General features: G+C 43.5%; 2 protein-coding genes across 4 annotated transcripts; both read left to right on the forward strand.

The window, feature by feature from the left end:
• The first annotated feature begins 29,711 nt into the window (after positions 1-29,711).
• EP300 (E1A binding protein p300) lies at positions 29,712-92,256 on the forward strand. The gene is made up of 32 exons (XM_066320087.1): positions 29,712-29,815; positions 30,602-30,977; positions 44,794-45,452; positions 54,109-54,285; positions 56,473-56,734; positions 57,499-57,612; positions 58,500-58,736; positions 61,081-61,174; positions 61,501-61,635; positions 62,026-62,143; positions 62,633-62,807; positions 63,185-63,262; positions 64,104-64,213; positions 64,712-64,867; positions 65,937-66,380; positions 66,875-67,063; positions 67,965-68,121; positions 68,653-68,771; positions 70,881-71,120; positions 71,675-71,763; positions 74,186-74,266; positions 76,202-76,258; positions 77,696-77,773; positions 79,500-79,567; positions 80,219-80,369; positions 80,929-81,075; positions 81,500-81,613; positions 83,241-83,406; positions 84,055-84,219; positions 86,240-86,401; positions 86,860-87,141; positions 88,451-92,256. Exons 2-32 carry the CDS (start codon positions 30,884-30,886, stop codon positions 90,671-90,673), a joined length of 7,341 nt encoding a protein of 2,446 aa, XP_066176184.1. The 5' UTR covers positions 29,712-29,815; positions 30,602-30,883; the 3' UTR covers positions 90,674-92,256.
• Positions 92,257-98,881: 6,625 nt separating this feature from the next.
• Positions 98,882-116,524, forward strand: L3MBTL2 (L3MBTL histone methyl-lysine binding protein 2). Of its 3 annotated transcripts, none has more exons than XM_066320088.1 (17): positions 98,882-99,267; positions 100,671-100,938; positions 101,149-101,282; positions 101,966-102,089; positions 103,038-103,117; positions 104,412-104,529; positions 104,858-104,992; positions 105,668-105,756; positions 107,348-107,579; positions 108,259-108,338; positions 108,913-109,017; positions 110,127-110,277; positions 110,949-111,031; positions 112,702-112,936; positions 113,692-113,757; positions 114,686-114,808; positions 115,640-116,524. In XM_066320088.1, exons 1-17 carry the CDS (start codon positions 99,247-99,249, stop codon positions 115,747-115,749), a joined length of 2,154 nt encoding a protein of 717 aa, XP_066176185.1. In that variant the 5' UTR covers positions 98,882-99,246; the 3' UTR covers positions 115,750-116,524. The 3 variants fall into 3 exon arrangements, with proteins under 3 accessions (XP_066176185.1, XP_066176186.1, XP_066176187.1); XM_066320089.1 differs by having other exon boundaries at positions 101,966-102,080; XM_066320090.1 differs by lacking the exon at positions 113,692-113,757.
• The last annotated feature ends 8,384 nt before the right edge of the window (positions 116,525-124,908 follow it).

Genomic DNA, 124,908 nt, shown 5'->3' on the forward strand with positions numbered 1-124,908 from the left:
AGTTTTGGGGAACAGAAATGGGATGTCACTTTTTGTCAGTGTTCATAAAGCAACTATACACAACATTATATGCATTATATAAGCAACTATATACAACATAAAGCAGTATAAAGCAGTAGTGTTCATGAACACTATTTCATGTGTTGAGTGAAAGTGAACTCAGGAAGTTCATGTGCTAGGTTGGCTGGAAAGCTAAAAGTAAGCAGTATATAAGCAAATCAATTCTTGGTTGGCTTTCTAGTGGTATTTTTCCCAGTTCAAGTCCAACTGGCCGAAAATCATTCATATGAAAACCACATAATGTTCTGTTTGGTGTATCCTCTGCCAAATGGCCTGGTATCCTGCTCACTGCATCAAATTTTGCCCTCTGTCAACAGCCTCAACAGATGCTAGGAACTGAAACAGCATCCAAGAAATTCTTCTGCTACAAAAGGCTGCCTCCTTATATCAGCAGGGGTAGACATGGCAGATTTCTGTCCTTGGCTATTCATGATGCCATCTTTGGATGTAATTTTTTTGCTAGTTACTGAGGATGGGAAATTTGATAGCTGATGTTACACATTAGTGTACTGCAGTGATAACAGATAAAGATGGGCATTGACAACCAAAAACTTGCAGGTCTTTCAGTAATTTCTTGGGCTTTCTCTAATCTGCAGCATGTAAATGTCAGGATTAGTTTATTAGTTCATGTCATTGCTCTGAATTTATATGGCTCACTGTTTACCACCCTTAAGAAGAAAACAGGAACAAGTAGGACTTAGAAGAGTTTATAGCTAGACAGTTTATTTACCGTGTTTCTTGGTAGAAAGCTCATCCTAAATTTGCCGGGTAGTTTTGGTGATGGAGGCAGAAAGGGAACAGAAAGAGGAGGGGGAAGATGATCTTAACAGTGGTCAAAGTATTCATCCAAGCAACAGGGTATCCAGGTTCAATACCTCTCCCTGAAATATGAACTCCTATTTAATGTCCTGTCGAGAAGAGTGAAATGTCAGATGTCCTTGGTTTTGACTGTCCATTTTGTTTGCAGTGTTTGGTTTTTCAGGACCTGGTACCCAGATGCTCACCAATTTGTATCCTCGAGAACTTTGTTTTGGATCCAGCTACATCTTCTGATTCATCCCCCTTTTGTCTGTGCATTTTGCCCTGAGCATGTTTCTTTTAGCTGGAGACAGACACATTTTCCTCTCCTCTGTGGCTTCGTGTGCATTTGCTTGAGGCTGTGCCTGCAGAAGGACAAGGGAGTTTGGTATTTTTTGTTGCCTTTTTTTTGATGTACCCTCCAAATGACTGGCTACAAGCACTCTCCACTAAACACCCTTTGAAACTCTGCTCTGCTGCTGTGCGTAAAGCTGTTAAATTTGATTTCAGATTGCTTTTATAGTGTCTGTCCTAAACCTGGTTTTCCCAAATGGAAAAATACAGAGTGTAAAGCACTAATTTTTTACATACCCAGTGAAGAAAATCCTTTTTCAGCTGCTGCCTGGTGCAGTGGCCCTGCTGCCACTTCCCCTGCTGCAAAGGTGATGAGCCATGGCTGCTGCAGCACTGTTTTCTGTAGTGCATTAAGGGTTGTGTATGGAGAGACGAGGAAAAGCTTCAGCAGGTAACCTCAGAGAGAAGCTGTGTGGTACAGGCAGCACCAGGTGAAGGTACAAGAGATCTCTTTTATCCAAAGGCACAAAGTGCCCCATTTCCCCAGGGAGTGCTTGCTTGCTCGGGCTGGTATCGCTCTGTCCTAACTTCTACTGTTCAGCCTCTCCACCTCTGCAAGATGTAGGAGAAAGCCCATTTATTCCCACTTCCTTTTTTCCTGAAGCAACAATCATTTTTGACTATGGCTTCCCCTTTTTGCAAAATACAGAGAGCCTCTTGGGGAGGAAGGAGGAATAGGGCACATTTCTAAGTATCCTGTGGGGAAGATTGGTGCACAGGGGAGAAAAGACCATGTCAGTGCCCATTTGCCCATCCTATAAATGGAGAACACATTTGAACTGTGGATTTGAAAATAAAATCAGGAGAGAATGACAGTTAAAACTGCAGAGAACAGTGTATCCTGCAGCTGCGTGGCTTAGAGAAAAACAAATCACTGTAGACCTGCAGTGGAGCAGAAGGTAATTTTGACATTTCTGATTCTTTCTACAAGTCTCTCAGCTGAAGCAGGCTGTGTTGCTGAGCAGGCCCTGGCAGAGAACAGCCAAAATGACCAGATAGTGATTTCCTTGTTTGCCTTTTGCAAAGGAGACTATGAGCTCCAGGTACTGTGTGGCATCAGCTGTACTTCATGTGCCAAATCCCTCAGTGGTCTTGCATTAAAATGCCAGGATCAGGAGACAATATTACACCATGATGACACAGCACACTGGGCTGCTTGGAAGTAGGAGGGGATGGATAGGAATTTTTCTGTCAAAATCACTACAGACTGTACATTTAAAAAGTGCCAGGCTGTCAGGAGAATGCTGGTTGAAAAATGTCTGATGTCTGAGAAAAATGGCTGAAGCCTCAACCAGTTTGCCAGGTTTGTATCAACACACAATGGAGTGAACTTCATCGTGTCCTGCCGCAGTCAGGGGTGGATTATCTGTGGAGATACAGCTGTTTGGGCTGGGATGAGGAAGCTTTGCAATTGCTTTGCATGGTCCTGTGCAAATACCATTTGCAAGGGAGTCCCAGGAGCTGCTCCTACTTCTCCAGGTCAGGTGTGATAGTGAAAACCCAACCACACATAGAAAATACACCTTTGAGTGTAGAGTTGTATCTGTGCAGGTAAGAAAAGGACCCATGGCTGTCATCTCTGTTCCACTATCTCCTGATAAGGAAGCTAATGGCATCCCCAAGTGGTCTGGAACGACATCAGCAGAGCTGATGTGAAGATGAGCTAAGCAGCACTGGTGGTGTGTGAGCTGCAGCTAAGCCTGTGTACGCAGAGAGCTGAGCTTCCAGGAGGGGAGCACCCACTTGGGAAGATCTGCACTCTTTCTGAAAAACTGCCTCCTCCAAAGGCATCAAGGGCAGAGAATGGCAGTAACACTGTAGCCCTGCTTCGTGCCTGACATGTTTTGGTTTTCTGAAATTCCTTTCCCAGGGAATTTTCTGTAAATAAGAGACATGTTTACATTCTTTCCCTAGGAGGGACTTCTCTTGATGTCCCTCTGGTCTGACCAATGTGATTGAAGAGGTTTGTCTTCTTGTCACCAATCAAATTGGTCTGTGTAGAATAGTAGTATAAAGGAAAGAGACTTCCTGAGAATAAAGGAGTCCCTTTTTCAGCCTTCTGAAGTCGGAGTTTTTGTGTTGTTGTGGTGTACAATAGCAACATAACACCACTTCCCTGACTGACACTGCCATGAGTTTCATTCCTTGAGCTAAAAAGCAGCAGCCTGGAATGGGGGGAAGATAACTCAGAGATGGGCAGAGGCAGAGACCAAGACTAAGTCTCTGTGATTTCTCCCATTGTCAGGCATGCAAGGAGATGTTCTGGAGGATGGTACACAAGCTCTTCCTTTTGTCAGTATGGGGGTGATCCACATTGTGTTTGGGCAGCAGGAATGTGGTGCTGTCATGAGACAGCAGAAGGGCACTTGTAAGGTGTGAAGCTGATGTCTGTGAAGCATTGCCTGGCCAACACACTGCCAGCCCTCTCCTGGACCACCATGAACTCTCATCCTTCTGCCCTATGGCACTGCTTTGCCATCCAACAAAGGGATGAAACCCTGGGCACTGTAAGAGGAGGCACTGGCACCCCAGGCTGCTCACCCCAGCCTGGGTGACAGCCATCACTGCCTGGAGATCCCCAGGCCATGGCTGGAGAAAAAGAGGAGGAGGTGACACTGCTGAGGGTATTTTTGTATAGCAAAATACTCTGGGGCCTGGAGGGGAAGAGGAGGATCGGTATAGAGAAGCATCCTTTGCCTCCCTGCTTTGCTCACTACCTTCTCCCCACAAAACCTGTGGGAAGAGCGAGCTCTTTCCTGCTTTTGCTTTTCCTCACAAACTCCCTCTGCCAATATCGCTGCTGGTTTAATCTGCTGTGAGGAAACACACCATTTCCCCACCACAGGCTCCATACATTGCTCAGTTTTCCTCCCCAGTGCAGTAGGCTTTGCAGTAAGCCTGTTGTTGCTCACCACAGGGTACCTTGGTGCATGGATGGTTTCCACATGCCCTTCACCCTGCCAACCACCCTCTCCCCATACCCTGCTGCTCACTCTGGTCTGTTCTCTGCTCTCCTCTTTCATTTCCTCTCTCTCTGATATGGTTCCCATGGAGATCCAAGGAACAACTGCAGCTTGAGGGAGGGGGTTAGTGGGGTGATTTGGGGCTCACCTGGTCTGACATTGCATTCAATCCCAGAAGTCAAGCTACAAGGTGCTGGAAGTTCTGTTTTGTCTGTCTGCTACTTGACTCCTTCACAACAACAAGACATTGGCCAGTTCTTGCCCGTTTTTTAGCACCTTTCCAGCCTCTCTCCATTGGACACAGAAGGGGTAGCTTGCCAGGTCCTTGCATCCTGCCATGCCCAGCAATGATCCTGGTTGTAAAAGCAAACCAACCAACCAAACAAACAACCCCCCCAAAACCAAACAAAAAAAACCCCGCACACCAAAAAAACTCACAAAAACAAACAAACAAACAAACAAGAAACAAAAAACCCCACAATTAACCAAACCTCAAAAAACCCCAACAAAACCAACAAACAAAAAACCACTACATTTGAGGTTTGATTTGAAAATCCATTGGAGATTAGCACCAACTGATTTTGGAGAAGCCAAATCTGAGTGTGGAGACACACTGCTGCCTGTTGCCTTGAAGAATTTACCCACTCTACTGCAACAGCCTGCAGTTTGCCTGTTTGCTGCCTTTTCTTTACATATGACTCTGAATATGGCTCAGTTCACCTGATTTCTTGGTCCTTGCATGAAAGGTGAGGCCTGACCTCACTGCTCCAACACATAAACCAGGAACGCAGCAGAGCAGTTTCCTCTGGAATGGAATCAGACATACCAGCATGGTAGGTATCAAAACTCAGGATGGGAATGCAAAGTGCCAGGGTTCTGACAGTGCCCTTGAGAACATGTCCTTTTCTTCTGGTTGTGCTGTTCCTACTCTCATGTGCTCTTCCTCTTCCTGTGCTGGATCTCAAATGGAAGCTCATTTGCTGGGAAGGAGATTAAAGAGAGTTTTCTTCTCTTGAGATGCAGCCTGCCTAAAATCTTTTTTATCCCCCTTCCTCTCCCATGTCCTAGAAGACATCACTTTCAATACAGATCAAAAAGGGCATTATTCATTTCTTGTCCACTCACAGAAAGAAGTGGTGTGCTGTTGGAGCAGTCTCTTGATCGCAGTTATACTGGATGCATTGAAATTATTTATTTTGATATTTTAGACATGGAACATTATGATTTTTTAATGCAAAACATGGTCTTGGATGTTTTGTGTGCTCCTTTCCGTCCTGCCCTTCAACAAATGTCAGTATTGTGGATTTTTGAAGGGTGTGTGCTTGCCAAAATCGATCCCAGAGCTGCACCCTTTTCTGTAAAACATGAGTTCAAGTTTTGTGTGGTTTCAGTGTACAAATCATCATGCTTGTCACAAAATCCTTTTACTCATGTTCAGTTCTGGGGATGAGAGACGGCTCCAGGTGCCAAGGCTCTCAGGTCCTGCTGCTCCATGCAGTGAGTGGCCATCTATCTCCCTGCTTAGCTGAGTGGAGATCAAATACTTAAATACTCATAAATCACTGATCTGTGTAATGTTCAGAGACAAAAGTCTACAAAGAAAGTCAACAGCTCTGTGAGGATTGTCCTGAGCCTCTGGTTTCTACAGAAAACTTCCAAGACCCCCTAAAGGGACTTGTGTGAGAAGCAAGACAAACTTGTCCTCACAGCGGATATTTTGTGTGTTTCTTGGTGCAACTGTGTGCCTTTCCAAAGGGGCAGTAAGATGGCAAAGAAGTGTTGCTCCCAGGTAGGATGCAAAATGGGATACCTCTTCCTTTTTGAGCCATTTTAGGACAGATAATATTTTATCCCTGTGGAATCTTCTTGAGATGTTTCAGGTAAACATGAATCCCAATGAGTCTATTGGACACAACTTCCAGGAGGGTAAAATTCAGAAAGGAGAAAGGCCCATGCTGGATTTGCTTCAGGGGATTTTTACCTATTTCCCAAACCCTGTTTCTGTGACCCCTGAGCCTCAGCTTCATTTCAGACAATAGTCAGCTGAGAATAAATCCAAACCACAGTCTCTTATTGGTTCAGGCATTACCCGCCTTAAAAACCTGACACTGGCACCCAGAGATGCTCCTTCTGCTCCCATATTACATATGGCATCTCTCTCAAAAATTGTCTTTAGTGTTTCTGCAACTACTATGCTCACAGAATAGCTCTGTCCTGGGTTGTGACTGCTTCCACCCCTTCACTGACATGGGTCAGCCTGCTTCCAGCTGGGGAGCTGCAAGGAGCACGATGGCATCCAGGGGAGAGGGACACAACAAATCTTCAAAATCACAAGCAGCTGCAGCATTTGTGCTGCAAATCACTGTTAGAACATCAGCCACTTGTTTTGTGGCCATTTCCTCACCTATGCTGTAGGTTGCATCAGCAGAATGGAGCTACAGGTGGTGACAGTGGCCACTGGTGACCAACCACATACTGAAGCACAAAAAGCAGCTCCTGGAAGATGAGGCAGCCTCATTTACTTTCTCCTTTCCCACTTCTCTTCTGGGATCAGAAGACCAGTCTGGGCTCTTTCCCTTGAGTGTGTTGTGAAGCTCTTTGAGCTGTCTATAACTGTAGTATCTTCATTAGTGTTTAATAATCCCTGGTCATCCCTGAGCAACAGCCCATGAAGATATCATGCTTGTGAGAGGAGGCACCTGTGGCCAGTCCTTTCTATGGTGGCAGCACATGCTCATCAGGACTTTGCACACAGAGCAGATGTGCCTGAGGTGAGGATGATGAGCTCAACCCAGCTCCTTTCTGCTGCCCACAAATCACATTAGAGTCTATCAAAGCCTTGAACTGTCAGCGCTACCTAGATGTAAATACCGTAATTATCCTAAGTAAAATTAACAGTTTATCAGACTTCCTGTGTTGAATCTTTTTATGACCCAGGGGTGTTTCTAATCACAGATTTGATTTGCCATAGAGCTTATGTGACTCTGGATTTTAAATCTCTGGCTTTCAAACACTACCTGACATCATGAGCCGTTACAGCAGCTGATTGGCAGCCGCTTAGAGGCTCGCTTTGCTGAGGAGAAGGCTTCTCTCCTGACTGCTCTGAAATTTTCTGGTCCCTTTCAAAAAAAGGTTTTCCCATGCAATGAGTGATGTTGGATACTTACCAAGGTCCCATGGGATCCAGGCACAGATGCAAGCATACACAGATAAAGCAATGAGCCCGTGCCAAGGAGAACATGGGGTGGTGAGTGTGAGGAGAGGAAAGGGCTCGAGCCTTCCTCTTGCGCAGCAAAGCAGGAGGCAGCAGCATCACACAGCCAGTATGAGGATGGTCTCTCCAGCCCACCATCCCCACCAGTGACTGTGATCATGGGCTGCCTCCAGGGTAGAAGAGGCTGCTGAGGGCAGCTGCCAAGGTAGGAGCTTCAAAGAGGCACCTGCACAAAGCTGTGCTAATATCACGAGTTATTTCTAACACAGTCAAATCTTCCTAATGATTGTATCAGATTTGTATCTTTGATGACTGCAAAGTTCATGTCATATGAAATAACTTTTTTTCACCCTATCGGAACAGCCATTGAGCAAAATTACTCCAGCAACAGGGAAGCACTTGACAAAGCCTGGTGCTACATTTTCCACTGCCCACCTCCCTGCAGCAGAAGACAGAGGAGAGTCACCACAGGCACTTCACCATGAGTTACAACTGGCAGAAAAAAGGGAGGCTGTATTTTGAACACACTAAAAAATGAGCCTTTTCCCACACACACCTTTACACAGCATTAGGAGACAAGGAATGTTACTGCTTTTGTCCCAGTGGATCCTGACATGAGAGGTTCATCTTGGTATTTTTCCTGCTTGTTCAGTGCCATTCCACCAGATCCACACTTCCTGAAGACGATTCAGGATATGAAACGTGACAAAACAAAAGTAATTTTAATAGCTTGTCTTGGCCAAGGCCAACTAGGAATATAGCTGTGTTATTATCATGAGCTGGAACACAGAGCTATTTACTTCATTCACAGGAACAACAACAAAATAGCAGCCCATGGTGTTGGCATGGGTAGAGCCGTAACTAAAATATTGCATACAAAATAGAAAAAGACCTGGAATAAACTCCTTATTATGGATCTAAAATATTTTTCCTTGGACAAAATAGGCTCAGAAAGCTCCAACTTGTGTGAGACTCCTTGAAAAGCAGAGTTTTGTCCAACATCTGACTGGAAACCTCTGACACCCTGAGGATGAAACACGGACACTCCTGCCTTCAAATGAAAGCCAGGGTCTGAACAATGGCACTACACTGATGAGTGAAAGCTTCAAGGCTGGAGACTTAAGAAGGATAGAGCATTCAACCAAAGTGATTTTACATTTTGGACTGAATACAGTTCTGGAACCAGGAAGAGCATTAAATATGTATATCCATTCCCAGCCATTGGAAAAGGAGAGCTGTAGAGTAGAGCAAAAGATAGAATAAAGTAAGAGTAGGCTGAATTCCTCATCATGAGACTAACATAATTAGGTTAGGGTTTGTTTTGCTTTACTTTTGTTTTAAAAGGCTCTCTGTACAATTTTGACAAGTATTTTCACTGTTTATGGATAACCTCTTTCCAGGGACAGGTTTCATTCCCCAGCTGGACCTGAGCAGCTTCCCCTAGCCACAGAGACACAGAGGGGTTTCATTCTCTGGAGATAGCACTTCATCTGAAGTACAAAATAGAAGGATATAACACAGAAATAACTACAGTAAAATCTGCTTAACTTTAAAAGAGGAACAGAGCATTTATCTGGTTGTAACAACATAATGTCCTTCAGTTTTGTTCCAAATTTTCAGTCTATCTCGGACTATCTTTTTGCATCTTAAGTAGATCAAGCTGTCCCTAAATACCCCATGAACATACCTGAAAGCAATATGTGCTTGTACCTCGAGCATGTCTTCTCCTTCTTCAGTCCACTTGAGAAATCTTTTAAAACAGCCCTTCAAAGCGCCTTCCAAGAATAGGAAGGATTCCCTCTGTGGGATTTCAATTTTCCCTCTCTGTTCTGGACACTTGATCTGTCCACCCTGCTCTGCACCTCCCCGTTCCTCAGCATCCCTCTGCCTGCTTCCCATACACTTGGAGGCACTGCTGAGGGACACTGGTGCCACCAGCTCTACTGAGCCAGGAGGTGGCTATGGGAGGCAGTACCAAAGACCTCCAACAGCTCATTCAGGAAAATGGCTTGGGTTTGGGGTGATAGGTCCTCTTACCTTCCTTCCAAACTGCTGTGAGCAGGCGACGTGGATACATGTGCTTCCACCAGTCCATGTATGTCCATGCCAACTTTAGGAGGAGATATAAAAGCTGTCAGAGCTGCCCTGGCTTCCTTCTTTCCTTGAGCTTCCAACACCGTTTCCCGCCTCGCTCATGCTTTGGAATCAGCTGCAGTATACAGGCTTGAAGGAGACATGGTAATGTGCATCTCCTAGGAAGTATGAGCTTCAAGGTATTTAGTCCATGGGCACATTTGCATGCAGAGTGGTGTTCAGAAAGACAGCAGGAAGAGAAATACAGACAAGTCCCAGCTCTGAGTTTGTGAAAAGGCTGTGTGCAGCAAAAGGAGCTGAAAAGCTCTGCCACACCCGTGCTCTCAGTCTGATTCTGCAGGTTTCCAGGACATCAGGCTCATCCTCCACCTTAGTTTTCTTGTTGGCAGGCCTGGGAAAGCAACACAAATATCTGTAACACAGGTTTAGAAGTGATTTCTCAGAATCTACTATGCTTTGGATCAGAAAAGTGCAGGGCAAGCACTTTTATTTATTTGGGTGCTAGACATGTATGGTAATTACTCAGTGCTCGCGTGTTTGGGTGGTGTTTGGGTTGAAAAATCCAGACTGCCACAAATCAGTCACCAGTAAAGATGCCTCAAGGAGATGAGCTGAGGTAGGGAAGTTTCTGTAGTGAGTCATGGCAAGATCACAATTTTGTCAGTGAGTTCCCGTCCTCATCCTTGGCTGTCCAAGCCATTTCCCATCCCATTGGGTGGCCTCCAGGCAGTCGTGTGCTGCTGGTGCCAGCATCCAACATCCCTGCACATGGGCCCTGTCCTCACCTGTCTTCTGTGACCAGCAGTGCACAGGTCCTCCTGCATGCCTCTGTGCACATCTTTTTCCCTCCCGAAATCTACTCTTCGGGGTATATTTCAAGGATTATCCAGAATGTAAAAGATAAATATGGAGCTGAAATGTAAGCTCTTCCTTTATCAAGCCATACTGTTTTGATACAAGGAAAACCAAAAATCAATTTCCTCCCCCTCCTTCTGCACACACATTGTTAGAAACATAGACTGAATTAATTGCAGGAACATCAGGCACCAGAGGGTAAGTGAAAAAAAAAAAAGCCAGAGCCTTGTAGTACAACTCTAACAGCATTTCATGTTCTCTGGGGTTTTCACTTGCAGTGACTCTGAATCAAGATTTCAGTCACACAGAATTTAATGCCAATTTTTATTCTGCTCATTCCATGCTGGGGATGTGCACTTGACCTCTCAGAAAATACACTTTAAGGCCTCAATGCATCAGTGCTTTTTGAGTCTTGGATATAAGCAGGCCCCCCAAATGATAAACTTTTTCTTCCTTTCTTCTCTCTGGGTCTGGATTAACAGATAGACACTATCCATCTGTGCCGAGGTCCCAGCTCCTGGGATGAAATTGAAATTTCAGCTCCAGAAGCTAAGATTATTTCTTTTAATAAATTAAACTTTCAGTCTTTCATCATACTGAGAGGAAATTTGAAAACATCACCTACAAGATGTTGGCTGAAGTCTGTGAAGATGCTGGAACTGTAGATCAAACAAGAAATGTACTGCATTGTGCATCTCAACTGAGACTTAATGAAAAGGGTAATTTGTACAAGGGTTTCTTCCTGGTTTATGTCTGGAGTGGCTTTCAGTAGCCTATAAATATGGCTGCTGGGGCAGAAGATTTGGCAGGGGTCTCTCTCACTCCCAGAGGCGTGGGAGTCTCAAAGTCCAATGACATCATACCAAAGAGAGAGGACATTTGACGTCAGACTGAGGATGGGAGACTCCACACTGCTGAATTGCCAGCAGAGGGTATTTTGGATCACCTTTAGAGGTGGGTTGAAGGCCAGAAGATTGCAGAGTGCATCTGGCTGCTGGCACAGAGCAGTGAGCCCCACCAATGTGCCAAATTGTCCCTGGGGGCTCCTGCTGCAGCCTCTTTTGCAGGGCTAGTTACAGGACAGAAAAACCTGACAATCTTTTGAGAGCATCTGCTTTATGCCTCCCATCAGGAGTGCTGTGATCACTGCAATCTCTACCTGTTTGTTTCTGGAGGTGAATTTTTCCAGTTCAGTGACTGAGGTGGTGGAGCAAGGAGAAAAATGCTCTCATAAAGAAGCTCTCCAGGTGCTTGTGAGCAAAATGTTTGTCTTGGAAAAGAGATCCACCAATATTTTATGCAACCAAACATTTTAAAACACGTGATGCTGAATGGTCTCAGTAGATCTTCTCTATAGGATTATCTTCCTCTCAGAGCATGCTGGAGCTTGGATGTGTCAGCCCCCTGGCCCATGGAGCTTTGCTGAGGGGACATTTATTTTCTCAGCTCTGAGTGAGGAGCCTTGTCAGGTAAACCTGCAGCAAGCAGTTAGCAGAATTCTGATCACTTGCTCTGCCATCAGTGTGTGCGCCTTCTCAAAACAGAAAGATTTCGCAGCCATCACTCAGGCACTTTCAACCCCCATACCATGCCAGTAGATTGTTCTGGCTTTTCTATAATAAAGGAATTCACTTTAGATCCTGCTGATTTCAAGTATTCGCTTCATCTTACTATCTTCTTTTTTTGTTTGTTTGTTTGGGGTTTTTCCCTTGAGAAAGTGAAAGTAATTCACCTGTTCTTGCAAGATCTATTTTGCCTGCTCCCTTCCCCAGGAGTGACTGCTGCTGGGACCAGGACGTGACTAAGGGCTTTGTTGCAGCCAAACACCAAGCAGAGAGCCCTTTGCAAAGCTGTGTGTTATATAGCAGGAAATGCTAAAAATGACAGTTTCAGGGCTCGGCAATTCAGCAGCCGATTACTCCCAGTCAAGGATGAATCACTCTGGAGCTGCTGCAACCTCAAGCAGGTCCCACCTCCAGAGCCCTCCCACCACCTTCCCCGTGGCTTTTCCCATCCCCTCTAAATGTTTTATCCAGCAGCAGAAGCAGCAGCAGTGACACACGCACTCTTCTCACTCAGGACTCTTCTCTCCCTTCAGTTCCAGCACAATGGCTGGAGCCCGTCTGGCATGATGGGACATAGCCATGGACTTACCAGATAGCACCAGCAAAACAGGAGGGGGAACCTCTAGCCTGGAAGTTCTAGGGTCTCTCAACCATCTCTGGGTTTCCCTGAGCCTGTACAATTTCCTCAAAGAAGAATCTGCTACTCTTGGACATACTCCTTTTTCTGGAGAGGCCGAGGGATTCAACAACCCTAACAGCAATAAATCCCAGCTGAAGTAAAAGGGGCTGTAGGGTTAGCCTCACTCCGAGAAGTACAGAAACCAGGATCACAGGGGTGTGAGCTTGAGAGGGAGCTGATAATCCCAGTGAGTTCTGCAATCCCTTCATATGCTGCCCACATCACCATCTGCTGTCCAGTCCTGGGGTTTAAGATGTTTATGGGATGTTTCTGAGGAACTCAAGAATCCCAGATCATCTCTGATTTGTCCTGATTGCATAAATGACCCCAAAACAGCTAATCTCTTGGGGTAGTAAGGGGCTGAACATGCTCATTGTCGGGTCTCCCACTGGCAGTATTCTGAAGATGACTTCCCTGCTGTTGGGGGTTACATTTGTTCCTTTTTTACTCTAAAGATTTTTTTCTTCCCCATAAGTCACTAGGAGATTAAGTACTAGATACTTAAGGGTACGCAACCAAAACAAAGAGATGGCCAAAAGTTCAGAAGGGAAATAACTCGAGTTTTGGGGCAGGTAAAGGACAGAGCTGGAGACAGCTTGGGCTCTCTGGCTTTGGACGTTTCAGAGAGAGAGGACAGCCAGGCTACTGCTCGCTGCTAGAGGAGTTCACTGTCACCAGAAAGCCCAGACCTGGGAGATCTACCATCATCTGCTCACCCTGGAATTCTGAGCTCCTCTGCCACCCTGCTGGAGCTGGGCCAGCCCTGCCCTGCCGTCACGGCTTCTTCAGCACTGCTCCTCTTGTTACAGTGTGACCCTGCACCCCCCTGCCCTGCTGGGGACACCCTGCCCCTGCTGTGGACACCCTGCCCCTGTCTGCTGGGGACACCCTGCCCTGCTGGGACACCCTGCCCTGCCCTGCTGGGACACCCTGCCCTGCTGGGACACCCTGCCCTGCTGGGACACCCTGCCCCTGTCTGCTGGGACACCCTGCCCTGCCCTGCTGGGACATCCTGCCCCTGTCTGCTGGGACACCCTGCCCTGTCCTGCTGGGACATCCTGCCATCCCAGCTACCAGCCCGGGACTTTCCACTGTTCCTGCTTGGTGCTCTGAGGATCCTACAGGGGCACCGAGACCAAACTGCCCTGGGTTTTGTAAAGCAAAGCCCTCAAGGTTCTTAGTACTGTTTTTGTTGTTAATGCTGTAGTTGGTTTTGTTTCCTTTGTTGTACATCCTAGTAAAGAACTGCTATTTCTACTCCCAAATCTTTTGCCTAAAAGCCTCTAACTGCAAATTTATAATTGGAAAAAAGGAGTGGGGGTGGTGGTTTACATTCTCTATTCCAAGGGAAACTCCAGCTTTCCCTGGCAGATACCTGTCTTCCCAAACTAAGACACCTGCTTACAATAGGTGCTGCGAAACAGTGTGGTTGGGAGTTGTGTTCTCCTCTGCTTTGCACAGCACCTTCTGGATCCCCAGGGCTGTTCTTTGTCCCACTGTTCCATGAAAACTGGGATTAGCATCAGCTGTAGAACCTGTTCCACCCAGAGGCATCACCATCCACTTCTGCATATCCTGCTTACACCACTCTGGGACTTGTGTCTCCAGAAAACAGACATTTGAGGGGCTGCTACAGTGTAAGCTTGTGATTCAGTCTAGTTACATGGTGGTCTGTGACTGAGCTGGAAACTGTTTGAAACTGGGTCCATCAGAAAGGTTGGATGGCTACAAGATTGTTGGTTTTATAGTTGTAGACAGGTTATTTAGAAACAGAAATAAAACAACATCCATGATGTGATATTTGATTGTTTTGTCTGGAATTCAGCTGCTGTTCTTTCAATTCCCTAAGAGGAAAGTACAGTAAAACCGGGGGTTTTTCAGCCTCCTTTTCTTTATAGCGAAAGATAAGACCAATACCAAGCCAAGGTACTGAGCTCTGCCACGAGATCCTGGGTGCAAACCTGGGCCTTCATTCCTTGCCTCAGGCCTCTTCCTATTGCCATACCAATGGCTAGATAAAAAAGAACGGTCCTTTCTAAAGGGACTCAACCAAATAGATTCCCAACATTTGGGTTCTGTACATAAAACCGAAAGGTTTATCAAAACCTGCTGTTGAGATACCTGTGCCATTTAAGCTCATTTGTTAAGAAATTCTGCTGTGATTTAGAACACCAAATCTAAGAGCATCCTGTCATGTTGTGTAAGTAAAAACATTAGGATATCTAAAAAGAAAGTGGTTTGACTATCCAGAATGAATGAACACTACTAACCAAACCACATAAAAACACAACTAAAATCATAGTCCTTATTTTCTGTATTTGAAAGTATTCAGTTTTTCTCCCAATAATCTCTTGATTTCACGTCTATACATTTTTTATGATTAGTCACCTGGCAGCTCTTTTTAAACTACATTTTGAGAAATAAAATTTCCTCATTAATAATCTCAAACCTTCAGAGCAAACCATGGGTTTCCAGCCAAAGAGGTCTTCCCATGTCAGAACAGGATGTGAAATTTTGAAATGCAACAAAGGTAAGGAGAAGTATTTAAATTCCTTTGAAAGGACTCCATAAAATATTGCTAGCAAATGCAGAAGTACTAACATTTGTCAAAGCTGAACAGATCTTCACCTCCTAGGATTATTGTGGCAGAGGGGTCAGAGCAGGTGGAAGAATGCGCAGAAGGCAAGGAATAAAAACTCTCTGATAAAGAGAGGCAGAAACCCTGGAGAGGGATGGGCCAAGAAGGATTCAAATGCAAGTTGTGATCCTTCATTAAAATAATAATCAAATAAAAAGTGCTATGACCTGGCAGGTAAAAGCTTTAACTTATAAGCTGGGAGGAGTGACCACCAGGGTTTGAAATGTCCCTCAGTGATGAATATTTACCATGTGCACACTCTGAGGCTTCACTGTCATTGCTCCTCCATTTTGTTCATCCCCTAGTTGAGTTGGGAGATCTCCCTGGGTAACCCACAGATCTCCTCCAAGGCAAAATTGCCTTTAGGCCCTAAGGGTTCTGGTCCATCCTGCCCGGCTCCTGCTGACCCCCCAAGAATCAAGGCAGGGGAGCACATGGGCAACTCTGCTGCTCCTCTCAGTGGCACAGCCACCCCAGCTGAATCATGGGGAGCAATTCGGTGAGTTTTGCATCCAAAGCAGGGGGCAAAGTAAAAAAAATTCTTTCTTTTTGATGTTCTCAGAGCAGTATGACAAGGACACAAAATGAATATGAAATCAAGAAAAAGTTCTCTTTTAATCATTAAAAAAAGAAAAGAGTGTAACAGTGAACCACATAGGTTTCTGGAAGCTTTTCCTTACAGTGTATAATTTCTCTCTTGAATTCAAAACCACCCACTAGTGAATTTGAATGAAAATCACTGAAAATGTGAAGGCTCTAGAAGCATTTCTGATTGAGAGAGGTGGACAACAAACAGAACACAAAGCTGCACACAGTCGCCATAGTGATGGGGATTCCAAAAGGACATAGGGGAGCCTCAGCCTTCAGGAGCATCACCAACCTCCACCCCACCAGGAGAAGCAGGAGCATTCTGGGGACCTTGGGAGCTGTCCTTCACAGGAAGGATGTCACTTCAGGGAGACAGGTGGGAGGCTTTGCAGACAGAGTCCTTCCTGCTGGACCCATTGCCAAAAGTATCACTGAGCAGATGTGGAGAGTTTGAGATCTTGGGAAGAGATCTTCAGAAACACAGCCTTAGGACAGCTATTGAGTTGTCTGGGCTTACCTCAAGCAGTGGGGATAGGAGGTGATCTTGGTGTCTCTAGCAATCCACATGTCTACTTGAGATTGAGCCCTGAAAAACTTGAAGCAAAAAAAAATTAAAAACCAATAGGGGCCAGAAATCAACCAGCTTGGCTTCAAAACATCTTTCCTGTCATGCACTGATTAAAAAAAGAGCACTGAACGCTCCTGACTCCAGCATGGGGCACCATTCACAGAAGACTTCATCTCGCATGGTAAAAACAAGATGAGTAAGGGAAAGGGTTTCTCTGCTACCCAATAAATAGCAAAAGTTATTGATAAATATTTTCAATAAAGTCAAAGTCCTTAATACATTTTTTATTATCAGCCTACAGTGAATATATTGCTGCTGGATAGGCAGCCAAGAAACAGAATGAGATGGAAGCCTAAAAGAAAGCAGTGGTTAGAGAGCACACTGATGAAGTAAATGTTTTTGATTTTGTTGTGGAGGAGCGATTTCATCCAGCACCAACTGACAGTAGTGGTTAATTTGGGGAGTTAGTGATGGATATGACAGAACCCCCCAAGTTTAAAAAGGCCGAAGGAGCTCCTATGAAGAGAAAAGGGAAGACAAGAGAAGCCAAGGGAATCATAGACCAGTCAGCCTAGCTGTAACTCTTTAGGACAAATAATGAATTTATTTTTAAACACCCAGGAGATGACAATGAGATGAGAAGCAGCCGACTTGGATTAGTCAAGACCAAGCCATACCCCACCAACCAGCTTTCCTCCCAAAGCAGACTAACAGCAGAAGCTACAGAGGTGCAGCAGCTCAGCTCCAGACAGGCTGTGGCCCAGTCTCATGCAATGTCATGCTAAACCAGAAAGAAAAACACACTTGATAAAATTAGTGGAGGGCTAGTGGCAAAGCCCTGTGCTATTCTGGACCTTAAAGGTGATTTATTTTCCAAATGAAAGGCTGGATCAAGTGAGGGTGAGCCAGGATATGTCCTGGGCACAGGCCTGTACATGGCTTTCTATTTGTCTGAAAGATTAGGTTGATTAAACCTGCAGATGACCCAAAGCTGTATCATGTTGCAAGTAATACAGATAACTCTCCCTAAAAACAATACAAAAGAGGCTTCGTAAAATAAAATAAGATATTCAAATTTCGGCTATGCTTAGTAATTGCTTCTTGGAAAGACTGAATATACATATAGATGAGATCAGTCAAAATCCTTAGCTACATATGACCCTAAATCAGGAAGTTACTTTCTACCAGAGCACTGTGCAGAGCTCACCACCTGATTTGTGCTGTCTCTGCAAGAGGAGAACCAGAGCATTTTTTTTTTTTTTTAAGGCCCACATATTGCCTCAGGCATGGTATAATTCACATTGGTGACAAAGAAATGTGAAAAGTCTTCCACTATGTTAGCAGCAAGCCTGGGACCTCCTTGAACTGGAAACTGAGATACATTTTGACCCTTGCTTGGACTGGACACTGTGGGATGAGAATAGACCCAATGTAGAGTCAATACTGAGAAAACTTTAATGGTCACATGGTAATTAATGCAACAGTGTTTTGTAGGTTTAGATCAGAAGCCATGAGAGTAACAGAAAAAATTTCCCCAAGCTGGCATCCCAATTCTTTTCCATTAAGACATTCACAATATTTTAACTGTAGGAGGAGCTAGCACAAGGAAACTGTACAAAGGAGAAAGCGTGCTGAGCAGGATACCTGGTATTTTTCTGAAAGTTGGGAGATTTCCGCCAATAGCATGTGATACTCCCTTTACCTCTGCTGCAAGACAAGCTTCTACCTTACTGGCAAGGCTTCCTCCTACACATCTGTATTTTATGTTACAGATATATGATCAAAACTGATCAGGCAAAATTTAACGTCACTTCCTGGTGAGACTTCCTGACACAGCTTATGAGGAACGTGGATGACAGGTACCATCCAAACCACCAGGGTTCACAACTGGCCTGACAGCCCTACAGTGTGAACCCAAGGCTGATTTAAGTAGAAGTTACACTTGTACAAATGATAACGATAATGATAAATAGGATTCTTTCGTATCGTATACTACCCAAAATGAAAGCATGAACATGCTGCCTTGGTCTGGATAACACACACAGAGGAAGATGAGCTAGACTTGAGGGAAGGCTCTCATAGGGCTGGGCAGGCTTTAGCCTGCTCTGGGGCCACATCAAGCTCCAGGCTGTGTGCCCAGAGGAAGCCCTCAGTGCTGTGCTTGGTGTAATGAAGAAATGTGGATGTGAATTAAACCCTCCAAGGAATGATGAGATTACATGGTTTGTTTTTAACCTTGGTTTTAATGAATCAATTCCATCTCTTCTTGGTTTTCTGTTGGTTTGAATGGGTGATCAGGTGTGCTTGTGTGAAAAATACCCCTGGAGGAATAGTAAAATGAATTAGTAAATAAGTTAAGATGGCAGGTTTTAGAGCTGAAAACATTATTCAGAGGTAGCCAATCTCACCTAACCACCCCTTCTCCTTTGGTAGTGGAGAAAAATTGGGCCACTTGTGAAATAGGGTATATATAGACAATAAATGTTAATACATTTTAAAGTAAAGTTAAGGTTTAAGAAAGATGTGTTAAAGGAAAGTTACCGTGGTGATGCCTGTCATGTTACATCCCTAAACACAGTGAAAACAAGATTACCATATGACCTGGGTCATACAGCTTGGCAAAAAAGAAGAAGACTCTGGATATCCCCCTTTGAAGCAGGAGAGATAAGTCCTTCAATATCCTTATATCTTTCAAAGGCCTATGTTCTTCACTGGTGGAAAGCTCCCTGGGGTTTTAGCCTGAAAAGACTGCCTCCTCCTTGAAATCTTCCTAGACAAGATTAAAATCTGAGTAATTCCTTCAGTGGCAACCTTACAAGCCACTTTGATAGATATACAACCTGTTGATCAATAATTTGAACTTACTGATGTATTGATTTGATCTTAATCATGATCTCGATGTGATCACTTAACTGATCTGCCTTTAATTAGCTCAGTAGAAATAATGGATTAATCTAGTGATGTCCTTGCTCAGGTGTTCCTTCATGTGTTCATCCTTTTTAATCACCCCTGCAGGGAATATATAAGGTAGGTTTAAACTATTAAATAGTCACTGAGGTCACAAACCTGAGGGCAGGAGTAAATTTGGTTAGAGCATATGCCAGCAGCTCAACTCTGCATCTCTCCAGCCAACATCTCATACATACTGTGAATAAACTCATCTCCAGACATGTTTGGTCTCCCAAAGATCTTGCTGCACTGCTGAATGAAGGGCAAGGAGGGCTTCCTCTCAGAAGCAGTCAAACATTCCAAGGATGCTTTTCTCCATGGTTCCCAACCAAAGAGGAGTGGACAGGGCACCCTATCCTGAGCCCCACAGTGGATGATTTATCCTCCCTTAGCCTTCACTCATGAACAGAGAAAACTCTGACTCTTAAAATCTTTAAGGAAAAAGTTGTGACTGAATTAAACTGAAAGAGAAGGTAAGATTTTGAACTGTAAGATTTTGAATAATTCAGTACTGGGGTGACAAGCATTCCATTCTGGTTTTTTGGTGGTTTGTTTGTTTGTTTTGGTGGTGGGGTTTTTTGTTTGATTGTGTGTGGGGTTTTTCCCCCTTTTTTTTTTTTTTTTTTTCTTTTTTTTTCTTTTTTTGCATTGTTACAGTTCTTGGATACCAGAAGAGATCACACATTCCTGTGGGATAGGTAACACACACACAAAAAAAGTCTCAATGGGCTTTTATGTGAGGTGGATGGCTGGTAGGAGGAAATTAACAACTGAAATCACACAACATCATTCAGTATTTGCACCTAGATAGTTAAAATGTGAGCAGAAAAGTTGAGACTTCCTGCTTGTCACACATGAGTGAACAGAGAAGGAACTGGGCTGGTGCCCATGGAGTAACCCAGCATCAGAGCATGAGTTCCCACTGCTCCCAGTGCCCAGGCAACTCGTCTTTCAGGATTGATGCTTTCAAATTCCGGTCAAATTTATAACCACAACAGAATGAGAATGAAAAAAAATTAAAATAAAGAGAAGAAAGAAAGAAGAAGAAGAAGAAGAAAAAGCTTATATTAATGCATATTACCAACTCTGAGTGAGTAAGGGATGCAGCTTTTCTGACCACTCAGTTAGCTTATTTTGTTTTTTGCTGATATTGCTGTTAGCTTTGTGAGAAAGCCAGAAGACATCATCTGAACTGGCTTAGAAATTATAAACAAGCATTTTAATTTTTATTTAAACTGGACAAGCTGTTAGAGGCCTGTTTTGAAGCCAGTTTAAGTCCATGGAAGGATTTAATTGGCATTTGTTTGCAGGCGTGGTGGCAGCCTCTTTTAAAGTCATTCCTCTGCTTATACTCAAGCCTTGCCCCTGTCAGATTTTAACCACTTCTTCCTAGGTTAGGCACCGGGATGGGCTGGTGACAGGCCCGACTGCAGTTGCATACCACTCGTGTGGTGCTGGCGCTTGAAGTCAGGCCACTTTACTGTTTCCACTGCTGACTGTTTGCAAACGCAGGAGAGGAGCTGGGAATGAACAGAGCAATGCAGAGGCAGGGAGGGAGGGGTTTGCTGGCAGGGCTGGAGTTAGCCACCACAGACTTCCATTTCCAGATCGTGAGGAAGGACTCAGGCCATTTTAGGCATTTTCTTGGACTTCCTTCTCAGTTTTTAATTGAAATACCCAGGAGGGATGGAGGAATCCACGGGCGCATTTTGCACTGATGTAGGGTACTTCTGTGCAAGCACAGACATGCTCCCCCACCATATCATAGAGACAAACCACTGTTGCTAGTCCTTGGCTCAGTTCTTTTGCATTTAACAACAGGGAATCTTCCACATGTCTCACCTTCTGAAAGCTGATGCACTCCTCTGCGGAAGATGCTCACTACGGTGAAAATAATTTTTAAAGAATTTTCTTGCAGGAGCTAACTATGCTGGGATGGCTTGAATATTCAAAATAAAACAAATTTAATTCCAATACCTCTGAGGTATATAAATATACATGTACATGTATCCGTATATCTCTGTAAGTGCCACAGATAGGAAGACATACCAACCATGGCCAAGCCCCTTCACAGGGGGGCCCAAATATCTGCACAAAATCCTTACGGCGTGGTGAAAGAACTGATGTTCGGCCTTTTGGGATGCTGATTGTGCAGCTCCTGCTCTGTGTTTTGCTTTCTTGAAGCTGATTCTTAATTAGCAACAAAGTTACAGTCATAGAAACACTGAGTACAGAGGAGTAAGATCAACCTTGAAATTGTTACTTTTCTGACCACTAGAAAAGCTCTCTACCTTCCCCTAAAAGCTGCTTAAATGTTCTTCACTTCCAAAGAATGATAAACACGTCCTTGCTGACAAAGTATCATGACAACCATCATCTTCCTTTCTCATTGGGACCTGCTGGTGTATGAAATGATGACCAGTCCAGCCATCTCAAAAGCTTTTAGTTTTGCTCGCAGGTGGTTGCACCTTTATTACGGTGCCTGTGCTCTACTGCTGTCAGTGCCTTTGCCTGACACTCAACTCACGTGGCCTGTGGCCACCACCATGCACTGAACCTGGAGCATCCTGTGGCACCCCTCTCCCACGTCTCTCCCACAATCAATGGGGAGGCACCTGAGATGGCAAAAGAGGTTGGAGTAAATATCACAAACCAGCCCATAAATCTCTGCTCTGCTAAAATGATCTTTCCAGGGCTTGAGGTAGGAGCTCAAGGAGAAATAGTGTGGTGCTGGGGGACTGCCATAGCTTATGCATTCTGGCTGCTCTCTTGGTGCCTTTTAACAGCGTAGCACCATCAGGGTGATGCTCCCTTCTCCAAGGCTTCCAGGCCTCGCATGAGGGACAAGCAGGGAATGAGAACTGAATGTCTGGTGTCACTTGATGTCAGCATCCCTTGCTACAAGAAACCAAAAAGAAAAAACTCATAGGCAATGAAGCGTGAGGGTTCACAAGGAAATTTATGGGAAGAGAAGTGATAAATCCATATAAATTAGAAAGGTAGAGAACCGAGGATTAACCGTATTGTTTTACACACAGTGGTTGCACTAGAATCAATTGTATTTTGGTGTTTGTGGTTAATAATTGAAATTCTATTTGCATGTAGAAGGAAAAAATTCATGTCAAAAAGCCAAGAATGTACAAGATATTTTTAGAGAAAAGCAGAAAAAGAAAAAACCAACAAGACCTATATTTCCTGTGGATTATTTTTCTTCCTTGGCAGCTGTAAAACCAGCTCAGATTGTGTTAACTAAGTGTATTATCCTGTGAACAACAGGGTCCCATTAGCTTTGTCAGAAGGCCAATACTCCCTGTACTAAAAACGTCTTGATTCAGTACATTTCCCTGTCACAGATTAAATTTCTGCTTGACCCCATTGAAGAAATCACTTTAAATCTTGAAGCATAAAAACTATTGTTGGGGGTTAGGTATGTTCCTTTTTACTCTAAAGAATTTTTTCCCCAAAAGTCACCAAAGAAACTAAGTGTTGAATACTTAAGAGTACTCAACCAAAACAAAGGGGTGGCCAAAGCTGGGAGAGGGAGATAAGATGAGTTTTGGGGCAGGTAAAGGACAGCTTGAGGCAGTTTGGCACTCTGTTTTGTTTGGGGAGAGAGAACGGCTGGGTTGCTGTTTGCTGCTAGAAGAGTTCACTGTCTCTGGAGGGGTCCAGTCCTGGGAGATCTACCATCATCTGCTCATCCTGGAATTCTGAGCTCCTCTGCCGCCCTGCTGAAGCTGGGCCAGCCCTGCCCCACCATCACAGCTTCTTCAGCACTGCTCCTCTTGTTGCAGTGTGACACTGCACCCCCCTGTCCTGCTGGGACACCCTGCCCTGCTGTGGACACCCTGCCCCTGTCTGCTGGGGACACCCTGCCCCTGCTGGGACATCCTGCCCCTGCTGGGACACCCTGCCCTGCCCTGCTGGGACATCCTGCCCCTGCTGGGACACCCTGCCCCTGTCTGCTGGGACATCCTGCCCCTGCTGGGACACCCTGCCCCTGTCTGCTGGGACATCCTGCCATCCCAGCTACCAGCCCGGGACTTTCCACTGTTCCTGCTTGATGCTCTGAGGATCCTACAGGGGCACCGAGACCAAACTGCCCTGGGTTTTGTAAAGCAAAGCCCTCAAGGTTTTTGGTACTGGTTTTGTTATTAATGCTGTAGTTGTTGTTTTTGTTTCCTTTGTTATACATCCTAGTAAAGAACTGCTATTTCTACTCCCAAATCTTTTGCCTAAAAGCCTCTAACTGCAATTTGAAAAAAAGGGGGGTGGTGGTGGTTTACATTCTCCATTCCAAGGGAAACTCCAGCTTTCTCTGGCAGATACCTGTCTTCCCAAACGAAAACAACTATTAAAGCAGAAATAAAAGGTTACTTTTTCCCTCTCTTTGCATTTTGATTGCAGACATCAAATACCATTTTGCAGTTCAGCATATAGAAGAATGTTGTAGCAAGTAAAAAAAAATTAAGAAATACTGAGGAGAAAAAAGCAAGAAAGGAATGAATTGTATGGCAGTAATAAATTTATTCTGTTCTTTATAAACACATATGGTGTAGATTTATGTCTGTGGGACAATTCAGGAAACAAATGAAAAGATAAGTTTTGGGTTTAAACTCAGCAGATTTCAAAGTGCATTGTTTATACCGTCTGCAGTGCCATAAAGATTATCAAGAACTTTTCCATTGGATACAACAGTCAAAAGAAATAAGAGGAATGTGAACAGTATGCTTCCTTTGGGTTGCTACAATATCTCCAATTCTTTTAGCACAGATTTCCCATGTTAGCTTAAGGTCTGTCTCACAATCATAATTTTTAGCAGGTAATCATAAATACATTGCTGAGCTGACTGAGTTGTTCAGAAATTGCCATCATGTCACTCTCCATAAGCTCAAAGCATGTGGCAAGTTCAAGGGCCCTTAATTAAAAATATAATACTTTCATTCTAGAAGCTCTTGCTTGCATCCCAGCAATAGTCTGGGATAAATCAACTGGTGATGTAAATGCATTAATTTCAGTGTAATTTCATTTAGAAGCTACAAGAGTACTACATTTTTATTTAATGATTTGAATGTGCTTTCTGTAAGGGGGAGTAGGATCACCTCCCCCTTACAGAGGGGAGAGCTGAGCCTGGGAAGTGAGAGGCAGAGATTTGACTAGCCCTTGGTGAAAACTGGGAGAGCAGGCAAGCCTCTTGCTCCAACCCACGTTTGTGCTTTCAGCATGAACCAGGACATGGAAATGACGCACAAAGATACACACATTTCAGGCATGAGATTTGGCTCTAGAGCACCAGACCTCAAAGCTGCAACAGTTCCTAGGCTGAATGTACTTCTGCCCCTCTCTTGAATTGAGAGGTCAATTTTTGTCTTCTTTTCCTATTTTGCTCTTGCAAGGGAAGACAGCATGGCATGTTTGTTAGAACTATAATGTTGCATTTGCTAATTAAATAAAGTGGGGGTTTTGGGAGAACTTCTTTTAAGCAAAACCATGTGTTCCAGGGAGGAAACATTCTTCTGGTAAACAGCTGAGCCCTCAGCATTTAGCAACATAACTCTGTGTTTGCAGCTATTGAAAACTGTGTGACCGAGGAAGCCTGTGTTTCTGAGACTGAGGACTGAAAGCATTTTGCTTGCTGTCAGAATGCCAGTCCTTTTTTTAATGTGTACGCTAAAAGCAAGAAAGAACCAACTATTGGATGGTTGCTTCTTATGGTTTTAATAAAATTTGTCTCATATCAAAATGCTGCTGGGTTTTAATGTTGATGCCGCACTGAGCAATCTTCTCTGCTCTGGCACAGCTGGCTCTTGGTTTCCAGAAATACAGCTGCACCCTCGCATTATTTGCAAAAATCGCAGCCTTAAATAATTTCTTCATCCCTCTGACCTGTGCCAGGAAGGACCTTCCACATACAGATCCCCTTGTGGTACAAAGAAGGGAGTCATTCCTCCTCCCTCCCCAGAATGCTGTGGTGGCAGAAGATAGCTAGGAAACAGAAGTTACCTGCCAGACATGAACAGCAGCCCTGGAAAGTTCAGGGGAAAAAGATAACAGGGCTGGAAACTGCAAGCAGAAACAGGACTGAGAGAATGGGAGTGCCCGGTCCCTGGCTCCTGCTTTACATTCCAAAAGTCCACATCTCTCAGAGACACTTGAAGGACCACAGGGCTGTGGGACAAATCCTGCTGAGGGGGAGCAAGGAAGTTTTATTTGGTATAAGTGATTTCCTGAGCAGCATTAGGGAGGGAGGGAAGCTGACTGGGTGACTTTGAGGTCTTACACTGCTTCTCCATCCAGCACTTGGAAGGGGAAGGCCACAGTCCCAGCTTCCTCTGGGCCAAGGGAGATGATTATTCCTCTGCCTGCTCATCTCACTAAAGCTGGGCTGCTGAGCTCCAGGCATCACGTTGACCTTTGCAGTACAAAGGGATTTTATCTTGTTCTTTGTAGCCCTCAAAGCAGCTGGGCATGCTTACAAATTTCAGTAACTACCAGCTAAGGCCAAACAAGATCCCACGATAAAAGTTCAAGGCTCTGCATCACTCTCTTATTGCTTTCCTGAGCAGATTCTCCTTTTAACCGGACTTACGGTACTTTCTTCCAGTTATCTTAGAGTACATAACAACTACTGTAATAACGGACAATAATGATCTAATAAATTCTTCTAGGTATTATTTTCAAGGGCTAAATATTACTATCCTAGCTGTAAGAATGGGGAAATTGAAGCCAAGAGGAGAAGTTCTTGGATAAATAGGCATGCTTTACTTTTCGTATTATAATATCCTCCTGGTTTTATCCGTATAGGTTTATATATTCGCTTCTTAGTATGCTTTCTGTTCTGTTATTGCTTTCCAATAATGTTATCTGTGATGGGTTGTGTGTGTGTACTAAAGTTCATTTAAGAAAACTTAAGTGATTTCAGAAAACTTAAGAGATATTGAAGAGCTTTTTGTCATGGTTTATATATATATATATATATATATTTGATTTATCATAACCCTATTTTCCTGACTTTTCCTTACCTTCCTCCTTCTTTTACTTTTGATGCCTTCTTTTTTGGAAAAAAAACACGTTCTTTTCTATTTATTTTCCATATACTTCAGCTTCTATTTAAATCTCTAAAATGGACAGCCAACTGATTATGACCTTCTAATGTCTAAAGAACTAAGATATTCTACCGGGTAGGAAACTTGCAAGGCAGAACTATGGCTTAACTAAAATATAAATGAATCACTTATATATATAATTAATATTCAGAAGACGTATGTTGGTATGTTGGTTTGGTAGCATTTATTTAAGAGTTTACGTTTTCCACTGTTCGGGTATGCTTCCCTGAACCCTTTTCAAGGATAAATAGACAGGTAGCCAGATCAGAGGCTAAGCTGCAGGAATGAACAAACAAACAAAACAAAACCCCAAAAAAACCACAAACAAAACCCCAAACAAACAAACAAAAAAGAAAAATACTATATTTTGTTTGTCAGCACAATTTCAGGCGACCTGTGTGGTAGGATCTAGTCTCTAGATAGGAACAAGTGTCATAAAACTCTTATTTCAAAGATTTCCTTTGCTCCAAACTTGTTGTTCATTAAGGGCCTAACTTCTAAAAACATTTAGGTGTTTTTATGCACTTCTGAATCTTCATAAAACTGGCACTAATTCCTTATTGAACTGGAGACTAAGGGCCTCTAGATAGCCTGGTAACTTTATATTGACTTACTTCAGTCAACTTTTAATTCTAAGGAGACCAAAAATTTAAAATAAGTCTCAGCTGTGTTAAAAAAAATTGCTTCACAAACAAGGGAAGCAGTGAATCTGAAAACAAAATAATCAAGGTCATATAAAACCTCAATAACTGGAATATTTTGGGAAATTTAGAAAAAATAAAAGGCAAAAAACCTGTGAGAACCTCTTACATAGTTTCTAAGGTGCCACTGTTAAGTTTAAGGCTGTTAGCCCTGACAGCCTTAGTTCTGAGACCTTCTACTCTCCAGATTATTTTCCTGAGGCTTATTTGTCCTCGCAAGGCTCCCTCCACCTCTCTTAGCGTATTGCCTGTGCCTTCAAGACTTTTCAGGAAGGCTAATCCAATCTTGGGGCATTTTTGGAGCGGTTTGCGTTTTCCTTTTTGTGCTGGGGGAGACAAGGACAATCTTGCTTAAAATAAAACCCAAACAAGGAAAGTTGAAGAGTGGGAGTTATGTGAGGGAGCTGGTGGATAACTTACAGGGCTGTGAATTCCCTACTGTCTGTAGGCTCCTCTTGGATGCTGCAGTGTTGAGCCTGTGTTTAGTCCAGGCTCTTCCCAAGTACCTGCTTCGGCTCTTAGGTGGATCGCAGAGAGCTAAACCCCGGAGGGTGAGCGGCAAGGAAAGTCCTCCTCGCAAATGTCCGGGCTCGGATCAACACCCCCTGCTTTTCCATTAAAAACATGCACGTGCCTGCATTTCCTTTCCACTCCTATCCCGTAATGGTTCGCGGCCCGACAGAGTCCAAACGCGCCGACGGGAAACGCCACGACGGGGCATCTCCTCAGGGATGGGCCCTCCGAGATTTGAGGAAAACTCGTGGCAGGTCCGTCACCTCTGGGACGGCTCAGGGGCTGAGAGGGCTGGCGAGGGACCGCGCCAGTGTCACCTGTGCCTGCGACAGCCCCTCCGAGGGGCGGGTGCGCTGTCAGGGCTCGGCCATCCCTCACACCGCGCCATCGCCGGCACACAGCGCGGGGCTCGCGGGCTCCTTTACCCTTTGGCATCCGAGTGTCGGCGTTTGGGCTTTTGTTACGTTTTGTAACGCCGACGGGAGCCTGAGGCAGCTCTGGACACGCCCGGGATAGGCGGCCCAGAGCGCCCCCAGATTAGGAGGGATTTATTCACAGAAAGGGCAATTAGGCGTTGGGAGCTGCCGGGGGAGGGGGTAGAGTCTCCGTCCCTGGGGGTGTTTAACGAAAGACTGGACGTCGCACTCAGTGTCATTGTCTGTTTGACATGGTGGTGTGTGGTCACAGGTTGGACTTGATGATCTCAGAAGTCTTTTCTAATCTTATTTATTCTGTGATTCGCACATGCACTTGCCCCCTCGGAGGTGCGGGCCCCGCTCCCCAGCCGCTGTGCTCGCTGGCCAGGACCCGCCGGGCCGGGCTGCCATGTCTGTGGCGCAGCACGGCCCGGGATGGGCGACAGGAGCGCCCCGCCCGCCGGCGCCGCGGGGAACCGGCCGGGAGCCGGCAGCCGGGAGGGAAGGAAGGACGGCGCCGGCGAAAGAACTGCACTCTTCCCGCCGGCGCCTCAGCCCACCGGGCCGGGCAGCGAGCACCGCGTGGTGGAAGAGGCCGGGACGGCCGCAGAGGACGACCGCAGGGTCCAGCCAGGCTCTCCCGGCCTACGCCGCGCACTTTTGGGCCGACAGATAACGGCGTGTGGGGCGGGGCAGAAAGAAGGAGCCTTTTTTTTTTTTTTTTTTTTTTTTTTTAAGGGAAAAACCCTTCGCCTTTAAGCGGCGGGGCCAGTGGAGTTTGCGGAAGAGCCCAGCGAGAGGCGAGCGCTGATTGGATGAGCGCGGTCTCGTGACAGTGGCTGGGGCGGGCCCACTCCCCCCCACCCCGCCGGCGCCCCACGTTCCATTGTGTGCGCTAGCGCCGCCGGGCCCCGCCCCGCCCTCGCCCGCAGGGCTGGCCACGCCCCCGCGGCGGCCCCGCCCCCCGTGTTCTCTTGGCTCATTTCCGGCCGCTGCCGCCACCGCCGCTTCCCTCCGAGGGCTCGGGAGAGCGAAGGAACAACAGCCGCCATTTTGTGTGTGTGTGAGCGACGGAGGGAGGAGAAGGGAGCGAGAGGCCGAGCCGGACGGGGCGAGCCAGGGGGAGGGCAGCGCACAGAGACTCAAGGGCTCGGACAGGGGACGGGGAGAGAAGCGAGGAGCCCAGACGTCCGTCCCCCTCCCCCCCCCAACCCCAGCCCGCCCGTCCCTTCGCTATTCCCTTTCTCTCTGTTTCCTTTTCTCTCTTCTCCTTTTCCCGGAATTCTCTCTCTCTCCGCAGTGCCCTCCGCCCCCGCTTTGCCCGCTCCGCACACACGCCCCCAGAGGGCCAGGCAGGGGCAGTAGGGAGCCTGCGCTCGGCCCCCGCGCTGCCGCCGTCCCGCCCCGGCCCCCCCGCCGGCCAGCGCCGGGGACCCCTCCCCCGCCCGGCCGTTCCGGGGCAAGTCCCCCGGCCTCTCCCGCCGTGGTTTTTCTCCTGTTTTATTATTTCAATTTTACCTCTCGCTCCTCTTCTCGGAGGGATCGCTGCGCGGCCTCCCCTCCCACCCGGACTATCAACCTCTTGGCTCCCTTTCCCACCCTCGCAGAGGCGAAGGGAGAGTCCCCACCGCGCCCGAACGGCGGCCGAGTCTCCTCCCTCGCTCATCGCGCCCCGCATCGCCCGTGGGTCCGGGGGAGCTGAGACAGGCAGCCCCCTCCCTGCCACCGTCCTCGGCCGTCCGGGAAGGGGGAAGGTAGGCAGGGAGGGCGGGAGGGGCCGGCTTCTTCCTCCTCCTCCTCCTCCTCCTCCTCCTCCTGCCGCTGCTGTGGGATCGGCCCCTCTGCCTGCGCCGGAGCGGGGGGGGCAGCCTGCTACTGCGAGGGAGAGAAAGAGGAAGGGGAAAGAGAGAAAAAGGAGGGGGGGGGCCAGAAAGGGTGTTGAAACTCGCCCCCCACCTTCCCATCCCGCCATCGGTGCTGCCTCCATCAGGACAACAACCCCTCCTCCTTCCCTGCACAACAAGATGTGAAGCGGAGACTCCTGGGACTTATCCTCACCTTCCTCATCCTTACAGCTCCCCTTTCTGCAGCCATTAGCGACGGGCGAAGAAGAAGCGAGTGGAGCTGGGGACCCCTCGCACGCTGTGCCGCTCCCCCCGCCGCCTCTCCCCCAGCCCTGTCGCTGGCGGTGGGTATTTTTTCGCAGGGTGGTGTTGGAGGAGAAGGAGCCGCTGCTAGAGGACGGTGATCTTTTTTCTTTTTTCCTCCTCCTCTCCCCTCCTTCGCCCGCCTCCTTGTGGCGATGAGGAGGAGGAGGACGGCGACGGGGAGGAAGAAGCTGATGGCGGCGGTGAGGAGACAGCAGGAGGAGGAGACCCCTCGAAGGATGAAGATGATGATGGTGGCGGCGGCGACGAGGAAGCACCAGCACAACAGCCGGGATTAATTTTACTGAAAAAAATAAACAAAAAAATATTCACCAGCTTTTTTTTTTTTTTTTTTTTTTTTTTTTTTTTTTTTTTTTTTTTTTTTTGGCGGAGGGCTTTACCTGCTTTTCCCATTCAGCCCTTTCGCCCGGGGGGAAGAGGCCTCACCCCCGGCCGCCTCAGCTCCCACCTCTCCCGGCTTTTCCGCTGCCGCCCTCCCTGAGCCCGAGGAGCAGAAAAAGGGGAACTTGGCCCCCCGTCTCCGCCAGATCCTCCTCGCTTGCTCGCGGCGTTATTGTTGTTCTTCAGCTGACTTGGGGCCCCAGAAGAACGTCAAGGTTTTGGGGTTCGCCGCCGCCACCTCTCTGCTCTGAGTGATTGTCTAAAAAATTAAAAATGGCCGAGAATGTGGTGGAGCCGGGCCCGCCTTCAGCCAAGCGGCCTAAACTCTCTTCACCGGCGCTCTCCGTGTCCGCCAGCGACGGCACAGGTCAGTCTTGGGGCTCCAGAGCCTCTTCACTTCTCGGTGCCGCAATTACTGCTCTTTTCTCCCCTCTTTTTTCCCAAGTCTCCCCCTCCCTTTTGCTGCTGTTAGCTCGAGCCTGCCTTTCTCCTTCCCGTCTCTTTCGAGTGTTCTCGCTCCCCTCGAAGCTGTTTGCGTTAATGGCATAGGGAGGGTGTTCGGATGTTTTTGCCCTTCTCTTTTTTTGGAAGTGATTGAAAGCAAAGCTGTTCGGTTTATTGTGCTTTTGATCAGCTGCAGATAGGACTTAAGAGATCGTCATTTTCGTGTCTTTCACAATAGTAGCGATTACCGAGTTCCTTGCTAAGCATAATGCCAGTTGCAGAAATACGAAATTGTGCTAAAGACGATGCTTTTGTACACTTTATTGTTGAATTACGTGTGTACACACAAATGTCTCGGTTTTGTGTTCTATTTTGCGTATACGGGTTCTTTTCCGGCTTGTTTAGAAACGAGTTTTATTTCTCTGCTGTTTTTCCCTTCTTACGTGCGGTCTGCTTGTATGATTTACTTTTTACAGTCTTTCATTCTTCTTCCTTGCGGAAGTGTATCAAAATACTGCTTTTCTGGTTCAGATAGACCATGGGCTTTAGGCAGAGCAGCTAAAAGCAAATTCCAGATGCCATGCTTGTGGCATAAGGTTTATTGAGACTCTTATCTTCTCAGAGATGAAATTTTATTTCGCCTTATTTGCATTAAGGATCAATATGGAGTGTAGTTCATCTTGCACCTTTCTTTGCTGCACGACCAAAATGTCTGAAATTCCCCTGTAGAGGGGAAGAGCTGTGGAGAGAAAAGGGACATCTCTGCAGTCCTGCAAAGGTCTTTGGTGATGCTGCAAAGGCAAGCTAGAGCATGGAAATTTTAGGTGTCCCAATCCCTAGCAAATATGAACTGGTTGTACTGGTAAGGGGGGTTGTATGTACAGGAAGGGCTGTTCAGCTTTTTAAGGTTTCTTGTGAAGCAGGTGAATATTTGGTGTCATTTTGCTGTGAGAATACTCTGTTACCTGTCCCACAGGAGTTTCTTTGAACTCCCATTAGATCCTATGTGGGATGTGGAGGAGGCCTCCTCCTGCCAGTCTGGTGAGTGGTGGCATTTCTGAAGGCACCAGTGTTCTTGTTTAATGCAGTTAACAACTGGCAAGAAAAGAGGTGTGGGGTTTCTTTTGTCGGGTTGGTTTTTTGTTTGTTTTTTTTGAGGGGAATTCATTTTTTTTTTCTGAAAAGGTCTGTGACAATTAATACCATTTTATGTAGCAGGTCTTAGAGCAGTGGATGTGATTATGCTTGGGATCATCTGTAAAATTTTGATTTTTCCTTTTCTATTCTCAGTAAATTGTGTGTTAGTTTTGAAAAGTTTGTGTGTGAGTTTTAGTGCATATTAAATACAGCCAATATTATGTTGTAATTGGAGGACAGGACTATTCCTAATATCAACAGGTCTCTAATAAGACAGTAGAAGAGGGTTGGAGAAGCTACTCTAGCTAGGACCAGTTGTTGGCTGTTTTTGTGCTAGATTTGGAAAACAGCGGTTAATTCCATAGTAACCATTTTTAGTTTGTCTTGATAGTGGTTATTTTGCTCTGTTTAGAGAGGTAAGATAAAAATACTTCGTGAGAAAAGTTCTGATACTTTAAAAATATGAAAGTTAAAGGCACATTTTGATTCAGATGAACATGTCTAAGTTCAGACACTTGTGATCAAGTAAGGGTTGGATAATATGTGCATGTATTTCGGTTTAACAGGTGCAGACTTTCACAGAATACTTAGTCTTTAGTTGTTGACTACCTGGGCAGCTTTTTATAGTTAATAAATGAGCTTTTTTCAGTTCTGGTGGAACACTAGGGACTGGACAATTTCTGTAAGTTTCAGACAGTTTCAGTTTTTCCCAAATTGATTGGGACTGTCAGCATCTGATAGCTATGCAGAGGTTTACAGTGGTTCAAACACTTCATGTGCTGCATAAGGCCTATTAAAGAGTTCTTAATTGTCTGGCTTTTTTTTTTTTTTTTCCCAACTAATTATATGAATACAGGATAGTTTTAGATTCTGTGTTTTTTTAACATGACATATAATATCTAGTTCTGTAAATAAAATCCAACCTATGAACCGATGAATGTATTTTTAGGGTTAGATTTTTTTCATTTGCTGCTTCAGACTGCCGTTTGTTTTGTCATACTTCTGTTGTGGGAAACCGCTTTGAAGTTTGCAGTTTTTTAACCTATCTCCTGGTTAAATTTGCTTTGCAATAGTGCAAGCAACTGTCATCAAGTAAATTCCACTCTTAAAATCTTGTATTGTCCCCACTCCTCGGTTAATTATAGGAAATAAGTAACATGGTGCTTATGTACTTACTCAAGCACTCTTTTTAAAACTGTTAGATTCTCAGCACCATCAGAGGGAAGGAGGAAGGCTTGCCCTGTTGATGAAGCTTTTTGCAGCACTTGTGCACAGTGCTGGTTTTGCTGTTAACTTTCTCATTAGTTTCGTAAACAGAAACATTTTAGCTTGTTAGATATGTAAAAATGGTGACTGACTCCTGTTAAATTATTCCCAAACTTGCAGATGTTAAGTGTGTTTATATTGAAGGCTAAGAGGAGTCTCTGACTCATGTTTTCACTGTAGACCTGGACGTTACTCATATTCTGGGCCTGGAATGTACTGAACTATAATGTTGGTGGCTGTCTTCTAAAAAGAAGCAAGCAGAGATTGTCCTAATATGCTTGATTTATTGGCAGCAGCCAAATATAGCTGCATTTCCCACTTTTGTTGCAGCGCTGCCTCTTCTTCTGTCTTAAAAGTTATAGATGGTTCATGTGTTCCCTGCTCAGAATTTGCTTTGCCATGGAACATACTGTGTTAGTGTGTTTTTAAATTGCTTTTTTAATGCCAGTCCATCTTTTAGGAAGCAAACTAAAAACTTCGTAGCACATTTCGTAATAAATATTTTGAAGCAGTTTAGAAAGCCTTGGTACTTTCAATGTAGTATATCAGAATTTTTGAATAGTCTCATTTTTTTTCTTTAAATGTTTTGTAGCTTTAAATGTTTTAAACATTTCTTTAAATGTTTTTATTTTGTAGAATAATTTCAGAGACAGGACTGTGTGCGATTGCCTTGAGCTACGCAGGCTTTTCTACAATTTTTTTTTTCCCCTATTTAAGTCTTATATTTGTTGCAAAGAAGAATGATAATGATCTATGTATCTTGTCCGGGCTTAAAGTTTTCTGAGGGCCATTACAAATCTACAGAGGGGTCATCTTCTGGTGACAACAGTGGCTTTGTGGCACTTCTGTATCAGCACGGTTACATTGACAGATGAGCACACTGGCTACATTGCCAATGTAGCTCCTTTGCTCACCTTTCCTGACTGGTAGCAACATTTTTGATCTGTTGCACCCACGCTAACAAGACTTTCTTAAACATTGTTAGCCAGCTGAGGTGTGTAACAGAATAACGTGAATGCTTCCTGAGGAATTACCTCGTGGAGTAAAGTGACTGGAAGTTGTTCGTAAAGATAGATTTTTAGTTGTATGCTTTAAACCACTTATTTTGGTATTTTGGGGGGAATGGGGTGGGGAGGAGTCTTTTTAATTTGTGGATCCCTCAACTTTTCCTGCAGTAATGCAGATGTGCTGAAATTGCTATGTGCAGATTTCTTTGTGGTATATTCAGGGCAGGAGAGTTTAATAGTATTTTACAAACCCCCCTCTACCACATGCGGTCCTCCTCCCCCACTTAGAAATAACCTGTGAACTGGGAAAGTGTTTTGGGCCTTGGATTCAGTACTGTGATAAAAAAACCTCCAGGATAAAAATGGAGTACACCCCCTGCTGCAGTGTGTTTGTATAGTATCGTGTCTTTAGGCTGTTAAATCTGAAAATAAGATTTTAAATGCTTAGTGTTTCAGGCTTGCTGGGGCCCTGGAAGTCAGTTTTCTACAGTTAATTGGCATGTGTGTTCTATCAAAGATCAGAAAATGTATTTGTGGTATGTGCCTTAACATCCTTCAGTTTACTATATCCAGAAGTAAAATGTTTTTCTGTGCAATAGCACATCTTCTATCTCCCTTAAGTATCCATCTTTTGTAAAGTCTGGGTGTTCTTTCTGGTCAGGAACTGTTTCTGACCTTTAAAGTTTTACTCTCCCTCCCATCAGAGGTCTAGGACCCTTAACAAAACTTCTCTCCTGGACTACTGCAGTTTTGAGTGATACTCATCTTTCATTTGTTCCAAATGGATCAGGATGGGTTTTTCCCTCAAAATGAGTTGTATTAATCTTGCCTCACAGCCCTTTTCAATTCTGTTTTCTGAGAGCTGCGTGGTTTTTGCTAGTGTTTGTATATGCCCCATTTAAAATTAACAACTTCTCATCAATCTGTTTTCTAGCTTATGCTAAAGATTAAATGATTAGCTACATTTAACTTACAGCCATCAGTTAAATGTTTTCATCCTTTCTTGTTAAAAGCCCTATTTCTTGCTGGTGTTGCCTTAAAATGTCATTTGATGACTAGCATATACTGTAAGTCAAGTATTGCAACGGCGGATGCTTGTGTGGCAAAAATGAGTGTCTTTGCTGTGTAGCCAAATAGTTTTTCAAAGTAACTGTATTTGGAATAAATATAAATCAAGAAAATTTAAGTCTGGGAGACTTTATTTAAAAAGTAAACCAGTCATTCATATAGTGCTTAATGATTTTTTTAAAAGAAAATCACACAGACCTTTGAACCTCGTAGGTTTCCAAACTGCTGTGTCTGTTCTTTTGTGTCTTTCACCATGGAGACTCTAGCATAGGCAGGTACTTTTTCTGAGCAGTGTTAGAAGAGTACCTAATTTTTTAAAAGAGGAAATACTCACTCCAACACAAGTACCAAACATACCACAGTGTAAAACTGAGTGTTGAGTACTTACAGATAAAAAACCTTTGAGACTGGAAAACCAGTTTACAATTGCAATTTAAAACTAGATTCACAACTTTAATATTGCAGAGAAAAAAAAAAACTTTGTTTGGGAGAACACTTGGAAATTTAAATCCTAGATTAAAAACAATCTACTAATTTTTCCATCTTGTTCCTCTCAGTCCTAGAGCAGGGCTTGCCTTGAGTTCAGGTTATTGGTCACTTGTGCATTTGCAGAAAACGAAATTTCATCTAGGAAGGGTCTATCAGACTCTAGGTTTTAGTATATTTTTTGGGGGGATGTGGGTCTAATAAGATACTGGGGCTAAATGCTGAACGTCTGCTGTAGGAATTCTGTTTTTTATAACTTTATATCTTTGTAACTTGTAGAAAACCCCTTTATTACTAAATTTCAATTTTGTATGATTTAGTGTGTGTTTCCTGCATCTTCTCTGTAGGCCACTTGATGATCTCCAGTGTGTCACCTCAGTGTCTTGCTTAGCAGAAGCAGCCTTTCAGTGCTTGTTCCAGCTGTGTAATGATACTACTTCAGCCTTTCTCATCACTTGAATTTGTGCTCCTTCTGAGAGGGTTTGCCCAAAAATCACCTAGATTCATTATTTGACAAATGGAGTCGTTTTGCTGTGTAGATTTCACTGACAACTAAACAATGCACACCTGTCTCCAAGGATTTTGTTTTTCTGTCTTTACTTAAATGGTAGCAGCAGGCTGAGGTAAAATACATCTGTCTCTGCATATGGTGGTGTGCCTGATTAAAAACTTCAATGGCTGCCTTGAATTTGTAGAACTTTAAGTAAAATTTAAGCTAAGGCAGAGATCCTCCCCTGAACACTATGTGAAAACCTGTTGTTCTCTTCCTAAATAGCAAAAAGTTTTCTTTAAATGGACTGGCATATGAATGTATTTAAAGTTCTCTTAAAAACTCCATGTGCAATATTCTCCTTCAAGCACCTATTTCTTCCAAATCTTTTTGAAGAAAAATAGGAGGAGTGTTGTATTCTGGTGGACTCAAACCACAGTAACTTGTTGCTCAGTTGATGCTCTTCCTGTAAACACCTGACATCAAGCACATGAAATTTGAGACCAGTCAAAGATTTTAATTACAAAGTGCAAGTTAGGTACAGAACATTAAAAAACAGGTTACTTTTTTGTAAGTGGTCATTGTGAGGTGGGACAGATAAAAATTTAGCTCTTTCCCATTTGCTGGTGTGAAACATCTCTGTGCTGCATCTTTCATTGCATTCCCGTAAGAGATCTAAGGATAGGTTTGGAATCCTAATAAAAAGTAAAATTCCAGCAAAATGATGACATATGGCTTGCTCAGTACAAATTTTGCTGAAGCTAAACTGCCTTTCACATGTTGCTGAATGTAAGTTCAGGCAATCTGGGGTATTACTGCTTTAAGATAATGAAGACTTATCTGCTAACTTATTTTTTTACTTGTGTATTTTTTGTACAAAAATTCAGCTTTGCTTTTTGCTTTTACTCTGGAGTAATGTTAAATGAACTCAGAAAAGTGGCTTGACTTTTTGGTAATTTTATATGCAGATTGCATAATTTCAAAGCCTTTGTTAACTTGACAATTAAATGAACTTTACTCTTTTCTTGAAACTGATTTGCAATTGCTTCTAAAATGAATTCTGTGTGTTCTGTGCACATAAGGGTGTTCTCATCTTATCTGCATGCACTCACTTTTTGTCCACCAGCTTCTCTAACTTTCTAGGGCTGTGCATACACAAATCCCACTGGGAATAAGAATACTAATTTAGAGACTTTTGACTAAAGTTAAAAGTAGCCCAGTGAAATCTATGCAAATAGGAACATGTTTACAAGGAAATTATTAATGATGTGACTTCAGCATTTTGGAATTAAAATGTCAAAACTTCATCTTATGTGAGTTATCAGTGATGGCAAGACTAGTACCTTTGTTTAACAGCATGAATAAACAGGTACATAAATAAAAATGTCTCTGAAATTCCTCCTTAAGTAAGAGTAAGTCTTTAAACATACTCTATTCCTGAATTTTGGCCCCAGACTCTTCCATGTGATTATACTACCTCTGTTTCCCTAGAACAGTTAAAATTCTGTATTCCAGATTCATAACCATTGCGTTTTCACTATGGTTTTCTGTGGTTACCTCCTGCTATCATTTGTCTCTAAATACTTGGTGGTTTTTTTTAAGAACTTTGGATATGAAACTGAGAAGTTTGTTATAAATACAAAATTCTTCTGAAGCTGCAAAAAACTTGCATCAATCAGAGTCTACTAAAATAGGCATTTTGGTTGATGTGAGTTTGGGAAAAAGTATGACTTAAACTTGCAGGTTATTGAGACACCACAAAATTGAGACAATTTTCCTTAAGCAAAAGTTGATGTATTTGACATCAGTGTTTGAATAGGGATTAGAATAGCTTATAAAATGGAGAGAGTTAGGTCCTAATTTTAGGACTTCAGTAGATGTTGAATGATACGCTGTTGGTGCTTTAGAACGATTTTGTTGTTGTTGTTCACACTTGCAAAATACTTACATTTATGCCTGGTTGTTACAACTAATATTGGAATCATGTGCATTCTAGATGGTAAATTGGGCTTTGATCAACAAATGTTTGATTGTTTTTAAAAATATTGTGCCAGAAATTGTGTGCTACCATAATGTGCTAACATGTTTTGAGCCTTCGTGTTTGTTGTCTTCCAGGTGTTTGAAATAAGACTTTTTAAATATGTTTTGTGTTTGTATGATTTTCATTCTTGCCTCAAATTACAGTGTTTCTTGATGTAGTGAGGAAATTCAGGTCTTTTCTGGATTGGCAGGGAAGGAAGTTGTCAGTGCTTTCCCAGTTTCTTACAGGGAACAGAAGTAATATTGAGAAGTGTAACACTGAAGGCTGTTACTCAAATAGCCTAATACAGAACATGAATTCTCAGTTGATTTTGAGCAAGGGATCACCCCCCATTAGGGTTATACAGGGAGTGCTGTCTGAGGATTTTGGAAGCAGTAGCTGCAATGATCACTCTAGACCTTAATGTCTCAGGCTGATGTGGGTGTTTTGCCCCTTCATTTTGAATCGGTTTAGTAGATGATTTTAAATTAATTTTACATCTCAAGTTAGAACATTTTTGGCAGAGCTTATGTTATCATTAGCTAATTGTGGGTTCATAGAGGATCTGCATGAAAAGCCCCTTCTTTTGATGGATTTGATGGTCTGATCTCCAAAGTGTGGTACAGCAAAGTTCTTACTAGGCTGGTGTGTGCCTCTTTCTTAGGCATGAGGGTTTTTCTCTGTGTTTTTTTCTTCTTCCCTGATTAAACTGCCTAGAGTTGTCTAGCTTAATTTTCTGTCATTGTAGAGGCCTTGGGAACTGATGACTTTATCAGCACTTTATTTCAAGCCTGTGCTTCACCTTTGCCTCTGCATTTTCATGGGTACTTGAGGATTCTCCTGTGAGATTTTGTCTCCTTATCTTCTCTTCTCTTGCCTCTTTTTTGGTTTTATGGGAGTTTGGGTTTTTTGGCAGTTCTGGGCTTTTTTTTTTTTTTTTTTTTTTTTTTGAGAACATTTCAGACAGTGCATTTTAGGTCCTGTAATGCTGGTGCTTGACTGCAAGCCTGAATGGCTGATTTCTCTGGAATACTGATGGGATCTTCTGGGCACTTCCTCTATTACATGTAGGCCCTGTTTTATGGGTAGCTTTTGTATCCCCGTGCAGGGAAGATACTGACCGCAGCACCTTATTGTCGTTCTTTGTCTGAAAGCACAGCAAAGGTGGTGTGTTTTCCAACATCATCTGTGGTTCCTGTCACCCCTGTCACATGCAGGCTTTGTATGCAGTGTCCTGTATTGAGCCTCGTCTTCTTGTTTCGTTGTGAACCCAGTGTCTGTGATATAAGTCGATCCACTGAGAGGTTGCTGGGCTTCAGAAACATTTGTGTAAAAAGGTGTCTGTTCAGCAGCTTTCTAAGTTGGTGTGTCTCTATTTGGAATATAATACATGGGAAACGGATAGAAACTGTTGAGTTTCTCACCTCTTTGCTGGTTTGACAGAGGTAGGCTCGGGACTCAGCAGCTGGCTGACCTATCTGCCATGCAGGGTTCTTGATCATCTGATCACACATAGTGCTTTTCTTTCAGCTTGTACCAGCTCTTCTCACTGAGTGCTCAGATGTCTTGAGTCCTTGGGTTCATACCTGTGAGAATAAAGCGTTGCTGTTTTGTAGCATGTGGGGAAGAAAACCAGTGCTAGAAAACCAGTATTATTCCAGTCCTAGAAAACCAGCATTATTCCCTGTAGCCTGTTTTTTAGGACCACATCATTTGCATATAGACATGAATTTCTGTTTTATTCAGAAAAGTCAGTAAAGGTCTGTTCTCTTAATCCAGAAATAAGAAAACGATGGAATCCTGACTGTAGGCTAGAAAGCTGTAAAAGACACTCATGTGTGCCGCCTGAACACGTGTTGATTTCTGTAGGAGCAAGCATCCATGGGTCTCATCTTTCCCAACAGATTTCCTTGCTGAGTAGTTAGTATTGATATATTTTCCCTGCTTTATAAGCACTGTCATAAATTGCTGCCTTGCCTGCTTTGGGAGCTCTTGCATCACTGGTGCTACCAGGTGCTCTTGCAGTAAAACTAACTTGAAATAAATACTTTGTAGCTAATTTGAAAATTGATCACTTGATAAGACACTGAAGTCTTATTGACTTAAGGGTTTTGATTGCGCAGTCTGGATGTGTATTAGTTGAAAGTCCATTTTGGTGCCAGGTGGCTTTTCAACCCCGGCTGGCAGTTTCCTTGCGTCTTGCAGATTGGACATTGTCAAAGGCAGTACTTTTAGAAGTAGAATGCAAAATCAAGAAGACAGTCCACAGTATGCAATGCAGCTTAGTACACTGATTTTTGAAGTTGCCTTCTCACAGTTTAGGGCACAGCTCATACTACTTAATCCAGTCTAACTGAACTGCGTGTGATAGAGATGGACCTGCTTCTGCTGTCTATTCTGATTTCCCCATTACAGATCTAATGTAGCCAGGGCAAGTTAGGTCGATTTCTTGACCCTTTTTTTTTTTTTTTCCTAAAGACTTGCTAAGTGTTCAGTAGTGGTACAGTTCCTAAAAGGAATTATAATATGCTTTTCCTTGCTGAGATGATCACAGACTTTTGGATCTACTACTTAGATGTTGTTTTGTGAGGTTTTCTTTTCTTTGCCTCTTTGGGTGGCAGAAGCGATCTATTCTATATGTTCTTGTTACCTGTAGAAAGAAATACACTAATTCCAGCATAATGGGGAATCACTCTGTGCTACTCTGCTGAGGTCAGGATTGAGATGAGGATTTAGCTCTACCACTGCCACTTCCTTCTAGTATATTACTGGATGTTTTTGGGCTTTAGGCCAGATACTCTCTGTTCTGTTACATCCCAGTTTTTCTGTCAGGATCTCTGGAGATGATGAATAAGGTGGACAAACCTTTGCAGGACTAATCTTCCTCCTCTGCCTTCTCATAAGCTTTTGTTAGTGAGAAATCTTTGTACACATCCTTAATGCAACAGATTGCAAGAGTAGCAGTGGGCTCAGTGTACTGGAAAGTCAATTGGTTCCCTGGGTGCTTCTCATCATTGTCTTAAGCTATGCCTTTGGCTCTTCTGTGAGTATATATGATCCTGTTTTCATGTGATTTGTGAGCTGCCTATCCCAGCCTTGACAGTTTTTGGCTTGCTCATAGGTAGGACTGTCTACAGTGGCCTTTAGGGCGCCAGTTCTCTGTAGAAGACTGAAATGGATTGCAACTGTTCAATATACACAAGGTCCTATACATCTTTATGGTCGTCTGAGATTTTGTTTCAGTCCTGTATCAGATAATTTCTGCCTCCCAGCGGTTGACTAAAAATGTAATTTTTGTAGCTGACCAGACAATTGAAAGTTTTTTTTCTATATCTACTAGCTAAAGATGACTTTGAAAGTTTATTTTTGGAAAAGACTGCTAAAAAGAGCAAACTCACACCAGAATATTGCATTTTTGGTAGTTACTACTTACAATTCTGGCTAATAGTTGACAGTATTCTTTTACAATGAATCATCTGTAGCATATTCTAGGATTTAAAATCCTAGCAGGTTAGTTTTATGTAGAAGGTTTTATATGAAACATCTTAGATGTTTTGATATAAAGAACTAATCCAGTTAGGATTATTTCACAACATTACTCGGGTTGGGGGGTGAATTTAGTTAATGTCGCTGGTGGTGTGTTATGGTTTAAGGCATTAATAAAAAGGATTAACGCCACTTACAGTTTTTATGACATTTTTCTTCCTGTTCACTGATGTCACAGAATGACCAGGCCAAGGAGCTCAGGTAGCTTGTACCTGGATGCTCTGGTTAGTAATGGGCTAGTAAGCCTTAAAGCTGGAAGATCTCATTCATGAGGAGGGAAAATTTCAAGAAGAGCGAGGTCTTCAGAGAAGCAGATTAGTATTTTCTTGTGAGTCGAGATTGCCAAATCTTTGTCTCTCAAAACAAGAATTACCCTGCTTCTTTGTGGTGCTACATCTGAAATAATCTGTATGAGTCTTCCTAAGAAAATACTACATGGTAGTTTGAAAAAAAAATTAGTTTTCCATATTTAAACATTTACTGGTCACTTTTGAGTTGGTTTTGTGAAGGGGTTTATATGCAAAGGTCTGAACTCAGGAAAGATGAAGTGAGGATTTTTGGTTTGGGACTTGCCCTGTACTGGAAGTTGTGTTTGTTCAAGCACAGAAATTCTTTGCCCAACTACAGAGAGTCAAAAATGTGGCCTTTGGACTGTGTGGGGGCTGATGGGAGGTGTCTGGGTTGCCGTGATGGTTATGTTATAGGTACAGGCTTTATGCTGGGTCATGTTTTTTCCAGTCACTTAACTTTAGTTTTCAGTTTTGTTTGCTCACCATTGAGGACAACAGACTTAACTTTTGAGTTCCTGATTGTATCTTTTACTCCTTCCTCACACTGGCTCTTTGTCAGGTTATTAGCAGAGTGTTTTCAGGATTGCCTGTTAAATGTGTCCTATCAGGCTGCTTAAGGTGCCAATGGAAGCTGATTTTAGCTGTCAGCAATTTTTTTGATTGCGTTTTCCACTTCCTTGATCTCTAATTTTAGGATCTCTTCCATTAACTCTTCCCATGTTCATCAAAATGTAATTCTTAAGCTAAACACTGAGCATTTTAAGTTGGTTTTGGTTTTAGTTGTATTGTTTTGGTTTTTTTTTTGTGGGGATGGGGGTGTGTATGCTGTGTTTTTAGATGAATTTACTGACACTCAACATTAAGTGCATCATTTTAGATGAAAGAAAACTTGGACAAAGATTTATTCTTCTAATTGTTACTTTGCTTTTGAATCTTCAAAAATACCAGCCATGCAAATGAACGATCAGTTCTTAGTGTGTCTTGCAAAGCATAACTTCTAGCACAGGATACGTGGTAATGAAGAGTGGGCTACCTAATTTTAGTAGTTTAAAAGTTCTTTAATGGAAATTGTCAGTCTGTCTGAGGTGGTTGTAGTAATGTAGAGTGTATAAAAGGAGTGTTAAAACCCCTGTTGTGGCATACCTTCATTCTTGCCAATCTCATACCATAGTTTCAGAATTCTCAAGTTATAATCTTATCTGTGATAACAGTTGTGAAGTTGTAGAAACTGGTAGTCCAGAGTTTGGTAATTTGGGTATAGTATAATGTGAAACATTTTAAACAGATCCATAATGCTGATAAACTTTTCTGACTTACATGCTGTTCAACTGTAGTATTTTTCCACTTGTATTTGGGCCATTTGGATCTTGAGCTCCACCATTTCTGGTCACTGCAGCCAATGCTGCATTTGAGCTTTGCATTCCTCAAGAGACACTCGTTGGTGAGAACAACACGTCAATTAATAGTAATTAATGACAACTTCCCTCTCACTTGGAGAGGGAAGTTGTCATTAATGCATGTCAGAAACCATAAGCTTTCCAAGTTATTTTTTGTTTAACTACCATAGATTGAATAGACCAAGGTGGGTACTACTACTGCAGACATAAGAACTTCCTGTTCTCTTGAACAAATCGATTCTGGGTACTGTGTAATGGTCTTATATATCTATATATTTTGAGTAGCAATCTTTCACCATTTAGTTACCTTGGGGTTTGCCTTGCATGGACTCCTGAGATGGGAATTTGTTTTTCCACCCTGGTGGCCAGGAGGGATACTTTGTTTTCTGATGTTGTTTGTTGTGGGAAGATTCTGGATGTCCATTGAAGTTAAGTGAAATTTGGCGATTCAATGCTGGTAATGACTGCATGTGGAAGAATAAAAGAAACCAAACAGCTACCCAAAAAAAGAAACCAAACCAAATGCCAGAAAACCCAATTCAACATGAAACTTCTAACCAAACGTCTATTTATTGTTTTATAAATAGTAAACATTTTTTAAAGTTATATTGCTGTTCCAAAAGTGATAGAGGTTAGCAAAAGTTATAAAGACAGTGTTTTCTCATCAACCTGCTAATTGTTTCTCGTAATTGCTGTTTAATTCCATTGGCTAATTGAGAGATTTCAGTATGTATTTTTCACTCCTCTCTTGTAAAAAATTTCAAGTTGAGAGGTCATAGGCTGAGATATCCAATGATCTTTCAACACAAGTTGTAGAAGGCTGAAGTAGAATGGTTTTCTCTAGTTTACACCCTGTAAAGTTTAGGATTACTTTTATCCTGATGAATTAGATAGTTTTCAGTAACAACTGATAAGGGAATTTTGCTCAAATATAAAAAGCCAAGTTTCACTAGTTACTGGAAATTAAAAAGTAGAAACTTCAAGACACTATTAATTGCTCTGACCTCACATACAATCTGTTTTGTTTTTCAGATTTTGGATCACTCTTTGATCTGGAGCATGACTTGCCAGATGAATTGATCAGCTCCACAGAACTTGGGCTCACCAATGGTGGTGACATTAATCAGCTGCAGACCAGCCTTGGCCTGGCACAAGATGCTGCCTCTAAACACAAGCAGCTGTCTGAACTTCTACGGGCTGGCAGCTCCCCAAATCTCAATATGGGGGTTGGTGGCCCTGGCCAAGGCATGGTCAGTCAAACCCAACAAAACAGTCCTGGAATGGGAATGTTAAACAGCATGGTGAAAAGCCCCATGGCACAGGCTGGGTTGACTTCTCCCAATATGGCGATGGGTGCAAGTGGACCCAACCAGGGTCCTTCTGCTCAATCCACTGCAGCAATGATGCCAACAGTGAACAGCCCAGTTAACCAGCCTGGCATGGGAATGAACACAGGGATGAATGCTGGCATGAATCCTGGGATGTTGGCAGCAGGCAACGGACAGGGGATGATGCAGGGGCAAGTGATGAACGGTTCAGTTGGAGCAGGCAGAGGGCGACCCAATATGCCATACCCAAACCCTGGAATGGGCAGTGCTGGTAACTTGTTGGCTGAGACACTGCAACAAGGCACTCCACAGATGGGAGGGCAGGCTGGACTAAGAGGGCCACAGCCTGGAGTCATGAACAAGGTAAGACAGGCTAAACGTCATTACTTTTCCTCATTGTTGACTTGGTTTTGTAAAATTAATCCTCTGTGGATTCTATAGGGATTTTTTTTCTTTAAGAATCCTGTATGATGGATTGAACAGTTTATATACTCCTAAAGTAGAATTTGTGATGGTCATAGGAAGCAAAAATTGAATCTTGCATGAGAAGCAAGACTATGGCTAGATTAAAAAGCTTATTTTAGAAATCTTGTGACGGTACAGATTATCCATAACACTGAAAAGTAACTTGATTGTACTTAACTCTGTTTTATGCTTTGTGTGCAGCTTTATTTTTCCATCTAATGTGATGCTGGTATTGTGAGTGTGACGGGAGTCCATCAGGACCTTTTAGATGTTGTGGTGCTTTTTTCTGTATGACAGTTAATGCAATCATGTTTTTGTCTGAGATCAGCTGAGTGTGCTCTAGCAGATGCTGAGAGGAGCACACAGGTCACTGTATGTGCTGGGTTATTCAAGTTAATGGTGGAGAATGGGTTGGGTTCAGGCATCTGAATAAGCATTCAGTCTTGGGTTCTCAGGACTGTTAATCTGACTCAGTTCTAGTTTTAAAATTTGCAGTGGCTTTGTCTATTGAACAGTAAACCAGAAAGCTAAAAAAAAAAAAGTTAATACTGAGAGGGAAATAAATGTGCTTTTGTAATCCAGAAGGTTGGAAAAAAGTTGTTGTCATAAGTCACTGAAAAGATGAGAGAAGACCTACTGGTTTAACTAGCAAAAGGATGTCTAAATTTAATTATTGTCATGCACAATTAGCCAGTTTAGAGTAGGCAGCACTTGAGTATTCTCTTTTTTTTTCTTTTTTTTTTTTTTTTTTTTATCGAACGCCTAGAAAGTACTTCAGTGTTTTAGTTCACTTTAAGTGAGTATTTTGGGTTGCTTGGCTAATGAGGAGAGAATATTTTTTAAGTTGCTTTGCAATACCTAAATCTATTTGAGAATGCCCAAAGTCAGTCCACTTGGAGGACTTGAAATGATAAGTAACAGCCTATAACTGTATTTATATATTTATTTGCTGTGTATTAATGGTTTTGTTATGCTTTAATATATTAAACGAAATTACTTTTGTGTCTTGTGAAGATTAATTATGAAATTCTTTGGTCTTAGTTGCTTGCTTAAGCTCGGTGTGTTAACTTTTGGGGATGTGTGTGTGTTTTTTTATATATACATATATATATATATTTGTGTGTTTAGTAATGACTTGATTTTGTGGTCTGGTCATTTAAGATATTTTTGCCTGATAGGAAAATTGATGCGAAGCTTGATTGCTACAGTAGAAAATTCATATGCAGCCTAAAATGTTAAGAAACATGTAGCTGCTTGAAGTATTCTTGCATTGGAATTATATAACACCTCATTCATTATTCCTGGGCTGGTAAAAAAAAAAAAAAAAAAAAAAAAAAAGTTGATCTTCAGAAAGCTGTCTTCAGAGGTCAAAAATTGACGTATTGAGTGTTTGGATGAAATGCAATTTAATCCTTACTTATCAGAGCTAAAGTAGAGTTTTGCACTATAATAAACTCATTTATCTGACAGTAAAGAAAGTAAATCAAGCTTTTAACCAATTTAGTCTAAAATTAAATTGTTTTCTTTCCTTAAGTTCCAGAAGTTTCATATATCTAAATTAAGAACACTTTATACTTTTGAGGATATTCAGACCAAATACACAATAACTTCTGTTTATTAGTTCATAGCCCCAGATTGGTTAAAAATACTTGGGGTTCTTTAATTACTGGTAAAACAATCTTGAGGCTTTTTGTGTTGAGTATTGGAGATATAGTCCTCATAAAGGAGTTGAAGCTATTGGTTGAGAGAGAACAGTCTGAAATGGAGGCTGAAATTCCAGAATGTCTTCAATTGGTTTGGTTGTTGGCAGGGAGCCTGTGTTTCACTTCATACAGTAGAGTTAGCAAAGTCTGACAACTGTAATGTCTGACCATTTTATCTCCCCACCCATCTGCTTTTGGGTTTTTCCACCTACAAATCTTCAAAAAATAGATGAAAACAGAGGATCTTAAGCAGTTGTTTTTAAAAGCCAGTTTTTCTAATTTGTAAATTTAGTAGCGTATTGCTGTTAATGTGGGAGTTTGTGTAGTAACTTCTGTAGGTTTCCTTCATTGCTGCAAAAAATGCTCATTATCCAGCTCTCCTTCAGTAGGAGGGGAAAAAAAACCACCAGACTAGATGCTTTGGTTATGATTGTTCAACTTCATCATGTTAGCTTGCCAAAGGCAGCCCCTTCAGCTGATGGGAGGGTTGCTTCAGAGAGTTCTCTCTCAGGGAGATGGAGGTGTTTTGTGCAATGGTTTGTATGGAATAGCTTAGGTTTCCTGTGATGTTGAGTAATTGGGAGGGTGGATGTTATGCTCTTCTAACAGGAAAGATGAGCTCCAAGGCGCTAGTCAATTTGAAAAGTGAAATGGGTTATGTTTCTGCTTTGTTCTGTTATCCTGTGGAGTTACTGAAGTTTTCTTCTCTCTTCCCAAAACGTTGACTAGCAATAGAGTGGAACACTTGCTTTGCTCATTATCTCTGTACTTCCAGCCTTCTCTAGTTGTGCGTGTTACTTTTAGGACTTGAAATCCCAGATGTCACTGTAAATGATTTCTTTTATTATCCATAAACTTGTCCTGTCAGAATCTGATGTGGTTTAATGCTGTAGTTTTCTGTCCTGATATTAGCGCTCACCAACATGAAGAAGCAGTTCTGTCTGGATGCTGTCTCTGTGCCAGTTGCTTGACAGGCTGTGTTGAGAAACTAAATCTGATTGAAGTTGAAACTCAGGTGATCATTAAAAAAAAATTAATTTCAGTTGTTTTTCAGTTTATGGGCACCAGTTGGAAAGCTAGTATCCCTATATTAGGGAGGGGATTTTTTTAAAGGAGTTGATCCTGCCTGTCAGAGGAGGGTGTGAGCCCTACTTTGGTGACAGTACAGGCGTAAAAACACCGGTGAAAGTCTACCCTGAAAGGAAGTGTTACAAGTTTGGAGGGGATGGAACTGTAACAAGTTTTGTGTTCTTGAATAGGTTTTTTTTGTTTGTTTTCTATGTGCTTGGTTTTGTGTAAGTTAAGAGGATAACAGACATGCCTTTTACTCTTGAAATAGTGTTGTGGGGATTGTTTGTAATTGGGTTCTTGTCATCATGTAGGTATTTTTCAGGCGTTTTGTTTCACTAGGTGGTTTTACAGCTTTGATTTAAATGTAAACAGGTAACTTATTACAAAGCTTGACTTTGCGAAAAGCTGATTCATGTTTCCGGTTTTGAACCATTCTTCATTTGGAATTTTATCGAGTTAAAACCTTTGTTTTGTTCTTCCACTGAGTTCTGTTGAGAGTGCCCCATTAGGGTCTTAACTGTCCAGCCTGTATGAGGGGGGGGAAGAAGGTATTTTGTGTTTGAGTTGCTCTGTCACATTTCTGTCACAGCAGTGCTCTGCCACAGAGCAGCAGAGCTCACCCTCAGGTCACTTACATTTCCTCTCTGATTCAAGAAACGTTCCGTTACCCCACTAACAAAGTTAGTTCAGACTAATAAGGGCATTACTACCTCTGCTATGTGAGCATTTCATTTGGAATGTTTAGTTCCAGTAGTAATTCCTTGTGACTTGGTTTACTCTTTCAGTAAGTACAAAGCTCTCTGCTATTGCTGACTTTTATCAGTTTAACCTCTGTTAAGAAGATGCAATGGCAATATTTTGCTAAGACAAACATAATTTGTCAGAATCTCCTTAATTTACTCAAAATAGAACAGTAAGAAATTTCATAGTAATAAATTTCTGCTCAAAGTTGAAGAGATTGAAGATGTCACCCACAAATTGTGAAATTAGATTAAGAAAATAGAAACATCATATGTATTCCTTAGTGTTAGCATATTCAGTCTCTCATTTTAGATAGGTGGTCAGTGTTCTTTGTTGCCTTTCTTTTTTCAGTAGCTATTTGATTCAACAGGTAAATGTATTCATACTGTTCAGGGTCTGTGACTAAGCATACCCTATGATCAAGCACATTAATCCATTCAAAGTGTAGCGTGAGTTCCAGTCTTTGGCTTTCTCTTCTTTGGTAAATCATGGTGGAAAAAAAAGAATAATTGCTCACTTTGTACCAGAGTAAGAGGTGAATGTTTGTTTATGAGGGAAAATGAAGCAATGAAGACTTGGAGTCTGATTTTCTGGAGTGGCATGGGGAGTTTCTTGTGGAAATAGCAGTGACATAATGGTGGCGTCTTAATAGGCATCTTAAAATACTGTGCAGTTAAGTGTAAAGAATAATAGTCATAAACAGTCCTTGGAAAAAAATGCAGCAGACACCACTGGCAAAATGTAATAAGGGTATGTTTGAGTTCAGTAATGCTCTACCAGTCAGTAGAATGGCACTAGGAATTGATGTACAGTAAATTCTTTTTTTTAAAGACCCAGGTGGAATTTACTGAAACTACTGAAATTTAGTTTCCTACTTGGGAAAAGTTAATTACCTTTCACTTGTGAACCTTTGGATATGGAAAGATATTAGATATCATGAGTATAGCCTTAAACTAGTCCATGCACTGCAGTTTCCCTGATAGAGATGTACTGTGAATACTGGATTATTTGAAAGAATGTTATTAAAACTTAGTTCTGTTGGTTTACTTCTCCATGCTTATAGTTACCTCTGCAAATCTGAAAGCTGATCATGGTTCAATACTACTGCCAATATGTAGCTGTCTTTCAAATATTAGAAAGTTAATGACATAGTTGTTCTTACAGAGAAACAGCAGAATATTTGCAATGTCTATGTGCATACTTATAGCAGGTATTCCTTTTCAATTTGTACTCTATGGTATTAACAGTAAAACTAGAAGCAGAGTTAGTCACTTGACCATCCTCTGAACTGAGGTGCATGTATTTCATCGCATTAGATCAGAACTTCAGGGAATTTTTTCTGCTTTTGTAGTTACTCCTCTTAGATGGTGAGGGGTACCTAAACAGCCCTGTCTGATACTGCTTGTAATCTAGGATGTTTCCTGAACTCAAATCATCCATGGTGAGATACACACCTTTCACTATTCTGGTATTGACATCCCCTGCTTCCCCTGGATACAGGAAAGTCAAGTTGTTTTCTATTGTGTATGTAAAGGGTAGAATCATTTTTAGATTACCTTTGCTTTCTATTCGCCACCTATCATCATTTTATGATCTTCCTTGTTTTCTTCTTCTTTACTATGGATTGGATTTCTGTCTGCTCTTCCTTGTGTGCAAGTTGTTGCATATGTGATGAAATTAAGTGGAAGCTGTGAGGTGAGGAGAGGAAGAAAAACTGGATGAATATGAAGAGAAGTAGGAAGGGCAGTGAAAGGAATTGGTGGCCAGGAGAAGTAAGTAGAGGTTGTACTTGCTGACTTGTAGCTCTAATTAAGTCATGTATGTTTTTGCATTGTACTGCAGATGAAGCCCTGTACTTCTCTTATGCAGTGATACTAACACCACCTTTCTTTGGTTGGTTTTTCTGCACTTGGTTGTTTCTCTCTTCTTCCCAAAGATCATTAATGTGCTGACGAACTGTGTCAGTCTTTCTGGTTGTTGCCTACTGATAAAAATTTTACAGGATTTTGATCTTCCATCTGTAGTCATGAGGCCATGCATTTCTTCCTGTTATATGTTTTCTTTTATTCATGTTTCTCAACATGTCCTGCTTCTTGTGCAGGATCGAAAGGCCACCTTGTGCCAGGTGGAGAATTTCCCAAATGTCCCTTCTCTTGACTTAGTCTAGAGTTGCATGCAGGTGCTTGGTGTCAGGTTAGTCTGTCATGGCAGAACTGGAGGGCATTGCTTTGACATTCAACTGAGGATCTGTCAGGTGTCAGGCTCACCTGGATCAAGTAATGGCTGCTGATTTGTTCAGGGAGATCTCGAGGAATTTGGTTTTTTGTGCCATGCTTGAGTTTCTGGCTTTGAGTCAGTTTGGTGTGTTTGCCTGTCAACCTGGCGTGAGTTTCTCTGCTCTTTGCCTCTCCTGTAACCTGAAAGGGGAAAATACTACCCCTGTAAGGAGCAGCTAGGCTCAGGTGGGTGTGTGATGTTCTGCTGCCAAGTCCCTTGGCGCAGTGGGGTGGAGGGGGAGGAGAGCCCTGTGTTTCTGCCATGGAGAGAGCCTTGTTGGAGGGGACTGATCTTGCACCCCAAACCGTGCCTGTGGCTGATGCGTGAGAAACCATCAGAGGTCCTTGTGCTGAGCCAACTTGATGAGTCATTTAAAAAACATCAGAAGCTTCACAGAAAGTTTGCATTCAGCTTTGTTGCAAATATAAATGTTGATTGGCTGGGTGAAACCTCGTCTGGGAGTTTCATCAGAAAGTTGTTTTGGATGACATTGCAAGTGTGTCCTTTTTAAGTCTAGGTTTGAGTTTCTTACCCTGTAGTGAGGACAGAGCTGTGTCACAAGGCCACAGTTACTCTGAATCCTTTGATACTAGTGTGTCAAGTCTTCAGTTGTGTGAGTTGGGTATCTTGATTTCTCCCTGTAACATCGAGTTGTGAAAATGTGCCTTCAGCCTTTAATTCTGAATTTTTTTTTTTTTTAGGCTCATAGCAGCATAAGTTACAGAAGTCAAATGGGGCTGGTGATAGTGATAGCCAGCGTAGTCATACTTCGGTTTACTCTCAGATATCAACTGACTTTGAGAGCTGCAATTGTTAATGAACTTGAAAACTTTGCTAAGAAATTTATTGTTTTGGGGATGTCCTTGCTTTCAAAACTCTCTGGAGTTTTGAGATCCCCTCAAAAGGATCAGGCTATCTTACAGGAAAACAGCTTGTTTTCTTAAGGGACTAATTCTCACTATCAAGCCTTTACTAAGCCTCGAAAACCTGTTTGTGAATTTAAGGCAATGGTGACAATGGGGAATATTTCTGAAAGTGTGTTTGCTGACTCCTTATGCTTTTCTTCTCCCTTTGCCCTCTGCTTAACTTGCACATGAGATCTTACTAGTCTTCTGAGGCAGAGGAAGGAAGGCTTTGGGTCTTACCTGTCCAGGTTTTGGCAGCAGCTGCTTCATTGGTCACCGTAAGTGCATTAATTGAGGTTGAGACATGGCAGTGGAAAGGAAAAGTTTTAGTTCTGCTTGATCATTACATAGGTTGTTTTTCTGCCATGTGTAGAGATTATTTTCATTGCTCTCTAATGAATTACTGCTGTGTGATTATGGTTATTGCTTATGTGTGGAGGAGGGAGGCTGTCCTCAAATGAATTCACTTGTGCATATCAGATGCCTAAAGTGGCAGGTTCTTTAATGAATTTTGTATTCCTTTTCCTGTAGCTTGAGTTTGATCCTACCTTATTTTGTAAATGCAAACTGAAGGCTATTCTAATGGATTGGAGGTCGTTACAGCTTGAAATAGGGAAGTGTGACTAATTGCAGATAATCTCAGGGTATGTTGGTTACTTCTAGTGTGGGTTGAAGAAGCTTGGTGAGCAGAAACAAGATGTTTCTGCTAGGGGAGGATGCTTTGAGAATAAATGTAGAAGTGATTAGAAACAAGCCTACCATAGGAGTTATGTTCTTCTTTGAATGCAGAAAAATGCTTTGAACCAAAGAGCATCAAGGAGACTGGACATTATCTAGTCAAATGCTAATGTGAGTTGAAACAGCACAGCTCTTTAAAGTATTTTTGTGCCTTTGTTTTTGAATTATGGCTCCTTAAGGATCCTGCCTGAGTAATGGTGAGAACTTGATAATCATATCGAAAATCTCTAATTTTTCTGGTCTTCTATGTCTAGTTCTTTTGGTCCTAGAAGGCCAAATTTCACATGGAAAATAAATGGGAATGCAAGGAATGGGAAAAAAATGTCAGAAGACAAACAACTTCATTGGTGAGATTGCTCCTTGTTCTTTAGTTTCTGGGCATTCCAAGAGAGCAAATGGTATATTCTGATGTGCTAGAACTGTTGAATATGCATCTGGCTTGTATGAAATATGAATCTATTTCCCCTGTGCGTGAGTAGTTCAATAGATTTGTTTTGTTTGCAGACTTTCTACCTGTCCTCTCCTTTGACCTCTAGTGCTGCAAGTGAGTTGGTGTGACTGTGAGGTGTTACCTATGACTGTGGTGTACTCTTAAATTGAAAATATTTGTGCACTGATAATGCAGACATGCATTGTTATGCCTGTCAGGAGAGGAGCTGTGGGAGTGCTAGCAGTTGGGTAGGATGATTTTGGGATAAACTCTGCTGATACGAATGAAGATGGTATTTGTCTCCATTTGGAGTCTGCACAAGTGCAGGGAGGAGAACTCAAGTCTGGAAGAATTATGTAGTCCATGGTACACATTTGTGATTCAGAAAGGTGAAATGAGAAATCTGTTGAAACAAATATTTTATGAAGAAGTAATCAGGCCACTTCCCTCTAGTCAGATCTCAAGGATTGCTAAGTTGGCTTTGTGGTGTTTACAGGAACTATCTGGTTGAGGAGTTAATGTTGTGTGATGGGTATATCTGTGAACATGAAGGAGCAGGGGAAGCATCAGTATTGCATTGCAGCTGGCTTGTGGCTATGATAGCTCTTGCTCCTCTGAAGTACAAATTCGCCTTTTACATTGTGAACTTATACAATCTGACCTGAACACCTTACCATTTTAATTTCTAGATGGGAATGATGAGCAATCCCAGCCCTTATGGCCAGCCCTATAGCCAAAATACTGGGCAGCAGATTGGAGCCAGTGGACTAGGCCCTCAGATGCAGAATAAAGCTGGACTGCAGAATAGCTTACCACAGTTTCCAATGGACAAGAAGTCAGTTCCTGGGTCAGGAATGCCTAACATGGTAAGTAGAATGAAAAGTGTACTCAGAAAATGTTGTGATGAAGAGGAGCAATATGCTCTGGTCTTTCCACATTATAAGTTTTTTGCAGCTGTCATACCCAGTGTGAATATGTGCTTGGAATCCACGCAGAATGTGCTTGTTTCAACCCCTAAGACTGATATAAGGGAGAGGCTGAATTGTGCAAGTTGTGCTGAGTGTGAGAACTGCTATGTTGATAAACTCCATCTCCACTCAAACCCTGTTCTCGCCTTCAAACTCTGTTAACAGAGAAAATGAAATGGAGCTTCTTAACTGAAATGAGCTTTGCAACTTGTTTTGGACACCTCTGCTCTCCTGTCCCATCCTTTCTTTCATTGTTGCTGCATTGGGCCCCTTTTCCTCAGGGTACCTCTGTCTGGAGAATTGTTTTCCTGCTTGCAGTCACTGATACTTTTGGGAAAGAGAAGTGTCCCTTCTCAAACGGGTATTACCTGTGATAGGGCCTAGAAACCCCAGCTGAGTGTTTGTTCTTAGGGATTACACAAACGTGCACAACAGTCCTGATGCTGGAGGTGATTCCCTGGCAATTGTAGTAGCCTTGGTACTTTTCCCTTTTACCTCCACTCTTATTGCAGCAGGACTTAAGGAAACAGGAAGTAAGAATGGTGGGAAAAGTGGATGACCCAAGCTTGTAAATGCCAGTGCCTCACCACATGCCTTAACATTAGATTCCTTGGCTTGAGCTTAATACTGGTACCTCATTTTCAAAGCTTAAATTGGTTAGGGATTTGACATGCAACATATCTTATATTTTTCCCCATATATATTTTCATATATATATATATATATGGGGTTTTTTTTTTAGTTTAGGAAACAAATTCATATTTCTGAATATAACTTGTGGTTTTTCCTGCTTCAAATTTCACTCCCGCACACCCCTGGGAGGGTCCATCTATTGATCTTACTCACTGTTGCTGAAAGACCATTTTCGCTTAACTTTAGTACCTTTTAATTAAAAAGAGCTCCATCCTATGAGTTTTATTTAATGGTTTTTTAAGTTGAGCATGAAACACTGGAAGACGAACAAATCAGTTGGTTGTGTGAATCAATAAAAAAAAACAGTCAAAACTTGTTCAGAACCCCGGCTGTCAAGTTTGTGTTCAGTGCAGACTTTTGAACTGGTACCCAGCTGAACGTAGGAACTTAAAGTCTTTGCTGTCTCAGTTGTCATTTAGAATGCCAGGCTGCAAACAAGACATTTACAGTGATACTGGAACCTGCACAGACCCTGAGGGCCTGACTAATTGGTGAAGTTGCCTTGTGAAATGAAAGGTTCATACTAGTAGTCAGGAGAACCGAGGTTTAGAAATACAGGTGGCTGGGGTCTAAAGATCTGGAGATCTCCAGAAACATCCTGTAGAACCTCTGGGAAGAGTCAATTAGAAACTGAAGTCTGTTGAACTGAAGTGATATAGGCAACATAGAGTACCTGAGCCTCTCTTATTTGAGTGTTCCTCAAATGTCACCTGAAAAGAATATAAAGAGTTCTGAACAAATAAACAGAAGCAGAGGAGACAAACTAAATGTTGCCATACCTGACATTAGTTCTTTGGTGTTTATTATCCTGAAGCTGTGCTTCATCTCTAGCAGAGACTAGGAGATGCTTGTTTTGAATGCCTACGTGCAAGTTTGCTGATGGAAAAAGGTTAAAAGCTTGCCAGAACTTCCCTTTCATTCTCCTTTTCTAGGAGCAGTCAACTTGAGACACCTTATACTGAGAGGGAAAACCCTATTCATTCTAAAATGTGCTTTCTTCCATTAATGAAAGCATGAATTGTGGATGCAATTTTTTAGCCTCCGAAATGAGGAGATTTGAGATCTAAGTGCTGTTAATATTTTCTGGTTGGTCTAGTACTGCAAATTAACCTGTAAGCATGTGCAAAGGTCTGCTGGCCATTGATAAGGCAAGAGCTAGGACTAATAGAGTGATACAGGGAGGAAATTGAGGCTGGCAAGAGAATTGCCAGGAGTGTTGCTAAGGGGCGTTTTTAATGAGAACTACACATAGGTGGGTTGTTTCCTTAATCAGAGAATGTAGTAGTATTTGTTTCTCTTATTGGACTTTTTCTTGCACTGCTGTTTACTTGCTAAATGAATTAATTTTAAAACCAGATTTATTTCTAGGGATTTCTTTTTCACCTTCTTCAGGGCCAGCAGCAGGCTCCCCAGGTGCAGCAAGCTGGGATGGGGTCAGCAGCTTCTCAAGGCATGGGGTCTGGAGCACCGACAGCAGATCCAGAAAAGCGCAAACTCATTCAGCAGCAGCTCGTTCTCCTCCTACATGCTCACAAGTGTCAGCGTCGAGAGCAGGCCAACGGGGAGGTGCGACAGTGCAACCTCCCGCACTGCCGGACCATGAAGAATGTCTTGAACCACATGACACACTGTCAGGCTGGCAAATCTTGCCAAGGTGAGTGGAGGAGTGGTTATGTAGATGAGGTCAATATTTGAGGGAGAAGAGCTCCTAGAAAGAGATGGACTAGTGGGTGACCTGGGAAATAGGTTAAAGAAAATCTGTCTTATTTGCTTAAGATGAGGAATTGTAAGCAACTTCTGGGCCTCTGAAGTTTAGGCAAGTTAAAGGGGACAAGACACAACAAAGAGATGAGTAAAAATCTTTTGCCTGACTTTGTAAGTCAGTGTAAAATCTTTTGGATTCTGCCTTTTTTTAAAGGTAGACACAGATCAGGAATCTGCAAATAGGAGTCTACCTGTCTTCCTTAAACTGAAGGCATGAATCGCAAGCAATACCAAGCCATGAATTTGACTGCTACTGGCACTTGCAACATCTCGCTGTCCTACTAAAATGCAATTTTCCTTTTTGATAGCCTTGGCTCATCTGGATTGTGCCAACTGTTGACATCTCAGTTGCTTGGCACAGTCTGCCTGATACCTGAGCTAGATGGAGTTATTCTTTGCGCCACAGAGACATGGGCTTGGGATATCACATAGGGTTTTTGAGTAGGCTTTGGTACTGTTGGTGAGCCAATAGTACTAGAAGAAATCTGGCTATGTTTTCAGGGCTGGTTAGTGCTGAACTATTTCAGATAATACATTGTTGGCTTTGTGTTGATATAGTAAGAGAGAAAATGCCACTCTCTACCCCGTTTTTTGTGACCACAGGGATATACTGGCAGTGGTTGGTAAATGCTTTTCATTCCTTCTCTTTCTCAGTGGCACATTGCGCATCTTCCCGACAAATCATCTCACACTGGAAGAATTGTACAAGACATGATTGTCCCGTGTGTTTGCCTCTCAAAAATGCTGGGGACAAAAGAAATCAGCAATGTAAGTCTACTGGGGAATTCTATGTGTTGAATAAAGAGAGTTAAACTTTCTTGCACCTATATGGAGTGGTGATGCTCTCAAACCTGGGAACGTGTTAATGTGATTTTTCCGTTGTTTTAATCTCAGAGTATTTTTCTGGCTCTGATTGCTAGTGTTTATGAAAGCTTTCTAACTTCATTGTATTTTTCTATCAAGAGAGTGGTAAGGATAAACAAATCATAGCTCTCTCAACTAAATGATTGGCTTTTCATTACTGCTTCTTCCAGTTGGACCATTTCTGGAGACAGATGTGTGCACACACACACATTGTGTCATTTTAGCCCCGATACTTGGTTCTGTCTTCACTCTTTGTTTGCATCAGATGTCACTTGCCCTTTCTGTTTGTGTCCGCTTGGTCTCCCTGACAAAATGTTTGCAAGATTTTTGTCATTTTGTTACCTGTATGTGTTTTTTTCTCCTCACTCTAATGTTACTGTAGGCTCTCCTCATGACTAATGTGAGCTATTTTTTGGTTTAAGAACGCTAAAAAAAACCCAAAAAGGGCATAAAAGGCATTGCAATGGCTGGTGGAAAGCTGTATGTACACTTCTGCCTTTAGCCTCTGTGATGTGGTGCACCTCTGTTTTCAGTTTAAAGCAGGCAGATGTGTCCTAAATACTCAAGAGTGGGATTTCCTCTGAGCAGCCAAAGGGAAAACAGTATGTTGGGTTGACTGGTTGGGTCAAAACTTGTCTCTGTTTCATGACAGGTTTTTCAGATCTGTTCCCTGCATGCTTCCAGGAGATGTTTTAGTTCTGAGCAGCCAGTGCCTTTTAAGTGTCCCTTATATTGGTGAGCATCTCTGGCTGCCTTCTGCTCTCCTCACTAACTGCGTGCATCTCTCGCAGCGCTGCTGGGCGGAGCTGCCGTGGGACTTGCCAACACGGGCTCTGTGGGAGTGGGGCAGCAGACAACACCCAGCATCAACACCACCAGTCAGATAGACCCCAGCTCCATCGAGAGAGCCTACGCAGCCCTCGGACTCACCTATCAGGGCAACCAGATGCAGACACAGCCCCAGGCTCAAGTGAAGAATCAGCAACAGGGGCAGTCGCCCCAGGGTCTGCGCCCTATGAATCCTATGAGTAAGTTTATCTGTTAGTGTTAAAATGCAAACTATAGGCAACTTCCCCGTGCTACATCTAATGCAAATTTTCTCAACCTACTACCTTAATACTGCTACTTCATTTGCAAAAGGTAGGGCTTTGAGGTATTTTAGACTTGAAATAGCAAGTTGCTCAGTGGAACAGGAAGATTAGAAGGCCCAGGTGCCTTCTCCTGGAAAACAAGTTCTCTGGAAAAACTAGTTTCTTTGGAAAAATGATAATTTTCCAAGGCGACTGTTTTTGGGGGTTTTTTTGGTAGTTTTGTATGCAAGTTTCAGGCTATTGGAGAGTTTTTTAATTGGATATGCATGCATTGGAATGCCAGCATACAGGTGTATTTCCCTGTCACTTAGAGTGCAGCATTTTAGATTTTTATCTCAGATATGTAAAGTTTGTTTAAAAAATGAAAAATGATAAATAACTGACATCTCCCCATATCCTGTCATGTGATCTCACATAGCTCTAAATCATCTAGGTGGCTTAAAGCTCCTAGACTATTGAAACCTGGCCATCAATGGTGTCAGATGAAGTCACCTTTGACTGCCAAATCTATGTTTAGTAGTTTGAATTTACATCGCAGACCTTCTCTCACTCTTAGCTGTTGGCTTGAGTTGCATAAGTAGGTGTGGCTTTTTTAGTGGAAAAGAGGAAAGAAGAGCTGGTAGTGATTTATCACAAGCTTGTATGGGATTGCAGTGATCATGCCTACGTGTCTCATGGCAAACTTGGGTGCAGAATGAGAGGTGCAGAAACACACAAACTGCAGACGGCAACCAGCTTTTTCTTTGGTCTGCAAAGGGAATGCTGCTCCTGAGTTGCTCAGGAAAAGGCTGCTGGTTACAGTAGACTTGTTAATGAGATTACTGGCCCTTATAGATTGCATGTGACTTGCTAAAACTTTACCTTCCAGTGTGTAAAAACCAAAGGAAAGTGCAAGGATCCTGAGAATGTAGTCTTAAATCAATTAGATTAAAATAATATTATTTTCTATTGTGCCTTAGAGTCTTTTCTGAAACAAAATTATTCCTATTTTTTAATGTATGTAATCACCTATAAACAGTATTTTGCCTGTGCATTCCTTGTAGAACAGTGGGCATTCTTTCTACAGTTGCTAAGAAAATCCAATGAAATGGGATTGAAAAAACTCCAGGAGTGTGAAGAACTACAGCTTAATGTAGAAAGGACAAGCATGGAGAGTGTAGACTTCTGAGTGTTGCTTCCTTATTAGGAGTGGGTGGCTAAAGAGGAAATTAGAACAGGTGAGATGGGAATGACTAGGTCATGGCCTACAGGGCTAGTTTAGGAGAAACAACAGGATTTGAGGAGGACTGCTATGTGAAAAGATGCAGTCCTAAGTAGCTCAAATAAATGATGGGTTTTGACAGTTGAAAAAGGGACCATTAAGGTAAAGGCTGACTGTTGTCTTGCATGCCAGTGGGCTTTCAAATTTAGGAAAAATCTGGTAAATACTTGATTGTGATATTAGGGCTATGTATAAAGCTTGATAGAACTTAATTTCAGTGGGTTTCTCCTGTATGCAGTGTGTAATTTTGTTTAAAATACAGATTCTGTATGATTCAAATGTCCTAAACGTGTGAAGCTTGGTAATGGCTTGCAGCTTCACAAAATGATCTATTTGGAAGCTCCAGACAGAAATATGCTGCATTTTTCTTTACTGATTGAGAGCTAACTGTAATGTGTGAAGAAAATAGGCAGTTTTTATGGTGCTTAATATCTGATATGATTCAGAAAATCAGGTATTGTTATGCAACAAATTAGAGGCGTTTCCTGCAAAGGATTGTCAAATTTTCCTTCTTTCAAGCATTGGAATTAGTTGTAGGATCATTAAGTATGGAGTCTGTGAAAATTGCCGCCTATACCTGTCTATATAGGTGGCAACTGATGTTTTAAGTGTTTGAAGCCTTTGTGAATATATATACTAAGATTCTGGTTGAAAAAAAAACACCCAACTGCTTCTAAACAAAAAAGCAGAAGTGGTTGGAATCTTTCATTAGAGAGTCACAAGAAGGGACTCTGGAACATAATATTTGCAGCAAATTGAAATTACTTGTTTGTTGATAAGTTCAGGAATATGTGCTGTGGAGTAATGGGACTTGATGCTTCACTTGAAGGTCAGCAGTGTTCTGCCTCGGTCTTTTTCTAAATTTGTAGAAGAAAGAGGGTGAAGAGAGCAATGAGTAATGAAATTCCCGTCACAGAAGTCCAAGTATTTGAAAATCTAACCCTTGTTATTGCTGAACATTTACTAATTTTTTGTGGTAAATGGCCTGTTCATTTTTTTCTGTAATCTTCTGTTTTCTAGGTGCAAATCCAATGGGAGTGAATGGAGGAGTAGGAGTTCAACCCCCTAATCTGCTGCCTGACTCAATGTTACATTCCACCATGAATTCTCAAAAGTAAGTTGAATCCTTTGTACCCCTGTGATTTTGTTTTCATCTCATGGCACTTCTTGCATAAACAGTGGCGTAAATGTCATTGATGGCTATCTCTCCCTTTGGATTTTGTAGCTTTTGTTGCAGTTTTCCAAGTCCTTGGGTTGAACAGCATGCACTCTTTCATGGCATTGTTTGGTGTGTATGCAGCTATTTCTGCAATTTGTCCATTGATTAGGGAATGGCCTAACTAGCACTTTGTCCAAGCATTATTCTAAAAGAGGCTGTGACTGTAAGATGATTAAGCTGGGCCTAGACTTCTGCACTCAATTCTTGCTCTGTTTTTGAAGCCCCATGATGAGTGAAAGCGCCAATGTTGCCAGTTTGGGAGCCATGCCAGCAGCTCAACCATCCAATACCGGAATTCGAAAGCAGTGGCATGAAGACATTACTCAGGATCTCCGAAACCACCTTGTTCATAAATTGTGAGTACCTAATATCAAAACAATCTCCTGTTAGGTGAGCTGCTGCCCCAGAGGTGTATTGGAGGCAGAGGGGTTGCAGAAGGAAGCTTGACTTGAAAAACTAGAGAGCCGAGGAATGTCAGGATGCATGAGAAAGGGAAGCCAGAAAGATAGAGCTGCATCTGCTGGTTTGGGGCTGTTGTTTTGGAAGTTTCCCACTCCACACTCAAGCCATCTACAAGGGCTCAAGCCATCTGCAACATCTACTGCCCCTGGAAGAAGTAGCAGTAGCTGTAGTCTGTCAGCAGATTTACTTGCTACTTTGTGTTCGAAGCACGGGGGTTAATGCAGGTCTGGGGGCATTCTAATCACTTGCATGCGTGTCTTTAATATTTTTTTCTTCCCGCTCAGAGTCCAAGCCATATTTCCTACTCCTGACCCTGCAGCACTGAAGGATCGACGTATGGAGAATCTGGTGGCATATGCTCGGAAAGTGGAAGGGGATATGTATGAATCAGCAAACAGCAGGGTGAGATGCTATCCCCTATGTTGTCTAGTTCTGTGTATTTCTACCTTGATCCTGTAGTGACTGGGGAGGAAGAGGAATGAAAGTATAGATGGGACTCCCAAGCTGAGGAAACAAGTGTTTAGGGGCTGCTAAATGGGGTCTAGGAACCAGCCAGTTGAAGGATGCTGCCTGGGTGTGCCAGGAGTTGAGATGTGCTGTGTCTGAGACTTGTCGCAGGTCCCCTAAAGGCAGTGTTGAAGCTCTTCACTGTGATTGTCCCTAGAAGAGAAATATCTGGTGTTGGTCTAATAGTTGAGAGCAGTGCCCTTAGCAGTGCCCCTTTTCCCCCTCCTATCTGTCTCACAGTCCCTGCAAAGAGGAAGACTGCCTCCCATCCCAAGCCAAAATGTGTGCCCGTAAGGCCACTTTGCAAGTTTGAATCACTGGAACCAGTTGACTTTTCTTAATGTGTGTCTCATCTCCTTCCTTGGCGTTAATCCTCCCCAACAGGCAGAGTACTATCACTTGCTGGCAGAGAAGATCTACAAGATTCAGAAGGAGTTGGAGGAGAAACGAAGAACCAGGCTGCAGAAGCAAAATATGATCCCAAATGCTCCGGGCATGCCACAAGCTCCCATGAATCAAGGGCCCAATATGGGACAGCCACAGCCAGGAATGTCTGCAAGTAAGAACCTTTGGGCTACTGATTCCCTGGTGCAGGAAATCCTGTACTGTTGTTTCAGTAGCCTGGTGACCGTGTAGCTGTTCATGGGTACCTGACTTGTTTGTGAGCTACTGTTCATTGTTGTACCTTGATAACATGCCTCAAATTTATTGGCAGTTTCTGAAAGCTGACTCTAAGTCAGAGGATATTTCTGTTTTCAAGGAAGTTCTTGAGTTTGCCTCACACTTTGAGGACTCTTTAATAATGTTTAATTACTGTATATATTTACTTTCTTTATACATGAATTTTAATGTGTAATTCTCACTAAAATGTTTGGTGGATAAATCCTGGTGGCCTTCTGAATAACACTGTCTTACTTCAATGTCTTTTTTTTCCAGATGGTCCTCTTCCTGACCCAACTCTGATACGTGCCAATGTGCCAAACCAGATGATGAATCGCATGCAGGCACAGACAGGTAAATATTTGAAGAAAAATTGCTACTGTGATTTTTAAAGAAATCTTGGATTTGGACAGCTCTTACTGAAGCATCAGAGACCTTGTATTATATGCAGTTTTTACATTTGATTAAGAAAATAGTTAGCTGTATTGCGTAATTCTTACATAACTGTACAATAGATATAAAACAGTGTCCCTAGAAGCATTTAATCTTGTGATTTTGAGCTGAACATTAGCTGCTTGCTTTGTTAAATAATGAGCTTGGTGCTTTTGGAATTTCTGATCATTGGATAGATAGGTGTGCATAGGATGGTGGGATCAGTCAAACATGATGAGCCCTGCCAGCTCAGGTGAGGACATGCTGGTGGCAGAGGGAGTGTGGTGAGAATTATTTCTCAGGAAAAAAGGGCAGAACCTTTGTTACACGTTCAAGATGTGTTATAGCCAACATGCAAAGTACTTGACGTTAAGATACAGTTTGAGATTCAATAAGTGTATTTCTAGGATGTAATTAAGATAATGCAACTTTCTGTGGAAAGTTGATCTTCAACAGCAGGTGTGACAATCAGTATTTGTCACGTGTTACAGTAGTTCTCAAACTTAATGAGTTTTAATAACAGTGGAAACAGATGTCTTGAGGGGGGAAAAAGCTAGTCTGTATTCTGAAAGAGTAGGTAGCTTGAACGCTTTATTTAAAATTATTCCACATAACAAGTTAATAGAAGGCTATATTTGATTGAAAGCTGGTTGCTAGAAAAGAAAATTAGAAAGAAACAGCATTTCTTCTGCAAATGTTGAATGGTGCCTAAGGGAGATTTCAGGCGTTTGTTTACACATGGTTTTTTGTCACAAACTCACAGGAATGAATCAGTTTGGCCAGATGAACATGCAGCTGTCACCGATGGGACCCCGACAAACCCCTCCTCTTCAGCACCCTGGACAGCTAAGTCAGGCTGGGGCCATGAACCAGGTCAGTGTGCCTTCCCTCCAGGGCTGAGTTCACAGGTTTGCTTCTCTTGCCTGTGGTTTCCTTAAAATCACTAAATAAACGAAATTTGAAAATAAATCAAGCATTACTTCTTCATTCTCTTGGCCTTTTGGTTTGTCTCTTTTGCTTCTCCTCTAACATCTGCCTGATACATAGATTTTCAGATCTTTGTGGTGAGAATTGCCTAAAAATTACGTTGAAGTGGTTTTTTGTTGCATTCTTAAAACAAGGAACTAAAATAAATCTTAAGTTACAGTCCTAGTCTGAAATCAATATCCTTTACTTGGCTTATAAGAGCAATCATGAATTCTGTCTTTTGAGAGGAGCTATAAGCAGGTTTTTCGACATTGTATCCTACAGATAAGTGGCAAGCATCAATTTCTACAACAAGATGAATGGTTTTGGTTTTGGGGTTTTTTTGTAAAATGTTATGAAGGTGTATGCACACTGTGTGAAACGCATTACTTTCTTTTCCACCAGATGGGGTTTCCTTCACGTATGCAGCAACCAGGAGCTGGCCAGCCTTCTGGTCAGAATCAATTTCTACAACAGACTCAGTTCTCTGCTTCTTCCCCGGGAATGAACACAGCGAGCATGCCTATGAATCAGCCTGGCAATCAGACACCAGTATCTCAAGTAAGTCTGATTTCTTGAAGTGGTGTCAGTGACCTTTCTTATATACTGGTTATGATTGTTCAGTTTGTAGCAATGGAGAACAACTTGTCTCCTTGAGACTTTTGGAATCATAGTCAACCAAATTAATTTATTGAGACTTTTCAGTTTCCTGGTGTAGCACTGGGAATGGCAAGGGTGAAATACTGTTGATTTGTTCTCAGGCTTAAATTTAAGTGTTAGAGTAGAGTTGTTTTAGGTTTGTTTTTATGGAGCAAAGAAGAAATTGTGACTCAGCATGCAGTAGTTAAGACTCTCTTGCTGAACAGCAAAGCAGCGGAGCCTGAGAAATTAAGAGGTGGCAGAATAAGTCATAAAAAGGCATGTCTATTCAGGCCTGTGTGTTGCTGGCTTTGGGGGATTAGGAGGGTTATCACTACTGAAGATCTGAACTTACAGTCTAGCAGTTTCCTTTCTGTCCTCTCCCTCTCCCTTTTCAGCAAGAACCTTTCAGGCCAGGAAGAAGTAGGGAACGTCAGTTTGCTTCTCACTGATGCTTCTTCCTAGTTTGCAGGCAAGATTATTGTGGAGTTACAGTTTTTTATCTTGACCAATAGAATTTTTTTTTTTTTTGTAATTTTATAATGATAGAGTTACAGCTGTACTTGTTTGTGATGATAAATTCAGTTTCTAATCTTGGGGGTGGAGGCATGGGCGCACTAAGTGTATTTGAATGCAGTTTTTCACTGTGGTGCATTGTCCCATATCCAGGATGTACAAATCTGCAGTTTTAGAAAGAAATGTTTTGCAAACTGGGAGTGTAGGTGTGCCATTCTTTAAGTATATCAACAAATATAAGTTATTCTATTGAAACGTCTCTAAGAGAAATGAATAAATTATAGAACAGCCTTATGTTTGTGTAGAACAAAATAAATCAAGTAGACCATTTCTGCTTTTGAAAGAGTTTTTAAAAGTGAAGCAAATGGTTTGTCACATTTTTTTCAAGTATGCTGTGGGAAAGCAGACATTTGACAGTAATTTCTCTTGCTTTTCTATTTCAAGTCATTGCAAATGTGTACCTGTTTTCCCACAGGCACAAATGACCAGCGCTTCCTGTCCTGTGAACTCTCCTGCAATGGCTTCAGGTTCTCAAGGGAGCCATATTCACTGCCCACCTCTTCCACAGCCTCCCATGCACCAAAATTCTCCTTCTCCGGTACCTAGCCGAACCCCAACACCTCACCACACGCCCCCAGGCTTGGGATCACAGCAACAGCAGGCAGCAGCGGCTGCTGCCACCGCTGCCCCCACTCCTGCTCCTCAGGCAATGCCACCTGGACCCCAGTCCCAAACTATGCACCCCCCTCAAAGGCAGACTCCAACGCCTCCACAGGCACAGCTGCCTCCACAAGTCCAGCCTCCAGTTCCAGTTACCCTTTCTGCAGAGCAACAGCAGCAGCCATTGTCACAGCAGAGCACAACTGCATCTGTTCCCACACCAACAGCACCTCTGCAACCTCAGCACCCCACAACACCTGTAAGGAAATACTTTAATTGTGCTTTCCCTGCAAATGTTTGTGTGTAAGGTTTAATTTTCAGTTGTGTGCTCCTGGCATGTTTAATATTAAAATAGGGGGGGGGTTTTGTATTCGAGGAGTAAACTTTTTCCATCAAGACAAGTCTGTAGATCATCTGTTGTTTCCAGGGAGAAAATATTTTACAGAATTCTTGTACGTGTTTTGAAATTCACTGTGAAACCTGGATGAAGTTTTTGGTTATGTATACATATGCATAGTGCTTATACAATAGGGGAAACAATGTCATTTTCTGTAGACAAGGCCTTCTAGTACATGCCTCTGATAGGTGTTTTCCAGTAGTTGAGGTTGTGGGACACTATACTCTTCAGGGAAAACAAACAGAAGGACCAGAGTGCTTTTAAACTTGATGGAAATGTAGCATAGGTAACACACAGATTAGAAAAGAAAAATAGGTTCATTAGAAGGCCATTCATAATGTTTTTTGTTCACTCAGCTTTCACAGCCAGCTGTGAGCATTGATGGGCAGGTATCCAACCCTCCATCCACCAGCAGCACAGAGGTGAACTCTCAGCAGACTGTTCCAGAACAGCAGCAGCCACCCTTGCAGGAAGTGAAAATGGAGATTAAAACAGATGAAGGGGAACCAGAACAAACAGAGATGCAAATGGAGGAAAAATCTGAGGTGAGATTGTTGACCAGATGTTGGATAGAATACCCTCATCTAGTACTGCTGGATGCTTTCTGTCATTCCTTCCAAAACTCAGTGAGAGCTATAGGTGCTGCCTGGTGCAGTTTTGATTGCTTTCTTTTGTCTTATTCCTAAAGAAGGGTCTGTGTTTTTTGGTGAAATTGTGGTAGAAGTCCATGGCCACAGGAAGGACCATGATAATGTAGTTGCTATGAAGCTTTGCTTTGGTAAATGTCAGTGTGAGAATGCACTCTGGTCGGTCCTACAGCTGTTAAAATAGCAGATACTAGGATGAGGGGAAATGGTGTCAGGTTGTGCCAGGGGAGATTTAGATTGGATATTAAATTTCTTCACTGAAAGGGTTATCAAGCATTGGAACAAGGCTGCCCAGAGGATTGGTTGAGTCACTATCCATGGAGGTATTTATATGATGTGTAGATTCAGCACTTTAGGATGTGGCACAGCAGTGGACTAGACAGTCCACATTAACATTGGACCGACTTAATCTTTAAGATCTTTTCCAACCTAAATGATTCTGTATGTACATGATGGTCTGCTTCACTGGGCTTTGACAACTTGTCACTGAGGACAGCCAGGAGTGTGGCTGCCAGTCGCATCATCCTGGCAGCTCTGCTGTATGAGAGGCTGTTAGAAGTGCCTGAAGAGGTACCCATGCTCCTACTTGCGGCTCAGAACTTGTTAGCAGCTCGTCATTGCTACTACTGCAGTGTTTAAAGATGCATTCTAACACATTTGCTTAAGTTTTAGATGAGTTTTGACATCAAGGGAGATAGAAGAGTAGGTGGCCAGCATGACAGACAGGTTTAAAGGACAGAAGTGTGTGTGAATGTGCCTCTCAGGAGATTTAAGTGACAGGCTCCAAACTGCTTTCCAGGCTAAAGTAGAACCAGTCGTGGAGGAATGTAAACCAGACCCAATGGAGCAAGAAGAGAAGAAACCTGAAATAAAGACTGAAGTACCAGAGGGGGAAGAAAGGCCTACTACTCCGGCAACTCAGTCTTCTCCAGCAGCTGGGCAGTCTAAGAAAAAAAGTAAGCAGAAACACTGTTTTTACTTAAATTCACTGCATCTCCCTAGAGAAATCTCTGCAGGGGGAAAAAAAAACCTTGGACTTTCCTTTTTGGTACTTAGTGGATTATGTGGTACTTATATGGATTGTTCTTTGTGGCTTTTGGACAAAAATATCTAATACATGTGCTTATAATTGGCTTTGGGCAAGTTCCTTAAGCCTTTAGAATTAGACACTAAGCCTTGGTAAAATTGTCAATACAATGGAGATTTGAAATACTCAGAGATTCTCTAGAATTTTTTTTTCTTGGGGCCTCCAAGAGGGGATGTATCTGGAACTGAACCATCTCTACTCATCAATGTCATCTTATGATAGTTTTTTCTTCAGGTGATCATTTTAATATCCTCTTGGCAACTCAGTGTTGCAGAGGATAAGCAAGCCATGCTCAGTACCTTAAACCAGTCTGTATTTTGACACAGACATCACATTTTCTAGTAGGTTTCTTCCTTCTGGCTGTTTCTGCTATCTTTCTAATGTGGAATGTTTTCCAAAGTTTTCAAGCCAGAAGAGTTGCGGCAGGCGCTTATGCCAACACTGGAGGCACTTTATCGTCAGGATCCGGAGTCTCTTCCATTTCGACAGCCTGTGGATCCTCAGCTACTAGGAATTCCTGTGAGTGTCTTAGCAAGATAATTTCCTGGGTTTAATTAAAAACTACTGTATTTTACCATACCTGTTGGAGAACAGCTCACAGGCTTGAGAACAGCTAACAAGACAGTCTGTTATGTTATCTTCATATTGGTATGTTTGGGGAGGTTTAACTTAGGCAGTAGAACATACAAGGTATGACTTAGGAAAGTTTGTTTAGTTTTGTGTTCCTTTTTTACTAAATAAGCAGATATGGCATGCAGTGGAGTGATTTACCAACAGAACCCCAGTGCTGTATGGCCTTTTTATGGTTGTTGCTTCATGTTGTGATGCTCTTACTGCTGAATTTCATAGCTGTTTCTCATCATGTATAAGTCTTGTCTGAAGATGTGGGCAATTAGGCAGATCAAACCCACTTAAAAATATACATTAATGATTATCTGTTATAGGAAAGGAAGAAACAATTTAAGTTAGAGGTTTGTTTAGGTCAAATTTTCTGTGTGTTTTAGAATTTTGTCTTGCAAAGACAATTATCATTGAAGGATCTGTGTGTGTTTTTAAACTCTCTGAATTGATGTACTGCCTTGAGTGCCCACTAGAATTATTTACTCTTTTTCTGCTGTGAGATAGGATTAGGAGAAAAGCAAAGCAGGCTCAAAACTTAAAAGTATATAAAGAAAGCTTTATTAACAGAACTACAAGAAAGAGATGTTATGAGGGGAGGAGAAGTGTTTTGAAGGTTTTATTCTGATTCTTATTGATTTTTTCCTTCTCGCTGTCAACGTGCACAGACAAAACCTTGGAACCCGAGTCAGTTTACCACCTCTAAAATAGTCTCTCAACAGAGGCATTAGGGAGGAGGGAAACCGGGGCAAACCATCGTGTGCAGAGCACCATTGGGAAGTGCCCTCTCCCAGGCTGGGCAGGTAACTCTGTGGTCATCCTGCCGAGGCCAGACCCTCGCTATTATGTCAAGGGGCAGCAGGGACTCCCAGCGCTGGGCTGTGCCAGGGTCTCGGGGGCTGTAGCCACGTTCCATTTCAACTGCGGGGCTCCTGTGCACGGCTGCAGAGCCGCCCCTGCTCTGGCCGCAGGATCCCTGCCTGGCTGGAGCCACTCCCTCGGCAAGGGGCCCGATCCGGCCGGGATGGGGCCGCTCTGCTCCCCTCTCACGGCTGCAGGGCGCCAGGCTGCGCCAGGAGCGGGGCCCGGTGACCTCTTTCCAGGCCAGAAGGAAAAAGAACTGCCTGGGGTTTTTCCTGATTTTTAACTTGTGTATTCACAGAGGCATATCCAGCTTTCTAGTGGCCTGATAAATTGTCAGTATTCAAAACTCTAGCCACTGATTGGTTTAATCACAGCTTTTCTTAGATGAAGCACTTTCTGTGGGTGTTTTTCTTTCCTCACCAAATGTCAATTAATGCAAAACCAGCACAATTGACCACACAAGCTTACAAAATATAAGCAAATCCACAGATATAGAAGTCCTTTTTAGGTGCTTCAGATAATGTTTTTTTTTTTTGCTTAAAAGAGTTTTTATTTGCTATTGAGAGGGGGGGTTTTAAGGCAGATGCTGCAAAATTTCAAGGCCTGCTGTATCACAAGCATTTATACACTTGCTAATATTTGTAACAAGATTTCAGTTGACTGTCATTCTGCAGACTTTTGTCGACATTGCACCTTAATTAATGGTGGATTAGAAAAGGCATTCTTTAGAGAAGATGTGATAAGTTTTATCACAGAATAAAGTTATTTATTTTTGTTAGGTTTTCCGGGCTGCTGAAGACAGTCACTTTATATTAATGTTCTTGTGTATGTCTTTGGATCACAATGGCTGCAAAAACATTGGCATTTTCTACTGTTTGTAATACTTGTTTTGCTGATTAAAATTAGAGTGATTTAATTTCATTAGTTGTGAATGAGCAACAGTACCTGAGAAATAAAGGAATAATGAAAAGAAACACTAGGGAATAATATGGTGTTACTTAGAGATTGCATTCTGTGTGCCACAAGCAGTTTGACAGTCAGGGAGGAACCTGTTTTTCTTGATGAGAAGAATTTATACGCTGAGAATGCTATCATGTCACAACATAGTTCTCTGGGAAGGTTTTGATGTGCTGCGTTTGCTTGCAGGATTATTTTGACATAGTGAAGAACCCCATGGATCTCTCTACTATCAAGAGAAAACTGGACACAGGACAGTATCAAGAACCATGGCAGTATGTAGATGACATCTGGCTCATGTTCAATAATGCCTGGTTGTATAACCGCAAAACATCCCGGGTGTACAAGTACTGTTCCAAACTGGCAGAGGTGTTTGAGCAAGAAATTGACCCAGTTATGCAGAGCCTTGGTTATTGCTGTGGAAGAAAGGTAAGAAAGTACATATCTTTAATCTGTTGCTTGCTTCCTTGAATTGAAGGGGGAAAATATAGCAGTTGCAGTTGTTATCAGTTATGGTGCGTCAAAAATTTCTGAAGTTTGCCAGGATTTAGCTGTCTTGAGTAATCTGAATTTGAGCATTTTGTGGGTCTTCCAATTCTATCTAGTCCTTAAATAATCTATTTGTATTTAAGCCCTTGGGAAAAAAGTCAGCAACAGAAGGCTTATTTTGATTAGGACAAACTTTTGCTATTGCAAATTATAAACAGGTGTGTTTTTATTACTTCAGAAATTCTGTATTCCACTGTATATTGAAATTCTGTTTCTCTTGTTTTGATGTGCTTTCTGTTTTCGGAGAAGAGTTAACTTGAGAATAACAGCCCACTTAATGTCTTTTGTGACTAGCACTTTTTGTACTCTTTGCTGTATGGAGAGATCTGTGCACAGAGTAAGGTGGAAGTGTTCACTGTCTGGGTCACACTTGCTTCCCACGGAGAGCAAGTGAAAAATGTGTGAGTACTAAGATGACCCATTCCTCTTTGCAGTTGGAGTTCTCGCCACAGACTTTGTGTTGCTATGGCAAACAGCTGTGCACGATCCCTCGAGATGCCACTTACTACAGTTACCAGAACAGGTAAGGAAAACTCAGTTGGTGCAGTTTTGTGCATGCTGCAATCAATCTGTTATAGGCATGCATGTATTTACATAGACACCCTCTTTATATGTATACACTTTTATGTTTTAAGATAAAAGTTTTTGCTGGAAGGGCTCTTGAATAGTTTGCCTTGTGTGTTGATAATGATTTCTTTGAGCAAAAGTTCGCTGCAGCCTTTGCTCTTCCCTCCTTTGTTTGCAGAAATGTGATGTTTTACTACATTTTGATCCTGCAGTTAATTAAATCTTCAGTTACCTGCAAATCATATATACAAGTCTGTTGCCTTTGCTTCCTACTCTGCAGCAGTATTTTTCATGCAGAACACTGAGCAGACTACACAGAAAGTGTATTAATGCTCATAATACATATTGGTTTTGGCAAGTCTTTGTTTTTTTTCATGATGTTAATGCCAAAGAGGAAACTTACTTCTGTCCTGCACATCTTAACTAGAAGATCTGTGTATTCAGATCTTCAGCAGATTGATGCTTGCTTTTTTTCACAAAGTTTCCTTGAGGGAATTGTCTTTGGCAGTAGCTATCAGTAGCTTTGTAATTGCTGTCCCTTCTACCACTCTTTTGAGTATCTTTTTTACTTGGGGTTTATTAAAAGATTTAAACTTACTTTACTTCTGAAAGGAGGTTTCTTGCTAGTCATCTCTGACAGCTGGGGAAGTGAGGCAGGAAGAAGCAGGCAAACACATGCTTTAACATTCCCATATTCCCTTGCTTGTCACCAGAATGCACCTATTAGAGCAGAGAACTGCTTAACTTCAAGATCCATCAATCTGTGTAGTTCTTGCTCTTCATTCATTCCAAAACTTCAAACAAACAAACAAAAAAACAGCCCCAAAACAAACCAGAATGACAAAAATGGAGGATTTTACCTGAAAGCCAAAAGTTTCCAAGAATTGTAGTTTCCTTAGTAGTCAGATGAAAGCAATCAAAAGTTGTATCTTAACCTTTTAAAGCTTCATAAAAGTTTTTAGCAGCAAATGGTGGTTTTTAAGCTTCTCCTATTTAAGTTCTATAATATCCCCCAATAGCTATTGTAGTTTTAGACCTGTATGTAGCGTAGAGCTTGTCATGTCATGTCATATCTTTTGCTTATGTTTGTCCATGGGCAAGCACTAGATGAACCAAAAGAGTATTGCTCAGAAATCTGACGTTTGACATGTTTTCAAATGCTAAAAGGGAATGTCTGCATTGTAACTGGTGCCTACATGTGACTTGTAGATTACATCATATATACAGATGCATATATCCATAGATTTAAATGTATAATTCCAGAAGTACTGTTCTCTGCATTATCTCAGATGAAAACTGGGAAAGGAGATTGAGACCTGTCTTTTTAGCCTAACAGTTGCTAATAACATAGATTAGTGTGGCTTTATAATGAACTTGTTTGATTATTTTTGTTTTTAACTGTCTTGTGCACTCAATTAGCTTGCCTTATAATGGAGAAGCCATAGCTTTAGAACATTTTTGAAGGCTAGAGTAGAATCTTGAATTAATCTCAATTTTATTGAAGTACAAATGAAATCTTTCTCTGTAATGCTTGCTGTAGTGATGGCTGGACTGTTCTATGTGCAGACTTGGCTATGGCACAATCATATCCATGTAGAGCATTATGTGTCTAGTTGATGTTAGTTAACATGGAGTTTGACAATCCTATTAGTCTGTAAGAATTTTGAGGACAGATTTTATTGTTCCTAAAGTTCCTGGTATTTAGCTTTTCCTCTCAACTGAGAGAGCATTCTGTGGCCTTTCAGCATTTATACATTTAATATGGAAGACTACTTCTCTTCCATTGATCTCCTGCAGATCCTCCTCACAACAGAATTGCTGTGCTGATGTACAAGTCAGTAGCAGTTCTTCCTTCCTTCTGCTCTTTCCCCTGTCTCATTTTAATTCTTTGCTGTACATGGCATGGATTATTAAAATGAAGAGGGTATATGGGTATGCTAGAATGGAATACTCTTGTTTAATTTGTTTTTATCGTTTGCTGCTTGTTACCCATTTGAGAGATTTAATGCTAATCTGTGCTTTGCCTTGGCTTTCTGCTTTGTGTTGTCTTGTCTTGCTTCTATGTTTTTGTTTTTGTCCTGCAAACCCCCATTTCTTTGTTTGTGTGTGTTATTTTTTTAATTTCTCCTTCATGCTTGTCATTGTCTGCATTTGGCTTTGATTGCGCAAAAAAAAAAAATCAAACCAAAAAACCAAACCAACCAAACACAATGTGGGGCCCATAAATCTGCATCATTGAATATCCTTGTCGCCGTTGATGACCTGCTCTCTGCTCCTGTCCCTTCCTTGGCCTGCTGTGATTGGTGGCTCCGTTGCTTGACTTGGGCTGTGTTGTGTGGACGGAGCAGTTCACCCAAATATGGCCTTCTTGCTGACAGGTATCATTTCTGTGAGAAGTGCTTCAACGAAATCCAAGGGGAGAGCGTTTCTCTGGGAGATGACCCATCACAACCTCAAACGTGAGTTATTTGTGTTTGCTTGGGCTCTGCTTTTGTGAGCTATAGCACAGCCCACAGTGCTTTCTGTAGGGAAGGGGGGTTCAGCTGTAGGTTTTTAGGGTAGTAGAAGGTGGGTGATACATCCTTCGTAAAAGCCTGGACTTGGACTTGGTGTTGTCCTTAAAACCTGGACTGACTGAACTAGTGAAAAATAAGCACTTAGTGCTTAAAATTGCAACGGTACCCATAGAAGGGAAAGAAGAAAATGGCTTTTTCCAAGTGCAAGTATTCTACCGCAGAAAAATAACTATGCCTGCAGGCAAGTGTGTGACAGACATAGCTTGAAATGTCAAATGTACCATTTTCTTTATACCCTAGCTATGCTATTAAACTTGTATTCAACATCAGGTTGTTTTTCATCCAAATCAGAAGCAGGCAACGTCCCTTTGCCATACAAATATTTCACTGCTGGAATGCCATCTGCCTACGAGAAGTGCTATGCAGCTGTTGAGGACACAATAAAAGGCTGTGCATGGCTTTTACCATGTTTGTGGCAAAATGTTGGGGAAGTCTCATTTTGCTGTATCCTCCTCATACCTTCCCCCCCAAAAAATCTTGAAACAGAATTTTTGGAGACTTAAGGAAGTGCCCTTGAGGGACAAATGAGTGCCAAGCAGTTACTCTCTGAGCTATTCAAGAAATGTTTTTTGGGGAAGGCAGTGCAACAAGCCCTGCAGGTAGAAAAAAATGGGATGATGTAAGTGTACTGGAAGAGGGTAGATTGAGATTATATACAAGGAAGAAGTTCTTCACTATGAGGGTGGTGAGGCACTGGAACAGATGGCACAATGAAGTTCTGGATGCCCCATCACTGCAAGTGTTTAAGGACAGGTTGGATGGAACTTTGAGCAGCCTGGGCTAGTGGAAGGTGCCCCTGACAATGGCAGGGGTGATAATTTCTTAAGGTCCTGGCCAGCCCAAACCATCCTAGGATTCTGTGATCTACCTTTCTGGAAGGAAAAAGGAAGAAATAATGTTGTATCCTGGTCAGTACAATGGGCCATGTCATGTTCCTGTGGATGAGTGGATTGCTATTCTAGTAGAAGCAAAGATTTAAAATTTAATCAGTATAGAGTCAGAGAGTCCTGTTCCATGCACCATATTATAAGAATGGTTTGAGGTAATTGAGATATTTGACTTCATCATTTATTTTATGGGGAGCTTCAAGTATTCTGCAGGTGGCAATGTTCAGATTAAACACTGAAATAAGAGGAGATAGGAAGGTTAATTTATCTCATGCAAGTTGGAGTGAATCTGTGTCATTGCTTATCAGAGAGGGACATACTGATCTTCTCATGTTATTCAGAATACTCTTTGGGGTAAATTCTCACAGATTTGAGTAGCCTCACTGTCAAAAAGATGGAATTTTAGGCCTTGAAAATAATGTAGAGAAGGTAAAGATAATGTATAGTAGTGGCTGGGTTGGCATTGCAGAGTTTGGAAGCTGAAATTTATCTTTTGAAGTTGATGTAGGAGGAGGGCTAGGGGAATCTGAAAAAAGATAACCTACTTTTCTCAATAATCAAAGATCATTTGAATTCTCTGCCTGCAGAATATGAGGCATATCAGGTCATCTTTTTGTCATTAAATAGTGATCAGACCTATCCAAAACTTGAATTGTCAGCAAGCTTTAATATTTATCCTGTAGTAAAACTGAATAAGGGAACAATGTTCTCTACAAGAGAAAAATGGTGTTTTCCACAGACAAAGTGGAGTGGCATACACTTCAGTTGTCTGTCACTGTGTAATGCAATTACTTTCCTTGTAGTGCCAGTGAGTGTTTAAAAATTCTGCTTGAAGGTTTTGTCTTGGTTTGTGGATAGGTGTGATATTATATTGCATGAATGTTTTGTTGTCTTGTGTTAAAATTGAGTTTTATTGCCTGTTTCTCCATAGCACGATAAACAAAGAACAGTTTTCAAAGAGGAAAAATGATACACTGGATCCTGAGCTGTAAGTATTGCTGTCACTGCTGAATGATCCTCATTTTATTATACATACTTTGTAACATACATGTTATTCATTCACCATCAGCTTTGTCTTTGAATTTTTCCCGGTTTCACCTACCTCTGTAAGTTGGTAGGGGCTGCTCAGTAATCAGCAGATATGGCATTCAGTGCTGAGAACCTCAACCACTGTGGCTGTGCTTGAGAAATAGGTAACACTGGATGTATGGGCTGAAATGACTCCATTTTGTTGTCTTGAATGTGGATTCAACAGAAGGATGAATGCAGATCATCTGCTTTGAAACTTTGTTGCGGCAAATTCTCAAGTCTCAGAACTGATTTGAGTCATTTGGCAGTAGCTCTTGGTTCTGTTGGCATTTCTAGTTGCTGCATTTTATAGGCAGCTGTAGTAAAAGGAAAAATTGCTATATTTTGAATCAGTCAGTTCTTCTGTACTGTTCTAAAAGCAGAGCTGTAGTCATTCAGTAACATTAAGATGTTGGTGACTCAGCTGCTTTTCTGGATACTCCTGAGCAGTTTTTTGAAGCTGCTTTACATGGTCCTGCATCATACACCTATGCTGCTATTTTGTAAATGTTATCTCTGTTCTCTAATGATTGAACAAAAAGGAAATTTATTGTTCCCATACCGTTCTTCTAAAGGCACAAGGGTCAGCCAGTTCTTCTGTTTTACAGGGGCTGTGGGACAGAGAGAATAGTAGCTTGATTCATAACTTTTCTTTCCCTTTGTTAAAGTTAAGATAGAATATAAGCCTAACTTAGTGTGACACCACATTCTCTACATAGATTGCAACTATCCATGCGAAGTCTCAAACTTTTAGACAGGCATGTTCAAAAGGAGTCAGATTGTCCCAATATCTGAAGCAACCTTAAGTATTTTGGAGAATTACATCCACCAATATCTGGGAAGTAAACAATATGACTTACCTCAGTTGTCCTTAAATCTCTGCTGATCTTCTGGAAGTGACTTAGGTATTTGCTTCTGTATTCTTCCTTCCTACCTTTCTGCAGTATATTTGCAATATATCCCAGGGTTCAAGCATAGTGAGGCAACTAACAGGTATTTCACTTGGTTCTTCTTTTTTGACATGTGTGAGTCCGTTTTCCTCTACTCTATATAGCAACATGCAGTTTACAGATTTTATCCTTTAAAAGGGCTTCACTTGAGAAAAAAAAAAAAAAAGAGTGGATGGCGGTAAGACAAGCAAATGGTAATAATGTCTCCCTGCACAGACTGCCTGACTTGAGCTGGCAGGTTCTTAGTTTGTTCTGAAGACTCTTCTCAGCATAGATGTGCACTCTATGTTAAATAGAATCAAAGGCCTAAATGCTGGAAGTGCTCTAATAAAATATTACAAAAAAATACAAGCAAGCAATGATACTACTAACCTTTGCCTCTCTTTGCCTTTTTTTGCCTTGTACAGATTTGTTGAATGTATAGAGTGTGGAAGAAAAATGCACCAGATCTGTGTTCTTCATAATGAGATCATCTGGCCTTCTGGGTGAGGAATTTCTCCTTATTAAGTAGATAGCATATTTACTACTTGGTAGAGCTTATGCATAAACTTCCTTATATTTAAAAGACTGTGTAAAAATTTCAGGGAATGTAACTTTTTCCATTAAACAGTCTGTAGGGTAACATCTAATTTAGACAGTATATCTTACAGTGTTGTGTGTGAAGTTTTCTAATCTTTAATGTTTCCAATGCTTCTTTCTGTGGAAGATAGCATTTCAGCCTTTTATGTTTAGAAATGCTAGCCTCTCATGAAAAGATGTTTTAAGTTCTGGTAACAGTTTCAGACTGATCTCTTTTTTGTACAAATCATAATGTTTTGTCATCTTCAAAGAAATTTGTAACAAGAATTTATTTAATGTCTTTGCCTAGAGGTTTTTTTTTTTTTTTCTTCTCTAGCTAACTCTTAAAACTTTAAAACTGCAAGTAATAGTAAAGAGAAGAAGGGGAAGAGGAAGCATGCTCAAAAACATTAATAAACGACTTTTATTTACTTCTAGTCAAATCTAAAACAACTCAAACTTAAATCAGCTTCTTGAAGCTCCAAAAAAAAATTTCAAGGGGTTTTTTTTGGTTTTGTTTTTTTTTTTTTTCAAACCAGAGGCTCTGGCAGCCAAGCTAAGAGCACAGCTTCCCTGGCCCTTGCCACAAGACTAGTACTGCCAGTCTACAATTTTCCTCTTCTCCTCATTATAGGAGCTGAAAAAGAAAAAAAAAAATGTTACCAGCCTCAACCACTCTTTTACAAGCAGGGTCCCCCCCGAGGCCTGGCCAAGCCTGGCTCAGGGAGGGGCTTAACTCAGACATCTAATTTACAAAGTAATGTTAGCTCCTTGCAAGCTGGGGAAAAAAAAAAAAAAAAAAAAAAAAAAAAAAAAAAAAAAAAAAAAAAAAGAAGCCAAATTACTTGAAACCTTTGATTTAAGACTGAGTCTCCAGGAGCTCATACAACACTCTTATTCATCAGCCAAGCTGTTAATTCCTGCTATAACTTCCTTTACGAAAAACCCATTCACATTCATGCTAAACTATGACACAGGTGAATCAACTTCTTTGACCTCAGTGATCAGATTAAATTTAAAAACCAGTATAATTTTCTTTAGATGCTCCATGGTTCTTGATCAACCTATGTGTTTTCTTCTGATTGATTTAAAAACTTCTAAAAGGATGATAAATTATATGTTGCTAAAGTTTTATAAGAGCTAAAATGTCCTATTTCTTGTCAAAAAACTGTGAATTTAGCATTCTGTTGTCCCATCCACATTGCTGCAGAAGAAGGTGGATGTCCTGTAAGTGAGGAAGAATCATGGAATCATTTCAGTATACAGTTTGTTTGGGCATTTAGGAAAAAGAATCATGCTCATGCTTGGTGTTGCAGTGTCTTATCATCACCAGACACAGCAGTTTGAGCCTATTTGCTCCAAGAATACTTTGAGCTGATATTGTCAGACCTGCCAGTGGAGACTTCCCTGGGCTTTCCAGTGGTGATGTGGATGAGTGATGACTCATAGGGTATGCAGCACCTGGAGCTTAGATCCTCCTCTGCAACTCTGAAACAGTTGGGCTGTTCTTTGTGCTTTTATTTCCAATTCCAGTTAAGGTATTTTCCAGACCAGATAAGATCTGGTGAACGATTCTGCTTCTAATGGTACGATGCCAGAGAACTTGGTGGTCTGATTTGGGGTGCCTTCACTTTCTCTTTTTTTTTGCTTCAGCTTCGTCTGTGACGGCTGCCTAAAGAAAACGGGACGAACCAGGAAAGAGAACAAATTCTCTGCTAAAAGTAAGATTCTGGCACTTCCACCAGCAAATTTAAAAAATATGTTAAGAATGGGGAAGAGGTGGCCTTTATGTGTATAAGATTTTTTTGTGCTGTGTATAAGATTTTTGGAACTCAAGGAGGATCCTTTTGGTCAGTTTTGACCCTTAGTTCTGTAGTGTTCCAAGTGTTTGCATTCACAGGTGGTAGTGTTAGGTAATAGTCTGTTTTAGAGCACTTCCATTATTGAAAGATATTCTTTGGTAAATAGAGATACTAACTTGGCTAGTATAGTTTTATAGACAGAATACAGTTCCAAATGTAACGTCTGCTTGTGAAGATGTGTCTGAAAGAGGTGTTTTGTAATCCTAGTTAAGTAATTAATAACATCTATTCAGGAGAAACCTTAATTGTGATTGACTTTTAAGACAAGATAGAAATTGAGTTGAAATACAGATTATTTATTCATTTAAATAGTGTACAGGCCATAAATGTGCCTGCAGGGGAAAAGCAGCTCACCCCATCTAGAAGTGGCATGGTTTAAGGATAAAGCTTTAATGTATGTTAACATACTGCATGTATTAAAAATCATTTTTCATCTAACATCTGAGTAGAGAAATCACATATGAACAGTTCAGTTTTGTATATGTTTAGAACTGTATTTTCCTCCTGCAGGGTTACCAGCTACAAGACTTGGTACCTTCCTGGAGAACAGAGTCAATGATTTCCTAAGACGACAGAATCACCCTGAGGCAGGAGAGGTCACAGTTAGGGTGGTACACGCATCTGACAAAACTGTCGAAGTAAAGCCAGGAATGAAAGCAAGGTATGTTTGTTTCTAATTTTGCTTTCTTTTGGCAAAAGTGGGAGCTGTTTGTACTTAAATGATACACTTAATTAAATAGAATCGTTTAGGTTGGAAAATAGTTCTAAGCTTGAGTCCAGCTGTTACCCTAGCACTGCCAAGGCCACTGCTAAACCATGGCTCTGAGTACTACATCTACGCATCTTCTAAATATCTCCAGGCATGGTGACTCAAACACTTCCCTGGGCAGCCAGGGAATACTTCAATACTTGACAGTCCTTTTCGTGAAGAATTTTTTTTTTCTAATATCCAGTCAAAAAAGACTGTTGTATTCAAAACCTCATCACCAGTCAGTTCATGACAAACAGGTGTTCCAGCAGCGTAATAATTTTTTGTGATGTCTTTTTCACAGTAAAAAGTGGCTGCCTCATATTTGAGTAGTCTGTAAACATTAAACTTTCAAATTGCACTAAAATTACACTTAGAGTAGCCCTCATCTTTGTTGCCTTCACCTAGTAGTAACATGCAGTCTCTGATACGTGAATATATTTGGTATTCCTCTTTCCCCTCTGGTCTGCAGGTTTGTAGACAGTGGAGAGATGGCAGAGTCTTTCCCTTACCGAACAAAAGCGCTTTTTGCCTTTGAGGAGATTGATGGTGTGGACTTGTGCTTCTTTGGGATGCATGTTCAGGAATATGGCTCTGACTGCCCTCCACCCAATCAAAGGTGAGGAAACCCATGAACATCTATTTTACCTTAGCACTCTCTTGTTTGGATGAACCTCCTGTAGTTTCCTATAGAGCTTCCCAGGTGCTTATGTGAGACCCCCTTAGTGTGTCAGGTTCTAGAAACAAAGTACCTTTTGTAATGTTAGAGTTGTTTCTAACTGAGGATGCTGGCTGGCAGATGGTGTTGCCTTAAGGATTGCTTATCTCTGTTCTCAAGGTTGAATAGTTTTAGGGGGATGAGGCTAGGATATCAAAAGTAGGCCAAATTTCTAGAGGTATATTAGGATCAGAGGCTTTGCAGATTGCTGTTGTAATGGATACTTCAGATGTATAAAATAACAAAATAACATTAATGAACTTGTAGAATTACTTAAAAATCCGTCCTCTTTCTCATGCCTTTTTTTTGTTGTTTGTTTTTTTAGGCGAGTGTATATATCTTACCTTGACAGCGTTCATTTCTTCCGCCCTAAATGCTTGAGGACTGCTGTCTACCATGAAATACTAATTGGATATCTAGAATATGTTAAGAAACTAGGGTAAGTATCTTATAACATTTTCTTCTGTACAGCATTTCTGCTGAGTGGTTCTTGCTGCAAATTAAATTACTTCATCCTATAGTAAAGAATATGGTGCCTAAGTATCAACCTGTGATAGAATAACTTGACAACAGCTGTGTACAGTTGAAAAGAAGAGAAAAAAGGGATTGCAGGCTTTTCAAGGGAGGTCTCTGTTTTAGATATTTTTCTTTCCAAATTTATGTAAAATTTTCTTGAATCTCAGTAGAAACAGTGAGCCTCTTCTCCAGTCCATAAAGTGCTGTTGTCATTGTTTAATGCTATGGCATTAATTAGATCAGTCCTTTGGGCTAGCAAGTTCTTACCCTTGCTTACAAGGAGGAAGTTGTGTGTTTTGTCTGTACTGATTAACTCTGTAACAGTTGTATAAGGCCACTAAGAAGTCTTGAGTAGTTGAAATTGTGAGAAACTGAAGAGTTAGGAAAGAAAGAGGAAAACATACTTGGACAGCACAAAAGAACACAGAACAACCTCAGTAACAAGAAAGGTGGAAATTAAATTACCATGATTACTGGAGTAGGAAGGCCAGTGAAGTAAGCATTGCTCTATTGTCAAGGTACCTAGTGTAGGTTGGTGAAGTTACTTTGTGGAGAGATTGTTAGAAACTATGTTTAAAGCAGCTGGTGAGAAAAGTTAGGGGAGTTGAAATGGAGGTAAGTAGTACTATCTTCAGTACCTCAGTGAGGTGCTGTGTTTTTATTACTTCAAAAGCATACATTAGGCTTTTTTCTGCTTTTTTTGTTGTCTGATTTCTAAGCTGTGAGTCTGTACATTTGCTGCACAGAGCTCAAGCCTCAGCTTTACTTAATGCTGTTTTGTGTGCTAATGGGTAATATCATGTTCTCATATTGGGAAAACAATCTTGGTCACGCAGTATCATCTCTCCGTTCTCAGGCAGGAGGAATGGCAACTAGCTGCAGCTCTCAGGGCTTAGGGAGGGTTCTGCAGAGCTGTTTCTCAACAGGGCAAGGATGGCTATTTTTCTCTAACTGATGATTCCTCCTACTAGAGTTCTTTTCAAAAACTAAGAGAAGAACTGAGGGCGAAGAAGTGATCTTAGGTGTTACAGTTGCTGCAGCTGCTACTAACTGGCTGTCATCTATCTTAATAATACTCTAGGTTGTGTACCCAATACCATAGCTTGGCAGTGCCTGCTTATTCCCAGGTATAATTATAAAACTTTTTCAAACCAATTCTCAAAACCCAGAGGATTTACAATAGAAAAGTGAATTCTCTCTTTAAGTAAATCTGGTTTTTAAATGTTGCTGGATAAAGTATTACTGCTCTGTCTCAAGATTTCACTACTGAAATACCTAGAATCCATCTTTCTCCCATTAGTTAGTTGGGAGATGGCAGTTGCAGGTTTGTGTCAGACTTTGTTTTTTTATGTGGGCTGTAAAATGTGCACCCTTTATATGTAAGTGCTCCATACATAGTGCCGGATTTTGGAAAATCAGTGAAAAGATGGAAATGTTAGGTCCGGGAACAGTCGCCAAGTCGGTGTTGGCGCCACCTGGTGTCAGAGAGGAGAGCGCACGGGAGTCCATTGTCAGGGCCCACATGTCCCGGTTTTGTCTGACCACGCCAGGTATACTACTGGACACATCTGGGCGTGCCCGCCCAGTGAAGGAGATGACTACATCTTCCACTGCCATCCTCCTGACCAAAAGATACCCAAACCCAAGCGACTGCAAGAGTGGTACAAAAAGATGCTGGACAAGTCTGTGTCAGAGCGCATCGTCCACGATTACAAGGTGAGTTAAGTTTGTGTACTTGGGGGATGTTGACCGATCTTGTCTTGATTTCTTCCTTGCCTTACACATTGTGCCTGATTCTTGGTGTTTACTGCATTAGTTTTGAGCGAATTGAGCACCAGAAGTTTAAAGTTAAAACATGTTCTCTTCAAAACATATAGCTTCTGAAATCGTTCTAGCGAAAGACTTAAAACAGTTCCTTAAAACAAACTCAATTCTTGAGGAATACTGTAAAAAAGCAAAAGAACATATATGGAATCTTAAATCTTTTTGTGTTAGATCAAATTGCAGGGCTGTGATGCTGATGCACTTATTAGTAAATCTTTGGAATTATCAGGACTTAAATGAGCATTGAGATTGTGGTGATTACAATGTCCCAATTGGTAAGAATGCACCTTGAAATCTAGCACACAGTAATAATTTCTTTCTTTTGAGTGGGAATATTTGAAATATATTTGACCAATTGTACAGTGTTAAATTTACAATGTTAAATTTGCACTTAGAATGTGCTCTCTGAAAATGAATTGAAATATTAAGCTTTCCTTTGTTTAGTCTGGTAATGCCTTTTCTTGTCGCTCACTGAGAATGTCGCCTTTCATTATGTGACTTGTAATAGTGATAACTGAAAGTGGATTTGCTCTCTTTTAGGACATATTTAAGCAGGCAACAGAAGACCGTCTAACAAGTGCAAAGGAGCTCCCTTACTTTGAAGGGGACTTCTGGCCTAATGTTCTGGAGGAGAGCATTAAGGAACTAGAGCAAGAGGAGGAAGAACGGAAGAGAGAAGAAAACACTAGTAATGAAAGCACAGATGTAAGGATGCTTCTGTTTTTCATGATCTAATGTAAAAGTTCTGATTATATATGGCTAATTATTTAAAAAAAGAGGGGTGGGGAAAGGCACTTCGGTTAACTGGGTTTTTCACTTTTCACTCTAATATAAATTTCAGTTTTACAGTTTATAAGTTAGAGCTAGTAAAATACCACTAAGCTACATATTGATGAAAGGCGGGTGTGTATATGGCTATAAACTATCTAATTACCAAAGGCAATTTTGCTGAAACAGCTGCTATTCAAGTATTTTGTTGTTGAAATTCAGTTGTTGTCAATGATCATGTTGCCACCTCAGGCTGATTTAGAAGTCTTTTCCTTAAGCATTAGCTTTTAAATCACTCTTTTCTTTCTAACTTAGATGTTGTAACACCAGTCTTAGCAGAATGTTCTGAGAAAGTAATGGAATGCTGTGAGTTAGTACTTGACTGTCAGTAGGTTTGTTTAGTAGCTTTAAGGCATTGAGGATCTGAAGCACAAATTACTGCTGAACTCTTGTTGGGCTACTTCAAACTAGAGAAATTTCTTGCTGGTGTCCTGTGCAATATTTTTTGAGAATGTACAACTGTGTTATCAAGTTCAACAAAAAAAAAACCAACTCAAAAAGAAAAGAGATGCCTCTTGATTTAACAGCAAGTTTGAAAGTAAACAAATGCACAATTTATGCATCTGCCTATGCTCTGAACATTTATGGAAGAGGTGGTGAATCTAGGATAAATTTAGTAGTTTTGCTCATGCAATAGTACTTGTTAGTTAATTCTTTAAACACTACTGCTTCATCACCTTATCACATACTAGATTTGTTTGGGGGGATAGAATTTTTTTGCTGGAAGATCTTTGGATCAAAAAAAGTTAGGTTTAATGTTCCAATTTAAAATTGTGATTATCCTGTGCTGCTCTTTGAAATACCTTCTTTCAAGGACTTTGATTAAACAAAGCGCAGGAAATTAGGCAACGTGATATCAAATTTGCATTAAATAACATCTTTCTTAGGAAGGTATTGTTTGCCTTCTACAAGGCAAAGCTTTAAGTCCTCATCTCTCTAGTATAGCCAGAAACCACTTGTGAAGGCTCATTTAGCTCTGTGTGTGAGGTTGGTCAATATTAGCTGAGCCTTCACAGCAGTTTGGCCCCAAAATCCTGAGGTAGGGCAAGCTTGCAGTACATTATTATTTAATGTTATTGTTATTATAGCAAATATTTTTAATTCTTTATTGATCCTGTGTTTCACTCTTGAAGAAGGGGCAATAATAAACTGTACTGCCAAGTGACATGATACTCATCCATGTTCACTGGGAATTTCCATTCTTGCAGAGATACTTTAAGCATAGGAAAAAAGCTTGTTTGGCTAACAATTAACAATTACTTTGATCCTTGATCATCTTATGCTGTAGGGTTTTGAGGGACTCTCTGTGCAGCCAACAGAATAGAGTTGAAATTAAGCTGATCTGTTTTGTTTGACTGTTGCAGGGTATGACAGGTGCATGATAGAAGTTGCACTACTAACACCTTTGGGACTCAGTACAGCTTCATACTAAAATCAATTTAATGCAATCTGTTAAAAGTAAATTTGTCAGAGCTGTAGCAAACTAAATCTGGGTGGTTTAAGTCTTTCTTACCATTGTTTAGTGCAATATCAATTGCACTTTGCAGTTTATTTACTTCTGAATTGCACTGAGAATTCATCTATTGAACCCCTCCGTGATTGTCCAAAAGTGTGTAGCTGTAAGAGACAGACAAGTTTCATTGTATAACGTTTTGCTTGCATGTCCTGAGCATCTATGTTTTTAATATTTTTGGATGTATGTATTGCTCATCTTGATATCTTTTGGAGTAATTCTAATAGAAATAATTTAATGTTTCTGTGGACCCTAGTATGTGTCTTCAGAGTAAATGATTGTGAAGTGTGTTTTGTCCTGCAGTTAACAGAATGTGTAAAAATAATAAAATGGTGATGTGGTGTTGCTTAGATACCTGACATTAAATGTCTTTAAATTTGCTAGGTGAGCAAGGGAGATAGCAAAAATGCCAAAAAGAAGAACAATAAGAAGACAAGTAAAAACAAGAGCAGTTTGAGTCGTGGCAATAAGAAGAAGCCTGGCATGCCCAATGTGTCCAATGATCTCTCCCAAAAGCTGTATGCCACTATGGAGAAGCACAAGGAGGTAATGATTGATTGATTGAATGAGGAATGTTCTTTTACTTCAGTAAAGAGATGTACAAAGCTTTGATACTTCAGAGTCATGCCCTGTAAATTATACAGGTTTGGCTGGAGAATTGAGTGGCTCACCCAGAGAGAGAACAGTACCAGTACATCTGGGCACTCTTTGCTGCAAAGACGGTGGGAATAAATGCAGCTGTGGTCATGCAGAACTTCCTAACAGTCTAGGCTGCCACACAGTTCTGCTGTTACTGTTCAGTCCCGTGCCCCTTGCCTGTTTCTTCAGAGGAAAGTGAACCCGCAGGGCACCCAGAGGTCTGAGATCTCCCGGCCTCACAAGCACCCCACCTGGTGGCAGGTCATTCAGTGTTAGCTGATCCTGGAACTGTACACTCTGTAATGAGGTTTGGTGACCAAACCGTCTTGATAAGTGCTAGCATATTAAGCCTTTTTACTTTTCAGGTCTTCTTTGTCATCCGTCTCATTGCTGGCCCTGCAGCCAACTCCCTGCCCCCCATCATTGAGCCTGACCCGCTCATTCCATGTGACCTGATGGATGGGCGTGATGCTTTCCTAACCCTTGCTAGAGACAAGCACCTGGAGTTCTCCTCACTACGAAGGGCTCAGTGGTCAACCATGTGCATGCTGGTGGAACTGCATACCCAGAGCCAAGACCGCTTTGTTTACACCTGCAACGAGTGCAAGCATCATGTGGAGACCAGATGGCATTGCACTGTCTGTGAGGTACGTTTGGTGAAGTTTTCCTTGCTTCTGTTCCTGTATCTTTGTGCCCAGAGTGCTCTTTACCTGATTTCTCATTATTAACTGATGGAAAAAGATCTGTGCAGTTCATCTGCTGGCAGTTCAGAAAGGAGGGAAAACATTTTCCTTTAGAAGTGGTTCTGCTAATGTGCTGCTTGGAGTGTGATTTCTGCCTTGTGGAGAGCTTGGAATAGATTTGTGTTTTATGTAGTTTATTTAAGGTGTTGCTGCCCAAGAAATTGGGAACTGTAGCCATGGCTTGAGCTGGAATGGTAGGAGCAGCTGATTTTTCTTAAGAGCAATGCATACATTTTCCTTCAAGAGTCAGAAGTGTGGGGCTGCAGTATTTCTGTAAGGAGGACTCTGTTGTTTATTGCAGAGGTTTTGCTGTGCTGCAAGTCAGATCCCAATACTCTTTTGACTCCTTCACTACTCTATTGTGTCTCTGTAAAATGCTGCAAACAGCATTCCTGTCTTCAGAAGTGTTTGCAAAACCAGTGTGTTTCAAGACTGAGTCCAGGGGTTTGGTTCAATGCCCACTGGAAGCTGGATTACCATTGTATCTGGCTTCTAACTTAGTTTTGTAGCGTGCTGGAAGGGAATGACTGACTCAGATTTGATCCTAATTACAGTTAGATACTTCCATTTCCTCTGGTTACATATATATATGCATGTGTGCTTTTACCCTCTTGGTATATACCAGAAAGTAAATTCTAAATTTACTATGATTTAGTAAATCCTAAGAACTTAAAACTTTTTAAAGGTCAATTATTCAACCCAAACTCATGTGCTGTTGCCTTCACTGAATGTGTTCTTTTCTTTCAGCACTCCCTGTTGTTTAACTCGCATCTCAAAACTAAAAATGCAGATTTCATTTCATTCTTCTTTGAAAGCTGGTACTTCTTCTGCCACTCTTGGCCTCTTCTTTTGAAGCAGAAGCAGATGAGCAGCTATTTGTTCCCTGCCTATTTCTTCTCCTTTCCTGTTGGAATTTTTCTGGCCCAGCTGAACAATGTGTGACTTACTAGCTCAGAGCCAACTTGTTTTTCAAGGTTTATATATTTGTGTAGCTTTCAGACACCCTTACACCCACACACTCTCTCTGGCTATAATTTGGATTTATGCCTTCTCTAGTACCTCAACATGGCATAAAAGATTGAATTTTTCCCTAGAGCAACAATTTGCCTGCAACAGACTGGGAGTAATTTGTTAACATGGCATGACGTCATTTATTCATTTATTTTACGAAGTTTCAGGAACACCCATAATCTCTTCTTTGTTGTCTTTTCAGGATTATGACCTGTGCATCACCTGCTATAACACTAAAAACCACGACCACAAGATGGAAAAACTAGGCCTTGGTCTAGATGATGAGAGTAACAACCAGCAGACTGCCACGACGCAGAGCCCTGGCGATTCGCGCCGCCTGAGCATCCAGCGCTGTATTCAGTCCCTGGTGCACGCCTGCCAGTGTCGCAATGCCAACTGCTCGCTGCCGTCCTGTCAGAAGATGAAACGGGTCGTCCAGCACACCAAAGGCTGCAAACGCAAGACCAACGGAGGGTGCCCCATCTGCAAGCAACTCATTGCTCTCTGCTGCTACCATGCAAAGCACTGCCAGGAGAACAAGTGCCCCGTGCCCTTCTGCCTCAACATCAAACACAAGCTCCGTCAGCAACAGCTCCAGCACCGCCTGCAGCAGGCGCAGATGCTCCGAAGGAGGATGGCGAGCATGCAGCGCACGGGTGTGGCGGGCCAGCAGCAAGGATTGCCATCGCCCACGCCGGCCACGCCAACGACTCCAACGGGCCAGCAACCCCCGACACCGCAAACCCCACAGCCCCAGCCTCTGCCCCAGCCTGTGTCACAGCCTCAGCCTGCGCCTCCCAACAGCATGCCGCCCTACACCATGCCGAGAACTCAGCCCCCCAGCGCTGTGTCCCAGGGCAAGGCAGGTGGCCAGGTGACGCCTCCAACTCCACCTCAGCCACCGCAGCCGCCGGTTCAGGGTCCTCCTCCGGCAGCAGTGGAAATGGCCATGCAGATCCAGCGGGCAGCAGAGACCCAGCGCCAGATGGCACAGGTTCAGATCTTCCAAAGGCCGATTCAGCACCAGATGCCCCAGATGCCACCAATGGGAATGAACCCTCCACAGATAGGCAGAGGTCCCGGTGGCCATATAGATCAAGGAATGGGGCCAGGAGGAATTCAGCAGCAGCCACCGTGGGTGCAGGGGGCCTTGCCCCAAGCCCAGCTGCAGCCAGGAATGCAGAGGCCATCCATGATGTCAGTAGCTCAGCCAGGTCAGCCAATGAATATGGCCCCTCAGCCAGGGATGGGTCAGGTACCTGGCTCTGCTCAGCCCAAACAATCACCTCTGCCCCAGGCGGCCTTACAAAACCTACTGCGGACTCTCAGGTCTCCCAGCTCACCCATGCAGCAGCAGCAGGTGCTTAACATCCTTCACTCCAACCCTCAGCTGCTGGCCGCTTTCATCAAGCAGCGGGCAGCCAAGTACGCGGGGTCGCAGAACCCGCAGGGCATGGCGGGGCAGCCTGGCATCCCGCAGGGGCAGCCGGGGCTCCAGCCACAGCAGGCCATGCAGGGGCAGCAAGGAGGTGTGCACCCCAACCCAGCCGTGCAGAACATGAACCCCATACAAGCGGGAGTGCAGAGGCCCAGCATGCCCCAGCAGCCGCAGCAGCAGCAGCCGCAGCAGGCCATGGCTGGGATGAATCCTCAGGCGCAGCAGATGAATATGAATCACTCGGGGATGGCTCCCCAGTTCCGAGATCTCCTGATGAGACGGCACCAGATGATGGAGCAGCAGCGCCACCAGCAGCAGCAGCAGCAGGGAGCTGGACCGGCACTGGGGCCAGGGATGGCCAACCACAACCAGTTTCAGCAGCCCCAGGGTGTTGGATATCCCCAGCAGCAGCAGCGAATGCAGCATCACATGCAGCAGATGCAACAAGGAAACATGGGACAAATAAGCCAGCTTCCACAGGCCATGAGTGCAGAGACAGGAGCCAGTTTGCAACAGGCTTTCCAGCAAAGGCTGCTGCAGCAGCAGATGGGGTCCCCAGCTCAGCCCAATCCTATGAGCCCCCAACAGCACATGCTCCCCAATCAGGCCCAGTCCCCGCACCTTCAGGGCCAGCAGCTCCCTTCATCACTCACCAACCAAGTGCGTTCTCCGCAGCCTGTACCCTCACCGCGGCCCCAGTCCCAGCCCCCTCATTCCAGCCCATCCCCTCGGATGCAGCCTCAGCCTTCTCCACACCATGTCTCCCCGCAGACCAGCTCCCCACATCCAGGACTGGTAGCTGCCCAGGCTAACCCCATGGATCAAGGGCACTTTGCCAGCCCAGACCAGAGTGCAATGCTTTCCCAGCTTGCTAGCAATCCTGGCATGGCAGGCCTCCATGGTACAAGCGCCACGGAACTGGGGCTCAGCTCCGAGAACTCAGACTTGAATTCAAACCTTTCACAGAGTACACTAGACATACACTAGACACGTTGTAGCATTTTGGGAGCAAAAAAAAAAAAAATTACTAAGAAACAAAAAAAAAAACTTATTTTCGCAAGACTTTTTGTACTGAAGACAAATTTTTTTGAATCTTTCTTAGCTAAAGTGACATTTTTCCCTGGAACACATCTGAACGCTGCAGCAGAGTTTATGGTTTTAAAAACAAACCAATAATGAACCTGAGGGACAGTAGAGTACAAAGAATATATTTTTGTTATGGCTGGAATCATAACCAGTCTTTTTTCTTGGCTTTTTTTTTTTCCCTCGTGTGTGTTGGGGAGGTCGGGGGAGGAAGGTGGTCTTTTGGTTGTTCACCAAAGGATGCCCTGCTCATGCCTCCAATAGGTTTTATTTTTTTTAAATTAATGAAAATATGTAATATTGATAGTTATTATTTACTGAGGCAGATGGTAAACATTTTCCTTATTCTGGTTTTTCTTCATATCACTGCAAAAAAAAAAAACAACACCACAAAAACAGAACAACAGAAAAACACAGAAGAACTTTTTCCTAAAACCGGAGGACAAAAGGGGTTAATGTTGCTTTAAAAATACATTACATATATAAATATATATATAAAAAAAATAAATACCAATCTTTTCCTCTTTGGTTGGAAATATGTCAATTCTTTGAAAAATGTAAAAATATTAAATAACTCAGTCCCCTCCTGAAGTCTACTTTTGTCCTCCAAGAATTTTCTATACAAGAGTCTGAGCTTAAAAAAAATCTTCAAGTATTAAAGTAATTTGTACATGTAGAGAGAAGACAACATTTTTGGAAATACACAGGGGCAGCTGCCAAATGGATGTAGTATATATATTGTGGTTTCTGTTTTCTTGAAAGAATTTTTTTTGTTGTTATTTTTACATCTAACAAAGAAAAAAAAACATAAAAAAGAGGGTAGGGTAAGAAACAATTCCAACGGGATTATTTCAACCTGAGAAAAAGTCGCTGGGGTTTCTTCTTTATGCTTGCTTTCTCTCTCCCATGCCCCTTTCCCACCCTCTTCCACTTTCTGTAAAACTTGAAAATAGAAAGCAAAAAACCCTCAAATGTTGTATATCATGCAATTCAAGTTGGTTACTTATAAATAAGAACTTTCGATCACTGTATAGACTGTTAAAATTGATTTCTTATTACCTATTGTTAAATAAACTGTGTGAGACAGACAGTCTGTTTTTAATGTTTCCCTTCTCTCCCACATATGTTGCTTGTTCTGAAAAGGTGGGGGTAGCGGAATATGTGCTACTTCAAATGTTTGCTGTCTAGATGTCAGAGAGCTATTTAATGTATATGACTGTTTTAAAATGAAAATCTCTAATAAGGGATGTGGAGTAATAATTAGTCTTCTAAATGGACTCTTTTGGTACAACTCTGCATTCATGTTGTTCCCAGCATGTATCTTACCAAAGAAACGAGGTCTGACCTCTGCAGTTGTGCCAGTCAGCTGTGCCCCGCCCTGCTCACACAGCCTGGGAGCATCTGATCTTCAAAGGACCTATTTTGCATTTTGAAATGAGAACTATTTGTTTGGATATGTGATATTAAAAGATCCTATTTCACTTGGAGTATATTGTGCGCCTTTTGGCACTGAAGCATGAGCACAAGGTAAGCTTGTGTGGATGTCCTGCAGGCAGGTGCTGCACTAGGGTGGTGCGTGGGTGCCCTGTCACCCTGTGTCCCATCTGGTGACCTGCTGGATACAGGGGCATTCCTGAACAGAAGTGCTGTTGCCATGGAGGGTGCGTGCAGCGACCCCAGTTGTGTGCTGCCCGCAGCTGCGCTCACGTGGAGTTAATCCAGTCGTGTTGTGTGTTTGCTTAAGCTGTTTGTGGTGGATGGGGCTGGTTCATTGTGGGCTTTCCGAAACCCAGCCTTATGGTGTGCATGTGTGCTTGCTGCCTAGGGAGTAACTCACCACAAGGGCGTTAGGCACCTGGAAAACCCAGATGGGACCAAGGATGTGACCAGAGCATGATTGTCTAATGCAGGCTCTGTTGGGAGCATCAGCCTATCTGCAGATCCCAGACAAACAGCACAAGCAAGCTGACCTCAGGAAACTGCTGGTGGAAGATGATGGAGGGGGTAAACGTGGAGCGATGGAAGCTCAGCCAAGTGCCAAACAGAAGTAATGGTGTATTACAGTGTGACTAGATGTTAGAGATCCTCAAAAGCTGGAGTAAAATGCTTGAGTTTCGGATATAAACACAATTAGGGCAACGAGTCCTGTATTTAAAAATGAGTTGGTGGCAAGCCTTCAGCAAGATGGTGGAAAGTTTGTGGCAGCAAACTTTGGTAGCCCTGGGCTTTTGCCCTTGGCTAAACCTCATACTGCTTAGCCCAGTGTGGTGCAGCCCAGCTCTGCACCAAGCCCACAATTACCCTGGTGCATTGGGAGAGACTGCTGACCCAAGGAAGAGCAGAAAGCCAAAAAACCCCCCCTATGTTGAGAGCCAGGACAGCAGCCTGGGATTGTTTAGATTTGTGCTCTGCACGGTAAGCTTTCCTCTTCTTTCCCTGCCACCAAGCAGAGCCTAGTTTTGCTTTCAGCCTTGTGAGACCTCAGGATGGAGCATTAATAAAACTGCTTCTGACTGCATACAGGCTAGTGAAGTGAAAAGTGTGCCCAGCTTTCTGACTTACATGTTTTTAGGGCAAACAGCTTTCATTTGTGCCACTGGGTTAGCACATAAACAGTGGTTAGAATTTGTCCTGACCTGCATCCAAGCATCTGAACTGGGGAAGTCCTGGGACCTTGCAGAGCACACTACAGATCTTCCAACTTCAAATGCCACCATAGAGACTTGCTTGAAAGATGCCATGATCCATTCTATGTGACAGTACAGCTTCTCTGTCCTTTGACAGTGTTAACTCTGAGCCAAGTTCAGTTTTTGACGTGGTGTGGATGATCAGTAGTCTTAAATTTGCATAGGGTTTCTTTCCCTGACATCCCTCCACTTCTGCTTTCCCTTGTTCTACTGGAGAACCAGAACCCACCATTTGAGGAACTGCTATGGCTGTTTTGAGTAGAGTGGGAGGATTTCAGGGTGATAACAGAATTAGGGTGTCCTCTGTATCTCTCTTGCTATTATCTCTCTCGCTATTTAGTTTTGTCCAAGTTAAGAGTAGGCTGTTTCGCTCCTATTTAGTGGGCTCTTGAACCAACAAAAAGAATTCATACTCAAAGTTCTAGCAATCCAGTCAGATATTGATTGTCCAGTTACAACAATGCTAATGGTTTTGCTCAAATAACGTGTAGTTCAGTGATGTAAGCTTTCTAATGTCTGACCTTCCAACGTCCCAGCTCTCTCAGCCTCTCCCCATCTAACAGAGGCTCCAGTCTTCTCATCACCATGCTGTCCATTTGCTGGATTCACTGTGCCCATGTCTCTCTTATACTGGGTAGCCCAAACACCAGGTAATTGCACAAAACCCAAGACAATGTTGGTAGCAGTCACCTGGTCATTAGACAAATGTTGTAACAGCAAAATGAGCTACAGCAGCTCCTGGCAGGCCAAGACAAGCCCAGGCAAAACCTGACAGACCCTCGTGTAAGGCAGAGCTTGTGGCCTCTTACCAACAGTGGCAGCACCATGACGAGGCTGATGTAGATGATGTGACAGTCACAGCCATTCCAGCTTCTGTTCTGGATTTCTGTGCTGGATTTTTCCAGCACATTTTCCAGTGTATGATACACAGTTTGCCTGCAAGAAACTCCACCTCCCGTTTCCAGTATGGTCTTTTTGTTGTTTCCCATTTAAGCCAAATTCAAGGACTTCAGCCCATCCTCTCTGGACAGTCTGGAGCAGGTGCTGTAAGTGAAAGACAGTACAAGTCAGAAGAATCTGCTCCTAATGACCAGTTCTGCCAGTGTGTGATGAGGCTTCCTACCCTAAAAATAAGCTTTTATTTGAAGACCAGCCACAGGGTGCTGGGCAATGTGTATTTTTACAAACCTTCTCAGCAGCTGCCTTCCTGCTTCCAGCACTGGAGTATCTGCCAGTTTGCCCAAGGAGCCATTTCTTCCCTCAGCTTGTCAAAGCAGATTGCGTGCCATAGATCCCAGCCTGAGACACAGCCTAGCCTGGCCCCTGAAAGTGTAAAAAACACAACATGTTCCGTCCACAGGGGTTGCAGCAGTGTCTGTGCTTGCATCATGGCTGAAGAGCTACTGAGCTGCTCTGTCAGCCTTGCAGGTATAACACGAGCATCAGCATTTGCCTGCATGACTGCGATCCAGCATTTTGTTTAGAAATGTTCTGATGGTTTGGTCAAGTTGCCTCAGTTGCTACTCCCTTAGAATAGGGTCCTGGTTTCAACTCTCCAGCAGGGGATATTGGATGTTTGGAAGGGAATCCTGTTCCGTGATTGGTGCTGTGGGTAGCTGATGGGCAATCAGCCATGAGTCCGGTCTACTCTCCCTGTTGTAGGGAGTGTGGTGGATTTGGGGAGGGTGGAGAAATTACTGTTGGCCCCATCTCCCTCGGTCATCTTTAAAGCCCTTTCTAGCTGCTGGTGAAGTTGGCACAGCTCAGACTGGGGTTTTCCCCAGGTGTGCTGGGTGGTGGCAGGCTCTGGCGTATCTTGGGAGCACAGAGCTATGTGGGATGCAACCACACCCGCTGGCAGTGGGTATTTTGCTTCTCCTCATGCCCCCCACAGTCCCCAGGGCAATAGCAGGAATTGAAAGGTCATTACCAGAAGAAAGCTCTTTGCTAACCCTGCCGCTTTGGCTGAAAGTGCAGAGCTTCTGTTGCCCCAGAAAGTAAGGAATCTTTTGTTTTGTTTCCTCTTCACTTTTGCTTTTCACTGTGTGTGTTACCCCATAGCAGTGTGGCAGTGAAATGAGCTCCCAGTACAATGTCATGGTGACCAAAGCTTTGGGAGCCATACAGTGGATATCTCACCAGGCCTGTTGATGGAAAGCCAGGGCAGCCTGAGGCATGACCTGTTTGTAACCCACACTGCCAGGGTTTGTAACCACATGGTTCAGAGCCAGAGTTACAGCCACCAAGAGTTAGAACTCAAAGTTAATGAGTTAAAAAAAAAAAAAAAAAAAAAACCACAAAAAATATCAAAGCAAAACCAAACAAACGAAAACCACCAAAAACCCACACCTCAGGTGCTCTTCTGTTTGCCTGCTGTTACCTCAGTCTGAGCTTGTATTGAAGGATTTCAAGCATTTTTTTTTTCTGTCAACTGGGTCAAATTCTCCCGTGTCACCACAAACAGTGAGAGAGAGCCCTTAAGTGGGACTTGGGAAAGGATATGTAAAGGGATTTCCACCTTGGTCAACTGAATATTATGTGTCAGGCCTTGTGGATGGTGTGTAACATCTCCTGCTATTAGATGGACTTACTGGTGCAGGCTGCCTTTTTGCTGGGGAAGGTGACCTGGCAGGACATAGTGATGCCCCATGTCTTCCTTGAAAAGCTTGCAGCGGGGTGGAGAGGCAGCACAGCTCAGCTCTCAAAAGCCAGATTTCTTGGGTGTCCAGAATGGGATAAGCTCTTCAAAGTGAGATTTATCTCCTAGGCAGTTAACTCTTCCCTCTCCTTGTCAGGATAGCCTTGGAACTGGGTGTAGTTGCTTTTTGGGGTTTTGTTTTGGGGATTTTTTTGTTTGTTTTATTTTATTTTATTTTTAATTTGGACAAAAATGATTTACTGTTTCATTAGTATTTGTATGTAGAGTTTTGTTGACATATACTGACTGGTCTAATTAGTGCTAATTTAGTATTTGTGCCCTTAACTGGGTTGCCTGTTGGATCTGGGGTTGGATTATTTGTTCACTATACAAACTGTTCAATTACTGTGTCTATTGTACAGCGTAACTTGTACAATGTATAGTGACAAGTGGCTGTAAATGCAGAACATCAGTGTAACATTAAGGATGATCTGACAAGGGTTTTCTGCAAGCTCCTCAGCCCTCGTGAGAGATCTAGAAAACAGCAACTGCTCAAATCTCCCACCTGCAAGTAGGCTGTTGCCTGTTTTTACATAGTGTAGGCCACACATCTCTTAATTTCACAGTTACCTTGGTAAAATTAGCCTGCCAAAGGTTAAGCAGAATATGTTTTCTTCTATTATTCCTTCTGTTTGCTTGTTGGTTTTCCAAGCTCATCTACCCTATTTTCCTTTTTCAAAGACAGTACTGTGAATGTATAGCCAAGGCTTACGTGTCTATAAATACCTTTTCTTCAAAATGGTTCCTTTCTCAGTCCTCATGACAGAAATTAAACCCTTCCAATGTCTTTTGGTTTTTCACAGCATCAGCTAGAAGGAGCCTTATGAAAGCCATGTGCCACTTCCCACTGCACACAAGAATTTGGAAGTCCTGTAACTGAATGGCTGCCACTTAGTGCTGGAAGTGAAAAAAGGCCCCTGGAGCACCAGGATTCTCATGAGCTCTTTAAAATAACAGAGTAGAAAACTGAAAAAGGAGGCTTTGGAGAAGCAGCAGATGAATTTATGAAGCTTTGGGACCTGGAACATGAGCTCTGCATCACAGAGCTTGGGTGAGAGGACAGTCCCAGTAGATAAGCACAAAGAGCCAGTGAGACTAGGCTTCTCAAGGAAGTTGTGGTAATGAGGGACAGAGCAGATGTTGAAGTAGAAGAACTGCACACCTTGGAGCTGAGTGTCTGAGGAAGTAGCCTGGCCCCCTGTTCTGCAGCAATAATCCCCCCCCATTGCAGCTGAGACTCCTTCTGTCATTGCCCCTGACAACAGCCCTTTGATACTGATCTTTCTACAATTTTTATTGCAGATGATGTCAAAAAACAGACCAAGCCCAGAACAGCAGTAGGGAAGGAGATGGGAAAAGTGAAGTCTAATCTAAGTGTTGGGTTTTAGTTACCTGAGATTGTCAGTGCTATTCTCTCCCTAAAAAAAAAAAAAAAAAAAAAAAGTTGGCTTTACAGAACTATTATGATTCTTTTTACATAACAGTTTTCATTATTGAAAAAAAATTAAGTATTCCTCAATCAAATTGAACTTGATTCACATTAAAATTAATTTATTTAAATACTATTATTTATTAAAAGGCTTATTTAGAACTGCAATGAAAAATGAAGAACCGTGGTGTAGGGACTGCCATTAAGCTTGTTCTGTGTCAACACAGAACTTGATTCTACTTAAGCCTCCAAGAAGCCTTGAACCAACCTGTGTGTGACCTAAGAGAGCAGTATTATCCCACTCTGGGAACAGAGCAGGGGATGCACACCAGTTATAGCTCACAATGTGTTCCATGAAAGATTATTGCAATAGAAAGACTTAATGAGCCTTTAATTTCGTGTTGTGTCTTTTCTGGAAACAGCTTTGCTGTCTGCCGTGCAATGTCTAGCAGCATTTACAAGGGAATAACAGTCATTGTGATTTATTTCATTATTAACTATGTTATTGTAAAACAATTTTCTATTTTTAACATTGCTGGAGGATTACTTAGAAAACCTGAATGTGGAGGATCTCTGATGCTATGGAAATTTGCTGGTCAAGTTGCACACAGGCTTTGCCAGCTCCCCGCCACTGTCCCTCTGTAATAAGGCTGTGACCACTGCCCTGGATTCTCAGTGTGTTTCACATGGATAGTGACGCTCCTTTGTGTCTAGATCAACAGGCTGTACCTCATGTTAGAGCCTTTGGATGGTCTGGAAGAGCAATCCATGTGTAAGGTAAGCCTTTGGAATGAACCTTTTCCATGCTGCTTTACTCCCACCTGCAGTTAAGACGGTACAGTTGCACTTCACACATTATTTGTTCAGCCACTCACTACAAAGCCTGTACAGAGTAGGAATGCACAGTGCAGCCTTGTTTGTTTGCTTGGTTTTCTTTTCTCCTACAATGTCAACGCAGTCACAGTAATAACAAAATAAAAAGGGTAAGGTGGAAAATAGAACTGCCTCCAGGGACTTAGCTTTACATAAGCTTCTTGACAGGCTGACAGAACTGGGCTTGTTCAGCCTGGAGAAGGCTCTGGAGAGACCTCACTGCAGCCTTCTAGTACCCGGAGGAGGATTATAAAAAAGGAGGAAGGTGGACTTTTTATACGAGCAGGTAGTGACAGAACAAGGGGTGCTGGTTTTAGACTGAAAGAGGGTAGATTGAGATTAGACACAGGAAGAAAATCTTTAGTCTGAGAGTGGTGAGGCACTGGCACAGGTCGCCCAGAGAACCTGTGTGTGTCCCATGGATGAGGCCCCGAGCCACGTGTTCTAGTGAAAGGTGACCCTGCCCTCTGCAGGGGGTTCGAACTGGATGATCTTTACAGTACCATCCCGTCCAAGCCATCCTGGGACCGAGCGAGCTAAACCCGAGCTACAAGAAGAAACGCAGTCGTGAGGCGGCAGCGGGGCCCGGCCTGTTCCTGGGCGGGACCTCCGCGCCGGGCCACGGCCGCGGGAAAAGAACTACAGCTCCCGTCGTGCCCCGCGGGCATGGCGGCGGGAACAAGCTCCCCGCTGATTCGCTCTGCTCTCCGCTGCTCTGGCCAATCAGGCGCACAGCGCACGGGGAGCGCTCTCCACGCGCGTGAGGCGGGCCGGTGGCGTCCCGGGAGCGATGGAGCGGGACCGGGGAGAGGTGAGCGGGACGGGACGGGACGGGACGGCGGCTCCGCTTGGGCCCGGCCCGGGCTGCTCCTGGGGGCTTCTTTGGGGCCGCCTGATACCGGCGGGATGGGCCGGGATGCGTCCCCCTCAGCTTTCTGAGGAGGCTCCAGGTGATGCTGCCCTTGCTCGGCAGCCCGGGGGAATCGTAACGTTTCCGCAAGTTTCACTCACGTGTTGTGGAAGAGTAACGATGCTATCTATGGTGCTCACGTCCTACGGGCTGGTGTGCGGTGCACCCACACAAGGAGTAGTAGGCGGTGAAAATATTTCTTTTTTAGAGAAGTTCAGACCTTTCAGACGTCAGGAATGCTGTCTGAGGGCTTGGATCCGCAGAACAACTCTGTTCAGGGAGCAGCCTGGGAACCTTGGGTCTGTTTTGTGTGAAAGCCAGGGAGGACGCGGGAAGACAGCAGCGAGTGAAGTCTGATCTTCCTGTCCGCGTGTCTATAATGATAGCCAGGAGCCAGGAGGGAATTTAGCATTGGAAAGTGATGGGCTTGCTGCCGATCTTCTATTGTTGCCCACTTGGAGGAACAGTTGTAGCCTCCTGCAGCTGTTAGAATCTGCCTTTCTGTTCCATCACCTCCTTTGCTGATGCTGACTTCTAGCTGCTCCTCCACGAGTTGTTACACATTTTCCCAGTTTCTTTTGTGCTTATTGGAGCCTGGTTCAAGAGTCTTCTAGTCTGAGACACACTATTTTTCTGTGCTTTTTTTTTCAGTCTCAGCTCTTCTGCTGTAACAGCAAGTACAAAAAGCTAGTGAAGGTGTTTAGCTGTGGAGGCATCTGGTTTTAGGCAAAAACCTATAGCAAACGTTCTGGCATCCTGCTGGGTGTAGTTTCTGAACCGAGGTCAGCTGTCAGCTGTGAAGTTTCCAGAGGACATGAACTGTCTCCAGGACTGAGTTGGCCCTGCTGACTTTCGGGCTGTGCTGGTCTTGTGAGCTGTGGTGGCAGGAACGTGCAGCTTGGGCTCCATTCTGGAAGTTTGTGCTGGCTTTACTGTGATGGTGTCTGCCCTGCTGTGCTGTGCAACTGTGCTGGGAGGCACATTGCCTGGAAGGACACAGTCTCATCTGTCCTTCATCAGCATGACAGTGCTTTTCCCTGCATTTTTGCGTGTTTCTCAAGCTATTTTCTATCTAGCTACAGCCCTGTGGCACTGAAGCAGAGTGCAGCCTGTGGAATACCAGTAAAGGGACCTGGTTGGGAAAGGAGTTCAGAGTCCTGCCTTTGGGGTTGTTATGTGGACTCTTTGCTACCCTGAGGCCACTCTCTGGCCCAAGAGGGCCTCCTCCAGCAGCAAAGGCAGGTTTTTTTCTGCAGTGGGGGGTAATATATATCTATTTTAAAGCAAACTGGCTCTTTTTGTAGCTGGTGTCCACCTTCTGCCACAAAACTTCATCTCTGGAACGGGTGGAGGAGGAAGGCGATGACGATGAGGAGGATGATGAATTGGACATCTTTGGGGGTTATGACAGCCTCACGTGCTACAACAGCAGCATGGGCAGTGACAGCAGCTCTTGTCTGGAGGAGTCCAGCGATGATGAGGTGGCAGACCGGGAAGCTGGAGAGCTGTTCACCCCTCCAATGCACCAGCTGTCCACGGGCCGGCTCGCAGAAGACAGTGGCTCTGAGCCAGGTACTGCCTACGCTGTCTGAAACATGTTTAGGGGCAGGGAAGGGTGTGTGGCTTGCACCTTGGGGATGCTTTGGGAGCAGCTTTGGATTCAGACTGCATTTTCTGGGCTGTTTGGGGGATCTGCTCTGTATAATGACCGTTAGCTGGTCTCAGCTCTGTCCTTTTGTTGACTCTGCCAAATGCTCACGTTTTTGGCCTTCCTTCTCCCAGCTGTGTGTGAAATGTGTGGGATTGTGGGCACCAGGGAGGCTTTCTTCTCCAAGACCAAACGTTTCTGCAGCGTCTCCTGCTCCAGAAGCTACTCCTCAAATTCCAAAAAGGCCAGCATCCTGGCCAGACTGCAGGTGAGTTAAAACTTTTCCATCTGGCTCTCAGGCCCCATCGTGCTCACAGGCCCTTGTCATGATGAGGGACTTCAACTACCTCTATACCTGCAAAAAGTAGCGTGGCAAGCTGTAGGTAATCCAGGAGACTCCTGGAATGCATGGGGGATAATTTCTTAAGTCAGGGAATAGACAGCTGTAGCAGAGGGAATGCAACAGTAGATGTGATGGTGACCAAAGTAAGTGAACTAACTGAGGGTGTCAGGACTGGAGTGGCTCCAGCTGCAGTGCTCATGCATTGGTGGAATTTGCAATTCCTTGAGGAATATAGGTCAGCTAAAGAGTAAAGTCACGTTCCTGAACTTTAGGGAGACAGACTTCCAGCTCTTCAGGGATATTTTACAATTCTGTGAGCTTTCCTGGGCATGGAGCATGATGTGCCTATATGTAGGGGTAGGGGATTGCTCTTTAATTAATATCAGACTGACATTCCCAGTGGCTTGTTCTTCTTGCCTGAAGTCCCCAGAGAAGGTGTTACAGCTTAAAGGTGATGCTCCCTAGAAGCTGAGAAAGGACATACTGTTTCTTATTCCTGTGAGCATTAATAAATATTGTAGTAACCTGAAAATTGTCCCAAGGAAGTGATGCAGGGGGTGACTTAGTCTCCTGTGCCATTAAAGTTTCTAGTGTTCCTTCTTTTGCAGGGGAAACCACCAACAAAGAAAGCTAAAGTTCTGCACAAGGCATCCTGGTCCGCCAAGATCGGGGCCTTTCTTCACTCGCAGGGCACAGGACAGCTGGCAGATGGGACACTGACAGGTCAGGATGGTGAGTGTACGTGAGGTGTGAGGAGATGTAGCTGCTGGAGTCACAGAAATGGGGACACCTTGAGGGCTGTAAGCTCTGCAGTCCTCCTCCTCCTCTCTGGTACGCTGTGTGTGTATCTTTTACAATGTGTGTGGATTGCTCTGACACGGGCTGGCAGAACGCAGGGCACGGCTTTTTTCCTCTTCCTGCCCATCCACCATTGTAGCCTCATCCTCACTCCTTGTACAACTTGACCTGGAGTGTAAGCTCTGTGGTCCCATTCCCACGAGGTGCTGACTTCTGCTGCCAAGGTGACTTAAAGGTGTCCTGCTTCTTCCAGCCATTCGCTGCCCCACTGCTCATGGGGAGTTATATTTGCCCCAAGTCACTCACTGATTATCTTGAGCAATAATCAGTCACTGCAGCTGAAGGAGCAGCAACTTACTGTGTTAGGGAAAAGGGGACTGCTGGAGCATGGCAGCAGCAGGGAGTGATCCCTGAACATACTGCTGCTGAAGCAGAGCTGTAGCCAGGAGTGACTGTGGGATTAATCTCTCAAATTAGTATCTCTGATTTTCCCAGCAATGGGAATGCAAGTGCTACTGATATGACCCTGCAGTGTAGCTGCTGAGAGGCAAAGATGTGAAGTGGTTTAACTTTGAAAGGATGCACTCTCCCAGGAGTGCTTTAGCCCTGGGCTGGACTTGGCCCCTTTTATTGCCCTTTCTGCTCCCCCTCTTCCAAAAGCAAGTGACAGCAAATACTGATTAATAATATATTTTGCCTCTTATGGGGATTAGTGACCGTGCACTCACACAGGGTCTAGCTTCCCGCCGGAGAAAATGGCAGTGGAATGCATAATCCTTGTGTGCTGTGTCCTAGTGCCTGCAGGCTGTAGTCCACAGGTGACTGATCTCTGTGCCTCTTTTGTGATCTCATCTGATTTTCTGTTCTTATGTCTGCTTGTAGCACTGGTCCTGGGCTTTGACTGGGGAAAGTACCTGCAGGAGCACAGCTACAAGGCAGCTCCTGTCAGTTGCTTCAAACACGTGAGTCCTCACTTTGCTGTGCATGGCAGGGCACATGGGGTGTGTCATAGGCATGGGGCCCCCCTGTGATCCTCTGACAGGTGGCCAGTAGAGGCCCAGCAGGGGATTATTGAGAGCTAGGTGGTGCAAGGAAAGAAGTTGAGGTTTCTTGCTGCTGATAATGGGAGTCTCTCAAAGGGTCCAGGAGTTTGGGGGGAAGGAAACAGAGGGGGGCTTGATAGAGACACTGCTGGTAGTGATGCCTAAGATATTTAGCTTTTTATGTTTTTCATATATTTGTAAATTTGTAGATTGCTAAAGCATGGCTGTAGCTTCTAGCTTTTTTCCTAATTTTCTTCCCTGTATTTAGGAGCAATAATCTAGCCTTATAAACACATTCAGAAATAGTGTAGTCTTATTCCAAGAAGAGAACCAACTACAAGGACATTCTGTTTTCCAACCAGAATCTGAACCAGACATAACAAAAGTGGGGCAAAAGAAATCCATGGACTGCTTCCAATGGGTCAGAAGCCCAGAAATTTTTACTTAACCAACTAATGTTTTAACTGGACAATATATGATAAGTATGCTAATCGACTAACCTTATGAAAGTTGTAGAATTACTATACCACATGTGGTTTTTGCAGTATCGTGTACCTGAAAGCTTTCAAGTAAAGGTTTGTTTTTATATTTACTCTGACATTGTTGGGAAGATCTATTCCATTTTCCAGGTGTCAGTAGTGATGGCTCAGTGCTGACTGGGAACAGAATTGGTTCTGACTGGGGGTGATAGTGAGAAGCTAATTTTGGAGTTTGTATGACTGAGTACACCCCAGAGTGATGTGCAGAGAGGAATTCAGTTTATGTAGGCCTGGCAGTAGCTGCCCCTCCAGCATGTCCAATTTTTATAAGACTTGTTATATTCCTTTTGAATTGGGGTCTGATAATACTGACAGCATTTCCTTTGTCTTAAGGATAGGTCAGGCAGACATGGCATTTTTACTTTTAGGTATTTTTATGCCATAGAGGAATGGCAGCAGCTACTTTGGAATAATAGGACATCAGGCAGTGAAACCGTTAAGTACTGCTATATGATATTCTGCATTTTGGGATCCTCAGTGAACATGCCAGTGAGATGTTTGGAACAGTTCAACTGTATTTCAAGATGCAGGCAGATCTAGGAGGGGTAAGGCATGCAAGCCTGTGTTAAGGTGAAAGTGTAGCTGCCTAAGACATGTCTCTGAAAGCTTGAAGGGCCTTAATCCTGCTCTGATTTCCACATTCCTCTCCCAACATGGCTGCCTCAATCTTTCAGGTGCCACTCTTTGATCAGTGGGATGATGTGATGAAAGGTATGAAAGTGGAAGTGCTGAACAGTGATGCTGTGCTCCCCAGCCGTGTGTACTGGATTGCATCTGTCATCCAGATTGTAGGTAAGTCTCCAAAGTAATCTTTGGTAGCTGGGCACAGCTAAGCTCTGGGGGAAGGTTTAGAGAGCTGAGGGTAGCTAGTCAAGCAAAACAGCAGCTCTTTGGAGATTTACAACTGCTGAGATATTTTTGAACAGGAAATACCAGGGTGCAGGGGTGAGAGGAAACCATCATGTGGTTCCTCTTCTGGTTGCTGGACAATTTACAGGAACAGTTGCTGGAGAAGCTCTGTAACCTATGCAGAGCTCTGAAGTCCGCGCTGTGGGTACTAAGCCTGTGGTGCCAAATTCTTGGCCTCTGATGCCTTTGGTTGTCTGCTCTGTCCTGGCAGGATACAGGGCCCTTCTGCGATATGAGGGCTTTGAGAATGATGCTGGTCATGACTTCTGGTGCAATTTGGGCACCGTGGATATTCACCCCATTGGCTGGTGTGCCGTCAACAGCAAAATCCTGGTACCACCACAAAGTGAGTGTGGGGCAAGGGGGGGTCAGCAGATGCCTGGGCATGGAGAAGCTCTGGTTTACGCCTAGCACTAGGGGCAGGTGCTCCCACTGCATGTAGGACTACAGCTCCATTTGTGCTTTGAGCTGCAAGCAGCAGTTTGAGTTTGGGAAGCTGGAGACTGCTTGGATTTCTCCCTCCGCATTTCCCTATCATCGACCTGGTGATGCTGCAGAGCTGATGTCAGACCTGTGGAGGCTAATGCAGGTGGCTTTTCCTCCTTCCAACCCACATAGTGAGTGGACTTGATCTTTGGGACAACTTTTTGGTCCTATATCCTGGGCAGCATTTCTGGTGAAGTATAGTGGCTCCAGTCCATGCACAGCTACCAGTTCAGAGATGGTTGCCAGTTTATTGGAATTCTGGCAAGCTGAGATTTGCTTGGTATGGCTCATGTGTTTTTGCTCTATTACCACTTCCTCGTCTATATCAGTAGAGTTGAATGTCTGCTTGGCCCAGTTCATTCTGTAATGGTAATGCAATCCCTTCAGCCAGATGTGGGGTCAAGCTGGCAAAACAGAGTACAGAATCTGAGTGTGAAGAAGGCCTTTTAGTGCTATTGGGCTGTCAGAGAGATGAAAGATGTGGTGCTGTAATTATTTTGTCATAAAGGTGGACTTTTTCCCTACCCATATGTAGCTATCCATGCCAAGTACACTGACTGGAGAAGTTACCTCATGAAAAAACTGGTGGGAGCTAGGACCATCCCAGTGGATTTCCACATGAAGGTAAATGTGAGAGGCTGTCATTTTGCATGAGGGAAATGAAGCTAAGTCAAGACGTGCTCAACATGTCTCTTCTGGTTCTGATCTGTGCAACTTTTGTGTGCCTTGAAACCTGGGCAGGGCAGGGGCAGTGAGTACTTCCACATGCTTCTAATATACCTGTCATGAAGCTGTGGGTAATGGGTAGCACAACCTCCATGTCTTCTCAGCACAACAGTTTCTGCTTTGGGTCGCAGGTGGACTTTAAAAGCTGTTGTCACATGGTCTGCTGGGAAAGATTGGCGATGAGGTTTGGCATTTTGCTGAAGGGAGAGGCTAGTGCAGCTCCAACCTAGCCTTTCCCTGCCCTGTGTCAGTGCCAGGGAATAGCTCTGAGAGTCAAAAACCTTTGCCTTCAGTGTTGGAAGCAAAGCAGCCTGCAGGGAATGAGAAGGGTATGGGCTTCCTATAAATGCCATGGTCTTGACATCTTTATAGCTCACATGATTATTTTTGTGTAGCCTGCACTGAAATTAGACTTTGTTACTGGGAAGAGGGTCTTCTGGGGCTAGGAGCTTTGGAAATGGCAGATAAGGAAGACAGTCGCAGAGACTGCAGGCAGGAAGGCAGGTCATAGGTTTTTCTGTGTGCAGGTGGTGACACTGAGCTGGAGATCTGGATGTAGTTAGGGCTTCCATATTACTCCTTGGAAAGTAAAGAGGGTGTTTTAGCTGCTTGTTCCTGGGCCCCAGGCTGTAGCTGGAAGGGAAGTTATGGAGGGAAGCAGACATTGCTTTTGTCTTTCTCCCCTCAGCATCTACACTCCTGTCTAATAAACAGGAGGTGAGAGGGGAAAACCTTAGCTTAAAAGTTCTTCTGGATTCAGGTGTAGGCTGGTTTGGCTGTCTATTTTGTTTTTCCTAGTTGCTGCACATCATCTTGGGATCACAGTTCTAAAATGTCTGGGGTTCTGTTAACACCATTGGGCATTTGTGGATGAGTAGGACAAGGCTGTATGAGCAAACTGAAGGTCTCAAAAAAAGTCAGAAAGCAGCCAGTGAGTCCACGTAGTTGTGCCTTTGAGTCAGTCTGCAGAGTAACTGGCTTTGGCTGTGGAGTTGGCAGATAGATCATCGTGTAATTCAGCCTCTGATTAGAATAAAAAGGTGAAAATAAGAACCTGACCTCTTTTGAAGTCAGCTGAAAATCCTGTTGCTCTTTTGGAAGGTACACCTCTAACTAATTGCAGCCTCAAAACCCTTGGGATCTCTTTTGTGATTGAGAAAGGCACACACAATTCCTTACTCAGTTCCTTGTGAACAGAAGTTCTCACTGGGAACATTGACACAAGGTGGTGGCTGGGCATGGCTGCTGGGCTGGGGTGGGGTGGCTCTTATGAGGCCACATGACAAAAGGGAGACCCAGGGTGTGTGTGCCCAACCACAGTGTCACGTGTGGGACTGCCAGCTGCCTGTCCCCCCAATGAACCCACTCCTATGCATCCCTTCCTAGTCAGCTTTGGGCAGTGCCAGGGTGCATATCTGTGGGGAAAGGTGTTCTCTGAAGTGTTTGGAGAAGGGTGGCTGATCTCTCCTCCTCTATCTGTTGTTGCCAGATGGCGGAGAGCATGAAGTACCCGTTCCGGCAGGGCATGCGGGTCGAGGTGGTGGATAAGAACCATGTGTCCCAGACACGTATGGCAGTGGTGGACACAGTGATTGGGGGCAGACTGAGACTCCTCTATGAGGATGGTGACAGTGATGATGACTTCTGGTGCCACATGTGGAGTCCCCTCATCCATCCTGTGGGCTGGTCACGGAGAGTGGGCCATGACATAAAGAAGACAGGTAAGGATCAGGCCACTGCAACCATCTTCAGATTTGCTGGGAACTGCCTGCACCCTGCTGTTGACACCAGTCTTGACATGCTGGGAGTGAGGCAGTTGCCTAGCAGGTGAAGTCTGCTGGCTTTTAATCTCGATAGATAAAAACCCTGTAGTTACAGGTTATAACAGAGGACTGTAGGGTTTGTTACCTGAAGCAGGCAGTGTGAGAATGCAGACTTTGCAATGTGACAGATGTTTATAGTCTTTTTGAGCAAATTCATGCTGGCTTCTGTAACACTGGATGCCATCAGGTTGTGTTTTTCTGGACTTTCCAAAGAGGAGTTGTTGGTCAGCTTACTCTGGCGAACTAAAAGACAAAGAAAAAAGCAAGACTAGAGCTCTGTTGGTCCTTTTGGTTGTGTCTCCGTTCTTTGCTGCCTCTCCCTGGTGATTACAGTTGCATGTAGAGGTGTTACCAGAACTGCTCAGGAAGCTGAGCAATCTGCTTTTGAGCAAGCCCTTCATCACAGCACATTTTATGAGAAGTGTTGAGGGGCTGACCTGTTCTTTTTATTAAATGGTCTCATATTAAGGGGGTTTATAGCAGCTAAGCTCTTGCAGGAAAATGAATAACCAGTCTGTTTTCTTACTGCAGTTGCTGCAGGTTTTTAACCTCTCTTTGTTTCTTCCATTCCTCACAGAAGAAAAACGTAATGACATGGCAAACCATCCCACCTTCCGGAAGATTTACTGTGATGCTGTCCCCTATCTCTTTAAGAAGGTAGGACAAGTGTGCCTTTCTCTGGGGGTCACAAAGAAGGAAGCATTGATAGCCCTTCCTTGATTGGGCGTACATGCTGCTGTGTGGGTTGTTGAGGGTGGTTTTTCTTATAGCTAAGGGCAGTAAGGTCCTTGGGGTGTCAAGGCTGTTGTTAAGCAGAGCAAGTCAAACTAGAAATCTGAAAGACTTAAAGGACAGTGACTGACTGAGGGACTCAGTTAAAGGGCAAGCAAGAGAGCTTTGAGTTTGAGAGGGAAGAGGATTGCATGGGAGAGACCAGTTCCAACAAGGAACTAGATCATGCTGGTAAGGACTGAGATGAAAAGGAGGCTTGCTTTGTTATGGTGCCGGAGTTGGGCTTTGCTCTCTGACTGACCAGAGCTGTGGTAAGAGGTTGCTGACACAAACATAGTGTTGGTTTGGCTGTCTTTGTATTTCTTGTAATATTTTTGCTTTCCCCTCCCAAGTTGAGCCAAGTGAAGAAGTTCTAGTCCTATTTGCACGTGCTGTGTTTGGTCAGTTTGGAACTGTCCCATACCCCTGGCAGCACATGGTATACCAGAGTCTCCCTTAGGTACGAGCTGTCTATTCTGAAGGTGGATGGTTTGAGCGAGGCATGAAACTAGAAGCTATTGACCCCCTGAATCTGGGCAACATCTGTGTGGCCACTGTTTGCAAGGTAAGTTCAGTGGGCCTGAGAGGGTCTGCTGTGTTTGCTTTAGATAATGCAGCTTCTCCTCAGGTCTTTTCAAATTAATAAGACCAGTTAGGATTTTGCATGGGGGAGCAGAGAGGCCTGTCAAGAGAGGTGAACAGCTGTTGTGTGGAGGGAACTGGGGGGGTTACCTCAGAGGTCCGACAAGCTGTTGTCCATGTGTACTTAAACGGACAGCATGAAGAGGCGCATGCTTGGTCTGCAAGCTAGTGTCCAGTTTGTGTGACTGGCAACCACCCTCTTTCCACCCTTGGGCATGCAGTAGGGAAGATTTGTTCTCCAGTTCTAGGAGTGCATAGATGCCCCTGTGGAAAGAAGGGAAGAGTTGTGAGGTGACCTCCATGCACACATGGAGGGCATGAGGAAGCTGAAGATGGCTGTGTCTCCTTCAGTCTCTCTTGAAGTGGTTGTAAGCTCTACTCTTGTGCTAGTGTTGGGAAGCGAATTCTTTGCCCAGGTATCCTCAGTGAAGTGTGTTGAATGTTGAAAGTATAGCATCCATCTGGGCTTTCCCTACTTCCTCAAGAAGCTTTTTGCCCTCACAGAACCCAAGCTGAGGACTTTGGCAGTGGGATGCTCGGAGAGCTATTTGTGTCTGTAAAATGTTCTTCAGCCACTGCTTGGAAATGGAGGAGTTTGGGACAGGCATGCCCGTTGCCTTTGGTAGGCACCAATTACCAGTGAGTGACAGGATGGGACAACTCTCATTGCTGTACAAAGTAGCAAAGCCAAGAGTGGTGCTCCTTCCTTTCTACCCAGTAACAAATTCATGGTCTGGCTGATGTAGAAGATTTTTGGGCTGCCAATAAACTGTTTCTGGGGAAGAGCAGAGCTTCTGACCATTTAAGGCTTTTCACATGGGCCTTTCACAAGGCTCTTAGTGTTGGTCCCAATCCTGCAGAAATTGCTGCTTTGCAGATTAGCTTGTGTTTACTAACATAATAGGAGAAGCTTGGGGTATATAATACTGCATTTTACTATCTAGTGGCAATTGTGATTGATATGTGGGGACTCTTGAGAGAATCTTTTGCAAGGAGGAGAGCTCTACACTCATGCCTTCACTCCCATCTCAGGTTCTCTTGGATGGGTATCTCATGATCAGCATTGATGGAGCAACAGCATCTGATGATGGCTCTGACTGGTTCTGCTATCACGCCTCCTCACACGCCATTTTCCCTGCCAACTTCTGTAAGAGGAACAGCATCGAACTGACCCCTCCAAAAGGTGAGATTTGGAATCTGTCCTGTGGTACAAACCTGCATGCAGAATGTGATGGGTGGTGTGGTTCTGAGAGGGGTCAGGTTCAGATGAATCAAAACAAGGTCCTAATCAACTTGTTTTTCAGGGAGTCAGGGCTAGTTCAGAGAAGCCAGGCCGTTTGAGCTCTGCCCATATACCAGCTCTTGGTTACCTCCTGGCAGATCAGTGGGAGAGGTGTATGATCCCCAAACTGAACAGAATGAAAGCTTTTAAAGGACAAGGAGGGTGCAAAGGGATAAGTAGAGCCATTGCTGCAGGAGTCAGTACTTAAGTGCCCAGAGTCATCTCTATTCTTTTCTCTATTAATAGATCTGACTTGAGTATTTCATCACACTCCTAAGAGACGATCACATTTGCTGCTGGTCCTCCCCTTTCTCTGTGGTCTAGGTCTATGGTTGACACAGATGTTCAGAGGTGCAACTTGCACTTTTCTGTATTTGCTTGCTGGAGAGGAGTGCTGGATTCCCATGGAATCCATGCACTAGGTTCATGTCCCAGATCAGGCTGTACATGCTAGTTCATTGACCTGCCCTGCAACCAGTTGCTATGCCTCCTTCCTGCCTACTCTGCCTTTTGTCCCACCTGCTCTACCCAGTGACTGCCTTTTTACCTCTAAGGGTTTCTTCCTTCTGCAGGGCATGATGCAAAGACATTCAGCTGGGAACGTTACCTGGAAGAGACCAAATCAAGACCTGCTCCATCACGGCTCTTTAACACAGTGAGTGCTGCCAGGAAGAAATTATGTGTAGGGATGTGGGAAGTAAGCAAGGAGGAGTGCAAGAGCTCTGGCTGCCACAAGATCACTGAGATGGAAGTGACTTCTTGTCCAACACCCCTGCTACAGCAGGGTCACCTGTAGCAGGTTGCTCAGGACCATGTCCAGATGGATGAAGACTCTACAACCGCGTGGACAACCTGTGCCAGTGCTCATTGACACTCATGGTAGAATGTATCTTCTGATGTTCACAGGGAAAGTCTTGTGTTTCAGTTCGTGCCTGTTAACTCTGGTCCAGGCACTGGGCACCACTGAGAGGAACCTCGCTCCATCTTTGCACCCTTATTTAGGCATTTATACACATAAATAAGCTACCCCTGAGCTTTTTCTTCTCTAGGATGAACAGTCACAACTCTGTCATACAAAAGATGCTCCGATTCCCTCATCATCTTCCTGGCCCTTTACTGGGCTCTCTCCAGTATGTCCACATCTGTCTTGTACCAGGGAACAATTCAAGTGTGGCCTCATCAGTGCCGAGCAGAGGGGAAGGATCACTTCCATTGATCTGCTGAGAACAGGTTACCATTAGCCTTCTTTGTCCCTGGCCTATGTTCAGCTTTGTGTCCACTGGGATTCCGAGGCCCTTTTCTGCCACAGTTTTCCAGTCAGTCTATCCCCAGCTTGTGCTGGGGTTCTTCCTCCACAGGTATGAGATTCTACCATTTCTCCAGCTTTTCAAGGTGCCTCTGGAGGGCAGCACAACTGTCTAGTATATTCTGTCTTTCCTACCAGTTTTCTACCACAAGCAAGCTTGCTTGGTTTGATGTGACACTCTGGCATACATGTCATCTTTATAATTAATGAAGATGTTGAATAGGGTTGAATCCAGTTTTGACCCTTGGGGTACACTGCTAATTACTAAAAAATCTCCAACTAGATTTTGTGCCACTAATAATCATCCTCTGGGCCCAGTCACTCAGCCAGTTTTCAGTTTATCTTTCTGTCTCTGCACCCAGCCTGTATAATTCAATCATCTTCTCTGTGAGGTTCTTATGGCAGAGTGTCAAAAGTCTTCCTGAAGTCAGGATAGACAATATGTAGCATATGCAATGTATGTGGTTTCTACTGGGCTGTAGTTTGCTAACAGTCAGCACTTTAAGGAGAGCTCAGAGGCCCAGGAGTACATGCCCTCCAAGTTGGGACATCAGTGTCCTCCCTTTGTGGGTCCCTCTGAGTGTCACCTGTGATTCTCTAGTGTTTCTGTGAGCTCCAGGCTCCTGATGGGCTCTGCATTGCTCAGTGCCTGTGGACGTGTGGCTGGCGTGTTGGGTGGAGAGTGGGAGCTGCATCACAAAAACTGCATCAACAAAACTGTTGCAGCACCTGGGCCTTTGCTGGTCTTTCTGATTTCTCAGGGGTATGCCAGGTAATTGTTTGACTGTGTGTTCCTGAACTGCTGCTCCCTCCACATTAGGATCTTGCTTCTTGAGCTGAGATTGATTTAGGACACAGCTGGCCTTGTCTGGGTTTGGATCTATAGGCTTGTTGTCCGTCTGCTTGCTTTAGGCTGGTGGCCAGTCTGTGTGAGAGTGGTGTTAGCCAGATATGGGTTTGGACTGAGTGCAACGGCCTTGGCTTTTCTTTTTTCATGTTTTCATTTTTTGTGCACCCAGGACTGTCCAAACCATGGCTTCAAGGCAGGCATGAAGGTAGAGGCAGTGGACCTGATGGAACCCCGGCTCATCTGTGTGGCCACGGTGAAGCGTGTAGTCCAGCGTCTCCTTAGCATCCATTTTGACGGCTGGGACAACGAGTATGACCAGTGGGTGGACTGCGAGTCTCCAGACATTTATCCTGTGGGGTGGTGTGAGCTGACAGGCTACCAGCTTCAACCACCAGTGGTTCCAGGTGAGTGAAGATTTTACTGTGGTTTCTAGTGCTAGAGATAAAGATTTCCCTCCTCCTGCTGTGTGAGTGACTCCGTTGAGTTTTGGGCCTTGTAGGGAGAACCAAATGGCCTCCTTGATTTGCACTGGCTGTCATAAATCTTCCTCTGTTGCCACATTCTAGTAGCTGGCAGAGGGAGGAGCCTGATGGGGAGAAAACAGCCTGATTTTTGAGATTGGCTGTGTTGCCCCACACCAACAGAGAATTAATTGCTCCTGAGGAAGTTGGGTAGAGTTCCAGGTAGTCCTATCCCTGCACAGCTCCCTTTTATTAAGCATATCTGTAACCTTAGCCAGATAGCAGCAGGAGCTCGCCCCATGCTCTCTTTTCTCATCAACTCTGACTCTGTCTGTAAAAGGTAAGAGCATCCTCTCAAGAGTTTGTTCCTTCCCTTGTTGCAGGGAGGCCACTGCCTCACCTTTGCAGATGTTTTCCTTCTTGTCCCAAACTACGAATCTTGTTTCTTTACTGCCCCTACCACGTCTGTACTGGGCCTCTCTCCCCTGTGCTGCTCCAGCCTGCTGCTCTGGGCCCTCACCTGGAAGCACAGACAGCAACTGCACTAGAGCGCCTTGCTTTCCCCTCAGCTGGTTGTCTTGGGAAGAGGGCTTTGGCTTGGGGGGATGGGTATATCTGTTTCTCGCTTATGTCACTTCATCCCAGTTACCTACTGGTTATGGGACTTGGCTTTCGTTTCCCTCTCGTCTCCATGACAGAGCCCACAACTCCAGCGAAGGCCAAGGAGGTGCCCAAGAAGAAGAAGAAACCCTATGGAAAGAAGAGTGAGTGATGTTTGATTAGTGCCCTCCCGCTTGCTTGCAGGCTGGGCCCAGTTAGAGGAACCCTGTCCATTGTCCCATCAGAGCAGGAGAGAGAGGCCTTGTCTTGCTGTGGATGCCCTCAGTCGGCTCTGGGTTTGCCAACACAGCTTTATCCTTCTTACCTGCCCTGTTGCCTAAAGAGCAGAGAGCTGTGTGCAGGAAGGATCTTTTTTGCAGTCTGTTTTCTGTTGGCTGAGGTATATATGGCACTTGTTTCCAGGTGTGAGGTTGTGCTGCTTTCCCTTCTGTGTCCATGGTTGGCGGGAGATGTTTGCTGTAGCTGGAGGGTAGCTGGAGAGCAACCCTGCTTTGTGCTGAGGAGAAGAAGGCCTTAAGATGGCTGAAGACACCAGTAGAAACCATTTTGTTTCATCTTGTCGTTGTTGTTGTCATTGTTGAAGTAGCTGTGGCAAATCGTGTAGACAGACAAGGAATTCCTTCCTGGGGGGTGGAGGGGAAAGGACATCTAAAGTGTATAAAGATTTTCAGCATAAATACAAAGGTCAGCTAAAAACCAGAACATTATGGTTACAATGTCTGCGCCTTGCAGCAAATATGCTCATTGCCTAGGACTAGACCCAGACAGGTAAGCAAAGCTGACTCCACACTGATTCCAAGAGGACCTGCTTCTTGGAAGTTAAACACATGCTGAAGTGCCTTGCTTTTAATGAAGGAGAACATGAAGGAGCATATTTTGAGGTTGATGACTATAGAATTTTTCTCCAGTAGGCCATTTCTGTTGCGTAACCATTTGGCAGCTAATGACCATGTAACTTTCTGTTCAGCTGTGCTGGTCCCTGGCCTGTGGTTTCTCAGAGGAGCAGGGTTGCTGATTTTCCAGAGGAAAAGAAACACACTTTTGCTCATACTCTGTTAACTCTTTCTTTAGGAAAAAAGTTGCCTGCCAAAACCCGCAGTGTCAAGCAGACTGTCAAGAAGCCTTCTGCCACAAATTCAAAAAGAGAAGCAAAAGCTGCCAGCCAGGCTTTGCCGGAGCCAGCACCTGATGAGAGTAAGGGAATGGGTTACTCTACCCTGCAGCCACATCCACCTCTCCTTGTACACCCTCTTGGCCACTAAGTCATGGGTGCCCCCAGGCAGGAAAAGACAGCAGCATGTCAAATGTCTTTCCCTACTCCTCCAGAGACACTCCAGAGAGTAGAAGAAAACATTTGCTTGCTTTCCGTGGAAATGTTTGCCTCCTGAGAAGGTTTGGTGGGACCAGTACTGCTCAGTCTTTCAGTGCTACTAATGCCTGCTGAGGGCCTATCTGCATTTCTGAGCAGTGTGGTTGTGTGAGGTCAGGGGGGTGAGACAAAGTGGATATGTCAGAGGTGACTGTCACATCCCAACCCCCATGAGGGCTGTTGCAGCATGTAAACACAGCCTCTCGTGCTGTGGTGACCAGAAGAGCAGCTAGGTCACCTGCCAACCCTAGTGGATAGGGGGAAGGAGGGTGGGTGAGGTGCCTTGTGTACAGGGGGATGGATTGAAGAGTCGTGAAGGTCCCTCCTTTTCATTTAAGCTCCCCTTTGTGAACCCAGGCAGATTGCAAATGGACCACACCGTCTTTTTCTCCCTTAGACGATGTTCTTGGAAGCCAGCAGCTGAATGCTGACAGAGTTTAGCCCCATCCTGATTGCTGCTGTGACCGTGGATAGATTTGCAGTGGCAGGACAGGGCTGCCTGTGGGGACCCCCAGGAAGTGGGCTGGCCCCAGGGCCTGGGGCGTTTTGAATACCTGCATGGACAGAGCTGGTTGGGAGGTGCTGCAGGTAATGCAACTCAACATGGGTTGATTTTATTTACTTATTTTTTGCTCTCTCTGTCTATCTCTTGCCAGTCATTGCTGTGCAGGTGAAAGAAGAAACCATTGACCCTTCAGATGCAGAATTTGGAGAGACAGAGCTTCCTGTTCCCATCAGCAGCATAAAGCAGGAGGACACAGACTGATCTGGAGCATTCCCCAGATTCCCACAGCAGCTTCACCCTGTGGCTCTTCAGGGAAAATCCTGGTAAAGGGAAACAGAGGACCAAAAGGGCCTTCCTTTTTTAAAGCAGACAACTTTGCAGTATCATTAATTCTGCTTTCCTGGTGTGCAAGAAAATTTCCCCCAGACTTGTAATATTAAGCCCTGGGAAACAGCAGAAAGACTGCAGACATGCTGAGGAGCATGACCAGGGTGGCTGCTGTGGTTTTGGCATGCCTGATTTTGAAGGCACCTTTTGGAGCAGGAGCTCGAAACAGGGAGAGGCTGCCAGAGCACAAAAGGCCAGTTTGGATTCATGGCTGTGGCTGAGGGTGACAAGCTGCTGTCCAACATGATGAGTGCAGGACATGTCAGGAAAGGAGCCGCCCCTGTAAGGCTTTGGTGCTATGCTCTCTAGTCTAAGTGCTGCAAACCGTGAGAAATCTTCAGGACAGGAAGAGTGGAAAGAGGTGAAGAAACAAAAAGATATAATGATGCCTGCTGAAGAAGTGAGACCTTTTTTCATAGAATCATAGAATGCTTTGGGTTGGAAGAAGACCTTAAAGATCTCAAGATTCTCATCTAGTTTTAATACCCTGCTGTGGACAGGGACACCTTCCATTAGATGAAGTTGCCCAGAGCCCCATGCAACCTTGAGCAGTTCCAGGGATGAGGCATCCACAACTTCCCTGGGCAACCTGTTCCAGTGCCTCACCACCCTCACAGTAAAGAATTTTTTCCTAATACATAATCTAAAACTACTGTCTTTCAGTTTGAACCCATTCCTCCTTGTGCTGTCACCTTGTCCTCTTGTAAATGGTCTTGTCCCATCTTGCCTGTATGTTCCCATCAGGTGTCAGGAGACTGCAGTTAGGTTACCTTGAAGCCTTCTCTTTTCCACACTGAGCGATCCCAATTCTCAGCATTTCGTCATAGGAGAGGTACTCAATTCCTTTAATCATTTTGGTGGCCTCCTCTGGTCTTGTTCCAACAGGTCTATGTCCTTTTTGTGCAGAGGACCCCAGAGCTGGATGCAGCATTGCAAGTGAGGTCTCACCAGAGCAGAGGGGAAGAATCCCCTCCCTCACCTGGCTGGCTATGCTGCTTTTGGTGCTTTCACTCATCTCTTGATGCTTGATTGGCTTTCTGGGCTGTGAGTGCACATTGCTGGGTCATGTCCAGCCTTTTATCCACCTGTATCCCCAAGTCCTTGGCAGGACTGCCCTTGATCCCTTCATCCCCCAGCTTGTGTTGATACCAGGGGTTGCCCTAACCCAGGTGCAGCACCTTGCACTTGGTCTTGTTAAACCTCCTGAGATTTCCATGTGCCCACTTTTGAGTCTGTCCAGATCCCTATGGCTGGCATGCCCTCCTTCAGGTGAGTCAAGAGCACCACTCAGCTTCGTGATACCTGCAAACTTGCTGAGGATGCACTTGATCCCTTCATTTGTGACATTAATGAATACATTTGTATTGGTTTAGATAGACACGTATCTGCCAGGGAAGATTGGAGTTTCTCTTGGAATGTAAGCCCCCCCCTCCTTTTTCAAATTATTATAAATTCACAATTTAAAGGCTGTCAGGCAAAGATTTTGGGAATAGGTATAGCAGTTCTTTACTAGGGATATAAAAAATACAAATGTTGTAGTACAAAAGAATAAGCAAACCAACAAGAAATCCTAGAAAACCCTGACAGAGTCAGAAATACAACCTGACTCCCTGTTGGTCAGGGTGTTGGAAACAGTCCAAAAGTCAGCCCTCCTGCAGTGGCAGATGTGGTCCTGTTGGAAGCAGCGATGATCCTGTGGAGCCAAGGGTCCAGAGATGGGTCCAGTCTTCCTTTGGGAATCCTGTGGGAACACTGGATGCCTGGTGACACTTGTGGCTCCTTTTTATTTAGGTGAAGATGGTTTGGCTCCTCCTCCCGGGGTAGAGCATCTTACAATAGTATGATGTAATGTGTCATGTCATTGGTGAGCTTTAATGGCCCATTAACAGAAGATATCCCCATGGGGTAGTGGAATAATGAACAGAGATAAGCAAGAATGCCCCACCCGGTTTTAACAGCTGGCTTGTTATCAGAGAAGGCAGTTACCCCCACCTTCTGGAGTTACAACAGATAAAGAAAATCTCCCCATCTGGGTTTCAACAGATAGAATAGAATAAACTTTTTTTTTTTTGTTACAAAACCCAAGACAACATTAAATAACGCTGGTCCCAGTACAGACACCTGAGGGACACCACTGGTCACTGATGCCCACTGGGACTGTGTGCTGTTGACCACTACCCCCTGAAGGCAACCATCCAACCAATTCTCAATCCACCAAACAAGCCACCTGTGGAATCCATCACTCCAGTTTGGAAGGAATGGTTGCAGGGCACTATGTCAAGAGCTTCATAGAAGTCCACCTGGCTTAAGAAGGTATTCCCCATGCATTGCAGGAGTCTCTTGGATTGCCTGCAGCTTCCCTTGGCACTTTCCCAGTAGATGTCAAGGTGGCTGAAGTCGCCCAACAGGACTGGAGTGTGTGAGCACTATGCCTCCTGTAACTGGGGCAAGAAGGCTTTGTCAACAGGCTCCCCTTGGTCAGGCAGCTGTAGCAGACCTCAGCCACAAGGTTCCTTTTATTGTCTCAGTGTCTGGCTTTTACCCAGTCTTTCAACCTGCTCACAGCTGTTCTTCAGAGATAGCTCTTCACACTCAATGCACCTCTTGATGTAGAGAGCAGCACCTCCACCTCTCCCTCCTTTCTGTCTCTTCTTCTGAACAGCTCATAGCCATTGGTAGTCGCACTCCAGTCACACAATTTGTCCCGCAAAGTTTCAGTAATGGCAGAAAAGTCATTACAGCCCCTCCTTTGGTTTGTTGCCCATGCTGCGTGCTTTGGTGTAAAGGCACCTTGGCCAGGCTGTTGCCTGTGTCGTCTTCCTAGAGGAATGCCCCTTAATTCCTGTGAGATATTTCCCTGCTGGTATCCCTGTTGGCTTCTGTTACCTCAGGAGTCCGTGGCTCACCTCTGTAAGTGTGCTCCCCTCTGTCCGCTCCCTTTTCAAGTCACCTGCAAGGGGCCTCGTTAGCATCCTCTAACCTTTTCATACCATCCCACAGCTTGCCAGGGAAGAACCTGAAATTGTCCCCCTCACATCTGATTTAATCAAGCAATTAGATTGCCCAAGAAGGAGTTTAGGAGGATTCACCACAACCATAAACACCTTCAGTGGTAGCTCTTTAATGCTCACCTTGAGGGACAGTCAAGGAACATATTTCACTGCACTGATTAGTATGATCTACTCCCCAGAGGAAGCCGTGGGACTTTGAACCTCACCACCACCGAGTTCTTTAGTTTAAAGCCCATCTCATCAAATTAGGCAGGCTGCTGCCAAAGATTTTCTTACCCTTTACAGACAGGTGGATCCCATCCATCTAACATGTTAGTCATTAAAGCACACCTACCCTAATATGTTACAATCATTAGAACATACACCATTGTCACAAAAGCCAAAACCTTTTCCATGGCACCAGCCTCAAAACCAGATGTTCATCTGCACTATGTGTCTGCTGCTGTCATTTCTTGCTTTTGAACCCAGAACTGCAGAGGACTTGGAACATGGTTTGAGTTTAATTTTTTTAACAGATGTACTATAAATTTGATCAACAGTCTGTACCCTAAAGCTCTGTGACAAACTTTAGGAAGAGGCCCTGGGCTTGTGTATTGCTTTCCAGTCCACCAAAATCCAGAGTTAGTCAAAACATATCTTTATCTGTAAATTTATCTTTTAAAGCCTTTTCATTTTAAGCAGGCTTCTGGGACCTGGGGTCTCAACCTATGCAGCCATGGGGAATTGGTTGAGCACGTTGCTTATTATGGGATCACTTACGGATCACTGACCGAATTCTGCAGGAAATAAAAAGGCTTCCACGTGCATATGTTTTGATTCTGAGAAACTGCTGGGAATTAAGGCAACATTTTCACTAACATAAGATTTCTGCCAGTGCAGGACCTTCCTGGATGGCACTGGTTGCAGTCCCATTCAGGGTTCTATGATTTTGGAAGCTGTGAAAGTGCTCTCAAAAACAAAACCAAACTTGTGGATAGCAGCTTTTCCACATGGCTAGAGGAAGCCTTGGAAAGAAGAAGCAAGTATTTGGCTTCATTGTTTGCATCACCAAAGCATGCTGCAAACTCTATGGAATATGCCTCTGTGTCCTGCAAAACCAAACCCTGCATCTTTGGCAAATCAGCATTGTTTGAGTGGCACCAGGCTCTCCTTTGCACCTTGGGCAATATTTATGTCTCCATGGTGGGGACAAGTCTAGAAAAACTGCTCTAGGCAGACTGTAGCTATGGCCCTGTCCAGCACATCCTACACACCTTAAGAAACCCTAAGCTCTGCTCTTACTGAAGCCTCTGGCTGGAGATTTTCCTGACTTCTTTTTCTTGCTGGGATTGCTTGCAGCCTTAGTCTTGTTAGGATTGGTTTCCCCAGCCTCACCTTGTTCTCATCCAGGACAGGTTTGGAAAGTGGAAAGCTTCACCTTCAGCCCCATGGCTTCTGCAGGGGACCTGCAGGTGGTTCCTATGTGGAGGTTGAGTTTGTTGATCTACCCAGGAATGTGGCAGATCAGGCAAAGGAACGAGACAGGGCAATGAAAGGAAGAGCAAAAGTCTATGCCCGTAAGTGGATGGTCACTTCAAAGTAAAGCCAGGTCACATGGGTGACCTCTGAATATCTGAATATTTGCCCACCCCAGCTTGTGGCTGCTTTCCCTACACCCAGAAAGCCTAGGCAACTTCCATCCTTGCACATAGATGTGTGCTACATCTCACCACCACAAGAAAAGTCCAAAACCAGCCAGTGTGCTGTGAGCCTGTGCCTTCAGCACGGGAGGTCCAGCTGCCCTCCAGGCAGATCTCTGAGACTGTTCCCCCCCTTGTGGCACTCACCTGCACAGCAGAAGGAGGTGACAGTCGCAGTGGAAAGGCACATCCTGCAGGTTGAGGATCTCCAACCTCGTGAAGTTGCTCATGTTGGGTATGTTAGGCATTTTGTTGCTCTCCAGGTAGAGGCTTCTGATCTTGGCTCCGAGGCCAGTGAAGGCATGGGGGGAAATCTGCAATGGAAGAAGGGTAAGTCAGGGACATGCTGATCAAGGCAGGGGAGCAGATCTCTGCCCCTGCACTTGGGGGCCCTGACAACCTGTCCTGAACTTGGCAGCCCAGTGAAAGGGCTGCTTTAAACAGGGAGGACTGTTAATTAATTCAAGCAGTTTCAATCATTTTGGAACTCATTACACTCTTGTTTAGTCTTGTTAGAAAGAAGCTCATTACAAAAGGTCTCAGAGTGACCCCTGGGTGCTGTTAAGATACATGGTTTTTATGAGGGTGCTCTTAACACCGCTACCTTGAGAAGACAGGAAATATTTGGGTATTAGCAGTGAAGAGTTCTGCAGGACAGCCTGTAATAAGAGAAAGAGAAATCTGGCCAGAGGTGGGGGAAAGAAGTGATTTAGAGAATGGTCTGGACCCCAATGAAATTAAGTGTTCAAGGACTGGAGGGAGTAAGCTTCTTCCAAAGGAGCCAGGAGCAAGGTCGAAGCAAGGCAATGCTACAGCTGAGTCTGAAGAAATCTGGCTTCCCAGCCAGGCTATGGAACATCTCCTGAAGATTTGAGAATTTGGGAACGACTGTTTGGATGCCCCTATAGGGACCACCAGCCCTGGGCAGCAAAACCTGTAATATGCCCTATGGTGGCACTGCCCCTTGGGAGTCCCATAACACATTCACCCACTCCAGGTCCATGTTGTCCAGGTAGAGGTGCTGAAGGCTGGAGGCTGCCAGCAGGAAGACACTGTCCCCCATGTGCTCAATGAGGTTTCGGGACAGCTTCAACTCACTCAGGGGAGGCAGGCCCTGCAGAGCTGCTGTGGGCACCTCCAACAGATGGTTTCCTTCCAGCTGCAGCTTTTCTAGCACCTTGGTGGGGGCCAGGGCAGCAGGGGCAATGTGCCTGATGGTATTCCCAGTTAGGTAGAGCCAGCGGAGTTCCCTGGCTCCAGCCAGGTTGCCCTCTGCCAGTTCCCCAATGACGTTGTGCTGCAGATGAAGGGAGATCAGGTTGGGCAGGAGCCAGAAGGCACCTGTAGGCACACGAGTGAGGGTGTTGTGATCCAGATCCGGGTCCAGGTAGGCTAGCTGTGGGACCCCCTCAAAGGCAGCAGCCACCAGGGTGGAGAGGTGGTTGTCAGTGAGGTACAGGTAGACCAGGCTCTCCAGCCCCTGGAGTGCCCCAGGGTGCAAATGCCCTGATGCTGCACCTCTGCAGGCAGAGTGACACCATGTCTTGGTTTGGGAAGACAGGTATCTGCCGGGGAAAGCTGGAGTTTCCCTTGGAATGGAGAATGCAAACCACCTCCCCCTTTTTTCAATTATAAATTTGCAATTAGAGGCTTTTAGGCAAAGATTTGGGGATAGAAATAGCAGTTCTTCACTAGTATGTATAACAAAGGAAACAAAACCAACTACAGCATTAATAACAAAAACAGTACTAAGAACCTTGAGGGCTTTGCTTTACAAAACCCAGGGCAGTTTGGTCTCGGTGCCCCTGTAGGATCCTCAGAGCACCAAGCAGAAACAGTGGAAAGTCCCGGGCTGGTAGCTGGGATGGCAGGATGTCCCCAGCAGACAGGGGCAGGATGTCCCCAGCAGACAGGGGCAGGGGGTGGCAGAGTCACACTGTAGCAAGAGGAGCAGTGCTGAAGAAGCCATGACGGCGGGGCAGGGCTGGCCCAGCTCCAGCAGGGTGGCAGAGGAGCTCAGAATTCCAGGGTTAGCAGATGATGGTAGATCTCCCAGGATTGGACCCCTCCAGAGACAGTGAACTCTTCTAGCAGCGAACAGCAACCCAGCCGTTCTCTCTCCCCAAACAAAACAGAGTGCCAAACTGCCTCAAGTTGTCCTTTACCTGCCCCAAAACTTGTGTTATCTCTCCCTCCAAGCTTTGGCCACCCCTTTGGTTTTTTGTTAAGTAGTCTTAAGTATCCAACACTTAGTTTCCTTGGTAAGTTATGGGGAAAAAAATTCTTTAGAGTAAAAAGCAACAAACCTAACCCCCAACAGCTGTCCCACCAGAAGAAGTGTGCAATCCCTGCATTCTCAGAGCCCACTGGAGTAGTGGCTTGTGGCAGCAGTTATTGAACAGGTTTAGCTGAGCTTGGAAAAACCACAAATCCCGTCTGTTTGAGATCAGAGGAGCTGATTTTGACAATTACACAGGGCCCACGTTAGGAATTTATCTGGCCTTTTCAAAGGCCTGACAAATGCAAGGAACAAATTTCAATCCCAACAAATGCAAGGAGCAAAGAGAACTCGTGCTCATAAACCCAGCCTTTCAGGATGCTGTATCTAGGAAGCATGTATTAGCCATTTAAAGAATCCAAAGTCCCAAATTAGAACTTTACTTCCCTTTATCCCCAGATTACAGGAGCACCAAGAGGCCAAATTTAAGAGTGATTGTATTCACTGGGAGTTTACTGACCCTCAAGCAAACAGGCTCTTGAATTGAAGAGTTAACTCCCTGAATTAAAACCAGCAGCAGAACAGAGGCAGCCAGCAAAGCCAGGGAAGGAGAGATACAAGTTATTCTCATAAATCAGCTCTGGAAGGAGTTAGCAAAACCTAAAACCAGAAACATTTTATGTTCCCTGAACGCAGCAGGCAAAGCCAGGGTTAAACCAAAGCTGAATCCACCTTTGGTCAGCACTTTGAGATCTAAATGGGAGATCTAGAATATGGGGGTTTTTCTTCAGAAAAAATGAGAATCACCATCTACAATCAATATTAAAAAAAAAAATGTCACTGCCACCCTTCAGAAAAAAACAAATGCTACCAACACCACAACCCCCCTAAAAAAAATCTTTTTTGAAGACAGACAAAACCAGGTCATTATTACCTTTAAAAGCTGAGTCACACCACGTGGACAGTTCTGTAAGTCAGCAGACCTCTGAAGAATGGGTATTCCTCCCAGCAGAGCTCTGAAATGGGATTTGATCGCTACTAATGGTATATAACTTTTTTAGGGGAAGGTGAATATAGGATGATATTCAAGTTTATAATTTCATAGCTTGTGGATATAAATTTAAGGTAGAACAACCCTGATTTATAACTCCATATTTTTGTTATCTGATTTTCTATTTCTTTGGGGTGGGAGGGTCACAAAAATATGAATCTTTCCCTGAAAAAATAAAAAAAATTCCTTTGTGAAAAGAAGTGTGGCGTTGTCACAGATCCTACATTCACTCAGAAAGTATAAATTCATAAATTTTAAGAAGAAATGTTTAATTGTAGGGAAGCTTTTACCTGTTGCTTTAAAACAGGGAATTGTGAAAAGCTTTCATCAGCTGGGTAATTTTTTTTGAAGACAAAGAATTCTTCACTGCATAGGTTGCCCAGAGAAGCTGTGGCTGCCCCTGGATCCCTGGAAGTGTCCAATGCTAGGCTGGACAAGGCTTGGAGCAACCTGGGATAGTGGAAGGTGTCCCTGCCCATGAGGGGAATGAGATGAGCTTTAATGTCCCTTCCACACAAACCATTCTGGGATTCTGTGATATAATGAAAAGACTGAATAATTAACTGAGAACATGATTTTGGGAAGTTTGATGAAACCGGATTTCCTAGTTAGGCTTTTTATTCAGCATTTGATGGATTTTAAGACTCAGAACCTCTATTAGTTTCATAGGCTTGCAAGAAGTTGGATGACATTTTAAACAAACTTTCCTCCAAAGGTATTATTGAGCTTAAAGAATTCTGCCCATAATTTTTTTACTTCTTTTGCTCCTGCTCATCCCACAATCAGGAATATTAAATATTTTTTATTGTGTTCCTTAGATTAATTTGAAAGTCAGGTTTTCCAGCTCTGTCTCAGAGCATAGAGAAACTTTTTCTGCCCCTGAAATGAAGCCCTTCTTACTTCAGCCTTGCTTTCTTGCTTGTCTTGCCCTTTCTAAAAGACTAAACTGAGTGATCCAGTTTGGCTGCTGTTCAGCTGAACTCAGGGACACAGAGAGTGCAAGTGTTCTCAAATGAAAGGAAGAGAAAGTACTTTTAGGCTATACAAATAATCGTCATTAGTTGTGATCCATCC

This window comes from Sylvia atricapilla, chromosome 5 (genome assembly GCF_009819655.1).
Source record: "Sylvia atricapilla isolate bSylAtr1 chromosome 5, bSylAtr1.pri, whole genome shotgun sequence".
NCBI lineage: Eukaryota > Metazoa > Chordata > Aves > Passeriformes > Sylviidae > Sylvia > Sylvia atricapilla.

Excerpts from the sequence above, each read along its gene's own strand:
- EP300 (XM_066320087.1), top strand. The coding sequence starts at position 30,884 with ATGGCCGAGAATGTGGTGGAGCCGGGCCCGCCTTCAGCCAAGCGGCCT. Across the intron at positions 81,614-83,240 it reads GAATATGTTAAGAAACTAGG|GTATACTACTGGACACATCT; the intron begins GTAAGTATCTTA and ends TGACCACGCCAG. Across the intron at positions 83,407-84,054 it reads GCATCGTCCACGATTACAAG|GACATATTTAAGCAGGCAAC; the intron begins GTGAGTTAAGTT and ends GCTCTCTTTTAG.
- L3MBTL2 (XM_066320088.1), top strand. The coding sequence starts at position 99,247 with ATGGAGCGGGACCGGGGAGAG. Across the intron at positions 103,118-104,411 it reads CTGTCAGTTGCTTCAAACAC|GTGCCACTCTTTGATCAGTG; the intron begins GTGAGTCCTCAC and ends TCAATCTTTCAG. Across the intron at positions 112,937-113,691 it reads TCAACCACCAGTGGTTCCAG|AGCCCACAACTCCAGCGAAG; the intron begins GTGAGTGAAGAT and ends TCTCCATGACAG.